Here is a 101,783-nt window from a genome sequence, read left to right as displayed (position 1 = left end):
AACAAAGGGCTAAAACAATTGACTATCTTGATCAGTGTTGTGAAAATCAAATGGGATGTGGACAGCTAGGTGGCCCAGTGGACTGGGAGCCAGGCCTACAGCCAGGAGGTCCGGGGTTCAAATGTGTCCTCATACTTCCTAGCTGTGTGACCCTGAGCAAGTCACTCAACCCCCTGTCCATAGCCCTTATGGTTCTTCTGCCCTGGAACCAACACACATTGATTCTAAGATGGATGATAGGGGTTAAAAAAAAATCAATTGGAATGTCAAAAAGGTTTTGAAAAGTATTAACATTAAACATATGAAGTAACATTATTAGAACAAGATTCCTTATATGGTCCCTAGATTGGGCTCTCCTGGGGCCAGAGTCAAGGCAAGATTGGACAAGGGCAAAAGCTCTGTTCCTAGAACTGAGTATTATCTCTGGGGAGGTGGAGGGAGGAGGTAGTTCGTCAGAGGAACTAGTTAAAGCAGGTCTCAAAAATTCCTGGCTAAGAGTGGGGAGATGTTGGAAGACAAGTACAGAACACTTCGTAATATTTCCGGGCTTCTAGAGGTGACCAAAGTAGCAGGCACTGAGAAGCAGGAGCAATTGAACTCCTCTAGGTTTTTGAGACTTATTGACATGTTCCTGCTGGTGAATGGAACCAGGCCCACGATGAGTATTCAGATCTGGGAGACACCCAAAAGTCAGTGCTGTAGCTGCTCCAGGCTCAGATATAATGCTGGATGGAAGGAGCCAAGCATGGGTGGATTGTTACACCTGGGAACCTCCTTGCATACAATCAAAACTGCTTCTATTTTAGTAGGGGGTCTTTGAAGGCATCTAGTCCAATCTTATTACCAAGGCAAGAATCTCCCTTCTAATACAGAATTTCACCTGAAGAATCTAGTCTTCTTATGTAGTAACCCACTAATTCCCTCTAATATCCCTGACAATTAACTCCATCTTTGCAATACCACCTCATGTAGTTGGCTAGTTCTGATATTAAGACAGCTAGGCAGCATAGTGGGTAAAGTGCAGAGCTTCAAGTCAAGATCTCAGTTTAAAAATGACTTCAGACATGTATTAGCTGGATGATTCTGGGTATGTCCCTTAATCTGTTTCCTCATCTATTAAAAAAAAGGTGATAATAACACCTACCTCCCAGGGCTGTTTTACATATGAGATAATTGGAAAGTGTTTATTATTAGCACAGTAGCTAGTACATGGTAAGCACTAAGCTGTCAGATACCCACTAGCTAGGTGACCCTGGGTAAGTCACTTAAACTGTTTGTCTCAGTTTCCTCAACTGTAAAATTGGAACCATAATAGCATCTACCTCCCAAGATTGTTATGAAGATTAAATGGGATCACATTGTATTTTTGTGACTGAATATATGAAAAGGTAATGTATATGACTGAGGTGATGGGTGATGAGGTGAACAGGTGCAGGCTGGGAGTGGAGAATGCTGTCTCAGCCAATAAGTGTCCCGGAGACTCATTCTCAGATTGCTTCTGAGAATATGATACACCAAAGGTCCAAAGAGGTAGAATGACACAAAGCTCTTACTTAACTCAACAGTCCCAAAGAATGAATTGTACAGAACTACTGAGGCAGATGAAGACTATGGATCCTGCTGCTAAGAAGATGATTAAAAAGAGCTCCAGCCCATTAAAATGACACAAAGTAGAGGAAGAGCTTCAAGAGAAGAATCAGCTGTTAGAGGCAATTAACAAGCAGTTGCATTTGAAGCTGACTGAAAGCCAGGGAGAGCTGAAGGTGCTCACTCAAAAAATGGAGTTCCTGGAGAAATTTCAGGATATCTACTTGGCAATTTTGGAGAGTGGTAATATTGGTCCAGTTACAGGAACCAACAGATCCTGAAAAACTGGCAAGAAACAATGAAATGTCAGAGGGAATCTATATTGCTCTTGGAAAGTCTGAAAGATTAAATTGAAGTTTTTTTAACCAGATAGAGGAGATATAATGAAAGTAAAGTTGAAGATGGAAGGAAAAATCTCATTTCCTAGAAAAAATAGGCATTTAAAAACCAGAGTCTCACAGCCATCCTTCAAATGAAACCATTAGTAGCATTTTGAGAAGGGGGTTCATTCCTTCAACAAAGATTAAATTATAAGAATGTTCTCTTAAGTTTTCCTAGGACAGGGCTTCTTAACTCTCCCAACTGAAATATCTTCAGAAAAAAAGTTGGAATCAAAGAGGTTTGTAATGAGGGGTATTCCTGCCTTCTAAGCCTGTGCTGGCCAAGCAGCCAACTATAGAACACATCCGTTAGTGGCCAGCCTCAAGATTTAAGAAGGAAAACTGGTGCTTTGGGCTGCCTTGTTTTGGCTACCAACTTCCAGTTCAACTCAGAGGCAGAATCAGAAATTTAAATGAGTAACAGAAGGACCAGGAAGGATCATTCTTGAGTTTAGGGGTTGGGAATATGAAATGTTAAAAAGTTTGTAGACTAGAAGGAAAGAGATGCTGGAGTCCCATGGTGTCATATTCCAATTTGAGCCATTTTTAAAAATTAGATCTTCCTATTTGGGTTGTAAGCATATTTTATGGCATGAACTCTGACCCTTATGCTCCTTCCTTTTGGCTCCCAGACAAATTTCTGAACTTGAAATAAACTGGCACTGATTTCCTTAAACAAGAAGGGTAGGGTCAGGAATGATTAACATTTCCCTGAAATAACTGAAGAGTGGACTTGGAATGAATTCATTATTGTGATCCTCTTGGTTCAAATCACCTGATCTTTGTTCTTTTTAAATTTTTTAAGCTAGAATATGTCTATAAATAAATATTACTTAGACTGGAAAAAAAAGAGACCATATTTATAGAGAGCTTAATACAGTACCTGGCACATAGTAGGTGCTATTATTATTGTTTTAGTAAGTTCATTATTTCATCTATGAACTGAAAAGTGGCTCTTGAACTTTCTCCCATTGCTCCAAGTTCTGCCCTTTGGAATCAGACACATCTTCATTTTTCCAAAAGATTGTACTCAAAGATGTCAATTATTCATGAATCAAGTCTCTTCTCCAAGAAAAAGATGCCCAACTCTTCCTACTGATGGTGTTATGGCACAGTCTTTTGTCTCATTTCTCTGGCCCTCCTCATCAGGACATGGCTTGAGTTTTATTCAATATCCCTTCTAAGACTGGGCCCCAAACTGAACAAAGTACTTCAGAAGAGGTCTGAATAATGCACAGGATGGTGGGATTAACACTTCCTTCCTCCTGAACAATAAGCAAGGTAAAAGCAGCTGAATCTCTTTCAGAAGAAGGAGGGTTCAGGCTTTAGTTGGAAGCCCAAGTCAAATCTTGCTGCTCTGTAAAAAGAGCATAAAATTTGCTAGGCTGTCCTGAAGAAAGGAGGCATGGAATCAAGTGGTCTGGCTACTTCCTGAAAAGCTGAGCAAAAGGAAGGTACAATAATAAAAGGCTGAACACAGGTTAAAATCTAAGATCATCTTAAGTTCAACCACCTCATTTTACAAAGAAGAAAACCGAGGCAGAGAAAAGTAACTTGCTTAAAGCTTTGCAGAGATTTAGTGCTCAGTACAGATGGAATTAGAACCTCAGGTCTCCCCATTTTCAGTCCAGGTCACCTTCCACTACATTATACTATCTCCTTGAATGTGGGTTGATATTCCTTCCTCAGTTTCCACAACTGTTGAAACAAGGAAAGGATGTGTGAGCAAGCCAGCCTTTAGAAGTTCATCAATGGTCAACTGACTAAGCTTTATTAATTTTACCCACCAGTTGCCTTATCAATAACTCTCACTCACATCTTCTTAGCCTTCACAAGACTTGGGAAACCCAGCCCCCACATGTTATCTTCTGTCTTCTTCTCAATGAACCATGGCTCTCAAGCCTCCATCCCTTAGCAGGCTTTTGATGGCAACTCTCTTTGCAGGGTTTTCTGCCATCCAAGCACTTGACAAGATTTTGCAGTAGGACCCATTTTGCTGTAGGAGAGGCAGATCTGTGGTGTAGTTTGGAAACAGGAGACATTAGTCTTATCAAGTAAGTCCACCTTGTTCAGCTTAAGAGTTTAAGCAGAACTGGATGCCTGAGGAGGGAGTGCCTGCCTGCAAACAGGTGCCTTGACCTCCTAATAAGAAGCCCCTGTGGAGGTGCCTGGGGAAGGCAGAGGGGTCTCTCAGAACAGATGGGCTTCACAGCCCCAAGACAAACACACCCAACCCGACCAGGCTTAATAAGGAGCTGGCGTCTAAGGAAAACTCCAGAGCATCTGCTTCTCGTTTTGAAGTAGCTGTATTTTTAAATAGCTTTCAAGATACACATTTCTTTCTTTCTTTAAAAAACAAAACAAAACAAAACAAAACAAAAAATCTGTAAGAGCAACTGACCACTAGGGCAGTTTCTTTTTGCTGGTCCTCGTTGTGGTCCCAGTCCCAGTGCTCGACGTAATTCTGAGCTCATCCGGGCAGTGAGGCAGGATAGTAGGGCGAAAGGGGAAGGGGTGACTAGGGAATGGGAGAGATGTCAGGGAGAAGAGGCTGTGAGGAGGTTAAATGCCAGACCCAAATGGGCTCTTGGCTTTGTTCCTGGGAACCAGGTATGGTGGAGGCTGGGGAGTAACAGCCTCTTGGGCTTGCAGCCAGACAACTGGGCTGCACTTGCCCTAGGAGAGTCTTACCCTGTTTTCCACAAATCATGCATCACCTCTTGTTGAGCTAAAACGTCCATTTATTTAATAGCAGTAATAATTTAAAATTATAAAAACCCTTTCCGTTGTTGAGCATTAGAGGGCGAGGTTATAAAGACAGACAGGATGATGGGAGAGAGGACACCTGAAGGGGGAGTGGACAGTTCGCATGTTGGATGGCAATGAAACAGCCACACTCCACCGGCCTTCCCGCCTGGGAACATTGTCTTTATGTTCCCTCTGAGGGGGTTACAAAGGTTAGGGGGGCTGTTGGGGAGAAAGAAGAAAATGAAAAGTATCTCAAATCCACAACCACAGAGATGGCCTGGCCACATTCATCCTTCATTTCAAACAACCTGGTACCTGCTAGGATCCAGACTGATGAAACGCAGTTAATGTGACCTGGAGGCTTTATAAGCCAGCGCAGTGGTAGCCATCAATTGGCAGGAGAGACAGAGCTTCCCTGGAACCGTCAGATGAATTGGGGACTGGCGGGTAGAGAGGGGGGGAAAAGGTCTAAAGGCCTTTGGTGCTTCCAAAGCTTGTTTAAAAAAAAAGAAAGAAAAGAAAAAGAAAAAGAAAAAAGGAAAGAAAAAACGAAAGGTGTTGGGGTCTTAGGATCTCTCCCGCCCCCTCCCCCTCCCCCCCACTCTGTCTCCTGGGTTCAGTGTGGGGTGGGGGAAGATTAGCTGCTCCCTCTGACCAGGAAGCAGAAGGGCAATGGACAGGGTAGGGTTGGGGGCAAAGGGGAAAGAGGGAAGAAGGTCGGGGTGGTTGGACTGGCTGGTGGTGAGATTCATGAGTTGTTTGTTGAGTTTTCGTTACTTGGCGAACTGGAGGAGGAGGAGGAAGAGGAGGAAGAAAAATTCATTCCTGTCAGTCCCGGGGGATTTGTGGCAGTGTTCTGTCCACTTAAGCTTTTCCGACACACTGGGCAGGTATCATGCTTTGAGAATTGGAAAGGGAGAAGAGAGAGAAAAAAGAATTAATTAGAGACCATACCCAAATAAGAGTGAGGCATCAGGATGCTGGAGATTCTCCATGTAGGGAGTTCAGGCAGCCCCAAGTGCCAACTTACCTGTTCCAGCCAGGGGACTATGCAGCCATCGTGGAATAAGTGATTGCAAGGTAACTGCCGGACATTCTCACCCAGCGTATAGTCATCTTTGCATACAGGACATTCTAACCCTGAACCTGAAAGCAAGAAAAAAAAAGAGTCTAGAGGCCTCATAACTGCTTAATACAACCTCTCAAGAACTAAGGGGAAAAAAAAAGAATTCCCTCATTCTGCTGCCTTCCCAAGGCCTATTCTATCATCCTACTGGGGTGGTTCAACAACACTATTTTAAACTCCCAGAGAATCAGCAGAGGTATTGATTTTGAAATAATAGCTCCTTCAATTTGTCTCCCAAATCACTACCATTGACTTGCTCTATGTAAGCTAAGTCAAATCACTTAAAGACTTTTGCAGGCCCCCAGAAACTTCCAAATGGTATGTTAAGACTAGAAGTGACCTTGGAGATCCAACCCTTTTGAAAAGGGTTCAAGCCTTTTACAAGAAGTAGGCTCAGAAGTAGAAACTCGGTTGAGGACTAAGGACAAGTTTCCCCAATTCCTGGCCCAATGTTCTTCCAATACAGTAGGCTTGACTCTTCCAGACACCTGTCCTTATCTGCTTTCGCTCTTAGGAGCAAATAAAATAAAAGAGATGACGTGGGAATGTCTCAATAGCAAGAGTCCATCTATTAAACTGGGGTACCTCAAAATACAACCAAATATTACGTCTCAGTCAGTAAGTTGATGCTTTACCAGGGAGTAGAGAAAAGGGAAATATGCTCCAGGTCAAAGGAAGGAGACAGAAAAACCAACACAACTATCAAGAACAGTTTCCTCAGACTTCTAGCCCCACTAAACTACCTCTGACACTGTTACTGATGAAAACTGGGCTCCAGACCAAAGAGTCATACACCACTATAGACTCCATAGACCATCTGTCCAAGTGAATTTTACCAGTGAGAAAACTCAAGTGCATAAAGGGGAGAAGGCCTTGCCCACGACCACCCAGAGTCAAGTTCAAGGTAGAGCCAGGACTGGACCCCTGCTCTCTCTGCTCTCAGGGCAGGCTCTCTTGTCAGCAGCCCTAAGATCAGATTTCTGCCTCCAAAGTGCCCCTCAGGGCTACAGCTGGAGTACCTACCTACGTGTTCCTCTGTGACTTGTATGGTGGGAAGGGCTTGTATTTTCTCTTTGTCTGCTGGTGGGGGACCGGTGTTTTCAAACTGATTAAGGAGCTGAAAGACAAGAGGCGAGAGTGCCGAGATCCCTGGTCTGGGGCATAGCTTCCTTTGCCAGAAGAAATCAGTTCACTGAGCTCAATGTGTCTGGGGTCTTGCTTTTGGCCATGGATAGTAACTGAGGCAATCCTGCCACCTGAATCCCAAGGAAGGCCTCTTCCTAGGCCCTTCTGGAGTCAGTTTAGGCTCTGAAAAGCAAGGACAGATTGCCTGCCAAAGCCCTACAATCTGCTACATATCCTTTGCCCAAGTCTTTGGGAAAGCCTGCCTAGTAAAACAAAACACTATTCTGTTCAAGTTCAGGGAAGTGAGCTTCAGGGATCAGCTGGACTGGGCTAGGCTGACTTTTCCAATTTAGCTTGGGATGCATCTGCAACTAATCTCACCCATTGAAATTGGCCCCTGCTCAGCCTCTAGTTACCCAGGGTGTTATAAAGGAGGGCCACCATCTGCCTTTACAAATGGCATACGGTCAGACCTGAGGGCTAATTCTCAGGAGCCAGGGTAGTTTTGCAAAGAGAATTCCAAAGGGTTCAAACCATTTGTTTTCAAACTACAGATAAAAAGGGACATGAAGGAGCATAGCATGTATCTGAATAGTCACATTCTTTCCATGGGAAAAATAGGGAAGGATTTCAGTTTTGGGGAAGAGAAGGGAGGTTGAATGAAGGGGTCTTTTCTTGTCCTATGACCCCAGAGCTCTTGAAGGCTTCTAGGTTTGGATTCCATCCCCCAAAGAAGGCCCAGAGCCATAAGTCAGCAGTGCACAGCACCACCAATGGGAAGCTGGGTTAATCCAGTGTCCCCAAAGCCTCTCCAGGGCAAGCAGGTAAGCCCTAGAGTTGACTCAGCTTTTTACCTGTGTAATGATCGCATCCAGGCCATTAGCACCCCATGCATAGTCCATTGGATTTGAATGCAAAACACCCCTTGAGAACACACAGAGAAGAAAAGATTGAAGGTTAAAATGGACTGAAAAAGGGGAGAAGAAAAGAGGTACAGCCATAAACAATTCACATTTGATAATTCCTGACTCACCAAGGGCCCAATCCCAGGTTTGGTATTGTTGCAGGTGCAATAATTCCATTGACCAATTGCTGAATAATCCTTTAAAAAAAAGGGGGGAAAAAGGAAAAATCAGATTAAGAAGGGAAAGCAGCCCAAAGAACCTTTCTAAAAGGCTGAAAATTAAAAACCAAGAAGAAAAATACAGTGGTATGATGGAAAGAACACTGGCTTTGGAATCCACACCTGGATTCAAGTCCTGGGTCTGAAATTTACCAGCAATGTGATCTTGGCCAGATCACTTCCTCTCTCTGGCCTTAGTTTCTTCATTGGCAAAATAGGAACACTTGCCCTGAATAACTCCAAGGAGCTGTAAGGCTCAAATGTGATCACAAATGTGAAGTGTTTTTTAAACTGGAAAGTGCTATAGAAGTATAAACTATTATTACTGTGCACCCCAAAGGTGGGACAACACTGTACCAGCAGTTGGGAATCCCTTCAGATCTTTGCCTGATCCCCGATTCTCACCCTTCTAACGTTGGGACGCCTTCATGCCTGCCTGCAGCACGCCGTGCAGTGAGGCGGGCCCGTGGCTGCCGTGCGCCATAGCGGTGGCGGGACTGGTGTTCTCTCTCCCGCCTGTTCTCCGAGTCCCTGGCGTCCTCAGATTGCACCCCAGAGCCGAATGTGGGAAATTCAAAGCTGTCATCAAAAATCCCAAAGGCAAACTGGCCATAGCCCTGTGGCAAGGTGAATAAATGCTGATCCACATTCTACAGAGGGGGAGAGAAGGTTAGGTGAGAGGAGCCTGATGGGGCAGTGATCATTTTAACAACAAATTAAACCCAATAAACATGTTTAAAGTGCCTATAACATGTAAAGCACTGCTTTGACAAGGGAAGATGACTAAATCTTAAAAGTTGGAAAGGGTCTGGAAGCTTCCCATATTCAGTCTCTGCCAATGCAGGATCCTCACCCTTTAGGGAGGTGATCATCATCTGGCCTCTAGTCAACCATCTCCAGTGATTGGGCATACCTTGATTCTATAGGAGGCAAGTTCCCCACTCTATTGCCAGATAGCACTGACCTGGGGAAATCTGTCTCTTGGTGATTTTGTCAGGTTCTACTTCTGGGACTCACCCAAGACCACAAAGAACAAGCCTAACTCCTCCTTCTCCTCCTCCTCCTCATGAGGGACCTCCCTTTAGATATTTAAAGACAGCAATCATGATCCCCTAAACCTTCAATTAAGTCTAATTAGGTCTAATCTGGAGTTCTAAATGCCTGTGGCTCCTCTGCATTCATGGTTCTTGGATGACCCAGCAGTGAGTCTGGCACTTTCTGGTCATAAGTAGTCTTGAAGGTAAGAACAGACCATTGGATTGCCACAAGGCAACTGTGAGTAGGAACACAACAACAAAATCTAAGAAGTCCTGCTCATCCAACTGCTGGTGGTACAGCAAGGGATTTGAGAAGCTGCGCAAGATCAAACTGAACAAGATTTCCATTCCACTTTCACTTTTGCAAAAATACTCATAGTCTGGCACTTAAGGCCCTCCCTATGCTGGCTGCTACCCAACCCTCCGACCTTATCTGTCACTGCTCTCCTACTGACCCTTTCACTCTAGATAAACAGAGAAAGCTCACTGACTCCTAAGCATGCCTCATACATTTCCACCCCCTAACTCGACTTCCATGAATCCTTTCTTTGCCCAGCTCTCTTTATGTTTTCCCTCCCTCCTTCAATCTTTCCCTCCACCTCTTCCCTAATCCATGCTGCTTATCTAAATCCATCCTACTCTTTGGGGTCCTGTTTAACCAAAATGTCTTTGGAGCCCTTCCAGAAGCTTTTCATCTGTGTGACTCACTGGGCATTAAGCTTATATCACATAAAGGATTTGCCTTTGTGTCTATGTTCTATCTACCCAAATAAATTATAAGTCCTCTGAATAATGACAAATTATCCTTCTATGTGTCTCTATGTGTCCCCTGCACCTACACATAGTATAGGTGCCCAACTGATATCTGTTGATGGTGGTAATGATATGGAAATGGCCATACAGAAAAGGGTCCTATGGCCTTGCTTCATTGTATCAATGAGATAACAATAACAGCTCACATTTCTATAGCACTTTATGGTTATAAAGCACTTTATAATTTACTGAAGCTCAGAGAAAGGAAGTGACTTGCCCAAGGTCTCACACCTAGGTAAGCAGCAGAGCTGGGACTCAAAGCCAGGTCTCTCCTGACTCCAAGTTAAAGGTTCTTTCCACTATACTGAGCTGTCTCTCCCTGAGACAGAGAGGAGGAGATAGGAGGACATCGTAGACAAATCAGAGCTGAGATTGCAAATGTCAAGTCATTAAAACTGCAAAACACTGGAAGTTGCCCATGGTATCACACTGGCCTGGAATGGCTTAAAAAGTTCAATATGGCAAAAGACTTGTAGAAGAATCTTGGTCGTCGCCACCTGACAGGTAAGATTTTGCCTGGATTAAGATGTCACTTAGTCAAACTATGATGCATCATACATAGATTCATTATCCGAGGATGACACCAAGGGCAAATAGGTGTTGGCTCTGAGTGAGTGACTTTGAATGATCGGACACTTCTTTTCCTTCAGAGGAGGAAAGGATGTGTGTGTGTTTGCATGTGTGCCTTTCTGTGTCCATGCATGTGTCCATGTGTGTACACTTGAGCATATGCTGGCCAACTTGCCAGAAGGAAGCAGGGGGGTAGGGGGAAAGGAGGTGTCAGTTTCCTCCTTACCTCAAATGGTTGTCTGTTCTGATCCGTGGGAGCTGTAGCAGAGTTGGAACTATTTTCAGTATTTCTGAGGAGAACAATATCACATGTTAGAGAAATTATGAAAATACCACGTCAGAGCAAACCGAATCTCTCTTTCCTCCCTTCCCTGCATTTTGCAGGAGGAGCTGTGGGATGATGGGAATCTTACCCAATACTAGCCCCACACAAGCATCTCCTACCACTTTGAACACTAGAGCTGTTTTCCGTTCTTTGGCCCGGACACAACTACTGTGGTCAATTTTTCCTGCTTTCTTATTCTTCCATGGTTGTCTCTCTCAGTTTTGTTTAATTCTTTGTTGCCTATGTATTTACTTAGCTAAATTTGACAGAATTAGAACTGAAAGGTTTTTGAGAGAATTTAGTCCAATTCATACACTAAAGATCGCTATAATATCCCGAAGAAGAGGTCATCCAGACTCTGACTAAACATATCCAGTGATGGGAATAGTCATTCTCTCCTAAAAAAGCCAATTTAGTTGAGAAGTCAGCTCTAATTGCTAGAAGTTATTATATAGAGCTGAAATGACCTCTCATTCATTTCCTCCCATGATTCTGTCTCTCCTTTCCTGCCTCCCCCCAACCTCAGGCAGAATCTGCTTTCTCTTCTATATGATGGTCCTTTAGCTAAGTGAATATGGTAATCATGTCCTCCCACATATCCACTTAAGGCAATGTCATTTCAATAAAAAATGCCTCACAAGCAATGCTATGTCTAACTACCCCAAGTGTTCAGGTCCACTTAAAAGAATATGGCCTTGTTCCCACAAAGTTAGCCTTGGGAAAAGGTTGAAAAACACTTGGTGCTTAAAGAACCCCCCCCAAATCACTGAGGACTACTGAGAAAGCCAAATAAAATGCACTCCATTTTTGGCAGGGATCCATTTTTATCTAAGGTGACTGGCAGTTACATCTTCTACCAGATATACCCAGACAACCAACCTCACACCATAAGCACCTTTGAACCTCTCTGCTACTTCTTGAAAGCAAGGCCAAATTCAGAGGTCTGTGGCAGTGTATGTGCCTCTGTCCATTCTGTCTGCTAATTCCCCCTTACTCATTTCTGAGGGGCAGCTTCTTACTCTTATTTACTCTTACCTATTTAAGTCCAATCTCCTCAAGTGCCAGATGAGGAAATTCAGGCTAAGAAAGTAGAAGTAGTCTGCCCAAGGTCATACAACAAGGTAATGGCAGAATGGAGTTTAGGGCACTAGACTCCCAGACTCCAACTCCCAGACTTTTAAAGCTCTGTCTCCATTATCAAGCTGCCCCTTGTCAGGATTGTATGCTCAAGAAAGGTCAGGCTCTGCCTGGCTGCAAGGCCCTGATGCCCAGTCTGCACCATTTCCCTAGGCTCCTTACAAGTGCAAAGGGTCCTAATGTCAGGCCACAGTTCTGGTGGAGTTGGCACATAGCCTCTTCCAAGGGGAAGGGAGCTCAGAGGTGAGCTTTTCTACACTTTTCTACACATAGCACAAAATATATCCAATTTTCTTCACCAGTGACACCTAGACTTAAATGAGCACTTTAGGGATGACTGGTATATTAACTGAACATGTTTCATTAAGAGACAAATTCAAAGAGGAAATCTGACCAAGTCTATCTTAATTCACTCATTTTGAAGAACAAGATCGCTGTGTTGGCAGTAAGTTTTATGCTATTGTCCTGTTTCTGTTGTGAAAACTGATGGTACATCCTTAATACCCTCAAGTCAAACACCACCAAACAGACTCAGAAGTCAAAGTGATCTGAGGAGTCATCTAGTCCAATTTTATTTCCAGGGTAAGAATTCTCTTTATAGCATACCCGGGAAGGGGTCATTTAGTGTCTGTCTGAAAAAAGCCAGGCTCTGGAGGAGGCAAAGGGGGAAGAGAAGAAAAAAGTTGGTGCCTTCTTCCAGAGAGGATCCTTCTCCTTGTTGGACAGCTCTTTTTGTTAGCTCTTCTTCCTAGTCATTAAGCCTAATCTGCCTTCCTGTGACCCTCAACAACTCCTTTCCTCTAGAGCTCCCTCTACATGTAACATGGTTTATAGCGTGAGTCTTCATACTAAATATGATGGTCCTCTGGGATTAATAGCTAAATGCTAAGTTTTGGAATTAAAGAAGCTATTGGTTTTGTGAACCTAGAGATTCTAGGCCCACTTCAGAATTTGATAAGAGACCAGTTGGTCAGCTTTGGTTTCTAAGGCCAGACATTAGGTATCTTTAGCCTGAAGCAGGACTATTTTTTCTTCTCTGTGAAAGGCTATGAAAGAGAACTACCAAGGGGGAACAAAGGGGAAGGACAAAGGGGAAGATAATGACCTGGTCTCTTCTGGAAGCTCTTCAATAAAACCAGACTCACACCTTGGGCAGATATAATCCTAGAAAAGAAGAGACACATTAAGGTGAATGGCAAAGAAAACAGTCAATATTAATGGACTCAATTATTTCAGTTAACTTGTCTTTGTCTTCCCTTACCTAAGGCTTACAGAGATCTGACATACTGTTATGACAGATAGGTTAAAATGCCTGGTGAATGGCTTTCAAGAAAGCTAGAGGACACACACCAAAAGTCTGAAGTAGGCAAAGTCACTAAATCTGAGTATACATCTAGTCCAACCCATACATGAAGGAAATCCCCCAGAATGTATCCAATAAATGGTCACCTAGCCTTTGCATGAAGGCCTTCAAGGAGGATGACACCATCCCCTCTGGAAGTAGCCCATTCTATTCTGGATACCTCTAGTACCAAGTTTTCCCAATTATCAAGTCTAAAATGGCCTCTTTGAAACTTCTCCCCATTATTCCCATTTCTTCCCCTGGGGCCAACAAGTCTATTCTTTCCCCTACTCTCTGATAATTCCTTCAAATACTCTCTGAGAGACAACTTTCTCAGGCTACATATGTTTACCTCCTTCACCTGATCCTCTTATGATCTAGACTTAAGGTCCATCCTGATTTGTCTCCTCTGGACACTACAGCTTATTAAGGTCCTTTTTGGATCCTTAGCTGACAATTTACTAGAATGATTTCTTTCATGAAAACAAATGAGATTGCCAGCCATTCCTGATCTGTGAGTCAGCACAAATGGTTGGTTCAAGTTCTGGTCACTGTCTGATACTGGGCAAGTATTTAAACCTCTCTGTGCCTCAGTTTCCTTACTTATTTTAATTAGTAAAAACAGGTTACTCTCCTGCTACTTCAAAGGTGTACTGTAGGGATTAAAAGAATCAATGTGAAAGCATTGTGTTAAGTATGAAGTTATTTTTTATATACATATATCCTTATGTGTTTTAGAAATGCAAGGCATTTTCTTAAAAAAAAAAATACACACACACACACACACACACACACACACACACACACACACACACACACACACACACACACACCTTTTGGAAAATCTAGACCCTATAAGATCTCACCTAAATTAAAATCCTGTAAGTTCAATAAGTGAGAGGAGGCAGGGTATAGAACAATGAATGCAATGTCTAATTTTTTTGACCAGTTTTGTTGATCCCCCCCCCCTTGTTATTTTATTTTAAAATATCTTTGTAAAAGAATACATATAAAAATATTAACTGGGCAGATTAAAGAAGAGGAACTAAAATATCTAAATAAGTCTATTAAAAAAATAAACACCTTACCTTTTATCTTAGACTCAATACTAAATTTTGGTCCCAAGGCAGAAGAGTGGTAAGGGCTAGGTAATTGGAGTTAAATGACTTGCTCAGGGTCACAAAGCTAGGAAGTCTCTGAGGTCACATCTGAACCCACCACCTCCCATCTCTGGGCCTGGCTCTCAATCTACTCAGTCACCTAGCTGCCCCTAAGCCTATTTCTTTCTTTCTTATTAAAAAAAAAATTGAATAGTTCATAAATGAGATTCCTAAGAAAAAAGCATCAGGGCCATCTGGGTTTACAGGTGAATTCTACCAAACATTTAAAGATCAACTAATCCTAATATTAAATAAGCTATCTAGAATAAAGGCAAAGAAGGAGTTCTACCAAACTTCTTTTATGAAACAAATATGGTGCTTATGCCTAAACCAGGATGAGCAAAACCAAAGAAATTACATACCAATTTCACTCATTAATATTGACGCAAAAATCCTAAGTAAAATACTAGCAAGGAGACTACAACAATATATCACAAAAATTATACCAGGAATGCATTGATTAAATGAATAACAAAAGTAACAAAAATCATTATACCAATAGAGGCAGAAAATGCTTGACAAAATACAAAATTTGGAAGCATAAGTATGAGTGAATTTTTCTTTAAAATAAAAATCAGGCCTGAAACAAGAATGCCTACTATCACCAGTATTAGTCAATACTGTCCTTGAAATGCTAGCAATAGCAATGAGAGAAGAAAAAGAAATTGAAGGAATCAGAATGGGCAAAAAGGAAATAAAACTATCTCTTTTTTGCAGATGATACAGTAGTATACTTTTAAGTGATTCAACTAAAAAAAGTTAGTCGAAAAAATATTTTTTGCCAAGTAGCACTACATAAATTATAAGCATTTCTATCTATCACCAATGAAGTCTTATAAGAAGGAAAAAAAGGATAGTAAGAGATATTTCACTTAAAATAACCGTAGACAATATAAAATACCTGGGAGTAGATTTGCCAAGAGAAAAACATAAACTACATGAACAAAAGCATAGAACGCTTTTTATACACATAAAATAAGATATAAACAACTGGAGAAATTTTAAATGTTCATTGGTGGGTCAAGCCAATATAATAAAAATGAAACTACTCAAACTACCTAACCTACAAAGTCAGTGCCATAAGAAATTCCAAAACATTATTTTGTTGAGCTAGAAAAAAAGTAACAACAATATTCATTTAGAAGAACAAAAGGTCAAGAATATCAAAGGAATTAAGGGGGTGCTGGGAGTAAAGGTTCGTCTAGCAGTACCAGATCTTAAACTGCCTTATAAGACAGAATTAACAAAGCTATCTGATACGGGCTAAGAAACAGAGTGGTAGATCAGTGGAATAGAGTAGATATATAATACATATAATATATAGATATATAAATATATAAAATACATAGTAGTAAATTATTAAAGTAACTTGTAGTTAATAAATATAAAAACTTAAGCTTTGGAGATATTTAGGGATAAAAATTCACTATTTGGTAAAAATTGTTGGGAAAACTGGAAAGCAATTTTATAGAAAGTGGGCAAACATAGCCATCTTACACAATTTACTAAGATATGTTCAAAATGGATACATGACCTGAACATAAAAAGATATCAAAAATAAATTAGAACATAGAATATATTATCTATCATATTTACTGACAGAATTTATGAATAAGCAAAACAGAACACTGTGATATAAAATTGATAGTTTTTATTACATTAAATTTAAAAAAAATACTAACGTAGCCAAAATTAGAAGGAAAGTAGAAAAAACTGGTTAAAGATCTTTGTAGACAGTTTCTTGGATAAGGCTTTCCTATCTCAAATATAGAAAACTTTGTCAAACTTATAAGAATATGAGTCACCAATTGATAAATGGTCAAAGAATATGACTACACTGTTTGGGATGAAGAAACCAAACCTATATATAATCATATAAAAATTATCTAAATCATTATTGATTTGAGAAATAGATTAAAACAACTTCAAGATACCATCTTATACTTATCAAATTGGCAAAAATGATAGAAAAGGAAAATTATAAATGTTGTAGGGGATGTGGAAAAACTGAGACATGAATTACTCTACTGGTAGAACTGTGAACTGATCCAACCATTTTGGAGAGCAATCTGGAATCATACCCAAAGAATTATCAAACTGCTAGTTCTCTCTCTCTCTCTCTCTCTCTCTCTCTCTCTCTCTCTCTCTCTCTCTCTCTCTCTCTCTCTCTCTCTCTCTCTCACTCAACACACCCCTATGACCCAACAATGCCACTATTAGGTCTGTTTCCCCAGGTGATCAGGGAAAAAGGAAAAGAACCTTTGTGTTCTAAAATATTTATAGCAGAAATCTTCATGGTGGCAAAGAACTGGAAATTGAAGGGACACATCAATTGGGGAATGGCTGAATAAGCACTGGCATATGATTATGATGGAATACTAATGTGCTGTTAGAAATGACGAGCTGACTGAAAACAAAGAGATTTGCATGATGAAATAATGAAGAGTGAAATGTACAGAATTAAGTGAATGTTGTGTACAATAATAGCAATATTGTTTGAAGAGTAACTGAATTACTAAACTATTATGAGTTATATGAATATTCAAATCAACTACAAAAGCCCTAAGAAGGAAGATGCTATCCTCCTCCAAAAAAAGAACTGACATATGTATGTAGTGGTTTAACATATGTATTTGTATCAAATACTGGCTTTTTTTCTGGTGTGGGGTTGGGAGGGGGGTTAGCTTGGAACTCAAACATAACAAAAAAATTTAAAATATCAAAAATATATTTGTTATATGATATGAATCTCTAGGAGGGGGAAAGATATAGTAGGAAAGGTGACATAGATTTTAAAAAATAAGTTAGAGGCAGCATGGCAGAAAGTATAAAGAAAGAGCCATAGAATCAAGAAGAGTGAGACTTCAAAGAAGCTGACTTAATGGAAAGAAAACACTGCCAACAACTACTTGGATAGGTGGTGGAGGTATGACTATCTCATCTGACAGAGAAGCAAACTCAGGCTTAGGAAGATTAAAGAAGCCTCCTAAAGTTCAGGATGAATCAGGATTCCTGATTATGAAATCATGAAAAGGTGTGTTGTAAACTCTAAGGGCATGTAAGAGTTCCTTACAATGTTTATTGAATAAAGCACTAAGTAAACATATTATTGAAAAAAGTAAAACATGACCATTAAGAACCTAATCAAATCCACTTAAATACTCACACAAGTCCCAGGTTTAGGGTCTATATCTAAAAGGCACTAAGGAAGCATGACTTTAAAACCATTTATTTAAACATGTCCCCACAAAGGCTATAAATTGCAGATAAATTGCCAATTTGCACTAAAGGAGTTCTTCACACCAATAAAATAAAAAAGTTCTAACCAGTTTCACCAACTGCCATCCAAGGGAGGCTAATTTTTGATCCAAGAAAACACAAAACAACTAGACATAAGGTATTATTATTATTAGGAGACTGAGAAAAAAGATACAAAGAATCTTACAATCCATAATCATACAATTTTATCTTGACAAGTTTTGGACTTGGAGAGTTTTACATGAACTCAAGCACTCTATAAACTGCAAAGCACTCTATTTTGTTGTTATGATTCCTATGGAGTGGTCCTTCTAGTCCACATACTTGATGGTAGCAAAGAAAGGTTAACAGAAGACATGGTCCTTCAAATTCAGATTGGGTATATAGATGTGTTATTTGCAATACAGGACCAAAATGCTTCCAAAATACACACCTGCACAAGCTAGTTCCTTTAAGATGCTAATTTGGCAGTTCTAATGCTCAAATCAGAGGGTTTTGGACAATAGACTGTAGCCAGACCAGATGAGGCTTTCAAATGATCTAAATTAAGTCTTATGTCTTTCTGCCCTATCAGTTCCTTGCAAATACTATTAAGACTACCTACTCCCAGCACAAATCTGAAGTGTGCACCAGATTAAATACTGATTGAGAAAGTCAGTAAGAAATTTTTTTTTAAAAAGTGACTTTCTGCATCCTGAACCTTTGAAATACACAAAAGTCAAGAAAAAATCAAAAGGAAAGGTCACCAGCAAAGCCAGCAACAGCACTGGCAAACAAACTCAGACTTCTCTAAGCAGGACCAAAATTTGAGGCATATGTAGTCTATAGGGCTCTACTGGCAACAAAAGTGGAAGGCTCCTAAAAAGATTCAGGGAAGTCAGAAAGCCCCAGGGTAGAGTAGTCATCAGAGAGGAAAGGAAGTGCTCAGAATGGGACAGACAGCCCAGGTTCTGCGGTTTCTAAGGATCCTGAAGAGCCAATAATCTGAATCTCAAGAGATCTAGGAGGCCTGAACCTTGGGAAGCAGGTCAGCACCAGAACTTAGAGTAAGACCAAACAGGATCTCACCAAAAACACAATAGGGGATGGAGCCAACTCCTCCAAACAAAGCCTCAATTCAGAAACTAAAACTAGAGAGATAGTAAATCAAAAATACATGAACAACATTGTTGATTTAGCCATCCCCAAAAAGGAGCAAATAACTATAAAAACTTGCAAGCAGTGACTCAAAGGAAAAAATGGATTTTCTTCAAGGTTTACATGACTATCTAAGAAGAAATGAAGCAAGCAATTAAAAATAAATAAATAAAAGCTCTGGAAAAAGGATTTAGAAGGAAAACAAAGAGCTTAGAATAGAAATTTCTTACACAAGTAATAGACTCAAACCAGGCAAAGCCAAAAATGGTGGAGAAGGCCGTTCCAGATCTATCCCAAATGATCCTCCCAGTATCTTTGATATAATGCCTCAAAACAAATTCTAAAGCAACAAAACCCACAAAAAGATGAGGTGAAACAAATTTTCAGCCCAAGACAACTTAGAAGGTTCGTGAAGTCTACTGCACTGGAGAGGGAGTGAAACATGGGGAGGACCAGGACAAGTGAGCATAGGACTTGCAGTTGACAGTGGCAACACTTTCTACATCTCTCAAACAACTGGTCAGAAGATTACAGAGTCCCTTTGCTGGCTCTGGGTATAAGATTCTATTGTATTGCAAGGAGCATTAGTACACTAGTGCTTGCAACCACCACTGGGGAATAGGGGACCTTGGTCACAATGCCAGAGCAGAAAAGAGTGCCTATGGTTCCCTACAGACCAAAGCACCGGCCAGCAGAATGTTAAATATGCCTTTCCTTAGATCATACCACCTTGAAAGAACACAAGCGATGGACTCCTTAAAACTACAACTAAACGTAAGTCAAAGACTCTATGAGAAAGTAAAAAATATTAGATACAAAATAAATTCAAAAGACTGAAAAATTAAGAAAACATAAGATACTTGATATGAAAAACTGACAAGGAAAAACAGATCACGAAGTAATAATTTAAGAATTGATGGATTTCCTTAAAATCATGATTTTTAAAATCTAGAAGATAATATTAAGATTATATATATACACACACACATACACATATATGTATATATATACACACGTATATATGTATGCAGATAGATAGATAGATAGATAGATAGATAGTTGGGGTCCTGTGTATCCTCATAAGATAAGTTTCAAGACTACCATGGATGGCTGAAATTGTGAATATAATCAAACACCTGTTATTAACCAGGGGTAAATGAATCAGATTATTACCAAATCAGTCATAAGGGGTTACAACGGCACACAAGCACCATTACTCTAGCACTTTGGGGACCTATTATTACAGTAAATAAGGGCTTTCTTAAACAAAAGCACTGTGATCACTAGAGGCAGCCTGGAGGAAAGTTTTGCATAGAAGCATGGGTGTGGGGACAAAGAGAGATGAGTCATGTACTGGCTAGTGGACTTTCTCATGTTACAACCTGTATTTGCTTAGCAGGTAGTTTGAGATTTATAAATCTTTATTTTTCCTATAATTTCCCCAAAATTTTCAATTTTTCCCCCTGTGGTTAACAGCAGGTAACTAAATTGGAAAATATGGGGGCTACAATGAAAAAAAAGGCCCAGATCTATAAGAACTAGAGGGCAAAGTGAAGATCAAGTCCCATAACAGCCAAAATCCAGAGTTTCCACATTAAATTTTTAGAAATACTGCAAACACCTAGAAATAAATTAGTTCAAGTATCAAGGAATCAGTCAGGATCACATAAAACCTGGTAGCTTCAACTTCAAAGAAGAAAAGTCCTTGAAATATAATATTCCAAAAGGCAAAAGAGATACTTTCAAGCATTTCTGATGAAAAGGGCTGAGCTATCAATATAGGAAATTTGAAATACAAAAAATAAGCCAAGAGAAACCCAGAAAAGTAATTTATTTGAGCAACTGGAAAAGGCTATGTAATAGACTATGTCTTTAAGAGGCATTGAGTTAAGTAAGAAAAACAGGATGGGTTAGTACTATTCTGACCATTTTAAAAGGTGAAAGAAAAGGAAGGGAAAAGGAATATATGACACACATGTGGCAACTCCCTGGAATTCCTTACTCACACTAATGAGGCCCTCTCTCTGTCATGTAAAAAAGAGGAAGTTGATAGAACTTGCTCTTTTCATACTTCAGATATGTGCTACAAAGAAGATACAAAACATGGAAGGATAGGAGGCATCCAAAGAACTTTATTCTTGGCAGATACAAAGGAGAGTTAAATACTTGTGTGTGCAAATAAATTTCATATAGAAATCCATCAAACCCAACAGAGTAAAATGAGATGAACCAAAAGAACAATTTCTATAAGGAAAACAATACTGTAAAGGAAAACAGTGAAAGATTTAAGAACTGATCAATGCAATGACCAACCAGTGTTTCCAGAGGACACAAGACCTCCCAAGGGGGGATGGATTCAAAGCACAGAATGAGTCATTTCTGTCTTAGCTAGTGTCTATATTTGTTTTGTTGGAGTATGCTTATGGGTTACAAAGATTTTTTTCTTCTTTCAGTTGATTTTTAATTGGGAGTGGGGAGGGATTCAGTGAAGTTGGAGGGGAGGTGCAATAGATATACCAAAGGGAATCAAAGAGAATGTAAGTTGTGAAGAAAGTACAAATAGGACAGTTTTGACATTTATTATGGACTTAAAAAAAAAAAGGTAGATTCAGTTTTGTACAGAACCGTCATTTTGCATTCTGTTGCATATAAGGAAACACTCTTTTCAGTGTTTAAATTCTCAATAAACTTTAAATTACTATTAAGGAGTCTCAATTTTCTAACTTCTGTGTACCTGAATTGTAAATTCTTTAGCAATAAGGTTTCTGAACCTCTGAAAGAGTAGAAAACAAATGCCTTTCCTTTGACCTAAAGGATGAACCCCTAACCTAGTCACGATAAAAGAAAAGAATGCTAAGTTGAGGATCATTGAGCCTAGGGTGGGGAGTAAAGGGAGCAGGCTACTGGAAGCCAGGTAGGAACCCTCCCAGTCCCTGAGGCTTACAATCTAGGGATCCTCCTCTTCTTCACTCCCCAGCTCATGTTCATCTCTTATATATGGCCTCTTCTTTTTTCTGGAACTGCAATGACTGGTCCAGGGTCTCATCGCCTCATGTCTGAACTATTGCAATGGCTTCTGCTTGCTCTCATTGCTTCTAGTCTCTCCTCACCATAGTACATCCTCCATTAAACTATTGAAGCAAACTTTCTAGAGTGTAGGTCTGACCAGGGTACTCTTCCTCCTAATCATTAAATTGCAGGGACATCCTATGGGCTCCAGGGTCAAATGTAAAATCCTGTGTTTGGCTCTCATAGCCTTTCACAACCTAGTTTCTTCCTACCTTCCTAGTCTTACACCTTATTCCCCAACATTCTTTCTGACCCAGCAACACTGACCTCTTGGCTATTCCCTTAAAAAACAAAACAAAACCCTTACCTTTTGTTTTAGAATTGACAATAAGTATCTTGTTCCAAGGCAGAAGAGCAGAAAGGGCTAGACAGTGGGGGGTTAAGTGACTTTCCCAGGGTCACACAACTAGGAAGTGCCAGGATCTCCTGTCTCCATGCCAGGATCTCTATCCACAGAGCAATCTAGCTGACCTCATCTTTGCTATTACTTAAACAAGATCCTCCACAACCTGACTAGGCAATTGCACTAGCTATGTCCCATGTCTGGAATTTTCTCCTTCCTCATCTCTTCTCCAGCTTGCTTTGAGTCTCAGCTAAAATCCTACATTGTACAAAAAGCCTTTCTGATCCCCCTTAATGCATTCCCTGGTGACTATCTGCAGTTCATTCTGTATGTAGCTTGCTTAGATGTAGCTATTTTTCATGGTCTTTCCCATAAAATTTTGAGAGCAGAAGCTGTTTTGTGCCTATCTGTGTATCTCTGACACTTAGTGTTTGTTGACTTGACAGACTTCTGTTAAGAATCAGGAATTGCACAGGTCCATTCTAGCTGAAAGCCAACTTCCTGAATCCCAAAAGGTCACTGAAAATGTTCCTTTGACATGGCTTCAAGCACCACCTATGACAGACTATGTGATCCTAGATAAGTCACTTGGCCCCTTCGTGTTCTAGGCAACCCTCTAAGACTGCAGAGAGGATGTGCTGAACCTTAGCAATAGTGTGAATGTCTTCATCCATAGTTCTCTATACCCTATATATAGTACCTTATATGAACTCATGGGTCTACTTGATATCCCAACACTACGGCATAGTGAAATGAGCTAAGGGTTTAGGTTCTGAAAGAGCATTTACTCTGCACGCGTGACCTCTGGCAAATTACCTCCTTTCTCTGAGAGTTTCCCATTCTATAAAATAAAGAGACTGGGTTAGATGAGCTCTAAATTCCCATTCAGTTCCAGTTCCTGTTGTTCCATAAAAGTACAAATTCTATCATTCTACATGAACATTCCTTTGGCTTCAGGCAAGATCCTTTCTAGAAAGTCTGGGAAAACAAGATTTGCTAGTCTGTGGCAGGTTCCATGTCTCCACAGGGAAACACTATCAACCCTGTGCCAACGGCAAGGTAGCACAGCACACAAGGTAACCTAGTTTTCACCAGAGTTCTTAAAAAGTGAGGGTCCCTGCCAGCCAAGGGAAAAGTCGCATAACTGGTAGAGTTGAATGTCCTCGTGAGGTTTCAACTAAAGACAAGCTGATGCTTTGGGAAGAGGTCCTGACTTGGCTGAAAAGCTGCTTCAGCTGTACCAAAAGCACTCCAGCAAACACTGTGAACAGGGCCTGGCACTGAAGGAGAAATATATATTTTTAAAAATCAATTACATGTAGTAACAAATTTCCATACAAGTTTTCTTAAGTTACATAATCGAACTTATCTCCCCCCTTCCTACCCCTTCCAGCTCCCAGTGTTGGCAGGTGATTTGATCTGTGTTATACATGTATTAGCATATTTCCATATTATTCATTTTTATAAGTGAATAAAAACCAAAACCTCAAAACATAAAACCCAAATAAGTGAAAAACTATGTGCTTTGATCTGCATTCTGACTCCAATAGTTCTTTCTCTGGAGATGGATATCATTCTTTGTCATAAGTCTGAGGGATAAATAACTAACTTGTGACTAGGTACTAGGCCTTCTTTGCACTCCCAATGTCACTAACTTAGCTTGGGTTAAGCTAAGTTAACCCACTGGGACTCAGATGGCCCATCCAGCTCAGGTGTCTCCTTTCTCCAACCTATTCTTTTTCATATATACTAATAAGGCACAGGTAGTAATGTCCAGGTCACTTCCCAGCTCAATTAATAAACACTTATTAAGCACCTACTATATGCCAGGCACTGTGCTAAGTGTTGGGAATACAAAGAGGCAAAAAGATAATCCTTGCCCTCAAGAAGCTTTGTGTGACTCCTTAATGCCTTTGGAATAAAACACAAAGCACAAAGTCTGAATTTAAAGCTATTCAAAATCTGCCTCTAACTTACTTTTCTAACCTTATTTTACATGACTCCACATTCCAGCCAAAATGGATTACTTGCAATTTTTCCTACTTCACATTACATCTCTTGACATTCCATACTTAGAATTCACTCTTTTCCAGAAGTTTTTCTCAGACCCTCTTTAGCTGAGTGCTTTCCATTCTCCCTCAATCAATATTCCCAGGGCTAATCTGAACCTGTCCTTTGTCTCCATCAGCTCTTACTATAACATATAGGGTATCCCAAGTCTAATTGTGGCCTTAAGCTTATTAAAACTTATTTGGGGTAAGGGGGGGGGAACCCCTCTTGCAGCTAGGTGGCTCAGTGGATTGAGAGTCAGGCCTAAAGACAAGAGGTCCTGGCTTCCTAGCTCTTTACTTAACCATTAACACTCTTTTACCTTATTGATTCTAAGATGGAGGGTAAGGGTTTAAGAAAACAAAACTTATTTGGGAATAGATCATGCTTAAAAAACAAAACAACTTATCTGCCATCTTAGAATCAATATACAGTATTGTTCTCTCAACATGGAATCTAGAAACAACAAAATTGTAGCCTAGATATATCTGATGAACCCAAGTTTTAGGACTAGATTGTAAGTTGAAGACCCCAAAGTTTGTGCTTGTTCCCTGTTTCTGTGAGAATCCACCCTGAAAGGAATCTCAGGCTAGCAGTTTCAGAGTGAATAATGGACCCTATTGTATCAGAGACTCTTTCCCAAGAAGACCCACACCTGGGCAGGGACCACCCTTGTAGTATCCATTTTAAGTAGCCCCTTCCCTTACACCAGGGGTCCCCAAACTACAGCCTACAGGTCACACACCCCTCCTCCTGCCATTTATCCGGTCCCCACCGCAATTCTGGAAGGGGCACCTCTTTCATTGGTGGTCAGTGAGCAAAGCACGGCGTCACTCATGTACAGTACTACTTCCAGGGACAATCCTTTGCCTGGCATCTTGTTCTGAGAGCAACTGAAGGAGAACAAGGCCCCGCGCAAAGGATTATGTGGCTGCACAATGGAAGCCATCAGCACGGTGGGTGGTGATCTGGGGATTCCGCACTGTGTATACTGCTGCCCGGTATAGTGGTGGCAGTGATGGGTCTGTGAAAGGTGTGACAGGCCCATCACAGCCAGCGCTGCAGCTTCCGCTATCCCAGACAGCGGTATACAGATTTGTTCATAGTTTGTTTGTTTTTATAGTCCGGCCCTCCAATGGTCTGAGGGACAGTGAACTGGCTCCCTGTGTAAAAAGTTTGGGGACCCCTGCCTTACACCCTAGCCTCTAGCTATGATTCTTTTCCCAAGCTTGATTGTACTCTGTCAGTATAGTTTGAACACTACCATTTCCTTGTAACCACTGTAATGTCAATCAATCATATTTCCCAATCCCTCAGTTTCCCAAATGGTATATAAGTTCCTCAAATTCTTTTGTTCCTTGAAGTTGTCAATCTGGCGGGGTTGGCTCTCCCTGGGGTCAGTGTCCAGAGCATCCAGGGTTCAATCCTAAGACTCTGCATGGGTGTTAGCGCAAAGCTCTGTGTGGAGACCTAATATTGCACTGAACCCCTTTTCCTTGATTAAAGCATGGTTTTTCTGACTATTTATTAGTTCTGTGTTTTTTCCAAGTCAACAGTTCCAAGGCAGAAAACCAGTAAGGGCTAGGCAGTGTCTGAGGTCACACTTAAACCCAGATCCTTCTGATGCTAGATCTAGCACTCTATCCACTGAATCACCTGCCTGCTACCTCTATGTCTTTTGACAAAAAAAAAAAAAAAAGGATACCAGAGCTCAGGCTATCTACTAGCTGTCCCTCATTCTCCCCGTGACCAGTCTATTTTCTTTTTCAATTATACATTTTCCTAATAACAATTTTTATTTTAGTTCAGTATCTTACATGGCTCTGTGTAGTATAAGGGAGCTGGAAGGAATATTAGTCCATTAACCCAACCTAAGGAAAAGCCTGGGGTCAAATTACAGTACTTCCACTTATTAAATGTGAATTATTTTATCAGTCAGAACCCAGAAAAGTCCCTTTCTGTGCTCTGAAACTCAGTTCTAAATCCCCTTCCTCCTGGAAAGTGCCATATACCCATCTCTATATCATGGTCTAGGCATTAGTTAACTAAGCAGAATTTACTCAAGTCCTCCAAGACAGTAGGAGCAGTAGCTGGAAATTGCAAAGATATCATGTACAATTTGTGATGGAAAATGTTAGTCAGATCTGGGTCTAATCCCAGGCCTGCTTTTAACTTACTTGGTGACCTTGGACAAATAATTACCTCCCTAGGCCTTACTTTCTTCATCCCTAAAATGAAGATGGACTAGATGACCTATAGGTTCCTTCCAACTGTCAATAAATGACTACTGTCTAGTGAGGCTATTAACAATTTCACACAAATGAAAAAGGGATCTAGTAATGAAGAGTAAAACGCAATATAAACGAACTACTACATTTGACTTTATCCTAAAAATCATCTTTCCACATTCATTTTATAGATAGGAAATTTGAGGCCCAGAGACAGGAAGTAGTTGTCAAGACTAAATTACATGTAATCTTTGGCCCTGCCCAGGTAAGCTAGCACCTTATACAGTATTGATATATGCTATCTTATTTGGTTCCCAGGTCAGCCCTGTGAAGTAGGTGCCAGTTTTATTCCCATGTGTCCAAATACACACTGTCTGAACTAGAAGAAACCTAGGAATTATCTTCAACTTCTCCCCATCTCTCAGCCCACCATATTCAATCTGTTGCCAAGTCTTGCCAATTTTACATCTCTTGTTTATACCCTTTTCTCTCCTTGGATGCTGACAGCACCTTGATCCAGGCTTTCATCACCTCTTACTGCAATAGCCTGCTTGCTGGTCTCCCTGCCTTGATCTTCTCTGCACTCCAATCCACACTCCCCTCATCTGTCAAATGGATCTTCCTAGAGTACAGGTCTGACCACCTCACTGTGTCATGAATAGGGATTCAATAAACTTCAGTGGTTCTCTGTCACCACCAGGATCAATATAAAACCCTCTGTTTAGCATTCAAAGCCCTTCATAACCTTGTCTACTCCCACCTTTCCAATCTTCTTACACCTCATCCCCATTATTCTGTTCTTGAACTAGATACTCCATCTCCTGCTCTAGGCATTTTCAGCTCTCCTCCATGCCTGGAATTCTCTTCCTTCTCATGTCTCCTGGCCTTCCTGACTTATAAGAAGACTGTAAGACTGGGCCGACTTCTTAATGATAGGACCTTCCCTTTGTTGACCACATCCAATTTATCTTGTATATAGTTTGTTTGTACATAGTCATTTGCATATAATTTCCCTCCATTAGACTTTTGAGCTCCTTGAGAGGAGTTGATTTGCCTTTCTTTGTATTCTCAGTGCTTAGCACACAGTAGGTGCTTAATAAATCCTCATTGACTAACTTGGCTAGCAGTTTTGGGGCAGCTTGGTGATGCAGTAGATAGAACACTTGTCTGAGTCAGGGAGACTCATCTTCCTAAATTCAAATCTGGCCTCATACAAGTAATAGCTGTGTGACCTGGGAAAGTCACTTTACCCTTTTGGCCTCAGTTTCTTCATTTGTAAAGTGATTTGGAGAAGGAAATGGCAAACCACTCTAGTATTTCTGCTAAGAAAATCCCAAATGGGGTCACAAAGAGTCAGACATGACTGAAAAACGACTGAACAAAGACTAACTTGCCTAAAGTCACAAAAGTAGGAAAAACTGGCAAAAACAAGATCTATGAATCCCAAGCTCATTTTATTACATCACAAGGCCCAATTCTCCATTTGGTAAGGAACAGAAGAGTGCATACCATCCTAAGACCCATAAACTTTGCATCCTGCTCCCCAACTCCACTCTCTCTCTGGCCCATTGACATGGTGGGAACTATATATGGCCAAACCCCACAGAAAATCCTGTATACCTCTATTATGGCCTTTGGGAAGAGAGGGGAAAACTATCAACTCTCTTTAGGGAAGTTTGCCCAGTCTCAGTAGTAGGTAACAGTACTCAAGTGACTTCTCATCAAGTTCACAGCAAACCATTGCATAGGTCACATACTATTCATGAGGGAAAAGACTCCTGTGGATGATACTCAGAAATTTACAGCTTGTCCAGTTCAAAGCCCTCTTTGATGAGGACACTAAAACTCAGAGAAGTGATTTGCTCCACTACCGGCAGTAGTGACTAGAAGGGTCATAATTCAAACCTAGGTCCTCTGAATACAAACCTAGTGCTTCTAGTACTCTTTGTATACCATGTTGCTTCTCTTAGCAAGTGACATTACAGCCTCCACTTAAAGATCTCTGGTTTGGGGACTTCATAATCTCCTGAGACGGCTCACCCAGATTTTGAACATTTCTCACCATTATGAGCTTTTCCTTCCATAGAACCAAAATTGATCTCTCTGAAACTTCTAGAGGATTTAATATGTTCAAAATACTTTCCAATAGACTTTCATTTGACTCTCACAACCATCCCGAGTCCATTGTTTGAGAGAAGAAAAAATGGAGACCCAAAGAAGCAGAATAATTTGCCATACATAGGTCGTATATTCTTAATATTCATCCTAACTTTAGAGTTGGAAAGGATCTTATGGATCATACAATCCATGCCCCTCATTCTACAGATAAGAAGATGAGCCCAAAGGGGTCAGAAACTTGACCTAGGGCAGGCAGGTAATAATAAATAGTAAGTAGCAGTCCTGGATACCCAATCTCAAGCACTCTGACTCTAAGGCCAGGGCTTTTTCTACAATGTGCCACCATGCAGACACTGCAATTTCCACCCATCCTTGGACCCTTGAAGGAGAACTTCATTAATTCGGCCTTGGGTGACTCATGACAAACCCAGACTACCTACAATGGAGTAAAATGACCCACATAGAGAATAAAGTTGATGGAAGATGCCATGCTCTAATCAAGGATCTAGCCAGAATGACATGTACTCCCAGCCGGGGTGGGGGGGCTGGGGGGGAAGATAGGTATTCCAGTTCCCTCCTTTCCCACAGAAAAGATAATGTCCAGGACTCTTCCTACAACACCAGGTTGAATTTCTCTGACAATAAAGGGAAATGATGAATAAGAACACTCAAAGTTTTCAAGTGCTATATAAAAACAAGAGATTATTTGTCCAGAAAACTGAAGGACAAGTAACTTCTGATTGATGAGGAATCTTCAAAATACATAAGCCATAAAAATGTCAGGTGACTCAAAACCCTTTCTCTACTGGCCATGACTGCAAGTACTACTTAAGAATACTCACCCTCAAAGGGGCTCTCTCCTTTGGGTATTCCTTAATTCATGGAATGAATATATTCTATACTTTCCATCTGAGAAAGTTAGTTCCTCACAGGACTTCCATTTAATATACCTCTTCCCTTTAGAGTCTTTAACAGCTTCAGGGATGAGGAAAGACATTGAAGAAGAGAGGGGGAAAAAGGCTGCTCTAAGCCAGATTCTATGAAAAAGAAGTATAAATTCCCCAGGTCTTGAAATTTTGGGCTATACTTATCAGTCAGTTCACAAATATTTATTAAATATCTATTATGTGCAGAGCACAGAGAATACAAAATGTGGTGATGGGGGAATAGTCCTTCCTCTCAAGGAGCTCAGTCTACATGCAAAAAATGATGTACAAACAAGCTACATACAGAATAAACTGGAAGCAATCACAGAGGGATTAGTATTACAGAAAAAAATTGGGATTTTAGTTTGGACTTAAATGGAAGGGACAGAGATGAAGAGGGAGAGAATTCCAGGTCTAGAGGGGAGACAGGGATTTATGCAGTAATGGAATTGGTATTTTACTTATAGGAAGAATACTTTAACAGTTAACAAACTAATAATGGACCAAACCAGTTTTAGAATTTGATTTGAAAATTGTCATTAACTTTCCTTCCATTAATATAGGTTTAGTGGAAAAAGGCCTGGGATTGAACCTAGTTCAAACTCTTGCCACTTCATAGCTGTGTAGCTTTGACTAAGTCACTTAACCTCTCATTTGCTCTTCTATAAAATATGGACAATATGAGTAGACCCCAAATGAAAGGGTTGCTGTGTGAAACCAAAGTATTCCATATTGAGGATTATTATATATATATATATATATATATATATATATATATATATATATATATATATATATATATATATATATATATACATACACACCATCTACTTTCTTGTCAAGGTCTCCCCTTCCTCATGCCTTACTTTCCCCCTAAGAAAGGTGAACTGCTGCCTGTCTTGCCTCCAAAACTAGACTATAAGCCCTTGGCAGGAACACTCTCTTCATACTGTATTAGGCTTCTAAATGGTCTTCTGAATAATAAAAACTACTATTCATATGATGATTCTAAGTGTGGAAATGTTTTATATCTTACTTGGATCCTCATGCTAATCCTATGAGGTAGGTGCTATTATCCCCATTTTACAGATGAGGAAACTGAGGTTCAGAAAGGTCAGTGATGGCGAACCTTTATAGGGACCCTGTGCCATCTCCTACCCCTAACCCCACTGTGTGCCATGCCCCATTCCTGGCTGTGTGCAGTGCCCCACCTGGCTGGCATTGCTCAGTCATCAGGATCGTGTTGCCCCACACCACCCCTCTTCCATGTTCAGAGGCTGGGTCAGGCTTCCGATTGGCCAAGCAGGGCCGAGCTCCACCTTGAAAGGGGCTCAAGTGCCCCACCTCCCAACACAGAGGCCTGCGCATGCTGCAGAGGTCTCTGTCTGCCATCTTTGTCACGTATGCCACAAGTTTGCCATCATGGAGATAGGTTAAATGATTTGCCCAGAATCACACAGGTAACGTGTTTGAGAAGGAATTCAAACCTAGATAATCCTGGTTCCACGTTCAATATATACCTATTATCCATCTTCCAAACCGAGAGACCTAAAAGCACATTTCTAATCAGGCACCTTGTCAGATCAAGGAAAGTCTCAGTGGCTCCCCAGTCCCTCTATGAAGAAACACCAATTCATTCCATCTGGCTTTTCCTTTACTTGGCAGCTCTGATGCCTCCCCCAGACACCCTCGACATTCCAGCCACACTGGCACAAGCTAAAGGTTCTCATTCGCCCAAGGCTTGGGATCTCTAGTTCCTCTCAAAGGTCAGCTCAATTGCCTTCTTTAATGAGAGGCCTGACTCCCCACAGTACTGTGGTACCAATTCTAGTCCCTGAAATGAGTTTGGGCTAAAGTGATCTCCATTCTGTCCCCAACAAGAATGGGACCCCTACTGAGTTTTCTCTTCTCCCCACAAGTCAATCTCTAAGGCTGAAGCTAGACTGCATTCCTCCTTATGCACCTTTAATGACTCCTTGCTACCCTTTCCTAAGACTTTCCATGGTCTGTTCTCAATCTACTTTTTCTTTATCTTCTATTACTACTTACCATGATTCAACCAAATTAGCACCCTCTAATTCTCTGAATATGCCCTGAACTTCATATCTATACTAAGTTTATATTACCTTTGCCTAGCCTCTATCCTATTTAAATCTTACCTTCAAAAAATATCACCTCTGTGAAGCTTTTTCTAAGTTCCCAAATTAAAAGTGAATCTTATGTTAAAGTCAGGAACTTGTCTAACATGGCAAACAATCAGTAAATATATTAGTTCAACAGGACTATATATGACATGCTGGTGGTGGTAATGGATAAATATAAAATTAAAAATAAAATTAAAAATCCAATTATTTTTATTATGACATAAAAACATGTCATTTGTTTCAACTCTCATGGTGATAACTTTGCAACCTATTCAATTTGTATTGGCACCAACACAAGAATCATTTTGGCAAAATAAAAAACAAATTACAGATTAAAAGAATTAAAAATATTCCTAAATATTTTTAGGATTTAAATTTTTACATTAATCTAATTTTTTTAACCCTTACCTTCTAAGCATCTTGGACTCAGTACTATATATTGGTTCCAAGGTAGAGGAGTGGTAAGGCAATGAGGATTAAGAGATTTGCCCACGGTCACACAGTTAGAAAGTGTTTGAGGCCATATTTTAACTCAGGACCTCCCATTTCTAGGTCTGGCTCTCAATCCACTGAGCCATCTTCTACCTGCCCAGAACGGATCTAATTTCTTAGGCTAAAAACTTTTTTTTCTTAAAAATCAGACTATCACACAGTCATCATTAAAGCATTTCACAGATCAATTATTCCTTTAACTATATTCCAAAAAGAAACATGGGCTGAAATAGCACTATTTAAGAGGTGGGTTTGTTCCCCCATGAGGTTGTTGGGAATCAGGTCATTTCTTAGAAGTGACTATTAGCAGCCCAAGCATCCTCTGAACAAAACACAAGTCATTATCATCCCTCCTCCTAAGCCCCAAGCCATCTTTCTTCCTAAATTCCCAATTTGTGTCAAAGGTGTCAATTTCTTTCCATTATCCAGCCTCTCCCTCATCCCTATTTCCTATACCTCACAAGGCCATCATCTTAGGTCAAGTCCTCATTACCTCTTAAATAAACTATTACAATAGCTTCCAGTCTCTCCTTTCTTCAATCCATCTTTCACAGAGCTGTCATCCAAAGTAAAGGTTGATCATGTCACTCCTTTGCAAAAGACTCAGTGGCCTCCTACTACTTCAAGGGTAAAACACAAACTATTCTGCATGATATTTTAGTCCTTCAAAATCTGGCTCTAATGAATAATGAAATGCTACCCACCTCCCAAAGAGAAGTAAAGGACTCAAGATACAAATCAGATATAATTCTTGGCCATGGCCAATTCAGGAATTTGTTTTGCTTGATGATGTATATTTGTTACAAGAAGTTTGACTTTTTTTCCCTTTTTCAATTGGGGGAGGTGATGGGAAAGAAACAATCAGTAAGTATTTGTTAAGTACTCACCATGTGCCAGGCACTGTGTTAAAGTCTGGGCAATCAAGAAAAAAAAATTTAACATTCCCAAGGAACAAAATACTAAATAAAAAACAAAGCTTGGAATGGAGGCACAAGCTAACAACGAATATGTTCCTTCTATAGATCTGATGGCTATAACTTCTGAATGGTGTTATAGTTAACTATTAATTAGTTATTATATATAACTATTAATTACTTATTAGAGGGTTGTTATTTTGCTTTTTTCTTTTTGATGCCTGGGAGTTCTACTGGCATCTTTGCAGCAATTCTTCAGTCTAAGGGGCAAAACAATATAGAAATGGCTTCAAACAAACAGGATGTATAAAGAAATGGGAATAATTTGAAAGGGAAGACACTAAGTAGGACTGGAAAGGCTTTCTTGTAGAAGATGAGACTTTAGTCAGGGAAGTCACAAGGGAGAAGTGAATATTTGTTGTGTTTGAGAATAAACAGGCAAAGATGATCATTTGATCAGAGTATGGGGAGAGAAGTAAGGTATTAAAAGACTAAAAAGGTAAGAAGGGGGCAAGCTTTGAAGGTTTTTGTTCATTCATTGGGGAAAAAAAAGTTAAATAAAATAAAAAAAAATTGGTTCCCAATCTGGCCTCAGACATTGCTAGCTGACATTCAACCCCAATCACCTAGCCCTGACTGCTCTTCTGTCTTGGAACAGATACTTAGCATTGATTCTCAGATGCAGGTAAGGATTTAATTTTTTTTTTTAATTTGGCTCCCATTCATCTTTCTGGACTAATCTCATATAATTCCTCTTACTACACTGGGTCTGACCCAAGCTTGCCTCATGGCAGTTCTCCTTATAGGCCCCTTCATCTCCTCCCTCAATGCTTTTACATAAGCCAGTGCCCAGAATACTCTTCTGTCTTCAGCTCTGCCTCTTGGACATCCATAGCTCCCCTTCAAAGTGCCACCTTGTTAGCCTTCCCTGATTCTGTCTGTGCTGACTTCTTTTACCCCCAAAATGACTTTTTATTTACTTTATATGTCATTCATATTCACTTATTCACATACATTAATAATAGCTAGCATTTACATATGGATTTTGCATTTGCCAAGTGCTTTGATGTTATTTCATTTTCACAACAATCCTATTATATACCTATTATTATTAATATTCCTATCTTAGAGATGAGAATACTGAGTCAGAGAGAAGTTAAATTGCTTGCTCAGGATCACACAGCTGGCAAGTGACCAAAGCAGGATTCAACTCTCAGTACAGGACTGTGGTCACTATAACAGTATTTTTTACTATCAGTAGAACATAAACTCCTTGAGGACAGAGGCTGTTTTGGTCTTTGCATTCTGAGTGTCTAGCACATTTCTTTGTCCATAACACATAAATAATACAAAAATGAACAAATTTGCAACGTTACCTCAGAGATGCTGAAAGGAAAGAGTATAGGAAACTAAGTACTCCCCACCTTTAAGAGCTTAGGCCCAAAGAGGCAATACATTGGTGAATAAGACTACAAATTTCATTTCTTATCTATCAAGTATTTTCTGGGCTTTTCATTGGTCCTCTTCCTAAAGAAATCAATCTTAGGAGTATGGATCAGTGATGACACAAAAGTTGGTTCCCAAACAGAAGGGCTTCTTTGATTCTATGCTCCCCAGAAACACAACCCTGAGGATATCTCCTGAGTCTAAAAAAGGCTATTCAGTCAATCCTATAGCTAGGAATGGGAATTCACAGGGATTTCTGATGGGTCTCTGAAGAAATACTAGGAAACAGTAACACATTTGTTTCAAAGAAGCTTAACAATTATTCATACCCTTAACTTTTCTCTACTTCAGATTTTTAAAAGCCAGGGCACTTATGAAGGGAAGCACCTTGTGAAAAAAAGGTATGGCCTTTGAGGGAGCCTGGGGGAAGAAGATAAATCTTGAAGGCTTTTCTGGAGACCTGGAAGGTGAGAAAGGAGAGTTCTAGGTGGGATAAAAATAATCTAGGGATAGGGAGACTTCACACTTGCTTCCCATAGCATTGCTGGGGACTGATTCATCTCTTGTCCTTTGGTCCACAGGATATCAAAGACCAACTCACCCAAGCACTGGAAAGGGAGAGATAGTTCTTGAGGTAAAGTGTGAAGTACACATACTTTGGGGAAAGGACAGAAGTCACCCATTTCTAGGCTCTTTCCTCTAGATACCTAATGCCACCCCTCACATCTCCTCAGTATCTGAGGCAGGGGTTTCCAGTATACATTCTAGTTCAGTACTTCCCCAGGTGCCCATTCCCTACTTACATCCTGTTCCTAACCATTCCCACTCCCAGTTCGCTCTCAATCTCTCCCACAAGCCTTGGAGGGGGCCTGAGAGAAGAATGTAAGAGGAGAAAAGAGAAAGTCTTCGGGTAAGATGTGGCTTCTAAGGGAGCAAATGAGAAGACAGTGGAGGACAGCCCAGAAGAAAGGGGGGGGGGGAACAGGCTGATGAGGGGGGAACGGAAGGAGAGAAGGCAGGCCCGAACGGGGTAAGAGGGCAGGCTTGGGGGTGGGAGAGAGGGCAGGCTTAGGAGGCAGAAAGGGGCCTAGGAGAGAAGGAAGGGGCAAGTCTGAGGTGCGGGAAAGAGGGCAAGCTTGGGTTAGGGAGAGAAGGCAGGCAAAGAGGAGAGAGGAAGGGTTAGGAGTAAGAAGGGGCAGGCCTGGGAGGAGAGGGACAAGTTTAGGGGAGGGGGCAGGCCTGGAAGAGAAAAATTGGAGCAGTCAGGCTTGAGAAGGACAGGCCTGGAGAAGGTGGGAGGAAAGACCGGAGGGGTGAAGGCTTGGGGGGCACGTGGGAGGGGGATGTAGGACCTGGCCAGGGCAGAGGAGAGCGATAGGTAGGGCAGGCTCGGGAGTGGGGAAGGGCAGGCGGGGGTGGACGGGGAGGAGATGGCAAACCTGGAGGTGGCGTGGAAGGGGGCAGGCTTGAGGTGGAGAGAGAGAAGGCCGGGAGGAGAGGGTGAATGGGGAAGAGGAGAGGCCTGCGGGAAGACAGAGGACTCAGGCCTACTGGGCCCCAGCCCGAGCATTGAGGGGCAGCGGCCCAGTCCCCGGTGCTGGTCCTAGTCCCCGGCCCCTGAGCTCACCGGCAGCCGCGGGGAGATCTCGGCCGAACAGCAGTGGCAGAAGTACCGTCCGGGTTGCGGCGAAGCCTCCGCCATTTCCCTTCCCCCCCCACCCCTCCCCCCCAGGAACCCCAGCGCGCACGCGCAGCGCCCTCGCGCCCGCCCGGCCTCACGTATGCACGCACGCTCACGCCTTACTCGCGATTCCCCGCACGCACGCACTCTCGCCTTACTTGCCTCCTTTACGCACATACGCACGCGCGCGCCCACGCACGCGTAGAAGGAGCTCGAATAGGCGGTGCCGCCGAAGCGTTGAGCAAGTATCAAGGAACGAGGCTGCTGACGCGCTTACGGCAGCCGGAAAGGGCCGAGAAGCACGAGAGGGAAATTCCATGCGCCTGCGCATCTGAATCTCTTATACGAGCAGGGCGACGAACTTGTGCGCCCCCTGGCGGAGGTTCTCGGAACAAGCTCAAAAGAAAGCACGTGGCTGGACAAGGGGGCAGGGCCGGAGGGTCGGATCCAGGAAGTTTTTCGTCTCCTACAGCCCCACGGGAAAATTGTTACTCCCGGGCCCTATAGAAGGGTCTAGGGGCAGGTCGTTGGCTCAGTAGAGAGCCAGGCCTAGAAATGGGAAGTCCTAGGTTCTAAATGTTATCTCAGACACTTCGTAGCTCTGTAACTCAGGGCCAGACACTCAGCCCCAATTATCTATAGCCCTTACTGATCTTCTGCCTTAGAATCGATACTAAGACTGAAGGTAAGGATTTTTTTTAAAAAGAAAAAGAAAAAAAGACCTTAGGGCTTAGGTCTTAGTCGACTGGTTTCTTGCCTCCCAGCATTGGGCTGTCTCAGTAACTCCTAAGCTTGGACTATGCCCTCCAGTATCACTTTCTAGAGAGTGACCCAAATGACCTACAAATCATTCATTTTTTCATTCCTTAATTCTTTCATTCTTTTGTTCAGTCATTCTTTCACTCAGGGCAGAGGGCTGCAGGCACCCTCCAGTCCAACACCACCCTCAAGGCCTCACATTATCAAGATGAGAAAATTAAAACTCCCCAAAAGTAAAGGATTTGACCAAAGCTATAAAACCATAGACCTTAGGAATCACTTCATCTGAACCCTCGTTTTACAGATAGGGAAACCAAGAAATGGACATCCATCCAAGGTGACTAATTGGTAGCATGGTCAGAACTTGAATCCAAGTCTTTTGGGCCAGACAAGTACTTTCTGCCTCCCCCATTTATGCTGGAGATAAAATGCATCTGCATCACCTTAGGGAATAGTCTTCAGTTCTAGCCTACAGTTAAGCTATTCTCTCAAAACCTGTATTTTTGGTTACTGTTATGTGGATTGTGATGGAGAATGAAGAATTGTGCCTTAAAAGAACCTTTTCCACTTGACAGAGGGTAGTAAAAAAGGTGTGTCCCCCCTGTCAGTTATTGGCCAACCTGTCATTCATTAGGAGACCAAGCAAGGATTTATTAAACACCTCCCCATTGTGCTGGGACAAAGGCAGTCCTTGTCTCTCCTGAGCCTACCTTCTAGACAGGTTGGTATATTCAGAAAAGATGAAACACCTGAGCTGAACCTGGACAGAAGTGTAAGAAAATGGGGCAGCAAGGTGGCTGAGTAGGTTGAGAGTCAGGCCTAGAGACAGAAGTCCTGGTTTCAAATGTAGCCTCAGACACTTTCTAGCTATGTGACCTGGGCAAGTCACTTAACACCCATTGCCTAGTCTTTACCACTCTTCCATCTTGGAACCAATAAACAAAATTGACAGAAAGCAAGGGTTTAAGAAAAAATTGCGTAAGGAAATTGTAAATAAATTAGGTGAACATAGAATAGTATACCTGTCAGATCTATGAGAAAGGAAGAAATTTAAGACCAAGCAAGAGACAGAGAACATTACAAAATACAAAATGAATAATTTTGATTATATTATGTTAAAAAGGTTTTGTACAAACAAAACCAATGCAACCAAAATTAGAAGGGAAGCAACAAATTGGGAAGAAAATTTTATACCAAAAACCTTTCACAAAGGTCCAATTTCTCAAGTTTATAAGGAACTAAGTCAATTGTACAAGAAATCAAGCCATTCCTCAATTGGTCAAGGAACATGAATACACAGTTTTCAGATGAAGAAATCAAAACTATCAATAATCACATGAAAAAGTGTTCTAAATCCCTCCTAAGTAGAGAAATGCAAATCAGAACAACAACTCTGAGGTACTACTTCACACCTAGCAGATTGGCCAATATGACAGTAAAGAAAAATAATACATGTTGGAGGGGATGCTGCAAAATTGGGACCCTAAAATGAATGAATCCAACCATTCTGGAAGGCGATTTAGAACTATGCCAAAGGACTTTAAAAGATTGCATACCCTTTGACCCAGGAATACCACTGCTGGGTTTGTAACCTGATGAGATAATGATGAAAAATGTTTGTACAAAAATATTCATAGCCACACTTTTTGTGGTGGCAAAAAAAAATTGGAAAATGAGTGAGTATCCCTTGATTGGGGAATGACTGAACAAATTGTGGTATCTGATTGGTGATAGAATACTATTGTCCTGTAAGGACTGATGAACTGAAGGATTTCTATATGAACTGGAATAACCTCCATGAACTGATGCAGAGTGAAATGAGTAGAACCAGGAGAACATTGTACACAGAAAATGAAACGTGGAACTATCCAATGTAATGGACTTTACTACCAGGAGCAATGCAATAATCCAGGACACACCTAAAGGACTATGAGAAAGGATGCTATAGAAAGAACTGTGGGAGTAGAAATGCAAAAGAAAAACATATGGGTTATCACTAATCACTTGTATATATGGGTATATGAATTGGGGTTTTGGCTTTAAAAGATTTCTCTATATAAGTGATGGCAAACCTTTTAGAAGTGGAGTGCCAAGCCCCTGCCCCTCCCCCCCCCTCCACTGAGTGCCAGGGGCTCCCCCTCACCCACACAGGGGAGGAAGAAAGCACTCCCATTGGGCTGCTGGGCAGAGGGGTGGGGATGTAAAAAAATGTTATTCCACCTTTCTGGTAACAAACGCTGGTGGGAGAGGGAGCACGTGCCCCAAGAGAGACTTCTCAGAGTGCCATAGGTTCACCATCACAGCTCTATAGCAAAAATAAATAATATGGAAATAGATATCAAGTGATAACCTTTGTTCAATTCAGTAGAATTGCTTATGGCTCTGGGAGAGGGGAAGCAAAGAAAATAAATCATGTAAACATAGAAAATATTTTAAAAATAAATAAAGAAAAAGAAATTCAGGGATGAGGAGGTGCATTCCTCAGAGATGGTGTCAGATTCACTCAACAGCTTTTGGTTCAACTTTTTCTAGTACGTAGGGGTGTTTGGAATGAAATTATGTGAGGGCTTTGAATGCTAGATTAAAGACTTGTCTTGTATCCTAAAGCCAATAGGGAACTATTAAAGGTTTTTACGTCAGGCAGATCTGTGGCTTATTAAGATTGTCTTAGCAGTGGCATAGTTTGAAGAGGGGAAAGGCCGGAGGCAGAAAAAGTTGTCCCTAATAATCCTAAGTGATGATGAGGGCCTGAGCTGGGGTAATCAAAAGGAAGATGGAAGAGCAGTATGGAACTAGAATGCAATAATAGGACTTTGCAATTGAAAGGATGGAAATAGGGTGAGGGAAGAGAAAGTTACACGACTTTGAGGTTAGAATTTGGGTGCCTGAAGGATAGTGGGGGCATGTGATAGAAAGAGGATGTCTAGAGGACAGAGTTTAAGAGAAAAGGCAGGGGCAGCTAGGTAACACCGTGCAATGAGAGCCAGGTCTGGAGTAAGGAAGTCCTGGGTTCAAATCTGACCTCAGACACTTCTTAGCTGTGTGACCCTGGGCAAGTCATTTAATTCCCATTGCCTAGTTCTTACTACTACATTCTGTATTAGTATCAGTTCTAAGACAGAAGAGCAGCAAAGGCCAGGAAATGGGGGTAAGTGACTTGCCCAGGGTCACACAGCTAGGAAGTATCTACTTAATATCAGTTCTAAGGCAGAAGGTAAAGGTTAAAAAAAAAAACAGATAAAACTGAAAAAAGGGCTTTGAGTTTATCAGGAAAGAGATAGCTGGCAACTTTTGAGAATGTGACATCACTCTTCTCAAGTAGAGTCTGAAGCTAGATTGCAAAGGGTCCAGGAGGCTCCTGGGGGAGGATGTATAGCCAGCTCTCTGGGAGTTCTAGGAAAGGGAGGTAGAGATAGAGGACGGTATCTTCAGGGCATGGTTCTAATCCAGCTTTCTAACCTGATTTCATATTACCCAAGTCTTTGACACTGAAATAAAGCCAACAAATATATATTAAGCGTCTCCTATGTGCCAGGCACTGTGCTAGCCACTGGGGATAGAAAGGCAAAAGACAATCCCTGCTCTGAAGGAGCTCTTAGTATATAGGGGTTCATATTTTAAACAAACAAACAAACCCTTACATTCTGTCTTTGTAGCAATTCTAATACAGAAGAGCAACAAGGACTAGACAATCTGGCCTTAAGAGACTTGCCTGGGGCCACACTGTGTCTAAGACTAGATTGGAACTTGGATCCTCCTGACAAGGTGGACACTGTCTACTGCATCCTGTCGCTGCCCTGATGCAGTTTTATTATACAGTCTTTTTTTCATATTTATTTATTGTTTATTAAACCCTTACCTTCCACCTTAGAATCAGTACTGTGTATTGGTTCTAATGCAGAAGAATGGTAAGGGCTAGGCCATGGGGAGTAAGTGACTTGTCCAGGGTCACACAGCTGGGAAGTGTCAATTGCAAAATCCGGGACCTCCCATCTCCAGGCCTGGTTCTCTATCCACTGAGCCACCCAGCTGCCCTCAGTGCTCTAAAGTTTGCAAAGCATTTTGCACATATCTCATTTGACTGTCACAATAATCCTGGAAGATAGGGGCTATTATTATGCCATTTCATAGACAGAGGAAACTGAGGCACAGAAAGGTTAGGTCACTTGCCTATAATCACCTGGCTGGTAACTGTCTGAAGCTGGATTTAATCTCAGGTCTTCCTGAGTCTAGCACTCTTGCGTACTGTGTCACCAATATTAGGGAATACAAAGAGAGTGAGGTTTTGTTTGGAATATTCAGTGGGTACCTCCCCATGGACAGCAAAATTCTCATTGGCACTTAGTGGCACCCCCTAATTAGGTCTCAGGGACTGGGGCAGAACCAAGATGAATTGGCTTGATCAGCTGTGAGAAAGGACCATGAGCTACTATCTAATTAGGACTGAAGGTCCTGGAGGAGGAAAAAGAATGTCAGGTAAGTTACAAGATAGTCTGTTAAAAGCAAGTGGAGCCAACAGTTCGATCACATGATTCGTGGGAGCTATGACTGGGGATGGAGACTCTAATCAATCACCCTGGTGCAAATATCAATAATAGGGAAATAGGTCTTGATCAGTGACACAAAAACCCAATGGAATTGCTCATTGGCTGGGTGGAGGGGGAGGAAGAACAAGAATCTTGTAACCATGGGAAAAGATTCTAAATTAATTAATTAAATAAAAAAAATTTCAATTAGAAACAAAAACAAAAACAAGTGGAGCTAGTGGCTCAGTAGATTGAGAGCCAGGCCTAGAGAGGCGAAGTCTTGACTTCAAATCTGGTCTCAGACACTCCCTAGCTGTGTGACCCTGGACAAGTCACTTAACCTGATTTGCCTAACCCTTGTCCTTCTGTCTTAGAGTTGTTACGAAGACAGAAAGTAAGGATTAAAAAAAAGAAGAAGCCCCGTGGACCCCCAGAGATCTCTAGTTTCCCAGTTCTTCAACCTTCTTTAAAATTCCTATGACATCCACTATCTCTACTCCTCACAGAGGTGATTAAAAGAGTCTTTGTTATCATCCAAAAGTCTTTTCCTCAATTCTCACATTCCCCTAACCTTCCATTTCTCCTTCTGCCTCACTCCTATACCTTCAGCCCCTTTTGTTCCTTCACTGTGTTGAGGACAGGAGATGATAGCCAAGATGGCGAGTGAGGCACCTCGAGACCCCCAGATCCATGGAAAGGTCCATTGAGGGCACTGGGAATGTTTAGCCTGGAAAAGAGATGACTGAGAGCACAATGGGAAGGCCCTCATTTAGAAGAGTTTGACATTTGATTGGGCCCCAGAGGAAAAAACTAGGAGTTATGGGTGCAAAGTGCAGAGGGGGCACAGTTCCCTTTAATGTTAGAATTTTCTGGCAGGGTTCAAAATGGAAAAGGACAACCAAGTGAGGAAACAGAAGGTTCCCCCTCATTGAAGATTTCTGAACAAAGGTTGTAGAGGGGTTCTTGTTCAAAGTTGGGTTGTGGGTGCCTTGGATGGCCCCTGAGGTCCTTCCCAGGGTTGAGGTTTTAGGATTCTGGGACAGAGACTTTCCCTTTTCACACTGGGGCGCCCCAAGATTTGAGCCACTTTTTCATCTCAGATTAGGGGGTTCCTTTCCAACAGAAGCCACACCTCGGGGTGCACGCCTCTCTCCTCCCCCTCTCCCCACAACCCCCAAGACTCTAGGACTTCTGTTTGCCACTCAGAATAATTTTTATTCCTTCACGAGGGCTGGGTAGCTAGCTGTCCCTCCATTTCCCGGGCCTCCTCCCTGCCTGCCTCTCCTCACTCCCCCCCTTCCATCCCTCCTCCTGGAGCCCTGCTGTCTCTCTTAAGTCCCAGTCTCGTGCTGACATCACCCCGTGTTTACCAGAATCCCAGATGTGTCCACGTCGGCACAGCTCGGCTTCGGGTCTTTCCAATGGGAGGTTCCCTCTCTGGCCCCTCAGCCCGGCTCCCACAGACACCAGGCTTGGCCCAACGCTCCAGGCCAAGCTTTTCCTCCAGCAGCCGCCCGGAGAGGGCTGCTCTGTGACCAGAGCGGAGACCTGGGGGTTTGGGGGGCTCCATGTCAAGAGCCCAGGCAGGGATCTCAAGAGGCCGCCTGGTGGCCTTCCATTGAAGATCAGCTCCTTCCCCCTCACTCCTTCCATCCTCTCCTCCTTTGCTAGTTCCACATTTCCACCTCTAGAATCATAGAACATAGAACATGGAACGTCAAAGCTGGAAAAAGACCTAGAACATATCCAAAGAGGTAAATTGACAAGCTGAGCTGTCCAAAAGGGGAGGGGGCTGCCCTGACTTGCGTTTGGGGATCCCTGGCCTTCGGCAGCCTCCAGTAAAGACTGGGTGTTCAAGCCTCAGGAACGGGGTGGGTGGGCGTCGTTTCTCAGATAGGTGGTGTTGGGCTGGATGATCACTGAAGTCCCTTCCAAGTCTGAAATTCTGAGATTCCATCAGGTTGGACCATAGACCGAGCAAGCTGAAAAAGAGCCAAGAACACAGAATATCATTGTTAGAAGGGCAGAGCTGCCTCAAACCCTTGCTAGCAGGGTGACCCTGGACAAGTCACTCTATCTCGCTCTCTGCCTCAGTTTCCTCAACTGTAAAATGGGGATAATAATAGCACAATCAATCCAGAGTTGTTATGAGGAACTGGAGACATTCTCTCTCTGGTCCAGCCACCTCATTTTACAGATGGGAATCCTGACACGCACCTATTGGCCTAAGAAATTGGCGCTAGATTGTAATTCTCTGAAGGCAAGCCTCTGAACAATTTTTCACCTTTTGTCTGTCAAGATGTAGGAACACAATTTAACTCAGTTAAGCAAATAAATGTTTATTGAATACCTACTATAGGGGGCGGTTAGGTGGCTCACCTGATAGAGTCATACCTGGAGTTCAAATCCAGGTCTTGGGTTCAAATTTAACCTTAGTCATTTCCTGGGAAACTCCATCACCTAGGCTTTATAGCTCTTGTGCCTTGGAACTAGTACTTCGTATTGATTCTAAAATAGAAGGTATATCCATTCTGGAAGCAGGGAGGGAAGAGGGGAAGGAGATAAGAATCATGGAATCATGGGAAAAAATAAAATGCAAAAAATAAATAAATAAAATAGAAGGTAAACTTTTTTGGGAGGGGGAACAACCTACTGCCTACTTTATTATTTAAAAAAAAAAAACAAGCTTTGCCCAGTTTATTAAAGAATACCTTGTACAGTTTATTTTTCACTGGTCTGTTCTGGCATGTTTCTTTTTTTTTCTTTTTCTTTTTCAACCCTTACCTTCCATCTTGGAGTCAATACTGTGTACTGGCTCCAAGGCAGAAGAATAGTAAGGGCTAGGCAATGGGGATCAAGTGACTTGCCCAGGGTCACACAGCTGGGAAGTGTCTGAGGCCACATTTGAACCTAGGACCTCCCGTCTCTAGGCCTGACTCTCAATACACTGAGCTACCCAGCTGCCCCCTTCTGGCATGTTTCTAATGATATCAGAATCACCTAGATCAATGATAGCTAGTATAAATTCTGGGCTCCGGGTATTAAAAAGCAAAAAAGCTAATCTCTGGTCTCAGACAGGAGTTTGGGGGAAGGAATAAGGGAAGAGAATAAGCATTATAGGGCGCCTACTGTGTGTCAAGTGATTTTGATCAATGCTATGCTTTTTGATTCTTATAATAGCCCTGTGAATTAGATGCTATTATTATTCCCATTTTATAGGGGAAGTATGTGAGGCGGACAGAGGTTAAATTACTTGTCCAGGATCACACAGCTAGTGAGTGTCTGAGGTTGCTTCATTGAGGAGGGACTCTCCATAAAATGTCTGGTTCTGCAGATGCTTCTGTGCCCAGATTTTCTTTCATTGATATCTTTTGGTTTTATATCATCTTTGTTTCCAATGACTTCCCTCCCCTCAGGATCCCTCAGGATCAAGAATAAAAAAAAGAAAGAGAAAGAAAAACCCTTCTTGAGATGAACCAGGACCTCTACCAAGTCTGAGGGGCTGGATAATGCTGCACACCAGCAATTGTCCACTAGGTGGAACGCTCAATAGACTGCTGGACTTTGAGTCAAAAGGAGCTGGCGTTCAAATTCTGACTCAGATCCTTACTAGTGTGACCCGGGACAAGTCACTGTGCCTCAGTTTCTTCCCTTGTAAATAAGGTGGCTGACCTCGATGGCCTCTAAGGTCCCTTCCAGTGCTCAGTGATGCTACAATAGTCAACCACCCCCGAAGAAGGAAGAAAGGTTCTAGATGAGATCCATGGTCACTGTTTCCTTAGCATCCACTTATCAAGGAAAACCAAAATGAAGAATGCTTATTTTCTATCAATAACATCCTTCTCTGCTATGACCCTGGTCTCTTTGGGCCTCTTAGGTAATTTTTTTTTAAACCTTCACCTTCCATCTTAGAATCAATAATGTATTAGTTTCAAGGCAGAAGAGCCAAAAAAGACTAGGAAATTGGGATGAAGTAACTTGCCCAGGGTCATACAGCTAGGAAGTGTCTGAAGCCAGATTTGAACCCAGGACTTCCCATCTCCAGGCCTGGCTATTTATCTACTGAGCCACCTAGCATCCCTTCCTGAAAGGATATTGCTGTTAAGAAGTTTGAAGTCTTCTGAAGCCTTTGATGCTGTGGATCACTCTCTCCTCCTTGGTCCTCTCTAGGTTTTCAGGGGACTAGTCTGTCCTGGTTCTCCTCCTACCTCTCCAACTGCTCTTTCTTTGCCTCCTTTGCTGGATCCTCCAGCGATCCTTCAATTCTTTACTCTTCCACGATTCTGGACTTGGACAGGACTTGGAGTCCCAAAGACCTGGGTTCAGACGTTCTCTTTGATGTTTATTAGCTGTGGGAGCTTGAGCAAGTCTCTTATCCTCTTCAAAGCTCAGATTCTTTATCTATAAAATGAGAAGGTTGGACTAGACATCCTCCCAGGTCCCTTCCAGCTCTAGCTCTAGGATCCTATGAATCACAGAATGGCTAAGAATTGAAGGATCAGGGGGCAGCTGGGTAGCTCAGTGGATTGAGAGCTAGCCCTAGAGACGGGAGGTCCTAGTTTCAAATGTGACCTCAGACACTTCCCAGCTATGTGACCCTGGGCAAGTCATTTAACCCCATTGTCTAGCCCTTCCTTAACACTCCTGTCTTGGAACACAGTATTGATATAAGACAGAAGGTAAGGGCTTAAAAATCAAATAGAATAGGGGGCAGCTGGGTGGCTCAGTGGATGAAGATCCAGGACTAGAGATGGGAGGTGTTAGGTTCAAATCTGACCTCAGCCACTTCCTAGCTGTGTGACCCTGGTCAAGTCACTTGACCCCCATTGCCTAGCCCTTACCACTCTTCTGCCTTGGAGCCAATACACAGTATAGACTCCAAGATGGAAGGTAAGGGTTTAAAAAAAAAAAAGAATTGAAGGATCACCCTGAGGGCAATGGAGAAATGCATTGTGGGAGGAAGCAAGCTATAAGACCTTAAAGTGGTGTGAAGGACATCATCAGAGAAATATGGGGGAGGTGGGAGAGGAAGGGGAGGAAAAGGGAGCCGGTCACTTATGGGGAGCTTTGGCACTCCACTGTTCTCCACTGATCACAGGAGAACATGAGGAAGTCACCAGCCAGACTGGTGGATTTATGGGTACAGAGAGTCGTCCAGGATGGGTAGGTTTAAGTGGGTTAGAATCTGCCTTGCCTAAGGAAGGGCTTCTTTTCCAGGGGTTCCTGAACGTGTTTGTTTTTTAATTTGATGAATTTCTATCCATAGAGTTGGCCTTCCTTTGTAATCCTATGCATTTTTTTTAAATTTTTAAATAAAAACCCTTACCTTCTGTCTTAGAATCAATACTGTGTATTGGTTCCAGGGCAGAAGAGAGGTCAGGCCTAGGAAATGAGGTGAAGTGACTTGCCCAGGGTCACACAGCTGGGAAGTGTCTGAGGCCAGATTTGAACCCAGGACCTCCCATCTCTGGGCCTGACTCTCAATCTACTGAGTTACCCAGCTGCCCCCTATCCTATGCATTTAAAAACACAATTCTGACAAGTGTTCCATAAGCCTGAACTGTGTGTCTAAGGAAAGACTCCCATGATGAAATCTAAGAACTACCGGATTATTGGGGTGACCTCCCGGTGCCTAGAATAGGACCTTTCCTCACCCTCTTCCCTCAGTCCTTCTTGCTCTGGAAGCTACCTCTGCCCCCCCCTCCCATGGATGAGTTCCTCCCATAATCTCCATTTTGAAGAAAGGGCCAGGAAATAGAATACTTCAATAATCCTGTCTCAGAAAAAAAAACAGAGAACAAGCCATCAATGAACTCCCTAAGGAAAAATCTCCAGGGCCAGATGGATTCACAAGTGAATTCTATCAAACATTCAAAAATCTCAATACTATATAAACTATTTGGGAAAATAAGCAGAGAAGGAATCCTCCCAAAATCTTTTTATGACACACATACCGTGCTCATGCCTAAGCCAAGCAGAGCAAAAGCAGAGAAAGAAAATTGTGGGCTGATTTCATTAATGAATATAGAGGCAAAAATTTTAAATAAAATACTAGTAAAGAGATTATAACATATCACAAGGATCATTCACTACAACCAGGTGGGATTTATACCAGGAATACAGGGCTGGTTTAATATTAAGAAAACTATCAGCATTATTGACCATATCAATAATCAAATGAACAGAAATCACATGATTATCTCAGTAGATGCAGAAAAAGCCATCAACAAAATAGTACAGCCATTCCTATTAAAAATACTAGAAAGTTATTGCTCTGTTCATCTAAAGATTAACTTTTTGTTCTTTTGGGCTAATATCATGAGTTGTTTGTTTCATGGTTTTAAAGAAATTGTTTTCTATTCTTGTGATGTATAAAATTTGTTTCTACTTTGAGTTAAAGCTCAGAAGACCTAACAAAAATACTAGAAAGAAAATGGCAGCTAAGAAGCTCAGTGGATTGAGAGCCAGGCCTAGAGATGGGAGGTCCTGGGTTCAAATGTGGCTTCAGACACTTCCTAGCTGAGTGACTCTGGAGAAGTCACTTAATCCCCATTGCCTAGCCCTTGCCACTCTTCTATCTTAGAATTGATACTGGGGGCAGCTGGGCGGCTCAGTGGATTGAGAGCCAGATCCAGAGATGGGAGGTCCTGGGTTCAAATCTGACCTCAGACACTTCCTAGCTGTGTGACCCTGGGCAAGTCACTTCACCCCCATTGCCTAGCCCTTACCACTCTTCTGCCTTAGAACCAATGCACAGTATTGATTCTAAGATAGAAGGTAAGGGTTTAAAAAAAAAAAGAATTGATACTAAAACAGAAGGTAAGGGCTTCTTTGATCCAGCCATAGCACTGCTGGGTTTGTACCTCAAAGAGATAATAAGGAAAAAGACATGTACAAGAATATTCATATCTGTGCTCTTTGTGGTGGCAAAAAAATTGGAAAATGAGGGGCTGCCCTTCAATTGGGGAATGGCTGAACAAATTGTGGTATCTGTTGGTGATGGAATACTATTGTGCTCAAAGGAATAATAAAGTGGAGGAATTCCATGGAGACTGGAACAACCTCCAGGAAGTGATGCAGAATGAGAGGAGCAGAACCAGGAGAACATTGTACACAGAGTGATTCCCTTGTCACATTGTGGCAACCACGAAGGGATTCGCTTTAAAAGACTGATATATATTAATTTAAGGTCGCCAAGGAATTCAGCTATGTAATTCCTAAATGAAAAACTCAAGTCAGCCGTCAGCCTTTTTTGGAGTTTAATTATAATAGGAGCAAGAAAGGAATTAGAGATAGAGAGAAAGAAAAGGGAGAGAAGGGAATAGGGCTTAAATACCCCTTCTGTTTAGGCTGGGCCAAAAGGCCCAAGCCCTTAGATAGCTGGGGCAAAGAAAAGAGATCAGTCCCTATCACTCACGTGACCAAAATGGAGAAACAGTCTCAGAGGCCCCCACCTTCAGCTTCCTTCAGCGCAAGCTTCTCTGAGTCCACCGCAATCACCCCGACCAAACTCCTCAACCCCCTTCCAGTCTCCAGCCCCTCCTATCTTTCAGGAAACCATCCAAGTTCCTCCTCTCAGTTCTCCCATCTACCAATCACTGTTCATCAATTTCCCTGTGCCAATGGAGGCTCTAGCTTAACCCAGGACCGCCCAGAGGTTTCTGGCTTTTGCACATGTCTGTTGAAGGTCATATTTTCAAATGATTAAATCTTTGATCTAGGCTGCAGCCCTTACTCAATCCTGTTAGGACTGAATAGGGTGGAGATTTATTCCAAGTATCTCCATTGTATCAATTCTAAAATCAATCATGATTCAAAGAAATTCCTGTTCTATGCTTAAGCATAGGTCAAAGTCCTTTCCATTGTTCAGCAAAAGGTTTCTGTCCTAAAGTAATCTGAAAAAGAGAAGAGAAGGAACCTCCCATGCCAATGGGGTTCCCATTCCAATAGTCTATCAGTAAGAAATTTTCCAAGTATGAAATATCCCAATGGTGAAATTTCCAACATTTATAAGTCTAAGGAATTTTGAGGTTTACAAGAGACTGATACACTGTGGCACAATTGAATGTAATGGACTTCTCCATTAGTGGCAATGCAGCAATCCTTAACAACTTGGAGGGATTTTCGAGAAAGAACACTATCCACATTCAGAGGAAGAACAGAAGAAAAACACCTGCTTGATCACATGAGTCGGTGGGGATAAGATCGTGGATGTAAACTCTAAAGGAACATCCTAGAGCAAACATCAACAACATGGAAATGGATTCTGATCAAGGACGCATGTAATACCCAATGAAATTGCATGTTGGCTATGGGAAGGGTGGGTGATGGGGAGGGAGGGAAAGAATATGATTCTTGTAACCAAAGAATAATGTTCTAAATTGATGAAATAAAATTAAAATAAATTTAAAAAGAATAAGAAGGTAAGGGCTTTAAAAAAAGAAGAAACTCACTTGGATGCCTTGGCTCACTTTCTGCCTGACCTTGGCAAGTCATTCCCCACTAGTTTCCTCATCTGTAAAATAAGGAATAACAACACTTGTTAACCTATATCCCAGGGCTGTAGTTAGATAAGCACTTGATAAACCTTTGAGTAATCTAGAAACTGGAGATTCGAACACCCAAGGGGAAAGAATCACAAGGTCCATAGCCAACTGTGGCTGTGGGCCAGACTCACCAGAAGCTCCAACATCTGGCTTTGCTCTCTTTACTGCCTGGACTTTGTTTCTTATCATCCAGCCCTGATCTCATACTTAGGAAAAAGTCACAGAATGAAAAAACTGCAGAATTTTAGAGCTAGTAGAGACTTTGGAGAGCATACAATATGTCTCTCTTGTGGGATAGGGCAGGGAAAACTGAATCAAAGAGAAGAGGGAAGGATTGTACCTACATTTTCAAGAAATTAGAAGCAAAGGCAGAATTCTAGTCATGGTTTTTGACCCCATCAAATGTCCAGTGGCAGTACAGGGCCAGAGGGCTAAACTGAAGGAAGGACTTTTGCCTCTCCTAGGCCTAAGTAGGGGCAGGAGCCGGGGGAAAAAAAGGGAACCTCCTGGCCTGGGGATCCCATAACTGTATAGACATGCTAGGACCTTAATTTGAAGCTAATAGGCAGTCAGATAATGAGTATTTATTAAGCCCCTACCACATACCAAGCATTGTGCTAAGTTCTGGAAATACAAATAAAGATAAAAACATGGGCCAAGTCCTCAACAAGCCTCCATTCTAATGGAGGAGACAACATACAAATAACTATGCCCATGCAACATAAATGCTTGTGTGTATGTAAAATAAAAGGCAATCTCAGAGGGGCATTAGCAGCTAGCAGAAAGGAAGACCCTTTCCTACAGAAGATGAACTTTGTAAGAATATAAATTTAGGGTTTTGACTAAATATGAGAATTCTAAAGTAATATTGTGTTCGCTGATTTAAAGATATAACAAGTCAAAAATGACTTTAGTAGCTTTATTTACAAAGAGGTAGAGAAATGTAAGAAGAGGGTAGAGAAAATGTCTAGCCCATCATACTAAATGTTGCTCTGGTGTGGGGCTTAGCCACAAGTATGATGGGCATGACTTGGTAACCCTCAGCCAGAGGACCTGGTGGTGTCTTATGAAAAGGTTCCACCAACGCAACCTGTTCTAGGAAAGGAAGGTCTCTCTGGAACTAATCTCTCCAGAAGCCAGGAAAGGAAGGCCAGCTACTCATTCACCAAAGGGAAGTCCAAAGGAGAAGAATCAGGAGCAGTCCTCCAAGAAGCAGTCCAAGAGTCAAAGTCAAGGTCTAAGCTGAAGGTCAAGTCCAAAGCTACCTCCAAAAGCCAAGTCACCAGGAGAAGATCCCTGGACAGGAAGTTCAGGGACAGGACTTTTAATAGTCCTTTTTCCACATCACTTCCTGTCCCTTCTTCCACTTTAGGGGAACCAATTGCAGTCTTTCAATTTGCTTAGCACTGCCCAGGGGGTAGTCAGTGGCCTCTGGAGTTGTCACCCACTTTAGTAAGTGACTTGCAAACTTTCTTACTTAGTGTTAAGTAGGGGTGTTTAAGTTTTTGGTTTATTAAACAAAAAAAAATTTTTTTTAAGTTGCTGATTGATAGACAAAGTTTGATTTACTCATCAGAACTTTGAATTGAGGAGTCTTGAAGAAAGCCAAGGAAACTAGGAGACAGAGGTGAGGAAGAAAAACATCCTAAGCCTAGGCAATGGTCAGTTAGTCAACAAGCATTATTAATGCTTGTGTGAGCACTGCACCAAGTCTGGAGATAATAAGAAAGATGACACCTAGAGCTTGTACAAAAGCCCTAAGAATTGGAGTACTGTGAGGGCAGCTAGGTGGCTCAGGAGATTGCCAGCCAGATCTAGAGATGGGAGGTCCTGGGTTCAAATCTAATCTCAGATACTTCCTAGCTATGTGACCCTGGGCAAGTCACTTAACCTCCATTGCCTAGCTCTTACCACTCTTCTGCCTTGGAATGGATACACAGTATTGGTTCTAAGACAGAATGGAAGAACTTAAAGAAAGAAAGAAAAAATTAGAGTACTACACTGGCTTTACTAGGAATATCTAAAAGAGCTTGTAGCAGATTCTGGTGGTTGGAATCCCAGGAGATACATCCCTGGTGGAGCAGTACATTGTACCATGTAAAGATTCCCTGAAATGAGGGAACTCCAAATCTTAGCATCTTAGACTTGGAAGGAACCTCAGGGAGCCTCCAAACTAACCTTCACCTGAGCAAGAACAATCCTTGTTCTCCTTCTCTTCTCATCCTTCCCTAGAAAAGATCCCCTTTGCCCACCTCCATTGGATCTTGACGGTCAACCTCAGATGCCACCTTCTCCATGAAGCCTGGTGACACCCTAGCCCCCAAGTTGAAGCTATTTCTTTCTCCTGGAATCAACAGAGCACTTTACCAGGATGGTTCCTTTAGATTCATTTTATTCTCCCTAGGGTCAGAGTGATTTGTGGTCTTGCCAGTCTTTCCATTAGACTAGAAGACGCTCCTTGAAAACAAGACTGGTTTTGTATTCATCTCTTTAGCCCTAGGGCCAACTGTAGCATTCTTGAACACTGGAGTCAATTCATGTTTGTTGACTGAACCTCCCTACCAATGCAAGATTCCCCCATGATTGCCTTCCCAATAGAAGAAAACTTCCAGTAATGGAGAGCTTGCCCCCTCCTGAGGCTGCTGGTTCCACTGTAGGACAGTCCTGGTTGCTAGAAAGTTTTCCTTTACCTCAAACCTAAAAAGAAAAGGGGGGGGGGGGAAGCATTAGATTTGGAATCAGATAACCTAAGTTCAATTGCTGGTTTTTCCATTTATTACCTGTGTGACCCTGAGTCATTCCCCCAGCTTGAGTTCCTCCTTTAAGGAGCACTTGTAAATTGAGGGACTTGAATTAAATATCCTCAGAGAGGGGTGGCTATCTATCAGTGGATAGAGTGGGAGGCCTGGTGTTGAGAGTACTTGGGTTTATATTTGGCCTTCCTAGCTATGTGACCCTGAGCAAATCACTTAACACCCAGGAGCAGCTGGGTGGCTCAGTGTATTGAGAACCAGGCCTAGAGACGGGAGGTCCTAGGTTCAAATGTGGCCTCAGACACTTCCCAGCTGTGTGACCCTGGGCAAGTCACTTGACCCCCATTGCCTAGCCCTTACCACTCTTCTGCCTTGGAACCAATACACAGTATTGACTCCAACACGGAAGGTAAGGGTTATTTAAAAAAAAAATCACTTAACACCCATTGCTGAGCCCTTAGTGCTCTTCTGCCTTATATTTAGGGGGCAGTTAGGTGGCTTAGTGGATAGAGAACCAGGCCTGGAGTTAAGAGGATCTGGGTTTATATCTGGTCTCAGATATCTCCTAGCTGTGTGACCCTGGCCAAGTCACCTAACCCCAGCCACCTAGTCTGTGTGACCCTGGCCAAGTCACCTAACCCCAGCCACCTCATCCTTACCAAGACAGAAAATAAATCACCCTCATAGTTCTTTCTAGCTTAATCTCTCTTCCACCTGATAGCCCTATCACCATCCACACCTCCTGATAATTCCTTTCTGTAGGTTTTTCCATCAATATTCTCTATGGTCAGGTTGCTGTCTTGTATCTTTCTGTCCATAGGCTCTCTTCTCTCCTGGGTAATTTCCTAAAGAACACCAAAGGGACAAGGATGGCACAATGAATTGACCCCAAATCAGTTTGTCAAATGCCCATCCTACAAAGGGACCCCTAGAACTGGGCAAGCTCCTGGCTTGAATCTGTCTAGATACATTCTAAAGGCCTTGAAGCCCAGAAGGGAGGATAGAGTTATAAGATGCTCTCTCTGGCTCTGCATGTTTTCTTCTAGAGCAAATAACTCTGGGACACACTGACTCCCTGTCCTTGAAACACTTGGCAGAATTGTGCCTTTGGGCGTCCTGAGAGAAGGGAGTGAAAGGCTTGGCAGCCCAGAATCCCAGGGACTGGAAGGACCATAGAGTGGTCACTTTGTCTACCCCCTGCCTCCCCTTCTTGCCTGCCCCTCTTCTCCTTTCTGCAAGTCAAAAATAAGATTGACATTATAAGTTTAAAGGGCATTAGGAATAGGCCTTTAATATATTCTACCATCACACTGAATCCTGAGGGTCTAGAGATTTGATGATAGGTTCCTCAAAGTTCTTTCTTATGTAGTCATTTGTGGCTTTTGTGGTTCAGTGGAAAATGTCTTAGATTTGGAGCCAGAAGACATGCATTCAAATCTCTGCTTCCCCATCAGAGAGGGAATTAGGACAGCAAGTGGCTAATTGGAGAAATTGAGTTGAACGACCCTGGCTCCATCTTATAACTCAATTCTAGAGCTAGTTTAATTCCTTTTCTATTTGATTACCAATCTAGTTCAAATTCTGATTTGTAAGAAAGGTTTATTCAATTGTGGAACTTGAGAGGAAACCTTATTGCATTGTCTGAACCCAGCCCTTCATGGCTTGGGAAACTGGACCCCCAGTACCTGCTGCTTGGAGACCCTTATCCAAGGACCGAGGTTATGTTGAGTTGGAACCCAAGATTGATGCAAAGAATTTTCTCACGACTAGACATCTCAAGCAACCCATAGGTCTTATCTGAAAAAACTGGCCCCATACAGATTAGTCAGTCATTGTTTCCATGGTCTTTGATTGTTTACTAATACTCAGAGGAATAGAATATCTCTTTTCCTGAAATCAGGGAATTGCACCCATTTACTCTCCCCTTCCCAACTTGGAAAGTCCCTAACATTTCCTCTAGTTAAAAATGAGATTGCCTAATGTCAAACCGTTTCCTTTTAATGAACTGAACTCATTTTATTGTTTTTAAGATATAAAATATTGCCTGCCCCTGTATTTGGGGTCCAGCCCTAAGCTGAGGAAGAAACCTGGTCCCGATTTGTTGGGTAATTACCATACAGGACATCATAAATCAATATGCTTAGAAGATCAAATCTTTCTTTTTCAGGGGGGAGGGTTGAAATTGACTAATTTTTTTTTTTACCAATTACATGCAACAACAAATTTCCACATCAGTTTTCTGAAGTTATTTGATCCAAATTATCTTCCTCCTCCCTTCCCTCCCCACCCTCCCAGAGCTGGCAAGCAATTCAATCTGGATCATACATGTATTATCATGCGCAACATATTTCTATATTCATTTTTGGAAGTGTATAATCACATAAAACTAAAACCTTAAAAGAAAAACTAAAATAAACAAGTGAAAAATTGAATGCTTTCATCTGCATCCTGATTTCAACAATTCTTTCCCTGGAGGGGAGTAGCATTCTTTGTCAGAAGTCCCCCAGAACTGTCCTGGGTCATTGTATTGCTGAGAATAGCTAAGTCTATCACAGTTCAAGATCAAACCTTTCTTGGTCATCTCATCTTTCATGAAGAGCATTATGTGACTTTGGGTAAGTCATTTCCCCAATCTGGGCTTCAGTATCTTCATCAAAAAAACAGAGAGAGGGAGATGACCTCTGAGGTTCCTTCCCGATTAATACGTATGGCCCATTTTGCCAGGCATTTTTACTGTGTACATATTGATTCTCACAGCACACTTGTAAATTAAGTATTGCAGATTTTATTTTCACCTGTTTTGTAGATCAGAAAACTGATCCTCAGAAACGAAGAAATGACTAACTCAGAATCCCAGAAACAAGAGCTGAATCTCATGCTCTCTTGCTACCGTACTGGCACATTTCTCTTTGGAGCATAGGTTTGGAGCCAGACAGAACTTTAGAGATGGCCTAGTCTAACATTAATTTTATTGAGGAGGGAGACTGAGGCCCAGAGGGTACAAGGAACATATAGGCTTATAGATCTAGAGCCAGAAGAAACCACCAAAGCCATCTAGTCCAGCTCCCTATTTTACAGAGGGAGAAACTGAGACCCACAGTGGGTAAGTGATCTGTGTGAGGTCACACAAATGATTATCAGAAATGAAATTTGAACCCAGGTCCTCTGACTCCAGGACCAGCACTCTTTCCAGTGTACCTCTCTGTCCCAAACTCTCTTTTCTCCTGGCTAGCTTCTCCCGGAACATTAAAGGGAAGGGACACTTTATTTTGACAGCATAAGACTACACAACCCTCATTTTCCTCTCTCTGCTTAGAGATCCAGGACTGGGGAGGAGCATGTTGACAAGACTTAGATTCTAATCCTGTCTCAGCCCCCTGACTCCGTTTAAGCCTTGGGCAAATGTCTTTTCCATCCTCAGTTTCCTTGTCTGTTTAATGGGGATGATTAGCCCTACTTGGACAAAGTCATTGTAATTCTTTTTTTTTTTTAATCTATAAAAAGAAGGGGAGGGGGACAGTGGGAGAGACTAGATGTCCTCCAAGGTCTCTTCCAGCTATAAATTCCATAATGTTATCAGGGACTCAGATCCGGTGTCTAGAGCTTGGACAAGACTGGAGGTCCATCTCGGTGACAGATCTCAGACTTAGTAAACAAGGTTCCAGCTTTGTTATCCAAAGATGAGGCCCAAGAATCAGGACAGCTCAGGACAACTGGCTGATCCTCATCACTGGGACTCAAACCCTTGCTATTCTAGACTCCGCAAAAAAGGGCCAGCAACTGGATCTGCCTTTCCCCCATCCCTATTCCCCCAGGTCAATTCCAGGCCCAAGTCCTCAGAACTGAGGGCAGGGCAGGGAGGCAGGAGGGAGGGGGATGAAGGCAACCAAGATCTCTGCCCTGGACCAGACTATGGCGCCAGCTCAGTGACCTCGGTCCAAGGCAGGGGTCCAGCCCCTGAGAAAGGCCAGGCAGTCCAGATGGGAGCTGGATAGCGCTGGGGGTTGGGAGCTGGCCCGAGCTGGCCCACGAATGGGAGAATCTCTCTCTCTCTAGCCCATGAAAGGAGAAACTGTTTTCTTTCTATGTAAATAAAATCACAAATTCCTAAACTATTGGAGCCTTAGAGAATGTGGAGTCCCAGCCATCTCGTTTTAAGGATGAGGAAACTGAGGCCCAGAGGGGACTTGTTCTGGGTCTTTTTCTCTCTCTGTCCTCTGAGGCTCTTTTCCCTCTGCCTCTGCCCTCTCTGTGTCTCTGGTCTCTCCTTCTCTGACGTTTTCTCTCCTCTGTGTCTCTTTCTCCCTGTCTCTGACTTTTGTCTGTCTCTGCTTTCTCCATCATGTCTCTGCCTCTGCCCCCTCTGTGTCTCTGGTCTCCTCCTCTGACTTTTTCTCTCCTCTGTGTCTCTTTCTCCCTCCATCTCTGACTTTTGTCTGTCTCTGTCCCATCCTTCTGTCTCTGTTCTTTCTGCCCCCTCTGTGTCTCTGGTCTCCTCCTCTGACTTTTTCTCTCCTCGGTGTCTCTTTCTCCCTCCATCTCTGACTTTTGTCTGTCTCTGCTTTCTCCATCATGTCTCTGCCTCTGCCCCCTCTGTGTCTCTGGTCTCCTTCTCTGACTTTTTCTCTCCTCGGTGTCTCTTTCTCCCTCCATCTCTGACTTTTGTCTGTCTCTGCTTTCTCCATCATGTCTCTGCCTCTGCCCCCTCTGTGTCTCTGGTCTCCTTCTCTGACTTTTTCTCTCCTCGGTGTCTCTTTCTCCCTGTCTCTGACTTTTGTCTGTCTCTGCTTTCTCCATCATGTCTCTGTCTCTGCCCCCTCTGTGTCTCTGGTCTCCTTCTCTGACTTTTTCTCTCCTCGGTGTCTCTTTCTCCCTCCATCTCTGACTTTTGTCTGTCTCTGCTTTCTCCATCATGTCTCTGCCTCTGCCCCCTCTGTGTCTCTGGTCTCCTTCTCTGACTTTTTCTCTCCTCGGTGTCTCTTTCTCCCTGTCTCTGACTTTTGTCTGTCTCTGCTTTCTCCATCATGTCTCTGTCTCTGCCCCCTCTGTGTCTCTGGTCTCCTCCTCTGACTTTTTCTCTCCTCTGTGTCTCTTTCTCCCTGTCTCTGACTTTTGTCTGTCTCTGTCCCATCCTTCTGTCTCTGCTCTTTCTGCCCCCTCTGTGTCTCTGGTCTCCTCCTCTGACTTTTTCTCTCCTCGGTGTCTCTTTCTCCCTGTCTCTGACTTTTGTCTGTCTCTGTCCCATCCTTCTGTCTCTGCTCTTTCTGCCCGGTGTCTCTATCTCTGCCCCGTTGTGGGTCTCGCTTCTTTCCACTCTGCGTCTCTCTCGGTCTCGGTCGTCTCGGCTGGGTCACACTTGTTGACTCAAACATCTCAAGTTTCCAAACAGCTCCGGCCTCAGCCCCTCCCCAGCAGGCTCAGACGGGGCGTGTCCCCCGCCAGTCCCTCTCTGGGCCCTGCTCCAGCCCCAGCCCCTGCCCCCGCCCAGGGCCCTCCCTCAAGGTCCCTCCTTCCAAGGACAGAGGCTAGCGGGCCGACTTCTGGCCAGCTCGGGAGGAGAGCGCCTATCTCGGGGACTCGATAGGTCTGCCTTCCCCATGCCCGAGAGCCAGGGGAGCGGCCCGTGGGGGGCCAGAAGAAAAAGGGGCGCAACTCCCCCCGTCCCCACTCCTCCACTCATTCTCTCCCCTGGGCTGAGGCATCGGGGTCTGGATGGGGATGGGGACCTCCGAAAAGCCCGGCAGACACGCAGACGCACTCAGAAAATATGCCCAGAATTCCCCCCCAGAAGCGCGGAAGTTACCGACGTCACGCACCCCTGGCTGTCTTCCTGCGCCGTGACTTTGCTGGGCCGCTTCCCCAAGTTTGGAATGGGCTCCCTGCTCATCTCAGCCTCATGGAATCTGTTTTCATTCAAGGGGCCACTCCAGTAGCACCTCCTCCAGGAAGCCTTTCTTGATCTCCCCCACCCGCCCCATTCGTGGGTGCCCTCTCCTTCCCTGTCCCTCTTCCCCTCCAGATTCTTCCCCCTTCCCATGGCAAAGGCAGAAAGCAGACACTCCATAGTAAGGATTCCACCGACATTCGAGATGGAGCCCGCACACTCGCTCACACACTGACCTGCACGGCCAGCATGAGCATGCACAGTAACGGGCATGGACACCCTGAGAGCCTTAAACGCCGGGCCTCCGCTGGAGCCTCAGGACATGGTCGGATCAACACGTGTGACCCAGCAGGGAGGATGGAGGGACACCCTCAGGGGCAGCGAGGGGGCTCAGGCCTGGAGACCAGAGGTCCTGAGTTCAAATTTGACCTCGGACACTTCCCAGCTGTGTGACCCTGGGCAGGTCCCTTCACCCCCATCGCCCAGCCCTTAGCACTCTTCTGCCACGGGATGGATTCTAAGACAGAAGGTGAGGGCTGAAAAGAGAAGAAATAGACACACTTGGAGGGACAGAGACCGAAGGATCGGAGATACAAGGAGAGAGAGACGCAGAGACCTAGCAGGCGCTCGGGACCACACCTACAGCCAGCCACAATGTTGTTCCCCTCCGACACTGTATCACTATACCAAGCGCACACCTTCATGCGCAGGATCCCCAGACGTCCTCTGGCACTGTCGGGACGCACCCTCTTTCATGCACACACACGCACACACACACACACACACACACACTCAGATACACACTCACCTTGATGCACAGAAACACACGCCCTGATACACACTCACACACATCGAGACACAAACACACGCTCTGATAGACACTAGTACACACCCTAACACACACACACACACACACACACACACACACACACACACAGAGGCCCATCCCAGAACCCCCGGGCAAACACTCCGTTCCAATCTCACACACTCACCCTCCCCCTGGCCCGGGCTCAGGCCCCGCCCACCCCTTACTCCTCCGCTGGAGCAGGAGGGAAAAGTCTTTATATAGAGAAAGGCAGAAACTGGGACTTTAACTCAGCTCCACGGTCCTGGGGAGGCGGCTGCACCCGGAGCCCCCCAAAAGGCCCCGCTCTTTGCGGGTGCCACCCCGCCCTCCACCTGCTTCCCTGCCCCTCAGGGTCCCGCTGTCTCTCCTCCTTCAGCCATGCCGCTGTGGTTCCTGCTTTTGGGGGTGTTCTCCTGGCCCACAGCCCAAGCCGAATCTGGCCGGGGTAAGTGACTTCCCCCGGGGTCCCGAGTCCCTGATCCCTCCCCCCTCCCCCTCTTGGATCCTGAGCTGGAAGCCCTTGGGTCTATTCAGCACTGTGATCATTCCATCCCTCTGGCTTCCTTCCCGACTACCCAGACCTCTTGTTCCCAAACTCTCAGCTTCTGGACACCAGAACCCTGAAGACCTGGGCTTCCACACTCCCAAATCTTTGGTCCCTGACTTTCCAGACCCCGATCCCCCGGGACCCTGGGTCCCTGATCTCTGATCATTCCACCCCCTTAATCCTCAGTCCTTCAATAACATGGCTCCCAGAAGCCTTGGATGCCCAGGATCCTGGCCTCCAGAACTATCCATCCTTGACACCCCAACATGTTGGTCCTAGAACTCCTAACACTATAACCTTGCCAGATCCTTGATTCATTTGGATCTGAACCCATGACCCTTCCGTTACCTGGTCTCTGAACACCTGAATTTTGGGGTACTAGATTCTTTGAACCCCCAGCACCTTGGCCTCTAAACCCCCAAACTTTGGGTCATGGATGGCCCAGAACCTTAATTTCTCAACCCTGTGAGCTCTCAAGTACCCTTGGATCCAGATCCTTGATCATCATATTCCCTCATACCTAGATACCTAATCCTTTGTAATGTAATGCCCTGGCCCCCAGATTTGGACTTGTATTTTTGTCATTGTAATTTCCTGCCTCAGACCCCCAATATCCTAGTCTCCAGAACCTTCAGATCTTGGGGACCCCCATCCCCAGATCTCTGGATGCCCAGATGCCTGAGCCTCTCAGAACCAGACTCCATTGATGGTCACCATCCCCAGGGACCCTCAAGCCTCAATCCTTATCCTCCCTAAACCTTGACCCCCGAAACTCTAAGCCCCTGAATCCCTGATACTTTGCCACCCCAAACTCCTGACACCTTCACCCTCTGGTGATCCTGTCTGCAGAGACCCCACATCTCTAATTGTTGGGCCCTCTTGACCTTGGTCCCCAGATCCCTACTTCCTCTGCTGGTGGCCTCAAACTTGTATTCTCTGACCCGAATCCAGCACTCAGATTTGGAGGGAGGAAGAAAGCAATCCAGCTATGTCAGAGATAGGCTTATGGTGAGGTGGGAGATGAGCAGCTGGGGCAGCCCCAGGATCCTCTGCGGGACTCTCTGGCCTCCCCATGAGGGATATGGACTTGGCCTGGTTCCTTGTAGACAGAGCTCAACCCCACAGGCCCAGAAGGTGAGAAGATGCCTAGAATAATGGAGGGAAAAGAGAGGGCATGAGCTTGGCAGCCCTTCTGCCCTGTCGCTAAGCCTGAGAGCCTGGGCAGCATTTTAAAAGTGGGGGGACCTCAGCCTGAGAGGCCCAATTTTCTCCTTTCTGTGACCCACATCTCTTTAGCCCCTCATTTTCTCAATGTCCCAGCTCTCAGCTGGGAGCTGGCCAGCTTCCTCCCCTGTAGAATTAGGGACTGGACAGCAGGACCTGCTCCCCTAGGAGATCCCATCCTCTGAAGCTGGCTCTGGCTGTCTCCTGCCTGCCAACCCCCGTGCAAAGCCTAGAAAAGTGGGTGCCCCATTCCCCTGCATTTGCTGTGACCAGGACGGGTGCTGGACATGGTGTCTATCTCCTCCCACCCCCTCTCTGAGGCTAGCTGAGAGAACAGACTCAGTTAAGGCCACCGGTCCCCCTCTAGGAAGAGTGGGCTCATTCGGGACCCTTCCGGGAGGTAGAGGACACTCCAGGTACCCCCAAAGGCCACAAGTGAGCTGCCTCTTCCCAAGCTGGAGAGTGGGATGGGTGGGGTGTGTTCTGCTAGAATCTTCAGCCAAGAACTATCTTTCCCACCCGCACCCAATCCCCCAGTGACTGAAAGCCTGCCCCCCCAGTCAGGGTTCCCAGTCTGGTGACTGTACTGGGGAGACTGGTGAGCTCATGCTAGGGGAATGTTCCCGGAAGGCTTGGGTGACTAAGAGGATGGGGGGGGGCAGGAGCACAGGCTGGATGAGGAGCTGGGTGAGGAGCTGGGCCACATCCTGTCCCCTGGACCCCAAGGCTCTCAGCCTCAGGCTCCCTCCTGGTAGCCATCAGGGTTCCAGGCTTGACTCCAACCTCCTGATTCAGGAGCCATTCTGAGTCGGGGTGGGGTGAAGGGAAAGGGGCACCCTTCAGCTCCAGGGGCCCAGGGCTCAAAATGAGGTCTGAGGGAAGGCACCTCGAGCCCAGGTAAGAGGGAGCCTGCTCTCTCCTCCGATGGAGGGCTCCTGGAGGACTTAGCACCGTGCCTGGCACAGTGTAGGCACTTACTGAATGGCCTTGATATTTCTTATCTCTTCCATGTTCCAAAGACTCTTGCTGATTCCTAGATCCTGGCTGGGCTGGGATCTAATGCCCAGGCATCGCATTTGGAGTCAAGAGCCCTGGGTTCAAATCTCTGCTTTGCCCCCACTCTACTGTCTGTGTGACCCTGGACAAGTCTATTCCCTTTTCTAATCCCCAGTTTTCCTATCTGTAAACTAAAAACGGTTGGACTAGCTAGTCCATGAAGTCACTTCACGATTGTAATTTTTTTTTTGCCCCTTACCTTCAGTCTTGGAATCAGAAGAGCGGTAAGGGCTGGGCAATGGGGGTGAAGGGCCTTGCCCAGGGTCACCCCGCTAGGGAGGCGGGAGCCTCCCCAGGCTGGGCCAGGAGCTGTCTCCAGGTCTCGATCTTCTGATCCCGCGTCTCCCTTGTCCCCGGCTCCAGGCGGCATCTGCTGGCTTCGCCAGGGCAGAGATGCTCAGTGCAGCCTGATCCTGAGGACCGGCGTGAGCTGGGAGGAGTGCTGCTCTGCGGGCCGGGTAGATACCGCCTGGTCCAATTACACGCATCAGGGCAACAAGATCAGCCTGCTGGGCTTCCTGGGCTTGGTGCCCTGCCACCCCTGCAAAGGTAGGCGCCCCGGCGCCCGGAGAGGAGCAGAGGAGTCCGGAGGCGGCACGGGGGTGGGGGGAAGGGGCCGGGATCCTGCTCGCCAGATGTTGGGAGGCCGGTGATTAATCCCAGCCCCGCTGGCTGGGTGGTCTCTGGGAAACTGCTCTCCCTCTCTGGGCCCCCGCTCTTCCCTCCCTCCCGCTCACTTCCTATCTGGGGGTGGCTTTGGGGCTTGGGGATGCGGGCGGGCGGGGAGAACGCAGGTGGCTGTGGCTCCAGCTGGAGGGTTGAGGAGGGATCCTCTGGGGTCCGCGGTGGGGCGAGGATGGGGTGTGGGCGGGACCGCTCCTCTCGGGGCTCTCTTTTCCCTCTCTGGGAGAGACTCCAGCTGTGTGTGGCCAGGCTCTGCCAGATGTGTGGGAGCTGGCGGCCAGGTGTGAGCCACATGCGAGGAGCCTCGGGGGGAACCCAGGAGGGAGGGAGGGAAGGAGGGAGAGGGGCCTCTACGGAAGCCGACAAGCCTCCGAGGGCTCTGGAAGCATCCTCTGCTGCGGGTGAAGGGGCTTGGGGGGGGGGGGGGGAGGCGGGAGATCCGAGTTCTAGTCCGGCCTCTGGCTCTTTGACTGTCCCTTCCTAGCTTTTCCGTCTTTGAAGTGAAGGACTCTCAGCATCAGGGCTTTAGAACTGGCAGGCTGGCCAGGGCAGCTCCTTCAGCCTACAGAAGCGGAGAATGCAGACTCAGGACTCATCTAGCCTGGGTTTGTTCAAGGTTACACAGTAAGAGCCAGGGTTGCAGTGGCCAGAGCCCTGGGAGTCAGAAGACCCGAGTTCGAGTCCCAGCTCCACTAACAGTGGGAACTCTGACAAGGCACAGCCTCGGGTCTCAGTTTCTCCATCTGTAAAATAATGGTCCTAATGGGCACCACTGAACCGTGCACCACAGTTACTAATGAGTTCTACCTCCAGGATCTTGCATCTGACCTTGTCATTGTTCAGTCATGTCTGACTCTTCACAATCCCATTTGAGGTTATCTTAGCAGCCATCCTGGAGTCATTTGCTATTTCCTTCTTCAGTCCATTTTTGCCATTTCCTTCTCCAGCTCATTTGACAGAGGAGGAAACTGAGGCAAAACAAAGTGAAGTGACTTGGCCAGGGTCACACAGCTAGTTTGCCATTTCCTTCTCTAGCTCATTTGACAGAGGAGGAAACTGAGGCAAAACAAGGTGAAGTGACTTGGCCAGGGTCACACAGCTAGTTTGCCATTTCCTTCTCCAGCTCATTTGACAGAGGAGGAAACTGAGGCAAAACAAGGTGAAGTGACTTGGCCAGGGTCACACAGCTAGTTTGCCATTTCCTTCTCTAGCTCATTTGACAGAGGAGGAAACTGAGGCAAAACAAGGTGAAGTGACTTGGCCAGGGTCACACAGCTAGTTTGCCATTTCCTTCTCTAGCTCATTTGACAGAGGAGGAAACTGAGGCAAAACAAGGTGAAGTGACTTGGCCAGGGTCACACAGCTAGTTTGCCATTTCCTTCTCTAGCTCATTTGACAGGGGAGGAAACTGAGGCAAAACAAGGTGAAGTGACTTGGCCAGGGCCACACAGCTAGTTTGCCATTTCCTTCTCCAGCTCATTTGATAGATGAGGAAACTGAGGTAAACGAGGTAAAATGACCTGTCCAAGGTCACATAGCTAGTGAGTATCTGAGGCTGGATTTGAACTGAGGAGGCGTCTCCCTGACTCCAAGCCTGGCCCTCTATCCATTGTACCCCTAGCTTGCACCCAGCAGACACTTAGTTGAACTACATGATGCTCTCTCCTTCGTCATGATCTCGGGATCTTTCCCCTCTCAGAAAAGGTCAAGGAGTGAGGCCTCCAGATGAAAAGGGAGGCAGTGCCGGCCCTGTCCTGTCTAGGGTCGGCCTCCATCAGCCCAGGAAGGCTGGCCCAGAGAAACATTCCGTCCCGGTCCAGGCTGATCCCTCTTCCCTGATGCCCCCTCCTTTCACCACAGAGCTGGAGCATCCAGTGCCAGGAGCAAAACAGAGCAAAACAACACAGAAAGCGACCCGTAACGACGTTTTGATTCTTTGGGTCTTCTGGTTTGTTTTTTATTTTGGTGGGAAATTACTTGCTGTCTTGCCCCATTCTCCAATACCGAGAATCCCGTTTCCCAGTATTTGCTGTTTGGGAATTCTAGCCCTTGGATGATCTAAACTCAGATGGAAACAAGCCACACGGGAGGGTGTCTAGTGCCTTCATTTTAAAATGTGACACGATCTCTTTGATTTCATTTTGATTTCCTCTGTTCAATATTTCCCCATCCCACTTTAATCTGGTTCTGGCCATGTACAGCTTGGCCGCTAGCTAGCTGCCTGTTGGACACTTTTTCTTTTTAACCCTTCTTTTCTATTTTACTAGATACTAGAAGAGCAGCCAAATTTAGGCCAGAGGGAGTAGGTGACTTGCCCAGGGTCACACAGCTAGGAAGTGTCTGAGGCCAGATTTGAACCCATCTCTAGACCTGGCTCGCCGTCCACTGAGCCACCCAGCTGTGCCCAATCAACAAAATTTAAGGGTCTACTGTATGCGTCCAGTGGAGAGAGCAACAGATCTGGAGTCAGGAAGACTTCTCTTCCTGTGTTCAAATCTGACCTCAGAACTAAGTTGTGTGACCCTGGACAAGTCACTTAACCCTGTTTGCCTCCATTTCCTCATCTGTGAAATGGACTGAAAAAGGAAATGGTAAACTGATCCAGTATCTTTGCTAAGAACCCCCCCCCCCCAAAAATGGAGTCATGAAGAGTCAGACACAACTGGAATAGTTGAACAACAACATCAGTGCATAAAGCACTGGGCTATGAGCTAGGGGCCAAAAATGGTCCCTATCCTCCTGTTTTTTGGCCCCAACCTCTATCATTTCATCTGTCAGGGTAAACTTCCAGTGTGGAAACTCCATCCCCTGATGTTGATCTGGACTCACTCCATGGCTCTCCTCCTGCTGACAAATGAATCTCATCTGTCCTCTATCATTTCAGGGAGTTTCTGGTTTAAGGAGGTCAAGGGACTGGTCCACAGTGATGCAGCCTTGTGTTGAAGGAAGGATTTGAACATAGTCTTCTCGACTCCTAAAGCTAGCCCTCTGTCTCCTAACTCACAAATGCCCCATGTTTGAATCTGTCTGAGGCAGCTGGTGACCCACAGATAAGAGCAAGAATCAGGAGGACCCGAGTTCAAATCCAGACTCAGATAGTCACTCGTTGTGTTACCCTGATCAAGTTACTTAACTTCTATCTGCCTCAGTTCCTTGATTTGCAAAACAAGAATAATAATTGCATCTCTAGGGGAAGCCAGGTGGCTCAGTAGACAGGGAGCAGGCCTAGAGATGGGAAGTCCTGAGTTCAGATCTGACTTCAGATACTGCCCAGCTGTGTGACCCTGGGCAAGTCATTTAACCCTGATTGCCTAGCCTTTGTGGTTCTTCTGACTTAGAACTGATGCTAAGAGAGAAGGGAGTAGATAGCTGGGTGGCTCAGTGATTTGAGAACCAGGTCTGGAGATAGGTCTGGGTTCAAAGCTTCCTACCTGTTGTGACCCTGGGCAAGTCACTTACTCCCCATTGCCCAGCCCTTACTGCTCTTCTGCCTTAGAACCAATACACAGGATTGATTCTGAGATGGAAGATGAGGGTTTAAAAAAAAAACCCAACAACTTCGTGGGTGAATTATCTATGCTGCTCCCCCTCCATTAGGGAGGGAGAGATGATAATATTATTAAGCTAAGATATTTATTAAGATAATTATGTTATATTACATATTATTATAATTATTGATTAAGCCATATGTGAGGGCACTATCCTAAGTGCTTTATAAATATCTCATTTGATCTCTGTAACAACCCTGGGAGGTAGGTGCTATCATCACCCCCATTTTTACAGATGAGGAAATTGAGGCAAATGGTGGTGACGTGACTTGCCCAGGGTCACACAGCTTGGAAGTGTCTGAGGCCAGAATTTGAATCCAGGTTCTCCAAGTCTAGGCATGACTCCCAATCCGCTAAGCCACCCAGCTGCTCCCTATACATCCTTCCTAACAGCAGCCAGGTCCAGCAAACCCTCACTGCAGCAAAGCAAAAATCTGATTCCTTCATTGAGCCAACGCTGTTAATTCTCGTCTTTCTTCGAGCTTCCCAGGGCACCTCCTCTACCCACCCTCTCTCCTGAGTACCTCACCTCCACGTTTCCCCAGAAAAAACTGAAGCCAAGCAGGGAGGGCTGCCTCTTACCCCCTGTTCCTCAGGTCAAATCATTCATTATCTCAGTACCCCACTATCTCCTCCATCAATCCAGGCTTGGATAACGTAGTGGCCCTTCTCCTTAGCAACGCCAGGTCCTCTCCTCCCACCTTGGACGCCATCCTCTCCCAGCATTTCCAATGCCCGTCTTCCTCTCCAGGCTTTTCCTATCTCCTGCTTTCTCCTCTGCTGCCCATAAACATGCCCAAATCTCCTCAATCCTTATTTAATCCTTATTGTCCTAAATCTCTTGTACTCTTCATGGCTACTACACTCCTTATGAAAGCTATCTATGGGACAGCTAGGTGGCTCAGTGGTTTGAGACCAGGCCTAGAGATGAGAGAACCTGAGATGGAAGGAAAGGATTTTTTAAGAGAGAGAGAGAGAGAGAGGGAGACAGAGACAAAGACAGAGACAGACAGACAGAGAGAGAGAGAGAGAGAGAGAGAGAGAGAGACAGAGACAAAGACAGAGACAGACAGAGAGAGAGAGAGAGAGAGAGAGAGAGAGAGAGAGAGAGAGAGAGAGAGAAGGAGGGAGGGAGAGATAGAGAGAGAGAGAGAGAGGGAGAGGGAGGGATGGAAGGAGAGAGAGAGAAAGAGAGAGAGGGAGGGAGAGAGAGAGAAAGAGAAAGGGAGAGGGAGGGATGGAAGGAGAGAGAGAGAGACAGAGAAAGGGAGAGGGAGAGGGAGGGACAGAAGGAGAGAGAGAAAGAGAGAAGGATGGAGACAGAGACAGAGACAGAGAGACACAGAGAGGGAGGGAGGGAGAGAGAAGAGAGAAAGAGACAGAGAGGGAGAGAGACAGAATGAGAGAGAGGAGGGAAAGAGAGCGGGAGGGAAAGAGAGAGAGAGAAAGGGGAGAGAAAAGGATTGAGACAGAGACAGAGAGGGAGGGAGAGAGAAGATGGAAAAGAGAAAGAGAAGAGAGAGACAGAGAGAGAAGGAGGGAAAGAGAGAAAAAAAAAGAGGGTGTGGGCTTTAGAGAGAGAGAGCTGTTTACACTCAATGCCACCCTTTCCTCTCTTCTTCCTCTATTCTCAGTCTTTAGCAATCCACTTTCCATTCTACTCATTCATCTGCAGTTGTGATTGCAAATGATCTCTTAATTGCCAAATTCAGACCTTTTCTTAAGCTTCATCTTTATTTTTTTAGACAGTTACCTTCTATCTTGGAGTCAATGCTGTGTATTCATTGCTAGGCAGAAGATCGGTAAGGGCTGGGCAATGGGGGTTCAGTGACTTGCCCAGGAAGTGTCTGAGGTCAGATCTGAACCCAGGACTTCCTGTCTCCAGGCCTGGTTCTCTATCCACTGAGCCATCCTGCTGCCCTAGGGGTAGACTCTTAGTGTCAGTCATTTAAAGCTCTTCAAAATCTGTCTCTTTCCTACCTTGCCAGGTTCTTATACTTTGCTCCCTTCTATGATCCATCGACATTGGCTTACCTGCAGGTCCTCAGCATGATGGCCCATCTTTGCACTGGCATCCCCCATTCCCCAAATGCTCTGTCCCCTCCTCTCAGCCCTTGCTGTCTTCAAAACCGATCCACAATCCCCCTCTCTACAGAGGGCCTTTCCCAAGCTTCCCACCATAGTTCACTCCCCTCCTAGTGTTTCTTTCTACTTTCTCTGTCTATATCTTGCATGTACTGATTTACACGTCTCTCCCATTAGACTGTCAGCTCCTAACCTGGCTAATATGGAAACATGTTTTGCATGACTTCACCTGCGAAATCGAAATCACTTGCATTCTGGAGGAGGAGGAGGAGGAGGGAAAGAGCATTTGGAACCCCAAATTTTAAAAGAATGATTGTTAAAATGATTAACCTACAAGTGGGAAATAGTTAACAAAGTACATTAAAAATATATGTATATATACATATATTACAAAACCCTTCCCTTCGGCTTTAGAATCAATACTGTGTATTGGTTCCAAGGCAGAAGAGAGGTAAGGGTTAGGCAATGGGGATCAAGTGACTTGTCCAGGGTCACACAGCTAGGAAGTGTTTGAGGCCAGATTTGAACCCAGGACCTCCCATCTCTGGGCCTGGCTCTCCATCCATTGAGCGACACAGCTGCTCCCAAATATATATATATATATATATATATATATATATATATATATATATATGTATATATATATGTATATATATATAATTATTTTTAAAGAATATAAGGTCCTTGAAGGCAGACTTTTTTTTTATCCCTTGTACTTAGCACAGTAAATACTTAATGCTTGTCTACTGAGACAAGTAGAAGGTAGAGAAGAACCTAGAGTCAAAAGAGAAGCTGGAAGGGCAGCTAAGTGGCTCAGGGGCTAGAGCCAGGTCTGGAGACTAGTAGTCCTGGGTTCAAACCTAGACAACTTCCTTGCTTGATCGTGGGCCAATCAATTAACCCTGACTTCTTAGCTCTTACTGCTCTTCTGCCTTGGAACCAATACAGGAGGTAAAGTTTAAAAAAAAAAAAAGAAAAAGAGAGAGAGATGAGCTGGGTTTGAATCCTGCCTCCAGTGCTTACTCTCTGTTAGTTCCAGGCAACAAACTCCCTGAAAAGGAACCTTAGTTCCCTTATGAGTAAAATTGCGATAATAACATTTCCAGGGGTCACTACCTTCCAGGGGTGATAAAAAGTTCAAATGAATTAAATAAAAATATTTTTTAATTTAATAAAGTTAATAGTTTTAATAAAATTTAATTTAAGTTTAAATTTATAATTATATAGTAATGTAATATATACCAATATTAAATATTATAATAGAATATAATTATGATATAATAATTTATAAATTAAATTTTAATTGAATTCAATAAATAAATAATAAAAATTATTGTTAAATAAATAAATGAGTTAAAATCTATAAAGGCTTTGCCATCTTGAAGTGCCATAGAAATGGGGCTTTTACACTGATTCTTTAATTTTGAGGTTGTCAACCTTTAAAAAAATTCAACAGTTATCGTCAGACTGTTTTTATCTCTATTTTTATAAAAGTACAGATTAGCTCTGAGTTTTTGACCAGCAGTGCTTGCAGAGGTAATGTGGGGCAGTGGTTAGAAAGCTACCACTCTCAGGGGTCTAGCCAACTTGCTTGCAGAGAAGATGCAGACCTACTTTTCTAGAAGATCACTGATGATTCACAGATCTATGATCTGTTTGAGGCAGGATTTGAACTCTGTGATTTCCGGGTTGGGGGTTTTGGTTTCTGTTTGGCGCCCCAGCAGGGGCCCTCATAAGAGATGGCCTCCTCCAGGCTCATTCTGTCTCCCTCTGTCCCCAGAGACCTGTGAAGGAGTAGACTGTGGTCCGGGCAAGGTGTGTAAGATGCATGGCGGACGGCCCCACTGTGCCTGCGCCCCTGACTGCTCTGGACTTTCCATGCAGCTGCAAGTCTGTGGCTCCGATGGCGTTACCTACAGGGATGAGTGTGAGCTGCGGACGATCAAGTGTCAGGGCCACCCAGACCTGGGCGTCATGTACCAAGGGCACTGTAAAAGTGAGACACCAGCTGCATCCCAAGCTCCACCTCTCTCACTTCCTCCCACCCACAGAAAACTCCATTCCTCCCTCTTTATCAAAGCAGATCGATAAAGGGCTGGACTTGGAGTCAGGAAGATCTGAGTTCAGATCCTGCCTCAGACACTTGTTACTCCCTGTGTCTCCCTGGGCAAGTCCCTTCCCTTCTGCCTCTCCAAAATAGTGCCAACTCAGAGTCCTTGCAAGGATCAAATGAGATCAGATTTGGAAAGCATTTTGCAAACTGAAAAGCGATAGATAAATGTTAGCTATTCTTATTATGGCTGCTGTATTCCTGGGTGAGAACCTCTCACTGTCCCTCGCTGGACACCCATCCACCATCCTCTCCCCACTGAGCTCCCTCTCTCTCCCTTGGCTGCCATTGCCCTCCCTGAGTTCCCAACCCTCTTTCTTAGCCCCTCCATCTCCCTCCCTGAGCCCCCATTGCTCCTTGCTTAGCTCTGCATCCCCCTGGGTGACCCTCGTTGTGCCTCACTGATCCCGCTCTTCCCCCTCAGAGAGCTGCTCCCTTGTGGTGTGTCCAGGGACTCACACATGTGTGGTAGACCAGACTGGCAGTGCCCACTGTGTCATCTGCCGCTCTGCCCCCTGCCCTGTGCCCTCCAGCCCTAACCAGCAGCTGTGCGGCAACAACAACATCACCTACGCCTCTTCCTGCCACCTTCGGCAGGCCACTTGCTTCCTGGGCAGATCCATTGGTGTGCGGCACTCTGGGAGCTGCACAGGTAGGTGCCCTAGCGGGGGCTGGGGAGCAGGGAGGGCATTTATTAATGAATTCACACATGTGGGGGGCATTCATTGGCCTCTGAGGGGGAGGTTCAGCCCTAGTGGGGACACATGGTCTTCCCTTTGGGGAGACCCTGCACCCCCCACCTCCCTGAGGCTCCTTTCTGCTTCCTGTCTCCCCTTGCAGTCAGCACTACATTTCCTGGGCTTTTGGCAGAGGTGGAAGATAATTCCGTGTGAAGCATGCCGCGGGTCCTACCCAGAGCCAAGGCAACCCTATTTATTATGAAGAGGGAGGCATATTTATGGCCCCCCAGACTCCAGCTGTGTTCTCTCTTCTAGACAACTCCCAGAGACCCTTGCTGAGGAGGGGAGAGATTGGGAGGATTATTATGGCCTGATCAGGGCTGCCACGCGCAGATGGTGGTTGGTGGGAGAAGGATGCAAATGGTGGCTCCCTTGGAGGGTCCCAGAGAAGGAGGGCTACTCTCAGGGAGGGGCGGGGGCGGTCTGTGGCTCTTGGAGGAGCGGGGTGGGGCAGATATTTCAACATACCATGGGGCCATCAAGGGAGCCTGGCAGAGAGGGACAGCCGCAGATCTCCCAGCTGGGGTTTCACAATCCCTTCTGTTTAATGACCTTCCTGATGCAATTCTGGGCCCTAAGGGCTCTGCAGAGGGTGGAATTCCTGGGTAGATGTTCCCCTTCTCCTCTACCTCCTGGATAAGGGGCAGAGAGCTTGAATGATTTGGGGGATCCCCATCCCCAAAGGGGGAAGGATGATGCTCTCCACTTCGGAGATAAAGAAGAATGTGTGTGGGAGTCGGGGATGGGAGAGGACTGGTCTAATAGCGTGCCCTCCTTGCCACTGGCCTTCCATGACTTTTCTTGGGGGAGGGATCCCCCACTTCAGCCTTGGACCCATTCTAGCCTGAGACTGAATGTTCTCCAGCCAAGTCCTTTCACTGCAGTCAGCCTCTGTCGGAGGGAACTATAGTAAAGTACCATCCCTATTCCCCACCCAAGTGCCAAGTATCTGTTCCCCTTTTTCCTTCTTATGGGCGGGGGATTGGGGAGTGACTTGGCAATCCCTTCTCTTCTCGGATCCCATTTCTCCCTCTTTCCAATGGGGACAAGAACACCTCTCTGCCTGAGGATCATGGGAATGAATGTTGGTGATTTCCTTTGGAAAGTGAAAAGACCTGCATACAAGCCCTTCTCTGATTCTCGTTCTGAGCGTGGGGTGATGGCTGGAGTCCTGGCCTGGGGGTTCAAGGACTTCCCCTGGCTCTGCCTGGCAGCGTCCCCTTGGACCAATCAGGTCCCGCCTGGTTCAGGTGCCCTGTGTGGAAAGCGCTGGGGTTTGAGTTGACGGTCTCCAAGGCGTCTTCCAGGGTGTTTGCTGGCCCATTTCAGGGCTGGGTTCCTGGAGGAGGGTCCCCAGAAGAGGGCAATAACAAAGAGCCAGATGCCGGGGAGCGGGGTGATCCCGGGGAGGGCTGCCACCTGCTGGGCAGTCTGGGGAATATGGAGAAATGGGAATGAGGATGGATGGAGCAGAGCAAAGGGAGAGACAATGACTTAAGAGAGAAACAAAGACAAGAAAGGAAGGACCATAAAAGAAGTAGAGAAGGGAGAGGCAGAGAGACCGGGAATGGAAAGAAAACTAAGGAGAGATCGAGGGAGGGAAGGCAGACACGTGGGGAGAGGAGACCCCACAATCCAGGCGTTTCTGGTTGTCCAAGCCAAACGGGATTGGGTAAGGATGAGGGGGGGAAAGGTCCTGGATAACAATAGCTTGGAGTGATCCCCAAAGGAGGAGAGATTTGGGGAAGTCACATGCCAGGCTGGTAGCTCTAGGCATGATCTCATGGGCACCGAGGGGGGTACACCACATATAATACTCATACAATTAACATACATTTATCTTTAGTATCAGGAACCATATCTGAGTCTAGGAGGGGAAGGGAGTAAGAGTGGATTTCTGAGTCACACTCCGGATCCAAGTGATGAAGGCAGAGATAAGTGTGTAGACATCTGGAGTCTTGGGGTCTCCACACCAGGTGCCGGAGAAGGAGACAATGCCCAGGGCTTGTGTTCCACAGATCAGGGGCCCTCCAGAGTCCGCCTGGCAGGGGAAAGGGATCTGCTGGTTAGAGTGCTGATCCTGAGGGGTCCCACCTTGGTACCCCATCTTGCCCAGGGCTGTGAGAGAACAATACTAAACACTAGCCTCAGTTCTGTCCCGTATCAATGTCCTTCCCTCTCTTTGGGGCTCAGTATTCCTCCTTGATAAAATAAGTACGTTGGATTCAGTGATCTCCAAGTTCTATAGCTCTCTGATGCTCTGATCTGTAAAATGGGAATAATAACTGCCCTGCGCCCTCATCACAGTATCAGAGACGAAGAATTGGGAGCAACCTTAAGAGAGACTCTAGTCTAGGGATTCTGAAACTGGGGCCCAAGGATCTAGCCCAGTCCATCTCCCACGGTCGGTGCTGTGGATAGATTTCAAAGGAACCTATGAACTTACATGGGGGGAAAATGGCTTTGTTTTCACTAACCTTTAACTAAAATTGATCGTTTTAACTAAAATTTCCTTCCAGTATGATTTTTTTTTAAAATTATTACCCTGAGAGAGATGGAAAGACTTCACCAGATTGCCAGAGTGGTTTAGGACACTAAAAAGGCTACTTCTATCAAGTCCAACTGCTTTATTTTATTACAGAGGAGGAAAATGAGAGTCAACTAGGCTAGGCATCCAGCACTCTCCTGTTTTGGGGTTCTACACCCTCTCTCTCTTCTGTTTCTGTCTCTTCCACCCTTTACTTGTCTCTGCCTGTTTTTTCCACATCAGGACCAAGACCCCACAGACCTGACTGATCAACTTTAGAGACCTGAGCAAATACGAAGGGGGAGAGATCTGAAGTCTAAATAGCAAATGAAGCTTCAGGCAGTGGAAAGGTCCCCAGAGGTGGGAAGCCCAGGGTGGGTTCCTTTCTGAGCCCTAGCTTGCCCCAATAGAATCAAAGGATCAAATCCTGCCTAGGATGCTTATGTCAGTAAATCACTTTACCTCCCCCAGCCTCAGTTTCCTCCTATGTAAAAATGAGGACTTTTGGGTTAGTTCATTTCAAAGCTTCCTTCAGGCTGTAGCTCTCTGATTCTATGGTTCATATGGGATGACGGGGCAGAAACTCCCTGGACTAAGCCTCCCTTTCCATGGACCGCAGGGATAGTTGGACCTAGGGACCATTAAGGGCGTGCCACTCACCGTGCAGAAGCCTACGCGCTTCCATTTCCCACTAATGGCACAAAGCATCTTGCTGCTGACTTGGCCTTTCCAGCTGCTGTTACAGGTCCTCCGATCCAGCACACTCACGTCCGCCTCCATTAAGCCTGGTGATGGGTGTCCGAAGTCAGACAGAGAGCCCCAGCCTGACACCAGGCACCGTGTGCCGTGCTTGGGGTCCACACCTGCCCTGGGCAGCTTCACTAGTCCCACTGAGGAGCTGAGGGTAGCCTTGTGATCTAGCTGGGGAGCAGAGAACAGCAGCTGTGGATCAGGAAGCACCCTTCAGCCAACAGAGTACCTGCCACTGACCAACAGGAAAAGTCTCCTGAATTCTTGTCTGAATACTTCCTCTTGCAATTATAGCTGGCCTTTATTTGGGGTTGTCAGGTTTGAAAAGAGCTTCAGTGGGGGGCATTATCCCATTTGACCCCCTACTCTAAGGGTATTATTATCCCTATTTGATTCAAGCATCATGGAGCGACCCCTTGTTGAGAATTTAGGAGAGGGCATGAAGAAGAATTGCTGAAGCGGGCAAGGATGGGTTATGAGAAGCATTTATTTTTCAAACCCCTTACCTTCCATCTTGGAGTCAGTACTGGGTATTGGCTCCAAGGCAGAAGAGTGGTCAGGGCTAGGCCATGGGGGTCAAGTGACTTGCCCAGGGTCACACAGCTGGGAAGTGTCTGAGGTCAGATTTGAACCCAGGACCTCCCCTCTCTAGACCTGGCTCTCAATCCACTGAGCTACCCAGTTGTCCCCTTCAATAGTCTTTAGACTATTGATGGGGCAGGGAGGCTGGGAAGGCCTCCGGTCCTTTAGCTTACCTTCAGCAGACAAAGGTCATTTTGATGCGTCTGGGGGTCATAGCCCGGGTGCAGGATAGATTGCTGGATGGTGAACGTTTGTTGAGTGGGCTCAGGGTTGTTGGTGGAGTGGGCACCCAGCACTATCAGGCTAAGGCTGCTGTTTCTGTGTTGGGAAAGAAATGTGAGCGACTGTCCAACTGGAGGACCAAGGGGGGAGGATCTAATCTACCTACAAAACACGCGGGAGATAGGTCAGATTTGAACCTTGGCTTTAGCAAGTCCTTTTCCCTTCTCCCGACCTCAGTTATTCCTTCTGTAAAATGAAAGGTTGGACTGCCCTCTAGCTTTGGATCTTATGAATATATAGAGATGGAGAAGTTGAGGGGAGAAAGATGGTAGAATAAACCCTGGCCTAAATACTCAGGATTTTGAGTCCTAGTACTGCCATTGATACAAATAGTTCCCTTCTCCGGGCCTCAGTTTTTTTGTCTTTAAAATGGGAGCTTAATTCAGTGGTCTCTAGAATCTCTTTTGGTTCTGGCAATCTATGAGTCTAAAAGGCAGTTAGGTACAGCAAGGAGCAAATCTCTGAACTCCAGAGGACAAAACAGACTCAAGATCAGGAGATTCTGATGGCCTTTTGGTTCAGGAAAAATTAGAAAAGGGTGAAATAGCGGCTGGTAGGTGGCTCAGTGGACAGAGAACCAGAACTGGAGATCAGAGGTCCTGGGTTCAAATCTAACTTCTGACCCTTCCCAACTGGGTGACCCTGGACAAGTCACTCAATCCCCATTGGCTAGCCCTTTCTGTTCTTCTTTGGAACCAATACATAGTACTGATTCTAAGCTGGGAGGTAGAGGTTTTAAAATTAAAAATTAAAAAAGGAAAAAGAAAGGAGAGTAGGTGAAAGCCCTGGGGAAATAGCTGGTTGGGGGCTGGGAGATAGAGCAAGACAAATCCCTCTTACTTGTTGAAGAAGCAGTGGGCTGCCGTCATCACCCACTGGGCCATGAAAAGCACTCCTCCACAGTGATGATGACCCATAAAGCGCACAGAAGCCATATAGGGCCTGGAGTGTGGCTTTACCTCTCGGCCACCAATAATTCGACCACTCTTACAGCCTGGGAGCCCACCACAGCCAAGGAAAAAGGTAAGGATACCTGTCAGAAGCCAGCCTGGGGGACACAGAGGGTTGCGGAATCAGGATTGTTTGTAAAGGATCAAGAAAGGTAACAGAGAGGGAAAGAGAAACTTGGCTTTTTGTTTCCCAGTCTTTGGTGAAGGAAGAGAGAGGAAGAGGGCAAAAGGTGACAGGAGAGAATTAGGAGCAGACACTGGGTGACTAAGACAGAGATGGATATAGAGAGGGAAACAGGGTCAGAGAAAGAGATGAGGGGATGAGAATGGAGATTGGGGTCAGGGAGCATGATGGGATTGAGGTCAGATACAAGGATGAGGGAAAGAGGAAAGGATGGGGATGGGGATGGGGATGGAGACTGGGGTCAGGGAGCATGATGGGAATGAGGTCAGATACAAGGATGAGGGAAAGAGGAAAGGATGGGGATAGGGATGGAGATGGATATTGGGGTCAGGGAACATGATGGGAATGAGGTCAGATACAAGGATGAGGGAAAGAGGAAAGGATGAGGATGGGGATGGAGATGGATGGAGCCTGGGATCAGGGAGCATGATGGGAATGAAGTCAGATACAAGGAGGAGGGAAAGAGGAAAGGATGGGGATGGGGATGGAGACTGGGTTCAGGGAGCATGGTGGAAATGAGGTCAGATACAAGGATGAGGGAAAGAGGAAAGGATGAGGATAGGGATGGAGACTGGGATCAGGGAGCATGATGGGAATGAGGTCAGATACAAGGATGAGGGAAAGAGGAAAGGATGGGGATGGGGATGGGAATGGAGATTGGGGTCAGGGAGCATGATGGGAATGAGGTCAGATACAAGGATGAGGGAAAGAGGAAAGGATGAGGATAGGGATGGAGACTGGGATCAGGGAGCATGATGGGAATGAGGTCAGATACAAGGATGAGGGAAAGAGGAAAGGATGGGGATGGGGATGGAGATTGGGGTCAGGGAGCATGATGGGAATGAGGTCAGATACAAGGATGAGGGATAGCTATAGGGAAAGAGGAAAGAATGGGGATGGGGATGGGGACGGGGATGGGGATGGGGATAGAGATTGGGGTCAGGGAGCATGATGGGAATGGGGATAAGGAGAGATGAGCATGGTTACAAGGAAAGTGATAAGGGTGGGAAAGAAACAGGAATAGGGATAGGATCAGGGTTGACAAAAAGTCATAAGGAAGGACTTGGAGCTATGGAGAGGGGAAAAGAAATAAGGAAGTAGAGATAAAGGGAAGGGAACCAGAGAGGTATATATGGGGGGGTGAAGAGAAGGACATAAGGGTGCTCCTGTCCCCAGGTTCCCAAACTCCTGGGAGCCTCCTGCTCACCTTGGGGGTCCATGGGAAACAGTAGACTCAGTGCCAGCATTCTTGAGCTCCAGCCTGGCCTATCTCTCCTCCTCAGCTCCTACTACCTGCAGCTCTGGGCCTCCCACTGGCTTGATGGAGAAAGGGACTCAGGAACAGGGCTCAGGGCAGAAAGGAGGATCTAGTCCTGTGGTTAAGGCGCCCCACCCTAGCCAGTATCTCCTGCCCTCTGAAGAAATCTAACTGGCTGTGTGACCCAAGGGAAAGCCTCTTCCCCTTCTTGGTTCCTTACTTTCCCCATCTATAAAGGAAGGGGGGTCTAGCAGTGGATCAGCTGGTCTCTAAGGTCCTGTTAGGCCCTAACATTCTAGAATTCCATAGTAAGCCATAGAATTGTGAGTGGGCCATCTCTTTAAGAATTCTGCTAGTGATCAAGGTGCAGAAAGGAGAGTTAGTCCAGAAAATAACTTAGGACCCAGTAAAAGACCAACCCTTGGTTCCAAATTGCTGCCAGAGCCCAGGGGTCCTGGTCAAGGCCATCTAGAAACCAGAATGGGCTTTAATATATATGCCATCGGGGTAGAAAGGGGTCTCAACCACAATCTCTCATCCCTTTTATGATTTCAAAGCACCTTTTAGATATGTAATAGATGCCCCTCCTTTCCTTCCAAATGGTCACTAGGAACATCCCCTAAGCATGTTCCAAGTTGAGAGGTAGGGAGAGTTTTTATTATAGATGGAAAGCCTGAGTTGCCAGATGAAAAAGGACTCGATTAGAAAGCATCAGATCATAAATAAAGCATGAGAAGATCTGTTTTCTAGGCCCAGCTTCATCAATGAATTACTAAGTGACCTTCAGCAAGTCCTTCCCCCTCTTTGGTCTCAGTTTCTTTATCTGTGAAATGGGTAGAATAATCTTGTCTGGCCTCCTTTCAAAGGTTGGGATTAGGTATTTAGGGTCACAAATGGGGAACCAGAAGATCCACTTTCCAGGCCTAGCTTTGTCTCAGACTCACTTATGCTGGTCCCTTTCCCTTTTTGTTCCTCAGCTTCCTCATCTGTGAAATGGAAAGGGTAATCCTTGCTGTGCCTCCCTCCTCAGATTTGGGCAAGGAGGGGGTTCCTTTTGAGCTATAGTGATTGAAGGAAGACAGATGAGGTGGAGAAAGAGTCTTTATTCAAAATCAAATTCCTCAGTTAAACCAGGAAGGTCCAGTCAATTCTCCCTTGCTGGGCCAGCTCAGTGTGAGAATCTTGAAAGGTGTTTTCCTCTTTCTTGGACTAGGGTTTCCCCCATGTGAGATTGCAGGGAGAGGAGGCCGGATCAGGTGGACCCTCTAAGCTCCAAAGTCCTGATTTTGTGTGTGCTGGGCATCACCAGAAGGATCAATAGTGTTGCAATACATCATAGATCCAGGGTATGAAGGTAGAGACACGAGCATAGACATCAGGGAAGCGTGGGTGCCCACAGAGGGGTGTTGAGAAGGACACCACACCTTGAAGCCTCCCTTGGCAGATGAGTGGTCCCCCGGAGTCTCCCTGCCAAGCAAGAAGGGACAGTATGAGGGCAAAAGAAGCCCAAGTAAATATAAAAGGCCACTGGGGGAAGAGAGAGACAGAGAGACACAGAGGGAGAGAGAGAAGGAGAGGGGAAGAGAAAGAGGAAGAAAGACAGGGAAAGGGAGAGAGAGAAAAAGAGAGGGAGAGAGAAAGGAGGGGTATAGAGAGAGAAAGGGAGAGACAGAGATAGACATAGAGAGGGAGAAAAAGAGAGGGAGAGGGAGAGACAAAGAGAGGAGGGGGAGAGAGAGAGGGAGGAAGACAGGGAGGAGAGAGAGAAAGAGAAAGAGGGAGAGACAGAAAGAGAAAGAGAAACAGAGAGAAAGAGAGGGAGAGAGAGAGAGATAGAGAGAGAGGGAGAGGCAGAGAAGGAGAGGGAGAGAGTCAGAGACAGAGAGAGAAACCTAAGGATAGAGATGGACATCCTAGCCTAGTCCTAGTATGGCCTATTGGGTACTACTAGGCATACCAGTGTGTCCCCCAAGGATCTTCTAGTCTAACAGCTGACTTCTAAGAAGGTGAGAAACAAAGACAGAGAAAGACATAGAGGAGGGTGAGCTTCTGGAAGGTAGAGAAACTGGGAGTCAGATGAGGGAAAGGCCTTGCCCCAGATTATTCTCTGATGAGTGAGGGGGCAGAATGCAATCCTCTGCCTCTCAGCTCCCTTTTCCTCACAATCCTCACCCCACAGACACCCCGGAACTGGCCTCTCACAGAGCCCAAAGCGCAGACCATATCCTGGTTGATGACTCCATTCCAGGAGCTGTTGCAGGCCTTCGGGGTTACCACCACGACAGATGTCTCCATGAGTACGGTTGCAGGATCACTCAGGCCTGTGGTGTCTCCCCAGCCACACACGTGGCACTGAGTCCCTGGGAGGACTGCTGTGTTCCATCTGGGAAGGCTGACCAGCCCCACTGATCTTGTGAACAAAGCAGTGCCATTGAGCTGCAGGGGACAGAAGAGGCAGGAAGAGTTAAACATGGGGACAGGGATGGAGAGAGGGACAGGACAGACAGGGTTAGAGATAGTGACCTCTGAGAGATAGAGAGAGAATGGAGGGAGAGGGGGACAAAGGGAGACAGAGAAAGGAGGTAGAGAGAAGAGAGAGAGAGAGATGAGAGACAAGGGACAGAGAAAGGAGGAAGAAAGGGAGACAGAGAAGGGAAGTAGAGAGAAGAGAGAAAGAGAGATGAGAGACAAGGGACAGAGAAAGGAGGTAGAAAGGGAGACAGAGAAGGGAAGTAGAGAGAAGAGAGAAAGAGAGATGAGAGACAAGGGACAGAGAAAGGAGGAAGAAAGGGAGACAGAGAAGGGAGGTAGAGAGAAGAGAGAGAGATGAGAGACAAGGGACAGAGAAAGGAGGAAGGAAGGGAGACAGAGAAGGGAAGTAGAGAGAAGAGAGAGAGAGATGAGAGACAAGGGACAGAGAAAGGAGGAAGAGAGGGAGACAGAGAAGGGAAGTAGAGAGAAGAGAGAGATGAGAGATAAGGGACAGAGAAAGGAGGAAGAAAGGGAGACAGAGAAGGGAGGTAGAGAGAAGAGAGAGAGAGAGATGAGAGACAAGGGACAGAGAAAGGAGGAAGAGAGGGAGACAGAGAAGGGAGGTAGAGAGAAGAGAGAGAAACAGAGAAGGGAAGCGAGTGGGGGGGGGAGAGAGATGACAGGAAAGGGACAGAGAAAGGCTTAGAGTGACAGAATAAAGAAATGATAAGAGACAAAAACAAAGACAAGGAAAGAGGCAGAGAGATGTGTGCTGAAATTCTTGGGGTTTGCCCTTTCCCAACAGCCCTGGGAGTGGGGGCCACTTCCTCCTTCTCTCCTGTATCCCAGGCTTTAGACTGCCTCACTGGTCCCAGAAAGCTGGGTAGCCTTGGGTTTAGGGGCTCACCTTGAGCAGCTGTAGGTCACTGGTATCTTCCTGGGCATTATAGAGTGGATAAGGGACAGCCCGAAGGATCCCAAACACCTGCTGGGTGGGCTCTGGGGTCAGCAGGGAGTGAGCACCCAGAACTATTTTGAAGTCAGTTAGGTTCCTGCAGCCCCCGGGAGGGAAGAAGAGATATTAGCTTCTCGAGGATGGGGGATCCCTCCTCTATTCCCTCTCCAGTGATCTCAGTATTCTGTCCCCACCCTGGGCAACAACCTTTCTGGGACCTCTCCTGCCATACATACACCCTAGTAGAACTGCCAATAAGCAGTGGAGAAAAGTGAGACCCCCAAAAGCAAGACATCTACCCAAGGTCACCCAGTGAGCCTGAAGGATGAGAACTTTGGCTCCTTTCCATCCTGCATTTCCTTCCTTCCCCATTTTGTATTTGACAGAAAGGGAAGTTGAGGCCGGGGATATTGCTCAAGGTCATGAAACAAATCTATAGGGCTGGAATTCTGTCCCAAACTAGGGTGAGTTGCTGAGTGGCTTCAGTGGTCGCCCTGGGAGAGCTGATGTGCCTGGGACTTTGGGACAGGGCACGGAAGTCAGGGAAGGGATGGGTCCCAGGGCTGGACTCACTTGGAGACCTCACAGTGGGCAGCTGTGAGCACCCACTGGGGCCGGATGAGGGACCCCCCGCAGAAGTGCTCACCCCCGTACTGGATGGAGACCGCATAGGGGTAGGAGTGGGGTCTTGCTTCTTGGCCCCCCACAATTTGGCCTTGATGGGCTCCTGGGGACAGAAACAAGCATCTAAGCCTTCTTCATGGAGTTCCACATCCCCGAACTGTCTCCAGAAGACGCCTTCATCCTCAGGGCGCTCCTTCAGCGTTCTTAATGATCTCTCTGGCCCTATAAACTGTTTTGTATTCACTCTGTATGTATGTATCTATGCTCTTCGAGGGCAGAGAGGCTCTGGGCTTTGTCTTGGCGTCTCTAGTAACCCTGGCACATAGTAGGTCCTCAAAAGTATTTGTTGAATCGCAGTGAATTTTATTTGCTGTTACAACTAACTACCCATCTTGCCTTGTGTCCCTTGCAGTGGGTGCACACACACCCCATACATTCTTTGCTTTGGCTACATGACCCTTTAGGAATGACTCCAGAGGAGAACAAATATGAAACAAAAATAAGAGAGACTCCAGAGACAGAGACTGAAATAGAGGCAGAGGCAAAGATGGCCAAGGACTGGGCTTGTCACTCATTGAGCCATTCAGGAAGTGCCTACTATGTGCCAGGCACTTGGTTGACCAGCAGTGATACAGAGAAAGGCAAAAGACAGTCCCTGCCCTCATGTAGCTCACAGTCGAATGAAGGAGGCCACATGCAAACAGCCATGGATATATATATGAGATGTAGGAGGTAGCTGGGTGGCTCAGTGGATAGAGAGTCAGGCCTGGAGTTGGGAGAACCCGAGTTCAAATCTGACCTCAGACACTTCTTAGCTGTGTGACCCTGGACAAGTCACTTGACCCCCATTGCCTAGCCCTGACCACTCTTCTGCCTTGGAGCCAATACACAGTATTGGTAAGGGGTTTAAAAAAAAAAGCTTGTGTTTAGAGGGGGAGAGGAGGCTAGGTGTGGAAGGTAATTTGAGGAAGGTGGAGGGAGAGGCAGAAAAAGGCAGATACTGCTTTTAGCCTTGCAATAAGGCAACAGGAACTCCTCTTTCTGTTTTGAAAGCAGCTCCATTTCCCCTCTCTGATAAGCCTCCTAGTTGCTCCCTCACTTCTCAGAAAGGGAAACTGAGGCCCAAAGAGGAGGCTCTTGCTCTCTCAGTCAGGGTCACCTGATGATGCAAGGACCAGCTGAGGCCAATGCCTCCATCTCCTTGGCTTCTCCCCTCGGCCCTGATCCTAGGAGAGGGGCTGAGGCTCCCTTGGGGCAGGGGAAGTCCATTACCTGAGGAGGTCAGCTGGCCCAGGGCGGCCACCCAGGACAGGAGCGCGGAGATCCCGGGGGCCCTCATGGTACTTCCCAGAGTCTTTGTTCACACCTTGGAACGGGATTGGGTCTGGGAGGGCTCCGATTAAATAGTGTGTGTGGGGGGGGCAGGAAGCAGGAGTTGGGGGACGGTTATAAGGGGGGGATGTCTGTTCATCCCATGCATCTGGGCTGGGCTCCCTTCCCTTCTTCCCTTGTGAAACACGGGCTCTGTCATCACCTCCCAGCAGCCCGCAGGGGTTGCCAAAGCGGTCTGGAGCCAGACTCAGCATCCCCAGCCCCTCGCGGTCCGTGTTCTCAGCACCCCGGAATCTGCCTCAGAGGCCGGGGACTCCCAAGGAGTTCTGTGGGACCCACTAAGGGATCCACAATCCCCTGGGGTCCTTCCCAGCACCCAAAGCACCCCCCGTTCCCCCAAGGACCCCCCTCAGGTCCGGAAGAGCTCCTATTCCCCAGAGTCCCTTAGTATGTATCTGTTCTAGAGGCAGCATCCCCCAGGACCCTCCCCAGGGCCCGGAACTCTCCAGTCTCCACTCGGTTCTGGAGGCATTCCATAACCTATTGCTGCCTACTCTTTCCCTTCAGGATTTATCTCAACCGTGCAGAGAGCCCAATTTGGGGTGAGCCAGCTGGGTGGATCCGGGCTCCTGGGAGGCAGCATCCTCCACCTCCCCGGGGGTGTCAGGGAGGAGAGGAGGGAGTTTGGGGGTCAGAGGGATGCACCAGCCATGGCTATGGCCCCAGCACCCTTAGGATAAACGATGGGCTCTTCCTGCTCACATTCAGTGCCTTGCAGGAGCGCTGCCTGTCCAGAGCATGAAAGAACTCTGTTCTAGACGACAGGAAACCCACGTTCTTTTTGTGGTGGTTGTTCTTAACTCTTCCCTTCTGTCTTAGGTAAGTGTCAGTTTCAAGGCAGAAGAGGGGGAAAGGACTAGGCAAACAGGGTGAAATGACTTGCCCAGGGTCACACGAATAGTTCCTTAACTCCTAGTTTCATTTTTAGTTTATTTTAGTGGTCATGCAGAAATAAGGTTTATTCTGAGCTGCAAAAAATGCCCCATGTTGGATATTTATAATGAACATTTAAATAAGTTTAAAATAAGTTTAATCATATTTTGAGTAAATTTTTTTCAAGTTACTTATAGTTTGTATTTATAAAAATCTAATACTTCTTTTTTTTATTTTTAATATATTTTATTTGATCATTTCCAAGCATTATTCGTTAAAGACATAGATCATTTTCTTTTCCTCCCCCCCACCCCCCATAGCCGACGCGTAAGTCCACTGGGCATTAGATGTTTTCTTTAAAAATCTAATACTTCTTAGTAAATTATCATGAAGCAAATGTTTATTTTAAAACTACATAATTTGGGGGGCAACTGGGTGAGCCAGGCCTAGAGATGGGAGGTCCTGGATTCAAATGTGACTTCAGACACTTCCTAGCTGTGTGACCTTGGGCAAGTCACTTAACCCCTGTTGTCTAGCCCTTCCTTAACACTCCTGCCTCGGAACACAGTATTGATTCTAAGACAGAAGGTAAGGGCTTAAAAATAGAATAGGGAGCAGCTGGGTATCTCAATGGATGGAGAGCCAGGTCCAGAGAGGGGAGGTCCTGGGTTCAAATCTGACCTCAGACACTTCCCAACTGTGTGACCCTGGGCAAGTCACTTAACCCCCATTGTCTAGCCCTTACAACTCTTCTACCTTGGAGTCAAAATACAGTATTGATTGATTGATTGATTGATTAAAAACAACAACAACAAACTACATAATTTGGAAGAACTTTCCCAAGAATAAAAAAATTTGAAGGAAAAGAAAAAAGTTAAGTGATTTGCCCAGGGTCACACAGCTAGGAAGCCTCAGAGGATCAGATCTGAACCCGGTACCTCCCTTCTCCAGGTCTGGCTCTCTATCCACGGAGCCACCTGGTTGCCCCCAGGAAACCCAAGTTCTAGTCCAGCACTCCCCACGGTTTGACCATGGACAAATCACTTTCCCTTTCTGGTTCTCAATTTTTTTCATCTTTAACATCTTCACTTATATCATCAAAATGGTGGCAATGGGAGGTGGAGGGTTAGACGAGATGAGATCTCTGGTCCTTTCCAAAAAGGGTAAAAGGCAGAGAGGAGAGGCTGGCTGGACTCAGAAGTTTCTAAGAAGGTGATTTGTGTAATCTTCCTCCTTTTCCTTCCCCTTCAGGAGGCCTCTAGGATTTCCTGGATTGGTCGGTTAGAGGAAGCAGCTGGCTGCCTGGCAGTTGCAGGGAATGAGGAAATCTGGGATTTGGAGCTAGATGAACTGGGAGAGGTCATAGAAGAAGTGATGGGGCACACCTGAGAGACCCCGTGTGGGGCAGAAAGGATAGAATACTGGGTTTGGGACCAGAAAGATCTGGATTCTCACACCAGCCTATCCAACTCGGGATTTAATTTTTCCTGAGATTATTTCCCCATTTTTAGAATTGGAAGAATAATCCTCATAGTCCCAACTTCATGAGATAATGTATATCTATAAAGTGTTTCGGAAAATTCAGAGGCATGGAAACATCCCTGATGACTATTTTTGGTTTGTTTTAAGGCAGAGGTGAAGTGACTTACCCAGGGTCACACAGCTAGTGAATCTAAGAGACCAGATTTGATACCAGAATTCTATCTACTGAGCCATCTAGCTACCTCCCACCATTTATTATTTTTAAAATTTATTTGTATTAATTTATTTATTTTATTTGGTCAATTTCAAACTTTATTATTTATTGTTAACGGATCTTTGATTTCAAGTCAGGAGAAATCAAACTTAGAGATCACAGGGTCAGAGATTCAAGGATGAAAGAGATATAGACTAAGAGAGGGAAGAAACTGTAGAGAACATTAGATCATTTATTTAAAAAACTTAAAAAGTCTTAGTGTTATGGCAATGGGTTCAAATCAAGAAAACATGTAATTCCCAGTGGATTTGCGTGTCGGCTATGGGGGGTGGGGGGGTGGGGGGGAGGAAAAGAAAATGATCTATGTCTTTAATGAATAATGCTTGGAAATGATCAAATAAAATATAATTTAAAAAAAGTCTTAGTGTTAAATAATTGAATTGTAGATGTAGAGATGGAAGTGATATTAAGGGTCATCTAGTCCCTCTTATTTTATCCAGAAGAGGACAACCAAGATCCCTAGAAGCTAATCACTTGCTCAAGCTCACCCAGTAATAGCAGTCAAGATTTGAATTCAGGTCTTCAGACTGCTTGGGTAACTAGGTGGTACTGTGGATAGAGTAACAGGTCTGGAGTCTTCCTGAATTCAAATTTCAGAAACTTACTAGCTGTGTGATCCTGGGCAAGTCATTTAACTCTGTTTGTCTCCATTTCCTCATCTATAAAATGAGCTGGAGAAGGAAAAGGCAAACCTAGCTGGGTGACCCTAAGCAAGTCACTTCACCCTGTTGGCCTCAGTTTCCTCATTTGTAAAATGAGCTGGAGAAGGAAAAGGCAAATCTAGCTGGGTGACCCTAAGCAAGTCACTTCACCCTGTTGGCCTCAGTTTCCTCATTTGTAAAATGAGCTGGAGAAGGAAAAGGCAAATCTAGCTGGGTGACCCTAAGCAAGTCACTTCACCCTGTTGGCCTCAGTTTCCTCATTTGTAAAATGAGCTGGAGAAGGAAAAGGCAAATCTAGCTGGGTGACCCTAAGCAAGTCACTTCACCCTGGTGGCCTCAGTTTCCTCATTTGTAAAATGAGCTGGAGAAGGAAAAGGCAAATCTAGCTGGGTGACCCTAAGCAAGTCACTTCACCCTGTTGGCCTCAGTTTCCTCATTTGTAAAATGAGCTGGAGAAGGAAAAGGCAAATCTAGCTGGGTGACCCTAAGCAAGTCACTTCACCCTGTTGGCCTCAGTTTCCTCATTTGTAAAATGAGCTGGAGAAGGAAAAGGCAAATCTAGCTGGGTGACCCTAAGCAAGTCACTTCACCCTGTTGGCCTCAGTTTCCTCATTTGTAAAATGAGCTGGAGAAGGAAAAGGCAAATCTAGCTGGGTGACCCTAAGCAAGTCACTTCACCCTGTTGGCCTCAGTTTCCTCATTTGTAAAATGAGCTGGAGAAGGAAAAGGCAAATCTAGCTGGGTGACCCTAAGCAAGTCACTTCACCCTGGTGGCCTCAGTTTCCTCATTTGTAAAATGAGCTGGAGAAGGAAAAGGCAAATCTAGCTGGGTGACCCTAAGCAAGTCACTTCACCCTGTTGGCCTCAGTTTCCTCATTTGTAAAATGAGCTGGAGAAGGAAAAGGCAAATCTAGCTGGGTGACCCTAAGCAAGTCACTTCACCCTGTTGGCCTCAGTTTCCTCATTTGTAAAATGAGCTGGAGAAGGAAAAGGCAAATCTAGCTGGGTGACCCTAAGCAAGTCACTTCACCCTGTTGGCCTCAGTTTCCTCATTTGTAAAATGAGCTGGAGAAGGAAATGATGAGCCATTACAGTTTCCAACGCTTGTGAAATGGTCATGTGGCAGATTCTCGAATTTCTAAACTCTCCTCCAGTTCTGCTGTTTGGAGGTTAAGGGTGCTTCTGGAAACAATACCCCTACCCCAAAGGAGGCAGTCTTCCCCCCTCCCCTGCACTCTAGGGGAGACAGAGGAGGAAACAAACCTGCTTCCTGTTCCTAGAGGAAGACAGATGTTTGGAGCTTGGAGGAGGCAGAGCTCCCTGGGGCCTGGAGCAGTCAGGAAAGGCTTCCCAGAAGGAGATTAAGCCTTGAGCAAGAACTTGAAAGATGGAAAAAGATGAAGGAAAGATCTAGGGCTGGAAGGGGGGACCAGCCCCACCTGGGCTTTGTTTTTTGTTTTGTTTTGTTTTGTTTTTTCAAAATAATAACAACAGCCGGGCACACATTCCTTTGGTCCTTTAAAGCCTACATCAATACTGAAATGTCCCCCATTTCCCAGAGGAAGTGGTGGAGGAGAAGGAAGGTTTGAGTTAGGATTGGGAAAAGCACAACAGACCTGAGACTTGGATCCGAATCCTACTTCTGCTACTTTCCACTTGAGTCATCCAAGCTAGCCTCAGTTTCCCTGTTTGTAAAATGGGGGGCCAGACTTCACTCTCTCTACCTAGAAATAGATGATGTATTTCTAAGGTTCCTCCCAGTTCAGTAAGAATCCATTAAATGGCTATTAAGTTCCAGGCACAGTGCTAGGCTCTTGGGGGGGAGGGGGACAGAGACAAAGGAGGGGTTAGGCCTTTCCCTCAAGAAGCTGCTGTTGGGGGTCACCTATGGCTGCTGAGTTTTGCTGGCTGAGTGTGACACATAAATGAATCAATAGAAAGTAACTCTGCTGGAGGGAGGGCGATAGGCGAATGGGGAGCACCAACAACTGGATGAGAAGAAATAGCCCAGGATTGGAGGGAGCCCTTGAGCTGGGACGAACGTGAAAGGAGCTAGACAGAACGGAGGAAGGACAGACAGCCTGTACCGAGACACAGAACCAGAAGATAAAAACCTCCCCGTGAAGGAGAGTGAGTGGACCAAAGTGGCCGAAATGGAGAGTACCTGAGCAAGGACCATCATGGCAAGACTTCCACTTCCAGCAACCAAGATGGCGGAGGAAAGACTTCTTTGGGGTGGCCTAAACCTATCTCCAAATAACCAAAAAGGGAAAAAAAAAAGCCTCAAAACAAATTCTGGAGTGATAGAACCATCAAAAGATAGGAAAGCAGGATTTCAGCCAGAAATAATAACATTCCTAGAGCACCTACTATGGGCCAGGCTCTTGGTAGATAGATCTCGTTTGATCCTCATGACAACTTGGGAAGGAGGTACCATTATTATCCCCATTTTACAGTTGAGGAAACCAAGGCAGAGGTGAAAGGACTTGCCCAGGGTCACACAGTAAGGACCTGAGGTCAAATTTGAACTCGGGTCTTCCCAACTCTAGACCCTGTTACTCTATCCACTGGGTCACCTAGCTGAAAGGAAGCAATATGAAATCAGGGTGAAAAGATGGGCTGGAGCCAAATGAAAAAGGGATTTAAATGCCAAACAGAAGGGGTTTTTGTGTCTCATCTAGAAGTCCTATGGACCCTCTGGAAGTGGCTTAATTGATAGCATAGCTGAAGAGCCCTCCATCTACAAAGTAGCAATAATGGCTAGCATTTATTATTAATTATTATGTTATTAGCTGTAATTAATGATTGATAACAGGATACTATTAAATAATTTTCTTGGAATTTTCTACTTTGTATAATGGACTTTCTCTGGCTCAAAGCAAGCCTCAGCCCTTATCCTCGAGGGCCACAACTCACAGACATTAGTACATGCCAGAGGAAAGAAACCAAGAGCCGTGGCCACACTGGTCTTCGCTCTGCCCTTGATTCATCATGCGACCCTGGGACAAGTTCCTTCTCTAGGTGGTTATTATTTTTTCATTGTGATTACTAAAAAAATTTTATGGCCATTCATTCCCTTTGGAATCCTCATAATCATCTTGGAAGTTTCTTTCCATTTTCCAAATGGGAAAACTGAGACCTGGAGAGAGAAAAGGACAAGGAAATACTCCAGTGGCATCCAGACCCAGGCCTCTTGCCTCTTCTCCCTGGTAGGTTCGTTTTCTTTTTTTTTTTTAAAGCCCTTACCTCCTTCTCTTAGAATTGATGAGTACTGATTCTAAAACAGAAGAGCAACAAGGACTCTGCAATGACGGTTAAGTGACTTGCCCAGGGTCACACAGCTAGGAAGTGTCTGAGGTCAGATTTGAACTCTGTGGGGTTGGGGGGAAGCTGGGTAGCTCAGTGGATTGAGAGGGTTCAAATCTGGCCTCAGTCACTTCCCAGCTGTGTGACCCTGGGCAAGTCACTTCACCCCCCTTGTCTTTAAAAAAAATTGAACCCAGGACCTCCCATCCCCAGGCCTAAAGACAGAAGGTCCAAGGTTCAAATCTGGCCTCAGATACTCCCCAGCTATGTGACCCTGAGCAAGTCACTTCACCCCCCTTGTCTTTAAAAAAAATTGAACCCAGGACCTCCCATCCCCAGGCCTAGAGACAGGAGGTCCAAGGTTCAAATCTGGCCTCAGATACTCCCCAGCTGTGTGACCCTGAACAAGTCACTTCACCCTCTTTGTCTTTAAAAAAAAAATTTGAACCCAGGACCTCCCGTCCCCAGGCCTGGCTCTCAATCCACTGAACCACCCAGTTGTCACCCCCTCCCCCCCATTAGCTTATTTTTTTTAAAAACAATATTCTTTATGCTCTTTTAACAAGATACAGTGGTACCTTGACATACGAGTTTAATTAGTTCCCTGGCCAAACTTGTAACTCAATTTGCTCGCCTGTCAAATCGAATTTCCCCATTTAAATGAATGGAAATGTAATTAATTCGTTCCGGCCTCAAAAAACCATTTTTAATATGTTTTTAAATTTTTTAATATGCTTTTTTGTTTTGTATGCTTTTAGATATGAAAATGTACTTTATAATAACAAATAAATATATTTACAGAGAACAAGAAAGAATGTAGAGAAACGTTATTTACCTCCAAGGTCAGGCGAAGAAGCTGGCGGAGAAGGTTTTCATTTCCTGCGCAGTCTCTTAACATAACTTACGCATTTCAGTGCAAAACTGGCCTGACGCACGGCTGATGAGGTGGAACTTTATTGCTATTCTTTTACTTTACTTCCTTATCATCACTTTCTTCACTGAATTTTGGCTGTTCCGCCACGCTTTCCTCGATTTCACTTAGAGGCTGTTTCAACAAAAACCCTTCCAAGGAAGTTTGTTCTTCACATTATCGAAACAAGTGTCAGGATCACACAGCTAGTTTGCCATTTCCTTCTCCAGCTCATTTGACAAAGGAAGAAACTGAGGCAAGCAGGGTGAAGTGAGTGACTTATCCAGGATCACACAGCTAGTTTGCCATTTCCTTCTCCAGCTCATTTGACAAAGGAAGAAACTGAGGCAAGCAGGGTGAAGTGAGTGACTTATCCAGGATCACACAGCTAGTTTGCCATTTCCTTCTCCAGCTCATTTGACAAAGGAAGAAACTGAGGCAAGCAGGGTGAAGTGAGTGACTTGTCCAGGATCACACAGCTAGTTTGCCATTTCCTTCTCCAGCTCATTTGACAAAGGAAGAAACTGAGGCAAGCAGGGTGAAGTGACTTGGCCAGGGTCACCCAGCTCCAATGCATGACGTGTGCCTTTTCAAGAAACTGTTTCATTTTCCCCCAAATCCTCAACATTTCCTTAATCTCCCTTGTACTGATGACCTCATCCACCTCAGGCTCCTCCCACCAGTGTAAACTCAAGATTCAAATACCTGCTTGTGACTTAAAGCAAAAAATCTCGATTGTGACTGCTCCTGCCTCAAATTGCTCATGTATGGAGGTGCCACTGTATACACAGTTTGAGCCAAAGCAAAACTGACTTGACTGATTTAAGAACTTATTGTTGTACATGAGAAACCTTATATTCTATTTTAATTTTTCCAGAGTAAATTAGGATGGAGTTTACAATAATTAACTGGTCAAGGTTCTGTCTACTAATACTAGGCAAGTCACTTCACCTTGTCTGCCTCAGTTTCTTCCTTTGTCAAATGAGCTGGAGAAGGAAATGGCAAACTAGCTGTGTGACCCTGGATAAATCACGTCACCCTGCTTGCCTCAGTTTCTTCCTTTGTCAAATGAGCTGGAGAAGGAAATGGCAAACTAGCTGTGTGATCCTGGACAAGTCACTCACTTCACCCTGCTTGCCTCAGTTTCTTCCTTTGTCAAATGAGCTGGAGAAGGAAATGGCAAACTAGCTGTGTGACCCTGGATAAATCACTTCACCCTGCTTGCCTCAGTTTCTTCCTTTGTCAAATGAGCTGGAGAAGGAAATGGCAAACTAGCTGTGTGACCCTGGATAAATCACTTCACCTTGCTTGCCTCAGTTTCTTCCTTTGTCAAATGAGCTGGAAAAGGAAATGGCAAACTAGCTGTGTGACCCTGGATAAATCACTTCACCCTGCTTGCCTCAGTTTCTTCCTTTGTCAAATGAGCTGGAGAAGGAAATGGCAAACTAGCTGTGTGACCCTGGATAAATCACATCACCCTGCTTGCCTCAGTTTCTTCCTTTGTCAAATGAGCTGGAGAAGGAAATGGCAAACTAGCTGTGTGACCCTGGATAAATCACTTCACCTTGCTTGCCTCAGTTTCTTCCTTTGTCAAATGAGCTGGAGAAGGAAATGGCAAACTAGCTGTGTGACCCTGGATAAATCACTTCACCCTGCTTGCCTCAGTTTCTTCCTTTGTCAAATGAGCTGGAGGAGGAAATGGCAAACTAGCTGTGTGATCCTGGACAAGTCACTCACTTCACCCTGCTTGCCTCAGTTTCTTCCTTTGTCAAATGAGCTGGAGGAGGAAATGGCAAACTAGCTGTGTGATCCTGGATAAATCACTTCACCTTGCTTGCCTCAGTTTCTTCCTTTGTCAAATGAGCTGGAGAAGGAAATGGCAAACTAGCTGTGTGACCCTGGATAAATCACTTCACCTTGCTTGCCTCAGTTTCTTCCTTTGTCAAATGAGCTAGAGAAGGAAATGGCAAACTAGCTGTGTGACCCTGGATAAATCACTTCACCCTGCTTGCCTCAGTTTCTTCCTTTGTCAAATGAGCTAGAGAAGGAAATGGCAAACTAGCTGTGTGACCCTGGATAAATCACGTCACCCTGCTTGCCTCAGTTTCTTCCTTTGTCAAATGAGCTAGAGAAGGAAATGGCAAACTAGCTGTGTGACCCTGGATAAATCACTTCACCCTGCTTGCCTCAGTTTCTTCCTTTGTCAAATGAGCTGGAGAAGGAAATGGCAAACTAGCTGTGTGACCCTGGATAAATCACTTCACCTTGCTTGCCTCAGTTTCTTCCTTTGTCAAATGAGCTGGAGAAGGAAATGGCAAACTAGCTGTGTGACCCTGGATAAATCACTTCACCTTGCTTGCCTCAGTTTCTTCCTTTGTCAAATGAGCTGGAGAAGGAAATGGCAAACTAGCTGTGTGACCCTGGATAAATCACTTCACCCTGCTTGCCTCAGTTTCTTCCTTTGTCAAATGAGCTGGAGGAGGAAATGGCAAACTAGCTGTGTGATCCTGGACAAGTCACTCACTTCACCCTGTCTGCCTCAGTTTCCTCATCTGGAAAATGAACTGGAGAAGGAAATGGCAAAACACTCTAGCAACTTTGCCAAGAAAATCCAAGAGTGGGACAGGACAGAAAGGGAACCAAACAACAACTTCCCTATTCCAGGCACCCCCCTTGGCAGCCCCTGCCTCTGGGCAGCTGGAAGTCACAATAGATTTAAAAACAAAATGGTTTTATGTCACCATTCCAGAAGGGAAGGAGAGCTCCCCCCTCCTTTCTTGGACCTCCAGGCTGAAAAGGGGCTCCTCCCTGCAGATAGCCTGACCCTTCCCCAGTGGGACCGGGAGGCTAGACAAGACTACTTTTGTCCGGAATGAGACTTCCTCCCTTAATCCAGTTTCCTGAAGAAAGGACTTTTGTTCTTGACCCGACCCACCTTTCTAAGGGGACCCATCTGGGTTGGGACACTGGAGAATGTCCTTCTATTTCCAGAGGCTAGAGAAGCTGAAAGGAAGGTTTTTCCATAGGCTTCCACACATCCTGGCTGGTTATTGTTCAGTCATTTCAATCCAGATTCTTCCCTGGAGTGGTTTACCATTTCCTTCTCCAGTTCATTTGACAGAGGAGGAAACTGAGGCAGATGGGGTAAAGTGATTTGGCCAGAGTCGAGTCATTCAGCTAGTTTGTCATTTCCTTCTCCACCTCATTTGACAAAGGAAGAAACTGAGGCAAGCAGGGTAAAGTGACTTATCCAGGATCACACAGCTAGTTTGCCATTTCCTTCTCCAGCTCATTTGACAGAGGAGGAAACTGAGGCAAGCAAGGTGAAGTGACTTGGCCAGGGTCACACAGCTAGTCTGCCATTTCCTTCTCCAGCTCATTTGACAGAGGAGAAAATTGAGGCAGATGGAATGAAGTGACTTGGTCAGGGTCACACAATGAAGAAGCATTTGAAATCAGATTTGAACAGGACACAAATCTTCCTGACTTCAGACCCGGTGCTTTATCCACTGGGACACTTAGCTGCCCCCTCCTTTATTTTTCCTTGGTAACATGCTAGAGTCAATTCCCAAATACTTTGGACTTCTCTGTAGCCTCTGAGTGCCCCAGAACTTTTATTCTTTATTAATTCTGGGGTTATATGACCAACAACAATAATAAAACATTATTTTAATAATAAAATTATTAAAATTTATTATGGGAATAAGTTATTAACTTAAATTTTAATTTTTAAAAATAAACAAAATAATAAAAGCAAACAAAACTAATTTTAAAATATAAGAATAATAGTAAGTGGGGCAGCTAGATAGCACAGTGGATAGAGCACCAGGCATGGAGTCAGGAGGATCAGGGTTCAAATTTGACCTCAGACACTTCCTGGTTACGTGATTCTGGACAAGTCACTTACCTCCAATTGCCTAGTCCTTGGCGGCTTTTCTGTTTTAGAATGGATACTAAAATAGAAGATAGATAGATATTAAATATAAAAGAATAGCCAGCTAACTTCTATATAGCAATTTGAGGTTTGTAAAGCGCTTCATAATGATCTCCTTTTATCCTCACAACAGCTCTGGGAGGTAGAACAGTGCTGCTATAATTCCCTTCATTTCACATTTGAGGAAATGGGGAGACAGAGGTTATATGACTTATTCAGGGTCAGATTTCTAGGAAATAAGTGTCAGATCCTGATTTGAACTCGGGTCTTTCTGATGCCAGGTCCAGAGTTCGAGCTACTGCATGGCATCACCTGAATAGAATAGAATAGAATAGAATAGAATAGAATAGAATAGAATAGAATAGAATAGAATAGAATAGAATAGAATGTGATGTAATATAATATAATGTGATATAATATAATATAATATGATATGATATAATATATCATATCATATAATGTGATGTAATATGATATGATATAATATAATGTAATGTAATATGATGTAATATAATATAAATGTGATGTAATATATAATATGATGTAATATAATATAATGTAATGTAATATAATATAATGTGATGTGATATAATATAATATGATGTAATGTAATATCATGTGATGTAATGTAATATAATATATATGATATCATGTGATGTAATATGATATAATATAATATGATATAATATAATATAATGTAATGTGATATGATATAATACAATTATTAATATTATATTGTATAATTATAATATATTATGCAATATATTATAATAAGAGGAATATAAATGTGAGGAGGGCACAGAACAATTTCACATAGAAGTAACTAGTTTAGGGGACATAGTAGCTCTTTTTAAAAATTTTTTATTATTTAGCAACAATTATAGTTATAATGATTGCTTTAATTATTATTAATTATGTAATTAACTATAATGAATGATTAATACCATGTTATGATTAAGGAACACAGATACTGTTCCTGATTCTCTTCTTACCTGGCTGTTCCTTCTTCGTCTCCTTTGCCTGGATTTTCACCTGGGTCCCACCTATGGATATTCTCCTGGATTCAGTCCAGGAGGATTCCCTTCTCTGTCTACACTAGTGATGTCAAAGTCCCATAGAAACAGCCTGTGTTATTGACTTAGAAAACCACAAATTAACATTATCTATATTGGATGAAAAAATTTTTTGGTTAAACATTTTCTCATTGTTATTATTTTTTAAGCCTTATCTTCTGACTTAGTACTGATTCTAAGGCAAAAGAGTAGTAAGGGTTAAGTGACTTGCCCAGGGTCACATAGCTAGGAAGTATCTGAGGCCACATTTCAACCCAGGACCTCCTGATTCCAGGCCTGGCTCTCCATCCACTGAGCTACCCAGCTGCCCCTGTGCACAATTTCTTAAAAGCAAATCAGCCCATTTTCTTTTTCCTTTTGAATTCAAAAGGCAGTCAGGTGGCTATAAAATGGGTACCATAAAATAGGTATAAAAGTAAACCCAATTCCCCAAATTGTGCCAGGCAGGTGCCCAATAAATGCTTATTCTTGGGGTAGTGAGGTGGTTTGGTAGATAGGATGGAGGTCCTGGGTTCAAATCTGGCCTCAGACACTTCCCAGCTGTGTGACCCTGGGCAAGTCACTTGACCCCCATTGCCTAGCCCTTATCGCTCTTCTGCCTTGGAGCCAATACACAGTATTGATTCCGAGATGGAAGGTGAGAGTTTAAAAAAACTTATTCTTTTCCCCCCTTAAAGCTATATGACTTCTGCACAAATCTTCTCTATATGAACCTGGTCTCGTCCAGCTGTTCTTCCCTTTGTTTTTGTTGGTTTTTTCCCACATCGGTCCAGCTTTCTCCAGTAGCACGCCAGGGTCCAAATGGAAGAGAGTTACTGAATTTTTCAGATGCTCTTTTCCACTTTTCCTCCGTTCATTGTCCTTCCAGTTTCATCCTTCAAGACCTTCCGGATGCTGACGATAAGAGCTGCGATGGATATCTTTATAGATATCTCATATGAGCCTCGCAATGTCCTAGGAGGTAGCTTCTATCAGTAACCCCATTTTATAAACGAGGAAACTGAGCCTGGCAGAGTTAAGTGACTGACCCAGGGTCACAAAGCTGGTAGCTCTCTGAGGCCCCAATTGAAGCCAGGATTTCCTGACTCCCGGCTTAGCACTCTGCTTGGCAAAGAGAGAAACACATTTTCTGGTTGAAACAGTCTCTCCTGTCTTTTGGTCTATTTATTATGACAATTTATTTACTTGGAAAACTTCCTTAGGAAATGGTGGTGTATTATAATGATGTTTGTCTTTGGGCTTCCTATTTTTAAGCATGAAAAGGCTTATTTAAATATGTTCACTGGGTGAGATTCTTTCTCTTATGGGATAAAGGGCTAAATTTAGACTCTGTAAAAACAAAAGGGCAGCAAGGTGACACAATGGATCAAGTGCCAACTTCAGAGCCTGAAATCAGGAAGACTCATCCTGAGTTCAGATACTTACTAGCTGTGTGACCTTGGGCAAGTCACTTAACCCTGTTTGTCTCAGTTTCCTCATCTGTAAAAATGAGTTGAAAGGGGCTCAATGGACTGAGAGCCAGGCCTGGAAACAGGGGTCCTGGCTTCAAATCTGAACTCATACGCTTCCTAGCTGTGTGACCCTGGACAAGTCACTTAACCCCCATTGCCTGGAACCAATACATAAATTGACTACAAGACAGAAGGTGAGGGTTTAAAAAAAAGTGAGTTGAAGAAGGAAATGGCAAACCACACCAGTATCTTTGCCAAGAAAACCCCCAGTGGGGTCACAAAAGAGTCAGACGTCACAGAAAATGGCTGAATTACAACAAAAACCCTAAATAAAATTGTATTAAAACCAAAAAGGCAGATCAGAGTTGTCTCAATTACTCACCATAGTTCCTCATTTTCATTCCTTCTTCTAATTTGCTATTGATTTTTATCTTGACTTTTTAAAAGGCTGTAGAATGCTGGGCCCACAAACAGCCAATTCGGAAATGGTGACGCCATACTTGTTTCCTGTCTGTTAAAAAATAATCGGTTTCACTTTTTGTTATGTTCTTTAGCACTTGCCACATTGAGTGCCTTTTGGACCAAACTGAGTATTTAAGGGCCTGCAATACACCAGGAACCCTGCTAGGCACTGGGGAGACAAAGACAACAAATGAAACCATCTCTGTTCTTGGGGGGGCGGGGGGGACAGCATATCCAGAGAGATATCTTCCTGAGAGGTGGGCACGAGGCTTCTGGGCCAGCAAAAGCCTTTGGCCTCTTGCATTTCTTACTTCTGAACAATATCTCTCAATATTTTTTAAGTACATTCTGAAAAAATGTCCATTTTTTTTTAACCCTCACCTTCCATCTTGGAATCAGTACTGCGGATTGGTTCCAAGGCAGAAGAGTGGTAAGGGCTAGGCAATGGGGGTCAAGTGACTTGCCCAGAGTCACACAGCTGGGACGTGTCTGAGGTCAGATTTGAACCCAGGACCTCCCATCTCTAGGCCTGGCTCTCCATCTACTGAGCTACCCAGCTGCCCCCTTAAATGTTCTTTTTATTAAGTGAACTAAAACTATTTTCCCTTTCTACCACCACTTCCCGTTGAATAAAGTGTGTGTATGTTGGGGGCGCTCCCCCCAAGAACCAGGAACTGTCCTAAGCACAATCGAGAGATGATCTCATTTGATCCTCACAACAACCTAAGAGATGGGTGCTATGATTACCCCCATTTTATAATTGAAGAAACTGAGGCAAAATGAAGTGATTGGCCCAAGGTCACACAGCTAGCGAATGTCTGAAGCTGGATTGGAACACAAGGCTTCCTGATGCTGGGCCCAGAGCTCTGTCCCCCTAGCCCAGGGGTTCTCCACCTTCCTAATGCCGTGACCCCGCAGTACAGCTCCTCACGTTGCGGTGACCCCAAACCAAACAATGATTTTGGTGGCTCCTTCAAAACTGTAATTTTGCTGCAGTGATGATTCAGAATGTAAATACCTGAAATGCATTATGGATTCTCATTGCTACAAATGGAGAGCTTGAGAACCGCTGGACTAGATGGAACAAATACGTATGGTCAAACAGAATAATTGTCCTCCGTGGTTGCCTGTGTGCGCCTGCACATCCTTGTGTTTGTATATTGTGGAATTTACACCTAAGTGATATAGGCATAGGTGTAATATACACAGACATGTAATCGACACTTATATGTAATATATATGTTGCAATATACATGTGTGGAATATAGGTGAGGTAGCTACAAGAAACACATGTGATGCATGGAGACACATAATAGAAATTGTATATACAACACACGTAGAATACAGGAATAAATTCACACGCACTACATGAGTGACCATGCATAACACACACATGATATACACTCATGTATAACATACATGTGCGGTATAGTTCGATATAGTGTACATGTATGTAAATATGCCTTGGTGCATAATACCCACACATACACATAATACATACCTGTGTACATGTAACATGTAGTTGTAGAATATGATATATGTGTAATATATACATGATATGTAACTTCATATACAACATATTGGCATGTATATACAACCCAAGTGTAATATACACACGGGTACAATTTTCACATGTAATATGTTCCCATACTACACATATATGCCATCTATGTCTGTTATAATGCACATAGGTATGATATGCATACGTGTATAGCACATGCATGGGAGATATGTTGTATATGTGTAATACACACTGTCTGGCTCTACATATTCATGTGTATACAACAATGTGATATACATATTGTGTAACTAGAATCTGTTACCCTAGAAACTACATTTCCCAGTACCCCACTCTCCTCACGTTATGTGCTGACATAGGGAGGATATAAAGTTGGTGTAGCCCCGTCTGCTGCTCGATTCTCCTCCTGAAGCGGCTCTTTTAAGCAGGCTGGGAGAGCTTGGTCACGTGGTCTTATTTTGTTAGATAATTACCTTTTTATTCCTTTACTTCTAGAGATTATTAATAAATCTTATAAAATATAGCCCTTGGAGTATTAGACATTAATTTAAATCCTACAGGATGTAATGTGCATATGTGCACATTCAATATAAAAAGAGGTGGTGCACATATGTATGCACTCAATACACATGCATGTGGAGTCTATGCACATGGTGTTTTGTGTGTGCATTGGCACACGAATGGCTAGACATCAAACATGTGTGTACATTGTGCACGGGACATGCATGTATGAGTCATGCACAACACAGTATTACACATAGACATGTAATTGTGGTATACATGTATGTCATGTATGTGTGCATGTGTGAGTATTATGTGCACAATATAGCCATTGAGGAAACGTGTTTTGTTTGACTTTGCATATTTGTCATTGCCGATGAATGGTGAAACGTGTTACCCTCGCACGGTCTGCCTGAGAGGGAGTAAAGAGGAGGCGCTGCACCCTATGGCCCTCACGTCTTCGTCAGCTGTGGGTGGCATGTTTGGCCCTCAGCACTCTGGAATAATGGACGGTCGTTGCGTTGATCATAGTTTTTACTGTAAAGACAAACAACCTTGAAAGGCGTCAGTTTAATTATGAGGAAATTATTAAGTTCCTGATACGATTTTTCTGCCTTTTCATCCACTCCAATAGATGTTGGCACATAAAATGCAATTATTTTCATGGAGGTCTTTTCCCAAGTGTTTACCATGAGCATCCCAACAGGAGCTAATTATATTAGCAGGTTATTATTATATCTAATTATATTAGATTATAGGAACTGGTTGTATTATATATTACATATATAATATTAGCAACGGATATTGCCTGGCAGCTTTGGACTCAAGATCAAATCAGCTTTTCCAGTTCCCTCATTTATCATTTCAGAGGGAATCTGTAAGCCATCGTTTTTCCTGGATCTGTTTAAAAAAATTTTATATGTATATAATATAGTATATAAATATACCCATGTTGTATAGTATATAAATAAATATATTTCTATAAATAATATTTTATTATTATGTTTTTAAACCCTTACCTTTTGTCTTAGTATCAGTTCTAAGACAGAAGTATGATCAAGGCTAGGCAGCTGGAGTTAAGTGACTTGCTCAGGGTCACAGAGCTAAGAAATGTCTGAGGTCACATTTGAACCCAGGACCTCTCAACTCCAGACCTGGTGCTTTATCTACCCTCCTCTAGATCAGTTTATAAGAGAGTTTCTTAACGTTTTTTAACCATCAAGGATTTTTTTTTTGGCAATATGGTGAAGTGGAGAAGTCTCTTGACTTCTCAGAAGAATGTTTTTAAATAATTGAAGAAAAGGCTAAATTTCAGCTGCAGATTCGTGATAATAAAGATGTAATTTTTTCTCATCCAAATTCATGAGTCCCCTGAAACCCTTCCAAGGATCCCACGGCAAGAATCCCTGGATTTATAGCAAGAGTGTTAGGATTGGTACAGGAGGGTATCCTGTCAATTATAATAATAATCATAAAGATAATAATAACTAGCATTTATATAGCACTTTACCATTGCAAAGTGAGTTTTATAAATATTATCTCACTTGATCCTCTCGCAACTCTGAGCAGTCGATACTGTTATCTCCATTTTATATATGAGGAAACTGAGGCAGAAAGAAGTGAAGTGATTTGACCAGGGTCATGCAAACTCAGGCAAGGTTCTGAAGTCAAATATCTCACTTTTCAAGCACCACCAATGGCTAATTAAAGCAGCGGTTCTCAAGCTCTCAGATTGTAGCAATGAGAATCCATAATGCATTTCAGGTATTTACA

The 101,783-nt window shown here is 44.4% G+C and overlaps 4 protein-coding genes and 1 long non-coding RNA gene across 6 annotated transcripts; 1 reads left to right on the top strand and 4 right to left on the bottom strand.

Moving 5' to 3' along the window:
- Positions 1-4,254: 4,254 nt before the first annotated feature.
- Positions 4,255-36,414, bottom strand: RNF126 (ring finger protein 126). Its single transcript, XM_001365631.4, has 9 exons — positions 36,225-36,414; positions 13,077-13,135; positions 10,736-10,799; positions 8,495-8,739; positions 8,000-8,068; positions 7,821-7,890; positions 6,865-6,958; positions 5,746-5,861; positions 4,255-5,613 (listed from the first exon to the last, which is right to left on the bottom strand). The coding sequence occupies exons 1-9, from the start codon at positions 36,297-36,299 to the stop codon at positions 5,464-5,466; spliced, it is 942 nt and encodes a 313-aa protein (XP_001365668.1). The 5' UTR covers positions 36,300-36,414; the 3' UTR covers positions 4,255-5,463.
- Positions 36,415-40,656: 4,242 nt separating this feature from the next.
- On the bottom strand, positions 40,657-62,784 carry LOC103104390 (uncharacterized). Of its 2 annotated transcripts, XR_465854.3 has the most exons (5): positions 62,620-62,784; positions 50,017-50,078; positions 45,772-45,964; positions 43,366-43,545; positions 40,657-43,250 (listed from the first exon to the last, which is right to left on the bottom strand). It is a non-coding gene; the product is annotated as an uncharacterized LOC103104390 (long non-coding RNA). The 2 variants fall into 2 exon arrangements; XR_008917354.1 differs by lacking the exon at positions 45,772-45,964.
- On the top strand, positions 58,412-74,095 carry FSTL3 (follistatin like 3). Its single transcript, XM_007489426.3, has 5 exons — positions 58,412-60,038; positions 62,784-62,969; positions 70,518-70,733; positions 71,272-71,499; positions 71,688-74,095. The coding sequence occupies exons 1-5, from the start codon at positions 59,972-59,974 to the stop codon at positions 71,738-71,740; spliced, it is 750 nt and encodes a 249-aa protein (XP_007489488.2). The 5' UTR covers positions 58,412-59,971; the 3' UTR covers positions 71,741-74,095.
- Positions 73,408-78,410, bottom strand: LOC100024552 (serine protease 57-like). The gene is made up of 5 exons (XM_007489425.3): positions 78,070-78,410; positions 76,569-76,776; positions 75,620-75,764; positions 74,775-75,035; positions 73,408-73,628 (listed from the first exon to the last, which is right to left on the bottom strand). The coding sequence occupies exons 1-5, from the start codon at positions 78,107-78,109 to the stop codon at positions 73,455-73,457; spliced, it is 828 nt and encodes a 275-aa protein (XP_007489487.1). The 5' UTR covers positions 78,110-78,410; the 3' UTR covers positions 73,408-73,454.
- Positions 78,411-79,208: 798 nt separating this feature from the next.
- LOC103093627 (serine protease 57-like) lies at positions 79,209-83,551 on the bottom strand. The gene is made up of 5 exons (XM_056822078.1): positions 83,444-83,551; positions 82,121-82,274; positions 81,500-81,644; positions 80,293-80,556; positions 79,209-79,587 (listed from the first exon to the last, which is right to left on the bottom strand). The coding sequence occupies exons 1-5, from the start codon at positions 83,508-83,510 to the stop codon at positions 79,435-79,437; spliced, it is 783 nt and encodes a 260-aa protein (XP_056678056.1). The 5' UTR covers positions 83,511-83,551; the 3' UTR covers positions 79,209-79,434.
- Between the last annotated feature and the right edge of the window lie 18,232 nt (positions 83,552-101,783).

This window comes from Monodelphis domestica, chromosome 3, assembly GCF_027887165.1.
Source record: "Monodelphis domestica isolate mMonDom1 chromosome 3, mMonDom1.pri, whole genome shotgun sequence".
In the NCBI taxonomy this organism is placed as follows: Eukaryota; Metazoa; Chordata; class Mammalia; order Didelphimorphia; family Didelphidae; genus Monodelphis; species Monodelphis domestica.
This window is presented reverse-complemented; position numbering and strand designations above follow the sequence as displayed.

Coding starts and splice junctions, on each gene's coding strand:
- RNF126 (XM_001365631.4), bottom strand. CDS start 36,299: ATGGCGGAGGCTTCGCCGCAACCCGGACGGTACTTCTGCCACTGCTGT. Junction 13,136..36,224: donor AGATCTCCCCGCGGCTGCCG/GTGAGCTCAGGG, acceptor CTTCTTTTCTAG/GATTATATCTGCCCAAGGTG. Junction 5,862..6,864: donor AGTCACAGAGGAACACGTAG/GTAGGTACTCCA, acceptor TCTTGCTTTCAG/GTTCAGGGTTAGAATGTCCT.
- FSTL3 (XM_007489426.3), top strand. CDS start 59,972: ATGCCGCTGTGGTTCCTGCTTTTGGGGGTGTTCTCCTGGCCCACAGCC. Junction 62,970..70,517: donor GCCCTGCCACCCCTGCAAAG/GTAGGCGCCCCG, acceptor CTCTGTCCCCAG/AGACCTGTGAAGGAGTAGAC. Junction 70,734..71,271: donor GTACCAAGGGCACTGTAAAA/GTGAGACACCAG, acceptor CTTCCCCCTCAG/AGAGCTGCTCCCTTGTGGTG.
- LOC100024552 (XM_007489425.3), bottom strand. CDS start 78,109: ATGCTGGCACTGAGTCTACTGTTTCCCATGGACCCCCAAG. Junction 76,777..78,069: donor GTTTCCCATGGACCCCCAAG/GTGAGCAGGAGG, acceptor TGTGTCCCCCAG/GCTGGCTTCTGACAGGTATC. Junction 75,036..75,619: donor ATGACCTTTGTCTGCTGAAG/GTAAGCTAAAGG, acceptor TCTGCTCCCCAG/CTAGATCACAAGGCTACCCT.
- LOC103093627 (XM_056822078.1), bottom strand. CDS start 83,510: ATGAGGGCCCCCGGGATCTCCGCGCTCCTGTCCTGGGTGGCCGCCCTG. Junction 82,275..83,443: donor GGGCCAGCTGACCTCCTCAG/GTAATGGACTTC, acceptor TTCTGTCCCCAG/GAGCCCATCAAGGCCAAATT. Junction 81,645..82,120: donor GCCCACTGTGAGGTCTCCAA/GTGAGTCCAGCC, acceptor CGGGGGCTGCAG/GAACCTAACTGACTTCAAAA.